At 38.4% G+C, this 134,520-nt stretch overlaps 4 protein-coding genes and 5 long non-coding RNA genes across 11 annotated transcripts in view; 4 read left to right on the top strand and 5 right to left on the bottom strand.

The window, feature by feature from the left end:
• The window catches only part of LOC129752899 (regulating synaptic membrane exocytosis protein 1), a 243,286-nt gene extending 217,175 nt beyond the window's left edge, over positions 1–26,111 (top strand). Inside the window, exons 14-16 of the mRNA XM_055748687.1 lie at positions 15,817–16,052; positions 25,387–25,548; positions 25,863–26,111. Coding sequence (XP_055604662.1) covers positions 15,817–16,052; positions 25,387–25,548; positions 25,863–26,051 — 587 coding nt within the window. The 3' untranslated portion in view covers positions 26,052–26,111. The remainder of the gene's footprint in view (positions 1–15,816; positions 16,053–25,386; positions 25,549–25,862) is intronic.
• Positions 26,112–30,708: 4,597 nt separating this feature from the next.
• On the top strand, positions 30,709–35,976 carry LOC129752900 (uncharacterized). Its single transcript, XM_055748688.1, has one exon. It carries the CDS (start codon positions 30,709–30,711, stop codon positions 35,974–35,976), a length of 5,268 nt encoding a protein of 1,755 aa, XP_055604663.1.
• A 22,928-nt stretch (positions 35,977–58,904) lies between these two features.
• On the bottom strand, positions 58,905–63,259 carry LOC129757408 (uncharacterized). The gene is made up of 5 exons (XR_008739699.1): positions 61,750–63,259; positions 60,240–60,415; positions 59,962–60,184; positions 59,094–59,166; positions 58,905–59,033 (listed from the first exon to the last, which is right to left on the bottom strand). It is a non-coding gene; the product is annotated as an uncharacterized LOC129757408 (long non-coding RNA).
• Positions 63,260–63,485: 226 nt separating this feature from the next.
• On the bottom strand, positions 63,486–69,252 carry LOC129752901 (uncharacterized protein K02A2.6-like). Its single transcript, XM_055748689.1, has 2 exons — positions 69,080–69,252; positions 63,486–69,023 (listed from the first exon to the last, which is right to left on the bottom strand). Exon 2 carries the CDS (start codon positions 67,843–67,845, stop codon positions 64,108–64,110), a length of 3,738 nt encoding a protein of 1,245 aa, XP_055604664.1. The 5' UTR covers positions 67,846–69,023; positions 69,080–69,252; the 3' UTR covers positions 63,486–64,107.
• A 674-nt stretch (positions 69,253–69,926) lies between these two features.
• LOC129750660 (3-phosphoinositide-dependent protein kinase 1) lies at positions 69,927–114,707 on the top strand. Of its 2 annotated transcripts, XM_055745667.1 has the most exons (5): positions 69,941–70,105; positions 71,128–71,335; positions 105,666–106,631; positions 107,326–107,603; positions 114,220–114,707. In XM_055745667.1, exons 2-5 carry the CDS (start codon positions 71,182–71,184, stop codon positions 114,319–114,321), a joined length of 1,500 nt encoding a protein of 499 aa, XP_055601642.1. In that variant the 5' UTR covers positions 69,941–70,105; positions 71,128–71,181; the 3' UTR covers positions 114,322–114,707. The 2 variants fall into 2 exon arrangements, with proteins under 2 accessions (XP_055601643.1, XP_055601642.1); XM_055745668.1 differs by lacking the exons at positions 105,666–106,631; positions 107,326–107,603; positions 114,220–114,707 and adding an exon at positions 79,784–80,287 and having other exon boundaries at positions 69,927–70,105.
• On the bottom strand, positions 79,156–84,012 carry LOC129750661 (uncharacterized). 2 transcript variants are annotated; one of them, XR_008738441.1, is made up of 5 exons: positions 82,728–84,012; positions 82,559–82,669; positions 82,237–82,507; positions 81,735–82,147; positions 79,156–81,656 (listed from the first exon to the last, which is right to left on the bottom strand). It is a non-coding gene; the product is annotated as an uncharacterized LOC129750661 (long non-coding RNA). The 2 variants fall into 2 exon arrangements; XR_008738440.1 differs by having other exon boundaries at positions 82,559–82,674.
• On the top strand, positions 85,279–88,463 carry LOC129750662 (uncharacterized). The gene is made up of 3 exons (XR_008738442.1): positions 85,279–87,946; positions 88,020–88,164; positions 88,226–88,463. It is a non-coding gene; the product is annotated as an uncharacterized LOC129750662 (long non-coding RNA).
• Positions 114,708–130,262: 15,555 nt separating the features above from the next.
• LOC129750751 (uncharacterized) lies at positions 130,263–130,849 on the bottom strand. The gene is made up of 2 exons (XR_008738480.1): positions 130,577–130,849; positions 130,263–130,507 (listed from the first exon to the last, which is right to left on the bottom strand). It is a non-coding gene; the product is annotated as an uncharacterized LOC129750751 (long non-coding RNA).
• A 2,088-nt stretch (positions 130,850–132,937) lies between these two features.
• Positions 132,938–133,791, bottom strand: LOC129758597 (uncharacterized). The gene is made up of 3 exons (XR_008740022.1): positions 133,661–133,791; positions 133,276–133,594; positions 132,938–133,199 (listed from the first exon to the last, which is right to left on the bottom strand). It is a non-coding gene; the product is annotated as an uncharacterized LOC129758597 (long non-coding RNA).
• Positions 133,792–134,520: the final 729 nt, after the last annotated feature.

The following is a 134,520-nucleotide window of genomic DNA, read 5'->3' on the forward strand; positions in this document are numbered from 1 at the left end:
CAAACATCGCCTATCGGAGATGAGTGAGATACAAACTGATCCATTCTGAATGTCGCTCACTCAGTATCTGCCTGACTTATTTTTAGATCAATTTTTTTTTCGCAGGGCAAGAAAATCAAACAGTTGTGCGGAACACCATAGATTCCCTGTATTTTGAAAGTAACAGAAGACAATTTGATAAAATAATTTCCCGATCTGGAGTATAGAATAAGGATTCTAATGCAACTCAAATTTTGAAATTTGGTTCACCCTATCGCGAGATAATTGGCTTTGATTATTGAGTGCGATTTGTTGAAAATGTTCTAACTTTAGGTTAAGTTTTAGGTGCAAAACTAAAACATTATTTATGGGCAAAATACCTCCAAAATAGCTATTGCTCATTATCTTTCAAATGAGATCAGAAGATTTGCAATATGTCCTAAGACGGCTGAGATATGAACGATCAAAATATGCATGTTTTTTAGCGGGTGATCCCAAACTTTTGGCCGGCAGTGTATATGGCCAAACCATTGTCTTTTTACCGATTTCTTCGGTAAAAAAGGTTGTCTCCGCCTCTTCAATACTTGAGCCAACCCGAGCAGTGTAATATTGGTCACCCGTGTCGTAAATTGGGGTAGCACGGATACAAGAGTATATAACACGTAGTTACTAAACACTACATATTAAAATATGGATTTATTGACGAGGTAAAATCACGTCACAGACAAAACAAAAAGTTATCAGCTGACAGAAAGGCTGCCAGCAGTGAGCCCAGCTTTATTGTTGTATGGTTTTTCACGCCCTTATAGAGCATTTCCTGAGACAGATAGTGGTAGGGTAGCTTTTTGTTTTTGTTTTGAAAAATGTAAACACCTACTGGTCGCCATTTTGAACTTGGGAGGCTAGCACTGTTCAATTGTTTCTTCAAAAGAAATTATTTTTTTCAAATTAACATTACATAACATCAACATTACCTTCAAAGTATTTCATGTCTACAATTATTTAGTTTAAGGTAGTTTAAAAAATTAAGAATTTTGCATAACCATTACTTTTGCACCGCCAATTTGGTTTCGTTACTATCCGACCATTGAACATGCGTAGTGTTGTTGTTATTTTTACCCTACCACCAGCTGCCGAAAATTGTAAACATGAGAAATCAGCTGTTCTGTTGACAAGTCGGGAAATACCTTATAATCCGGAAGCGTTTTGTAATCAAACTAGCAACAGGTTTCGTCGTCGATGATAACGCACACCGATTTTCCAAACAGCAGTTGATCATATAATTTACGAGCTCTAGGTTTGACAGAAGCAGCTTGATTTTGACTTCTTCTGCTTTTTATATGTATTTAGACCCAATCTTACCTTGGCACAATGGACGGTGATCAGGCCCTAGAAATTTCACTTTCCATCAGTGATTGAAATCCTCACCAATTTTCTCATCAGAGGCTCTCAAAATACACGCTTTGAGGCCTCGCATAGCAATACAGGAGACGATACATATACATTCATTCAAACCTCCCCCCATGAGGAGGATCTGCACTGAGAGACACTATTCGTTTGCTGCCCCGAACGAACTCTCTCAACGTTCGGTTGCTACATGATGCATGAAGAAGACGAGGCACACATACTCATTTACGTTATTGAATTTGATGGACTCAAGCCGATAGCTGTCGTTGAGGAGAACATCTTCAACCTCGCCGCAAAGGTTGAGGCAACAACGACAACAACCGAACTTATTGCATTGCACAGGCCCGCAACGTATGAAGCAAGGAGGGGAATGAAAAAGAAACCAAAACACTAGCTGCCTGCGTGCGGTTGCTGTGCAATAATAGCAATAGCAGAAAAACCTCGGGTATTCGATCCAGGCACAAACGAGGAGACTCGAGTTTGCTGTGCCTTTTGAATTCGGTTCCCTCAAGAATGTAACAGGAGATGAGTGAGAGCCATTCGTTTGGTTTTTTGGATTCGCTGCCTCGAATGTATGTTGCTTCGTGAAGGCGGGACATGTTGAGAGCGTATGCATCATCGGTGTTGTCGTTTTCGCTGCATCAGAGCAACCTTTGCTTCCGAGTAAAGCGTTGAGCGAGAGAAGGTTGATCAATTTATTCTCATCCAAATACAACCACTGCTTTCCATCGTCATTTAAAAATAAGCACAATACACTTCATTCGAAAGATCTTCACTTTCAATTTCTCTTCACATTAGCCTCTCTTAACATTCGGCAAACACTTACTTCAGTTCGCTTTCTTCTGCTGACTTTTGAATTTCTTTTTTTCGCCCTAGTAGTGAATATGAGAGGATTCACTTTCATTAGAGTAATGAAGGTGAACTCCTCGAAATTGAAATTTGTTGAAGTGAGACGAATAAAGGAAAATTACAACGTCCGCAGCTTCAAATACCTTGCCAGATCAAACACTTTCTTGCAAACTTATCGGCAAAAACGAATTCTAACTTGCCGGGTACATAACCCCAGTGCAGTGGTGCACTGAACTGGCTTTATAAAATTTTTGGTCATAAAGCTGCCCAACATCCATCTTCACGTACGTTTCGTCATGCACCCAGCAAACATGAAATCGCATTAAAAATGATAACTCAAATCATTAAAAACGTTATTGTGAATCGTAATTCCAACTAACGCAAGTAAAAGGTCGTAAAAATCGTTACTCGAACTCGGATTAAATGGTTTAAATCGGATATGATAAAAAGTCCGCCATGCGCTGAGAGGACCCGCATAAATGAGGATTGTATCCAAACGATTTCTTAAATAGTCAATCGACGATTTGATAAAGCGTAAAAAAACGTTTAGTAAACGATTATTTAAACCGTGAGATTAATTGGCTGAATCGTGAATTCCAAATTCACAGTGTTTTTAATATGTCGTTAGGTTATGTAATTGTTAAAAACCGTTAAAACATTTGTATGGGAGAACTTTTCTTCAAACTGTTTGGTAAAGGTTGAAGAACCGATTGTGCGTAGCATATTTAGAACATCGAACTGTAATTGTTAAAGTTATTTTATAGAGCTTTCATACCTAACACGTTTACATTAATAGTTCTGTTACGATTTGACTTTTACTTCAATCAAACGTTATGCAAACAGTTTTGGGAACCGTTCGTGAAAAGAGCACGCACACAAACGCAAATATTTTTCGTAACGCATATAAGGAATTTTTCGGATAAGAATTTGAAATTATGAATTTCATTTTTTTATTGAATAATTTATTAACATTACCAACTCACTTGTTCACCTGGCCATTTTTGTTTTCCTCTTATTGACGTTTCAACTAGCACGACCTGTTGTAAGTTACGGCACTGGTTCCAGTGTCAGCGCCATTCCTGTGCGTAGATGATCGGTACACATTTTCGTCTGCATCGATGGAGTTGCCGGAATGAACAGCAATCTATAATTTCCACCAAGAAGGAAGGGTCCGAAGCTGAAGTAATCCATAAGTCTCCGTTTTCGTAGTACGGAGTATTGGGGGGTTCCAGTAGCATAACCTGAAACATATAAGTATCCGGATAATCGGATGTTTTTTTTTTAAGAATTTTAATTTTACATACCTGCATTGCATTCATTTAAATTTGAATGCCCTGGGGTGCTAATTTCACCTGCTCCAGCAGATTCAGCTCCGAATATCCACGCCAAGACGCCAATCGATACGAATTATTTAGCAAAAAAAATCAACCCGCGCGCGCAACAAAACAAAATAACTGCTTGCGGCAGTGGTGCCAGGTTAAGTGTTTTATCAATATTTGTACAGATATAAATTAGAATGCAAAATTTAAATGTAATCTTTTTAGATGAGCAGGATTATTTTATATTTGTTAGTTAAAGTTCATAATGTTATGGACATATAATAAGCTATAAATTCAATTATGAATGAATCAATTCAAATCAAAATTAAAAAACGAGAATTGTATACGCAATGTGAACGCAAATTCAATGTTTCTATGTCGCTTGCATCTATGCTAAATGACATAGGATACAAAGTTCTCGCAAATATCTTTAAAAAACGCTAGCTGTCGAGCAACCAGAACAACAAACAACATTGATATTCCGAGCTGTACCCCCAACTGGAGAAAAAAATCAGATGTAATGTAATGACTGGAATTTACGACTAGACTATTAAAATGCTTGCTCACATGATTTTCATGATGCATGTTTGATTCTTTTAGACTCGTTGTTTTGTACTAATTAAATAAAATGTAGAATAATGTGCATTTTCTACACAGCAAGAAAAAATCGTGTAAATTTAGATCGAAAACGATGCACGAAAACGGAACATCGATTTTGATATAAAATTCTACCACGGTGTATTTTTCTCAACAATGTAATTTTTGAGGCGTGTAAATTTAGATCGAAAACAATGCACGAAAACGGATGACATAAACCGTCGTGTAAAAATACACAATGATGTAAATTTCAAAACATATTACGGTTAATATTACAAATCTTTTTTTAAATAATCAGATTTTGGGTGTTGTTTATGAATAAATACGCCACATGTGTCATTTTATTTAACATATATACATATATACACTGCAAACTCAAAAAACATCCACCATCATTGGCAGCTGGAATTGTGGTTGTGTCCGATGATCCCCAGCAGGGCGATGTTTTGCCGATCAGCGTCAGGCAGCATTCTTGAATCCTTCCGGAACAGCATAGTAATCGGAATCCCCTAAACATTAGAAACATTCAACATTGATTCGGCTCTTGAACCAACTGCAATTCCTGCAATCGAAAGAGAATTTTAAGTTCCATTTTTTTCATTTCGTCTATAACTATAACCTACCATTTTTTAATGTAATTCTGAAAGAATTTGGTTCGGTTTTAATACAAAATTAACTGCGGAAGCGAATTTTTTTCTTTTCGTACAATATACCACCATCTCGGATAAAAACAGAACAATTTATGCCGCGAAAAAAAAGGAAAACAATGGATCTGTCGTGTTTACATTATTTTCGATGTAATTTTATAGAGATATATTTTTTAGATCAGGGCGTGTAAACATACATGATACAAAATTAAGTTTATACCAACGATTCAAAAATAGATCAAAAAGAGTGTAAAATTACATCAGTTTTGAACTACATTGGTAAAAAAGTAGATCACTCGTATTTTAGATTGCGTATACTTTTAGAAATTTTTTGCTGTGTAGGAGAGGTCGGAAGGATATTATTTATGATATCATAAATGTGTACGGATATTGTGCGAAATCATCTGGCATCTCTGATCGGCGTTTCGTTCATTTTTGACGTAAATATGGCAGAAGAAATGGACGATATGGGTAGCGATTAGAGATCATTTTGACGATTAGAGAAATATTGAAGGAAATCGTTCTTACCATTCTTTTACCTTTCTAGATACCATCACTTTTTACGTGAACGTTCATGTTTTGTTTTTATCGTTTTTTTTGTAAATTCTTTATTTGAAACGGCTCATACCTCTAGGCTTTAAGGAGCCAAACTCGTTTTGCATTTTTACAATTGGTATGCTTAGCTTAACACTTGTTTAGAAGAGAAAGAAGGATAGAAAGGGAAATATGAAAATAAAAAGAATTACAGCTGAAGATCAATAGCTTTTAGGAAAAGATATATTTCGAACATGTAGTCCAAATCCATCACAGCTAACACATCCCTCACTGGAACGTCAGGTGGTTTTCCTCGGGCCCGAAGGGAATCTATGAAATTCGCTCTGGCGACAAGGTGGTCCTCACACGACCAAACAATATGCTCGATGTCTTGGTATCCTAGGCCGCAATCGCATAAATTGCTGCCAGCAATATTTATACGATAGAGTACCGCATTCAAGGAATAATGATTGGACATGAGACGGGAAAATAAACGAATAAAATCCCGACTCAGATTCAATCTATCAAACCAGGGTTTAAGGCTTACCTTTGGGATAATCGAGTGGAGCCACCGACCCAACTCATCCTCGTACCATCTGCGCTGCCAGTTGACAAGAGAGTTTCTCCGAGCCAAGAAGTAGAATTCGTTGAATACGATTTCACGCTGGTAAATGTTGCCTTCCATCGCACCCAACTTTGCAAGGGAATCTGCCCTCTCATTGCCTACTATTGAGCAATGTGAGGGGACCCAGACAAAGGTGATGAAAGAGCAACGTCTTGATAATGTAATCAATATATCTCGTATCTTTTCGAGGAAGTACGGCGTGAACTTTCCAGGTCTTATAGATCGGATCGCTTCAACAGAGCTGAGGCTATCAGTTATAATATAGTAGTGTTCAACTGGTCGTGATGCGATACTATCCAGAGCGCAATGAATAGCAGCTAACTCTGCGATGTACACAGAACATGGTGACTGAAGACTGTATGAGGCGCTGAAGATTTCGTTGAACACTCCGAATCCTGTTGTTTCCTCTATAAGTGATCCATCGGTAAAGTACATTTTATCAGCATCGACGTGTCTATATTTAGCTTCGAAAATTCTTGGAATCAAAAGTGAACGGTGCGTGTCCGAGATTCCACGGATTTCCTGCTGCATAGACAAATCAAACTGGACAGAAGAATGGTCGTAGTCTGGGCTACAAACACGAGTTGGAGAATACGAAGAAGGGTTTACCTGCATTGACATGAAGACATGGTATATAGACATAAATCTAGTTTGAAGATTTTGCTCAAGTAACCTTTCGAAATTCACAATCACCAATGGGTTCATGACCTCACACCTGATGAGGAACCGGAGTGAAAGTAAATTGAATCGATCTTTCAGGGGGAGTATTCCTGCCAAAACTTCAAGACTCATATTATGCGTTGAGGGCATACAGCCCAAAGCGATGCGGAGACAACGGTATTGGATACGCTCGAGTTTGATTATGTGAGATTTGGCAGCTGACTGAAAACAGAAGCTACCATATTCCATAACTGAAAGAATGGTCGTTCGGTACAATTTTATAAGATCTTCTGGATGGACTCCCCACCAGGTGCCAGTGATTGAACGGAGAAAATTGATTCTTTGTTGGCATTTTCCTTTCAGATACTCAATGTGGGCTCTCCAGGTACATTTGGAATCAAACCAAACCCCAAGATACTTAAAACACCTCGATTGAGTGATCGTCCTGCCTAGGAGTTGAAGCCTAGGTTGAGCAGGTCTACGTTTCTTAGTGAAAACAACCATCTCCGTTTTCTCTGGAGAAAACTAAATCCCAAGCCCCAAAGCCCAGGAAGACAATCTGTCTAAAGTATCTTGTAAAGGTCTGTGCAGATGAGACTCAGTAGATCCTGTGACAGACACCACGCCGTCATCTGCTAGTTGTCTTAGAGTGCAGCCTTCAGAGAGACAGCTGTCGATGTCACTTACGTAAAAGTTGTACAAAAGTGGACTCAAACATGAACCCTGCGGGAGGCCCATGTAAGAGGTTCTTTTAACTGCAATATCTCCGTGAGCAAAGTTCAAATGTTTCTCACATAGCAAGCTGTATAAGATGTTGTTCAATAGTGGAGGCAGACCCCGGGAGTGCAACTTGTCAGACAACACCTCTATTGAGACTGCATCAAAAGCTCCCTTTATGTCTAGAAACACTGAAGCCATTTGCTCACGTTTTGCGTACGCCATTTGAATCTCTGAAGACAGCAAAGCAAGACAATCGTTTGTTCCTTTGCCCCTTCGAAACCCAAATTGAGTATCTGAAAGGAGACCATTTGTTTCCACCCACTTATCCAATCGGAACAAAATCATTTTTTCCATCAATTTGCGGATACAAGACAACATCGCTATCGGGCGGTACGAATTCGGATCGGACGCAGGTTTCCCGGGCTTTTGGATAGCTATTACTTTCACTTGTCTCCACTCTTGGGGAACAATGTTATTCTCCAAGAATTGATTGAATAAATTTAACAAGCGAAATTTAGCGGCGTCCGGAAGGTTTTTCAACAAGTTAAATTTAATTTTATCAATTCCCGGAGCAGAATTGTTGCAAGAGAGGAGGGCAAGTGAGAATTCTACCATCGAAAAGCTGGAATCCAGACCACACCTATCTGGAGGCACGTTCCGGATTATTTTTTGCACAGGTGTAGAATCTGGACAGACTTTCCGTGCGAAGTTAAAAATCCATCTTTGTGAATATTCCTCACTTTCATTCGTTGATGATCGACTACGCATGCTTCGTGCCACTTTCCATAAGGTGCTTAAGGATGTTTCTCGCGATAAACCACCCACAAAATTCCTCCAATACGCCTTTTTCTTCCCCTTGATTAATTTTTTGAACTGATTTTCAAAGGAAACGTATGCTTCAAAATGGACAAGAGTTCCATGTTTTCGAAATTCTTTAAATGCTGCTGATTTGTCCTTATAAAGCTTGGAACAGCCTAATGGTAGTGATCACTTGCCTATCGAAATCACAATCACCAGTGGGGTCAACTCTTCAAACACAATAAATATGACATATGACCTTACAAGACATATCGACTGGAAAAAGTACTCGGACGAAATATTAACAGCCATCGACTCTATGCATGTTTTACCTCCTTTGGAAGAGTACCACTTTCTCTCTTGTTTGATACACGATAGTGCAGTTTGCGCTCAAACAAAACCCATCCCAGAATCATCGGTGCGTCGAAGGCCTGGGGGTCCCACCATGGATTAGGAGGCCTTCGACGCACAGATGATTCTGGGATGGGTTTTGTTTGAGCGCAAACTGCACTATCGTGTATCAAACAAGAGAGAAAGTGGTACTCTTCCAAAGGAGGTAAAACATGCATAGAGTCGATGGCTGTTAATATTTCGTCCGAGTACTTTTTCCAGTCGATGTGTCATGTAAGGTCATATGTCATATTTATTGTGTTTGAAGAGTTGACCCCACTGGTGATTGTGATTTCGATAGGCAAGTGATCACTACCATTAGGATCATGGACCACCTTCCACTGGCAATCAAATGATAGTGAATTTGAGCAGAGCGAGAGGTCAATTGCACTTTGTCTTGCAGGAGGTTTAGGTACCCGTGTTTTTTCACCCGTGTTCAAAACTGTTAAATTGAAACTGTCGCAAATGTCATAGATAAGAGTAGAACGACTATCGTCAATTTGTTCTCCCCAGACAGTTCCATGTGAATTGAAGTCACCCAGGATCAACCTTGGCTCAGGAAGCACTGAGCACAGGTCCTCTAAGTGACTTCGATCCACTGCAACTCTCTGAGGCCAGTACAAACTGACAACACATAAGTCCTTACCTCTTATGGTTGTATGACAAGCAACGGCCTCAATTCCGCCCGATAAAGGAAGGTGAATTCTATAAAAAGAGTGGCACTTGTTGATCCCCAAAAGCACCCCTCCATAAGAATCGTCACGATCCAGACGGATGATATTAAAATCGTGGAAAGAGATGGTAGATTGAGAAGAAAGCCAAGTTTCGGACAACGCAAAAATATCGCAACTAGTTCTATGAAGTAAATAATTCAGTGAATCCAATTTTGAAATAAGACTACGACAATTCCACTGTAGAACAGTGATATCTCCGACCTCTCGGCGTAAATTAGCCATCGAGAGAGACAAACACTGAAAGGAGGGGCCAAGTTTGCATCAACTGCGTTAAAAATGTCTTTATTATAGGAAGCATTGCAATAACAATTCCTTTGATGGGTTCTGGTACGTTAAAACACGAGAAAATTCCGTTCAAGATGTCGGACAACTTAAAAATCCCAGATTGAGTAATAGATTCTGGCGTTAGGTTAGCAGATGAGGTTTGCGATTCTCCCGCAGTCGATGGTTTATTCTGTTGTGGAATTTTCTCGCGAAAGCCTGGAGGAACTTGTTTTTCATTTTCCGAAAACGATGAATTTTTCTCTACTCTTATTGAGGAGATAATCGTAGGAATTTTTGGAGGTATTTTGGGGGAAGGCACCTTTGCACGCTTCCGAGAGCCTCCTGCAGAGAGGACTGGATGAACCTCATCAGCCGTGTCTGTGTCCCCGGTGTCCTCATTATCAACTGGCAGCGTTTTTATCGTTCTCGAGGTAAAGTTTTATAGAACAGCTACGTTTACAGAGACAATCACTATTTCTGAAGCCGTGGATGTATAGTATGGACTGTTTCAGATATAGTTGTTTAGTATGCGGGGAAAAACTTGCACTCTCTCCTCAATCTCCTCAAAACCTCAATCTTCTAATAACTCAGCCTCTGAATCGAAACTTGCAGAGATTCTCGAAGAGGTAAAATTCGTATCGGGTACAGTGTCTAGTCTTCAGGAAAAGCACACATGCAATGCCGCTAAACCCATTAAAAATCTTCAAGATGAATTAGCTGAAAAATCCCCCCGCTGAAAAAACCCGATCACGCATATCCAGGCTGGAGATTTTTAGGCACCAAATGGTACTGGAAGCAGGATTGGACCACTTTTGATGCAGAGGAGCGGTTGCGTAGGTTACAAGAAAAACCATCCCGAAAAACCAAAAGTAACCGAAAAACAACAAAAAATCAACCACAACAAACAACAAACTAGGGCATCGGACAAGGAACTGCTAGCATCAGCCAAAATATAATTTGCCGGACCTCCTTTCTCAACCGATCATCCGATCGCGGGACTCTCTGCCCCAAAATTTATCAATTTCAAGAAAGGCGAAACGATAAGCCCATATCGAGCAGAACATCAAAAACCCCAAAGCAGCACTTTCCAGTCACAACCAGTAAATGCTGCACTCAAGCAAATTCTTATTATATTTTTTATAAGATTCGTCTTATGAAGCGCCTTTTAGAGTGTAAAATTACTTTTCATAAGAGTCTTATAAAATTCTTAAAATTTTCATACGAAGTTCTTATGTAAAATATAAAAAACGGCATTGAAAAAAAAATAATGAACATATTCATCAGTCATTTTTAAACCTTCAAACGAAGTGTGATCATTCCACAAGATCAATTTTATTTTTCTAAATGGTAAGTTTAAATTGAAGTTTTTTTTGTGTATTTTAAACAGATTTGTAAACTCAATTTTTTTGGTTTACTTTTCAGAACGTTGATCGGGAAAAACCCAAGGTCAAAGGACCGGATGCTGCGGAATAACTTCTTTGGAACCAGGTATCGATGTACTGCTGATAGCGACAAAAATGTATGTAATTCCAACAAATTCATCGAACAATAAAATAAAAGTAATTTTAACATAAATTGTTTCGAATTATTCTCATCAAACGAGACATACCCTTTTATAAGAACCTCTTATGAAAAACAACAACCTCTCATTGAAGAAGGTGTTCATCTGCAGAATTCATTCGCGTCATAAGATAATCTTATGAATTTCATTGATTTTTCTTATGGCGCCACTTACTAAGAGAATCTTATGGCATATATGTATAATAGTATTTTTCTGAGTGTGTAACTTCAGCAAAAACGAGCGAAACAACACCTTTCTGGCAAATCAACCCCATCGTAAGCATGACTCAACAATCAGCTGATGGCGACCGGCGTTTTCTGAAAGCGCGGCTGAGAGATCTCAAAATTATGTACATCGTTCGTCTTTATTTGTCCTACCTTCCTAACTTCCGGGCACGTCCTTTGGCTACTATATTCTGCTTCAATGTCCGGTTTGGTTGCTTACTGGCCCGATTAGATCGTATTCCTTCGCGCAGACGAATGCTTCTGACGTTGCACTGGTCGGCGTTGAATCTCTTGGCGATGTCGTAGTCCGACTACCCAGTGTTTGCCTTGATCGTTCTCAACACCTTCAAATGCAGTTTCCGATCCTTAATTCGACTATGACGCCTGGTATGAACCTGGTTAAACTTTTGAGAACGCTGCACACGATTGATTTGACAATTTTTAACGATTTCGCAATTTTTGAACCCGACCACGTCGGATTTTTGACGTGGGTGTCCAAAATTTATTATTGTCTCGAGGCTTCTATCACGTGTAACTTTTTTGGAACAAAACGAATTGCAATGAAATTTTCAGCAGTGATAAGGAAACATTTCCGAACAAAGTACTGTCGGAACATTCCAGATCCAACATTTAGGAGCGCAATGATGTAATAGACAGTGCGTCCAGATTCATCGTGATCCATGCTTTAGAACCGCTCCAATGGATACTTCTTCCATTTTCGCTATCTGATAAAAAAAATGGGGCGGAGAAACACCTACACGATACACAGAATTTTAAATTGAACTGTAAACAAAAACACACAGTGGAAATCAGCTGTTTAAATTCTAGTGCACACTCGGCAACTTGAACTGCGATCTCGATTGAGACTTGTTTATGTTTTAATCTTGGTCGCTGAAGGTCTTCCATACTTGTCGGGAGACTTGAGACGTGCATCTAATCAAATGTAAACATAAACAAATCACAGCAACCGAACAGCAGTTCAAGTTGCCGAGTGTGGTCTATAGGCTTAAACATTATCAGGAATGAGCAGGGTTGTATCCAAATCGTACTTAGACATAACGGGACATCGGGGCCGTTCACATACCATGTGGACAGCTTAGCCCCCCAAAATAGCAGGGGATCAAAAATCTCAGTCTTAGTCTCTCTCTGCCTGTGTGGGTCAAGCTCAATATGTGAACCGCAGTGCATATTGTATGGAACATCTACGGGCACGGGCGCTCGTCATGAGTTCGTCGTTAGCCATCGCTATGGTAATGGACCTCTCCCGTACCTATACACCGCGGACGTTCCATAATCGACACTTTGGCATTATGTGGTTTCCACTATGGCGATCCTTCCAGGAGCCGATTTTTGGGCCAAAATTGAGTTACAAATTTTTGTTATGTTGTTTAATAACAAATATGATATTTACAAATATCATTTGAATGAATTAAGCAATGTCATGTGCGTTAATGGACTGCGAGCCTAGAGAGCTGCGCCTGCGAGCAAACTGTGCTGCGCCGAATTGCGAGCTGGATAAGCTGCGCTTGCGAGCCGGATTGGCTGCGCTAAATTGCGAGCTGGAGAGCTACGCCTGCGAGCATTCTTTGCTACGTCGTATTGCGAGCTGGATAAGCTGCGCCTGCGAGCATTCTTTGCTGCGCCGTATTACGAGCTGGATAAGCTGCGCCTGCGAGCATTCTTTGCTGCGCCGTATTGCGAGCTGGATAAGCTGCGCTTGCGAGCCGAATTGGTTGCGCCAAATTGCGAGCCAGAATAGCTGCGCCTGCGAGCAAACTGTGCTGTGCCGAATTGCGAGCTGGATAGGCTGCGCGTGCGAGCAGGAATGGCTGCGCCAAATTGCGAGCTGGAAGAGCTGCGCCTGCGAGCAAACTGTGCTGCGCCGAATAGCGAGCTGGATAAGCTGCGCTTGCGAGCCGGATTGGCTGCGCCAAATTGCGAGCTGGAGAGCTGCGCCTGCGAGCATTGTTTGCTGCGCCGTATTGCGAGCTGGATAAGCTGCGCCTGCGAGCATTCTTTGCTGCGCCGTATTGCGAGCCGGATAAGCTGCACTTGCGAGCCGAATTGGTTGCGCCAAATTGCGAGCTGGAAAAGCTGCGCCTGCGAGCAAACTGTGTTGCGCCGAATTGCGAGCCGGATAAGCTGCGCTTGCGAGCAGGAATGGCTGCGCCTGCGAGGAAACTGTGCTGCGCCGAATTGCGAGCTGGATAGGCTGCGCGCGCGAGCAGGAATGGCTGCGCCAAATTGCGAGCTGGAAAGCTGCGCCTGCGAGCAAACTGTGCTGCGCCGAATAGCGAGCTGGATAAGCTGCGCTTGCGAGCCGGATTGGCTGCGCCAAATTGCGAGCTGGAGAGCTGCGCCTGCGAGCATTCTTTGCTGCGCCGTATTGCGAGCTGGATAAGCTGCGCCTGCGAGCATTCTTTGCTGCGCCAAATTGCGAGCTGGATAAGCTGCGCCTGCGAGCATTCTTTGCTGCGCCGTATTGCGAGCTGGATAAGCTGCGCTTGCGAGCCGAATTGGTTGCGCCAAATTGCGAGCTGGAAAAGCTGCGCCTGCGAGCAAACTGTGTTGCGCCGAATTGCGAGCTGGATAAGCTGTGCTTGCGAGCCGGATTGGCTGCGCCAAATTGCGAGCTGGAAGAACTGAGCCTGCGATCGTTCTTTGCTACGCCGTATTGCGTGCTGGATGAGCTGCCTCTGCGTGCCGATAGGGCTGCGCCAAATTGCGAGCTGAAAGAGCTGCGCCAAATTGCAAAAGTTTTGTAAATGCGATCAAATTATTCTTGCGAGCTAACTGAGCTGCGCTTAGTTGAAAGCTTAAGGGCTGTTCATAGATGCGGATGTATTGTGTCGCGCTTGAAAGCGAGCTACGTGTTGCGCCAAACGGGACCCAAATAGGCTGCCCTTGAATGTGAGCTATGTGCTGCACCGTATGCGAGCCAATTTGGCTAAGTTTGCATGTGGGTTGTGGAATTGCCTGAAAGCGAACTATATGCTGCGCATAAGCAATCCAAATGGGCTGCGCCTGAATGAAAGCTGTGTGAAGCGCCTGAATGCGTGCTGTGAGCTGTACCTAGTTTATGCGTTGCTGTACTGTGCTGTGAGCTAAATGCACCTAATGCAAACTAAGTGCGAAATGAAGCAGTGATAACAATTTATTACGACTTCTCGGGAATGCGAGTTCAATGATGTCGCGTCTGTTTAATTTTAACAAACTATACAAATTAAATGTGTTGCGCAATGAAAGAGCTTTTGTTAACTGTTCAGATTTATATTTGTGGATTACGCTGGTCCTATGCAACCTTACCTAGCTGCGCCACGTGCTAGTTATTCAGATTAGGAAACATAGGTACCACCGATTTGCTGTGATCGAAATTTCGCTTGGTTGATCAAGCACTAGTAGTTGCGTATGCAACCAAGCAGAAGTTGTTGCTCATCAATTCGAGTTTAACCAAAATGAAACAAAAACCCCTAGCATGGCAGACAACATTGTGATTGGCGAACGTTGCCCAAATTATCGGCACAGAAAAATTAAAAAATCTGTAAAAAAAACTGAAAATAACTTGCAATGCCAGAATTCAAAGTAAAATGAAAGTAAATGTTTTGCTTTTCGAAGAGAATATTTAAATCTTGTTATGACGACAGCATATGCCAACTTAAAATTGTTAGTTTGTGAATTATTGTTCATAACTTAACTCTGAATGTCTGATTTCCATGGTGTCGTTTAGTTGAGGTGTAATTATTCTCTAGTTAGAAGACTGTAGTAGTGGTAGTCATTCAATTTGAATGAACAATGCAACATACACATCTCATCAATCGCATGTTTGAGCTTAAAACCCTCTGCTTGAAAACCAGTGAAAATGCGTATAAAATATCTATCTGATTTATTTTTTCTTAATTTTTTCCGGAGAGGAGGGTGAATGTGTGGGTCAAGCTCAATATGTGAACCGCAGTGCATATTGTATGGCACATCTACGGGCACGGGCGCTCGTCATGAGTTCGTCGTTAGCCATCGCTATGGTAATGGACCTCTCCCGTACCTATACACCGCGGACGTTCCATAATCGACACTTTGGCATTATGTGGTTTCCACACTGCCCACGTGGTATCTGAACTTATCCTTATCCTTATTATATCAATTATTTGAATAGATCAAGTCAAAGTAATGAAATTCAAAAACCAAGTTTTCTAATGAACCAATAGAAAAAGGTGGTAACAAAATCGTTTACAATATGATTTTTAACAAGGGGGGTACATAGAAGGTGATACGATCTCTCGAATTTCAGAACCAGCCATGTTGATTGCTTCGTTGCGTTCGTTTACCTTCAATCCATAGGATAGTTGAGATCTAAGCTTGCCTTCCCTTTTTAGCACACTGCTCATTTGTAAACAAAGATAACGAGCATCACCCCACTTCACCGCGCTCTCCACGCCTACTTACTGTAAAAGTCAGAGAACCTAGTAATTCAATGACCTTGATTTTTAATTCTACCCTTTTATTTTTCACAGGATTCTTCAATCAATGCTCTAACGATGAACCACACACACCTATAGAACATGTGATGCCCCGCGTCGAGAATAAAAATGAAATTTCTGGCGATCCAAACATTGATCCAAGTTTCGTACCGGGCGTAAGAAATTTGGGTCCAGGTCAGATTCCCCCAAAAACTGGTTCCAACAAAACAACTTGCGTCGGAGAATTATGCATTTCTGTAAATGTAGACAAAACATCGCTGCATTTAAAGGTACTTTTATAGATATTTTTCCACAACACTTTTTCTGACGTCACTAAAAGATTTTTTTTAAACAAAACGTATTAGTTTTACTATTGGTAATCATCAAAACTCAGGTGTTTAGTCTGAATTTTACCAGCACCAGCTATTTATTCCACAAACCTGTCAAAATCCGGGCACTTGATTTAAAAAAATCAACTTTAAACACAGGGATTTTAAAAACCAAGAAGGAAAACATTTTGAGAACTTTTTTCACAATTCATCAGCAGTCACTTTTTCAGTCTTTGTTCAACTAATTGCTTCCATTGGAATTTCACAGACTGTGAACTGTATTAAAACGTGGTAAACTGCCTTGTATGATGGCGGCTTGATTAAAATGAGAGGAGAACTTTTGTTTTCCTCATTCAAAGACTTTCTTAATGATTTCTAATGTAGCTTGATTTTGAAATAAGAGTTTATTTTCTAAAAAATTAAATTTTTTAGTGCCCAAAACAGGAAAAAGATAATTTCTCCCATACTTATTATAAATAAAATCTTCGTTTGAGAAGGAATTTGGTAGCTTAAGAACGACAAATTATCATCGCGTCGTAGACTTCATGATAAGTTCGGCGGCATGCCACCAACAAGCCGGAGGTTTAAAGTTTAAAGTTGATTAATGCTTTTCATAGTTGTATGGCCTCGGCAGAGCGCGAACATAATTCACTGATAGAAGTTATTCACTCTTTGGAAAATATTGTACGTCTTTTGGAAAATCATCATCACGATCGGTTTCTGTCAATGAAAGTTAAGGCCGTTCTGGAAGAAATTAATAACCCATCGGGAACGGAAAAAGTGATAGAGGAGTTCTACTAAGTCTACAAATCTTCTTTGAATTATATTCGCAAATGGTTTGGCCCATTGAGTGATTTTGAGCCCTTCGATTGGCAGTCTTTGCTGGAACCACATAATTTAAATTTCGAGCAGCTAGAAAACGGTGTGGAAATTTTAATGAACGAAAGTATTGAAATCAACGATGTCAAACAGCATGACCTGTTTTGTCGCAGCAACAAGATGATTTCAGGAACAAACTAGCTCATGAAAAATATAAATTACTAGCAGACCCAGAACTTCGTCTTATTCGTCTATTTTTCCTAGTTTTCTTAACATTTTCCTTCTTTCCCTTTACTCGAATCGTCCCGCTCAATTCTATCAAAATTAAACCAAAGAATTTAAACTCAACGGGTCTTTTAAAATCCAATTTTTGTAACTTGTTAAATAAATAACTGTATGTTGATAATATGTATGTTTCATTTGCTGTATTCCATTCAGTAGATTTATTTCGTTTTGTTATATTGTTTTTAATATCGGGACAATTTTTGGAGCATTTGCCGAATATTTTGCCTAACGCAGCGCTTTCAGCTCCCAATAAGCTTTGGATGGTGTATTTTTTAGAGCTGTAGAAATGAAACACATAAGAAAAGATTTTTTACTATCCATCTTCAAACAGCTTATTATTCACCATCCTCATGCTTCGAAGTATTTTGAATTAAAATTCTTATTTTCACTAAATCATAAAAATACGATTCAAAATTTCTGATGTGTTTCGAAGAAAAAAAATTATTAAAGTGCTTTTCGTTTTAATTTTTTTTTTAGAGTAGTTTCTAAATTTAGCCGAAGTTTGCTTGGTATTGCCCGGATTTTTGATTGACAATTTTGAAATCAAATGCCCGGATATCGTTAGGTTTTTAGATAGAATATATTTGCCTGACCAGGATACGCGTGGGAAAAATTCTGATTTCTTTTATTTACTCCGTTATTTTGTTTTGTTTATTTTCCGGTTAAATGAAAGACTGTCATATTATTCAAGAAAAATAATATTCTACGTATGACAGAGAAAGTCTGGACATATCCAAAACAACTGAACAGATAACAATGAAATATTACATTACAGAATCTTCTGTTCATATTTATGGTATAACACCAAGAGAACGTCTAATTTTTAATTAATAGAATAAGACGACCATAAATTGATTTACTTGGTTTTTGTAAACGTCAAGAATGTAATGAGTTAGTTCGAGAATAGAATGATATTAACTTTGTAATTCTATGTGAATTTCATCAGAAAACCAAGGAAATGTTAGATACTATCCACTTTTTCCTTTCATACTAAGGTGTTAAAAAAACTAAACAAAATTAAGGATATAAATAGGGTTGACTTTGTAAAAATAAAATTCATAATTTCATCCAACATTCAGGTATCAGAAATCAAGAACAGATAATTGGTTCAATAACATCTTCAAATACAAGAAACTTGGAAAATAAAAATTTTAGTCTCGACGAAAATATGATTCAAGATCCAAAACAGAGATAATGAAAACTGAATTAGATTACCAAAGACTTTTTTGAATTTCATTTCTGATTTTGGATTCAAGATCTCAAAGGAAAAAGTTACAGTGGTTGTATATATGAAACGACCGAGAAGTTCACGTAGAATTACTACAGCCTATCCCGAGTCAATGTGTTTTTCGTTTCAAATAAGCATTCTAGAATAAAGTATGTCGAATTTTTTAAAGGAACTTAACTTCGAAAAAATCATTCTCCCATAAATTGTCGTTTTAATAACTATTAATGGTCTAAATCGACCCATAAAGATAGTATGCAGCTTTTTCAACTGCATAACAAAAGGCGAATTAAATATAAGTATAAGCAGAAACAAGGCCGATGTCGTCGAAATTATGCGCCCGGCAGTTATGCAAATAATGTGATAAACACATGAGCTTTGCATCAAACGCTTGCGAGAAAAGCCTACAATGACTGCTTTGATCTAAACGCTTGACTCAGGGCAAAAGCTCTCAAATTGTTTTTAGTCTCATGCGTCTCGTTGGATTGGAATCAGTATCATGTTTTCATTTCCCTTAAGATCACATAGCAATCACTAGCTTAAACTGTTGCTTAAACACGAGATTCCCGAGGAAGCGTTAGATTGACCATGTTTTCATTTCTACAAATAATAAAAGAGGCCCTTTTCAGGGCCAAAATCTTAAAGAGAGTTGCGCTTGACTTTTCTTTTACATTAGGTGGATGACGAGTGCGTTGTGTTGGTGGTGTGTGATGGGTGGGTGGTGTGTGATGGGTGGGTGGTGTGTGATGGGTGGGTGGTGTGTGATGGGTGGGTGGTGTGTGATGGGTGGGTGGTGTGTGATGGGTGGGCGATGTGTGATGGGTGGGCGATGTGTGATGGGTGGGTGGTGTTTGATGGGTAGGTGGTGTTTGGTGGGTAGGTGGTGTGTGATAGTTGGGTGATGTGTGATGAGCTGTGGTGTGCGATGGGTGGTGGTGGTGTGTGATGGGATGGGTGGGTGGTGGTGGTATTTGATGGGCGGGTGGTGTGTTACGTGCGGGTGGTGTGCGATGGTGGGTGTTAAGCGAAGGGTGGGGATGGGGAGTGTGGTGGGTGAAGGTGGTAAGGGGGTTGCGGCTGTGTATGTGTGTATGTGTGTGTGTGTGTGTGTGTGTGTGTGTGTGTGTGTGTGTGTGTGTGTGTGTGTGTGTGTGTGTGTGTGTGTGTGTGTGTGTGTGTGTGTGTGTGTGTGAGGTGGGTTAGTGAGGTTCTGAGCTGTCACAACACAACTTGCTTCCGCCGCTGTCGGTCAGCTCTGCTACTGCCCGTGTCACTAGTTTCAATTTCTCTGATACAATGAACCAAACCGTCAGTTGACCCCTTGTTTTATACCTTTCGTAGGCTGGAAATAACAAAACTCATGAAGGGGCGGGGCGTCTAATTTTTTTTCCATTTTCGAATAGCCAATCAACGTTGAGCAGGTTTGGTATGTCTTTTAAGAGAGATGTCTTTGAAAGAGGCGTTTTTCGTGACGCGAGATCGGTTCGCGAATTTCAATTTGCCCCCCTATAGTGTTGCCGTAAGACGTAATTCTACGTCAAAAAAGGTTTCATAACCGTCTGATTTGAAATTGCTGTGAATAAAAATTCCATGAACATACACATGTATTGAATGTTCTAATTTTCTTTGTTCAGTGCTTAAGCATCCATTTTTCGATAAATATGATAAAGTTAAAGTCGATATAAAAAAGATGATTTTAAAAATTAAGAGGCGATTATCTAATACAGAGAACATACCAAATGCATGATAGATAACGAAAAACAGAATGGTATATGAAAAGTTGTTGATATTCATATATTTGCAGCATAATTTCAAACATGGTTTTGGCGAAAAAGGAAAGACAGTTGGTCAAAACTGCTTAAAATGACGACACATTACAACAAAACACTTTTTGGCACTTATCTTGGGGTTAATAGAAATAGAACATATCGGTGTCAAGGATCCTCTGTAAGTGAAAAAAAATGTAAAACGGAAGAAAATAGATTTTTAACTTTATCCCAGAAGATATTCGCTTTCCACTTTTGTTGGAAGTCAATCTTCTTCGAAAATTTTTGCCCCTGGAGGTAGGCACTACCATAATATGACAGAAATATTACGAAAATAGTCAAAAACCTGTGACGATTCACTTCGTTTGAAGGTAACAATCCAGTTTGATGAGCGTAAATAAATATTTACCTATTTTCTGCTTATTTACATGTTCATTATTTTTGCGAAATTCAAAGGCTTAACGAAGTTTGCCGGGTCAGCTAGTGTATATATATATATATTTAATATTTTTACGTGGATTTTTTATTGAGTTAAAAAAGTTGCTATTTGCTAAATTTCTTATCTGTTTTTTTTTTAATTTAGAATTTAAATGCTACTTTATAAGTTTATAGGTCTTTCATAATAAGTTGAACAAGTCATTTTCTCAGCAAATTTTCACAACTATATTTGAGAAAATACTTTCCGAAATTCGAATATTTTGCTGAAATACTGCTAAATTTCCAAAGAAAAACTGTCTCGTAGTCAGAATATTGAAAACTTTTGAACTTAAATTTTACTATTTGTCACACAAGTTATTCCAAAGAATGCGACTGATTACTTATTTGAACAATAATACTCCTCAAATTTCCATAAATTGTAATTTTGTTTCAACTCCCATACATATCCTTCGAAATTTTAACTATTTTCGACCCTGCGCATTTGCACAGCTCTGTCGTTTCATCTACCTACACAGCAAATTTTTTTTTGCTGGAAACCAGCAACATTTTGCTGGTTTTTGTCCCGCTGACTTTCCAGCAAAATTTCAAATTGCTGGATTTCAGCAATTCAAATTGCTGGAAATCACAACCGAATGCTGAAAAATCCAGGAAACAGAAAACCGATTGCTGGTTTCCAGCAAAAAATTGGATTGCTGAACATTTCCAGCAATTTTTTTTGCTTGAAATCGAGGCAAAAATTTACTGTGTAGGTCAGGGCCGTAGGAAGAACTGACTCATGGGGGGGGTTTTGATGACCGATTTTTTTCTATGACTTTTTTCTCAAACAATGTATGAACTAAAAAAATATATTTATAAATACTATTTGATTATTCATGTTTAAGTTCTTTATCAAAAATAGTTTTTAGTGTTAAAAAAAAACTTTTGAAAATCCATCCCTAAATCTTTCAAATGATGATTAGGATTTGTATGAAGAATCCTTTAGTAACAAAATAGGAAACTTAGGTTGAAATCTTAAAATTCGCTTGAAAACCTGGAGTGCTTAGCTTAAGATTGCAAAAGTTCTCCCTTAAGTATCCGGGCCGAGTAAATCTGGACAATTTTATTTAAAACTTGGCAAAAATCGGGCATTCTATTTCCAAATTTTGAAACCCAAATCTGGACACTGCCCAGGAAAATTTGATAAAAATCCAAGAACGATTTATTAAAAATATGGAAAAAAAATGTATCATTTTTGCATCGAAAACCATTACCAGATGTTGAATTGTATTTTGAACTCCCAAAAAATCGTTTTTTTTATAGCTTAAGAAATTTCATTTTCGGGCGACAAAATTCATAAATGATTTTTTATTTAATTAATTAATAATTAATAATTAATTTTTTATTTGATTTCCCAAAATGTGAGTGTATCCGGACAAAATCAGAATATTTTTCAACAAAATTTGTGCAACTGGGCTGGGGTAATCTGGCCAGCTTAATTTAGCTTATATAATTTGAACTTTTGAACTTACAAAAAGTTTTTTTTTTAAGAAAGCCCTCAATTTCGAAAAAAATTTAAGAAGAAATCCAATTTCCCACATTAAAACTTATAATTTTTTTTACACATTAAAACATAAAGATTCTAATTTTGCAGTTCGAATAGGATTTATGCAAACTCTATTCTAGTTGAAAATTTTAGTCTAAAATTTGGTTCTTGACAAACTGCAATATAAATAATGTGGAACAATAAGCCAAACCATATGGAATTTCCTGCAATTTCTTTAAGAGAAGATACATGTGTCATCATCAATTTATTTCTATTTAAAATCGATTTTGTGAATTTATTTGTGGTTTATTTGAATAAGTTTTTCAGAAGTAAAAACTTGCAAAATGAACTCAAATTTTACTTAATTTTTGTCATTTTTGGTTGAATTGTACCAACGAACTGATTTCGATTAAATTTTAAAATCGAACAACATTCAGAATTATAAGCCTGCGATCACTTGCAATTTAAATTCTTGACCGAAATAGTCATCTTGATAATTATATTTTGATTGTGGAACTCATCTACGAGCTTAATCTGAATCTGAATTTAGAACCAGAATTCAAAATTTGAGTTTTTAATTTGTTTCGGAATTTCAATACGTTTTCTTAAATATATACATGTACAACGGTTTCTCAATTTAGAAATATGGCCCAAGAATTGAAATAAATGTCATGGCCCTCAATCATGAATCCATAATTATAGTTCAGATGTTTTGGGTTTTATAGATTATTCTTCATTCCAATAATAAATTTCTAATCCGACTTCCGGCAAATCTAAATAAAATTAAAAAAAATCAAATGATGAATCTATATAGCCATTTTGAAGCTTTGTTATTTTTTTAACTTTGCATATGATTTCATAGTTTTTTTTTATCATATACGGAAAAAAATTTAACTATATAATGCGTATGAGTTTCGAAAATCGTGAGTCAATTTTTTGTAAAAATGATTTTTGTATAAAAAATTATTTTGTAAACACCAAACCAAATTAAAACGACGATTTCAAACACAGCTTTTCATTAAAATTTTCAATCCAAAACCGGATACATAATCCGAAATATGAAAACACAAATACAATTTCGATTTTGATTATAAGGAACCAGAATCTCTGAAATGAGTTAAATCTTATTTAAAATTTAGCATTCAGAAATGAATTACTATCAATAAGTGAGGAAATTTAAAAAAAAAACTGTAGCTGAATTCTGAAGCTGTTATCAGTTTTCGAGGTTTTGACATCAGTTAGGAGTCAAGATTGTTACTATCGAACAACCCTACTTCATCATTAAAATTTTAAGAAAAAAACAAATTTGGAGTGAAGAGTAGAACACCTAGCTTGCTTTTGATGGACCCTCATGGGGGGGGTTTAACCCCCAAAACCCCCCCCCGTTCCTACGGCCATGGTGTAGGTTGATATTATGCACGTTCTTCTTCACCGGTTTTGCTAAAATTTTAGTACAACATTCCAAAGGCTAACTTTTTCTCTCGTTTGCTAAAATTTTAGAAAAAAATAGCTAAATTGCTTGCTAAAATTCTAGCTGGTCAAATTTGAGCAAAATTTTGCTAAAATCCGGCCTCGAAAATTTTGTGTGTGCGGCGAAGTGGAAAAGGCGACTACCAAAGCTAATGACAGGCGTCACCAACAAAAGGCTCGAAATGTCAAAGCAAATTTATTTATTTTATTCAATCTTTGCAGATGTTCTAAAAACTAAGTACAATGAAAAATATTTAAACTATCTTATTCTAGACTTAAAAACAGTTTTGGAAACATTGAAATCGAAATCACTAGATATTTCATTGAAACGCGCGCAGTATACATCCAACGGGTTGTTTTGACCGTATTGGGTTCGTCGCAGGGCAAGTCTTAGAAAATCGCGCGTCCGGGTTGTTCTGATGGGAGCATTCAACGGCAGTAGTGATAGCAGTTCGGCCTACAAGGTATGAGTTGAGCCACCTACAAAGCCAATCTGAATAAGTTCTTGCTCACTAGAAGCGTTCACAGGTAGATAAGCGCTCAAATCCTCATCAAATTGCCATCTCAAGTTAGGTAGGTTATAATCCCCGGCAACAATCAGTTTATCGTGCCCGTTGGCTAGCGAGCAAATTTCTTGGAGACAAGCAGCGTGACGTGACGGCAAATAAATCGCAATTAAAACACCCCCTCCACGCTCACAGTGGCCGGTTTCAGAATTACGATCGCAACGATAGAAAGTTAAGCTGTCTGACAGCTCAGAGTTCAATATTGTTTCATTCAGCCAGGTTTCGGTTAAGATAATGATATCATACTCACATGCGGCGAGGGAAAGAAACAATCTGTTAGCTTTTGTTCGCAATCCTCGAACGTTCTGATAGTAGATACTGACGGGACGTTTTGAATCAGGCTGGACGGGTGGGGTGGTGAGCGAGGTGTGATGATCGACTGGCTAGTTGTTTGGATATGTGCAAAATTAGTAGTCAACAAATTGTTACTTAGGCTGAAACTCGAACGAAAAAGGAGCTTGCCTTAAAATGAAGCAAATACAAAATTCCTAACAACATATTTGCTCTTGATCAAGTTATATTATTACCACTGACCATACTGACTGGACACTCGATTTCGTTTTCTGGATAATTTTTCCAGAAAAAAAAACAAAAAAAAATCATTTTTCCAACAGTACGCAATGTCGATTCCAGAGTGCGCATCGATCGATTTGAAGAAACGCTATCCCAGTTAGGAAATGCCACCCAACTTTAAAAATAAAACACGCAATTTCTACGATAAAATCGGGCTAAACAGGACCATTTTTCCTACAGGACATTTTTTGTCAAATTTTTCAGGTTCGCCACCTGCCGTCGGTATTGCGAACCTGCAAAAGCTGACAACAAAAAATTGGACAGAAAATGGTTGAATTTTTGTTCTAAGAGTCAAGTCAGTGTGGTCAGTGTTATTACGTTGCTCAAACTTCTAAAAGGTAAAGTAGATATGTATGGTCAATGAATACAATCTCAACCCAAAGTAATTCACCATGACTACTGTTGTAGTTTAGAAAACCTACCTTTTTTTACCTTGGACTTTCGGACTTTAAGCACCTTCAAGGTAATAACATGTAGTGGAAAAATTGTTTGGCGGCTGACGCAAAAGTGAATAATAGTTATTTCTGCAGTTATTCCTTATATTTTTTTTTTCAAAGTTTGATGTGTTATAAATTCTCGGGAGCAGTAAATAATCGAAGAATATTAATTCATTGATCAATTTCTATAACAGGTTATTGGAGCCAGAAAACTGAAATCGAAATACATTGGCGTTACATTAGACACATACGTAAAGTGCTATCTTAGAGATGGAGACCGACTACGACACAAAAAAAAGAGTAAAGTATTTCAAAATGCGCTAGAACCCATGTTCAATCACGTTTTCAAATATTCGGTAAGTTGACACACACACACACACACACACACACACACACACACACACACACACACACACACACACACACACACACACACGCACACGTACACAAACACACACACACACACACAAACACACACACACACACACAAACACACACACACACACACACACACACACACACACACACACACACACACACACACACACACACACACACACACACACACACACAAACACACAATAGAAACCCAAATCCAAACCTTATTCAATTTAACCTATTGAAACAAACATTAAAGACTTTATATATGTTTACTTGCGTGTAATTTCAGATTCCGGATTTGTTTGGTCGAACCATACTTGTAACTGTATGGCAGAAAACTGCAGGATTTGAACATAATCTACATATTGGAGGAATAGAACTATTCTTTAATGTATATAAATTGAAATCTTCCATAGAATACTGGTATCCTTTATATCCACCGCATCAAGTACTTCTTACACAAATTAATTCCCCATGAACTGATACAACATATTTTTATTTCAATGATGAATAAAAATAACAATTATTCAGGAAATAACCTGTACACGAAGTCTTTTAAATCAAAACTATTTATTTTATTAATTTACATGGTATTTCGTCTCACGACATGTCCAGATGAACAATATTCCTCCAAATCACTCGGTCCATGGCAATCGTTCTCCGATTTCTCGGGCTTCCCACATTGGCCAGGTCACGCTCCACTTGGTCAAACCACTTCGTCCGTTACGCCCCTGCTCGTCTCGTTCCTACCGGATTCGCAGCGAACACTTGTTTTGCAGGGCATTGGTTGGCATTTCAAGCACGCGTCCTGTCCAGGGTTTCCGTCCACCCTCCAATCAAAACTAATGAATACTTCTCGCGTGAACTTTCAATACTTCTTATGAAACATAGGCCCTTAGGGTACGAACACAGTGAGCGCGAAGCGAACTGCGAAGCGAAATATTCATTCACCGGATGAATTTCGCAAGTTCGCTTTTGAAGGCCGGCCACAGTGCACGCGAATTGCGAAGCGGTTCAACACTGAAAAAAACCTTCGGTGTTGCAAAAATTAATCACACGTGAAAAAATCTTTGCAAATTAACAAAACTGTGAGCGAGGGATACGCACCGCGCAAAAAAAACTAATCCGCGTTAATTCCGAAAAACTCAATCAATTAGTAACAGTCGAATTTTGCAGTCTGACGCTATGAAACGCCATCTTAAAATCCAATACGGCGGCTTCCGTTCAACTTTAAAATAATTTAAATGACTGAAAATCGCAAAAAAAATCTACTAAAACTATGACATAAATATAACAAAATTTTGAAAAAAAATACAATATAATAATAACAAATATTACGAAACGCTGACAAAACTTTAATAAAAATATGGCAATGGTGATAAAAATATTACAAAAATATTAGAAAAATATACCAAATCTATGATAAATTTGACATTGATATGGCAAAGCCATGACCAAATTTTAAAAAAAAGTTGACAAATATTAATAAAATTGACTAAATAATAACAACAAATTAGTAATAATGCCAAAACTCGAAATTAAAAACTTTGGCAAATATTTGACAACATTATGGGAAATATGAAAAATGAAATAAAAATATAATAAATATAATAACTGATCAAAAATTACAAATACAGACCCCGTTCGTTTTGGCAACACGCCCGAAAATTTTATGTTGCCAAAATCGAACGGTTTTTTTGTCACTTTTTTATTTTTGATTTTTAATTCAAATTAGTCAAAATTTATGTAAAACCTTATATTAGCATACAATTTTTCAATTTGACTCAATTATATTAGTTATGTGCAATAAACATGGAAAAATTCATGTTTTTACTGTTTAAAACTATCATAATTAAGCCGAATGAAAAAATTTCATGCTAATATTACGTTTTACATTAATTTTTATTTGTTTGAAATGAAAATAAAAAATAAAAAAAAGACAAAAAAACGTCTTTTTTGGATGTTGCCAAAAACGAACGGTTTTTGCTCGGATGTTGCCAAAATCAAGCGGGGTCTGTATGACAAAATTTTGAAATAAAATAACATAAATCTGGCAATACTATGGCCAAAATCTTACAAATGTGATAAAAATATATGCAACAAAAGTATGAAAAAATGTTACAAAACTATGATCAAACAAAACTATGACAATTGACAAAGGTTGTCATAGTACTGTAGGATTTTTGTCATTTTATTTTAATTTTTGTCATAATTTTGTCATGTTTTCGTTTGTCATATTTTTGTCATAGTTCTGTCAGATTTTTTGTTCATTGATTGTAAGTTTTTTTTTTATAGTTTTGTCTTTTTTCGTTCGATTATATTCGTTTTACCACCTTTTCTTCATACTGAAAGTCTTTTCCAGTACAAATGCATTCGATGATTACTCTTGTATTTGAACTCACGGACATTGGCTTAGGAGGGAACTAACATGCCAACTGAGTTACACATATCACAAGCCCATAGATTTGTATAGATTGTGTCATTTTTTCGTCGTATTTGCGATATATTTTCTACATATTCATCATTAATAAATTATTATTATTATTATTATATGTTTGGATTTGTCTTTTTTTTTTTAAATGTTGTGATTTTTATGTCGTATTTGTCATCATTTTGTCATTTTTCTTACATATATTTGAAAGTATTTTGTTATATTTTTATCTCATTTTTTATAATTTTGTTAGATTATTGTCATTATTTTTGACAAATTTTTGTCATATTTTTTTCAGAACTTTGTCACATTCTAGCCGTTTTGCCTTATTTTTTGTCAGATTTTTGTGATTTTATTGTAAATTTGTTGTTATTATTTTGTCATTTTTGTAAATTTAATGTCAAATATTGGTCCTTATATTAGTTCTGTCAGGTAATTTTATTATCAAATTTTGATTATAATTTTATCATAAATTTTTTTTCTCATATGTCATAGTTCTGCCATTTCTGTGATTTTTTTCTCATATTTTTGTCTAATTTTGTAATATTTGTCATATTTTTCGGCTTAATTATTTAACCACATTTGGCGTGTTTTATTCAAAGTTTTGTCATTTGTCACTATTTTTTTAGTCATATTTTTTAATTTTAGTAATAGTTATTCATATTTTCCCACAGTTTTGTATTATTTTTGTCAATATTACATTAGTTTTATAACACTTGTTATATTTTTGTTTATTTTTTTCAGTGCTTTTTTGCAGTTCTCTCAAAATTTTTGTTAAATTTTTGTCAGTAATTTTTCATCTACTTTTTTATCCCTTTTACTCATTTCTTATATTGTGGATGGACCTTACGATTTTCAGTTATTTATTGCATTTTGAATTAAGCGGAAACCGCCATCTTGTATTTCAAAATGGCGTCGGACAGCCAAATTCGACTTCTACTTATTGAGTACTTTCATCCAATACCCATATTGTGTGCTTTTCAGTCACTTCCAGCATTTTAAAGTTGAGTGAAAGGGGCCATATTGGATTTCAAGGTGGCGTCGGATAACAAATTCCAACTTCTATCCGTTCAGCCCCTTCACCCTATACACATATTGTGGGGCTTTCATGCCACCGGTCGTTTATTGCCAGTTATAATTTGCGTAAACCGTGCATTTTTCATTACCAAAACAGAAACGGCAATGATAATTAAATAAATAAACTTTTGAAAAAATTTTTTTTGATAAATCATTTTACGATAAAAAATATCCGAGAGAATATTTTCAGTGTATGTCCGGATGAACAGGATGAATTCGCGCGATCCAGCCGGGTCTTCGCACAAAAATTCGCTTGCACTGTGGCCGGTCGATGTTTTTTTCAACGTGTTTCAATGAGAAGCGGTTTTTCGCGCGAATTGGAAATTCGCTTCGCACTTCGCACCGCGCTCACTGTGAATTCGACCTTATTCTGCGCCGCGCGTGACGTGATGATTGTCACCTCACCTCGAAGTCACCGTGAGATTTGTCACCTTATTCCCGTAGTCGATATGGGTAAAGTGACAGAGGTTCATTCTAGGTGAGTGACCGAATGAACACATCTGTCAAAATGGTAGAATTTAGCTGGTGCTGTTTTGATTTTGCTTTCGCTTCGGATTTTCCGAATTAGTTTTTTGTGTAACGGTTTAGAATTTCGATTCGAAAATGGCCATCATCGGATTGTACGGTCACAGCAAGCTGCTTGAGGATGATAAGCGGACGATTTGTGCGACGTAAGTAGAAATTTCGCTCATCAAAGCTGGGTTCGGATTTGGGTATTATTGCCGAAAAAACAAAATCAGATGCCGACGGCTCCGAATGGTGCCGGTTTATATATTTTCTCCAAACGAGGTTACCACCGTGGCATGCTGGAAATTATCGATCTGAACAGTTAGTTGATTGTGGCGTGTTCGTTACATCGAAAAAGTTTACCATAGCGCGCCATCTGGTTGTGGATATCACCTCTTCGAGCATTAATTGTACCCCTCGTCCGTCAACGCTCGATCAACGAATCAAGGAGAAACGCAAAACTATTGTAAAACGGGCTGCACTTCCGCCAAAGAGATTATAAAAGGAAGAAGGTGACAGCCCGAATTTCCTCTTTGCTCTCATTGGCCAGCGAGACATCAACAATCATCAGTTGTTTACTTTTGGATCAAGTGTATCATTATAAGTTAAATTGTGTAAGAAAAGTTAGTAATTTAAAGAACATTGAAGTTTTGGATTAATAAATAAGTAGTACTGAAGAGAATAAAGTGAAAATTAATTAAAAATTGGACTTACCTGTGAGTGCGCTACCTAGAAAGAAAGTTTAAAAAGAAATTACTTACCTGGACTCTGGAACGTGTACCTGTGGAAGAAACTATACTTACCTGGGAATCTGGAACGTGATTGAATCTAAAGTGAGTGCATTAATCTACTGCTACCTGCTCTTGCTATCTACATATGGTCCTTCGAACCGGATGCACGTCGAAACTCCGTGCATTAATCATCTGAACGCCGTCATCCTCACCTGGCAAGAATCACGTGTCTGGAACCGAGCAATTTCTATCATCTGCACGAGTCCTCAAGGCGATCCTGCTGTTATTCTAATTTACAAGGCATAGAATTGCCTTAAAAAGGTAATTACCATTCCAACCCCTTTACTTTTCCACGTTTTGTGCTACCTGGTCGCTTTTTGCAGCCCACGATGTCCAACGATCGTCGTCTTAAAAACCTAAGGACCCGGCACAGGAGTTTGCTGGCATCCTTCTCTAACATCCGGGCATTCGTTGAAACCTACGATGAAGAACAACACGAATGTCAAGTTGCTGGTCGTCTAGAGCACCTGGTGTCGTTGTGGAATGATTTCAACGGAGTGCAAGCAGAGTTAGAAACTCTGGATGAAGCTGAGATCGACAACCATCTGAAGCAACGCATCGAGTTTGAATCTTCATTTTTCGAAGTCAAGGGATTTCTGTTATCGAAAAATAAACATTCTCCGTCGACGCCAGCATCGTCATCCTCTCATTCTGCGCCTCATAGCCCTGCTTGGTCGTCACATGTGAGACTACCCGACGTGAAACTTCCGGTCTTCAGCGGTAGCATCGACAGTTGGCTCAATTTTCATGACTTGTTCGTCTCGCTGGTCCACTCTTCTCACGAACTGTCTAATATACAAAAATTCTATTACCTCCGCTCTTCGCTAAGTGGAGAAGCCTTGAAGCTGATCCAAACAATCAACATCAGCGCAAACAACTACATCGTCGCTTGGACCCTTTTGGTTGAGCACTATCAGAAGCCTGCACGGTTGAAGCAATCGTATGTGGATTCCTTGTTCGAGTTTTCTACTTTGAAGCGTGAATCATCTACGGAACTGCGTTTTCTTGTCGAAAGGTTTGAAGCAAATGTGAAAGTCCTTAAGCAACTGGGGGAGAAAACGCAATTTTGGGACATCCTTTTGATAAGAATGCTTAGCATCAGACTCGACCCGACTACGAGACGTGACTGGGAAGAACAATCATCGACTCTATCGACAGTTACTTTCCACGACCTCACTGAATTCATCCAGCGACGTGCCAGTGTCCTTGAAGCCCTTTCGAAAAACGTAGAACCAGTATCGAACAATGTCATCAAAAAATCTCCTACGCGCTTGATCGCCAGCCATGGAGCAAATCAATCCAATTTCCGAAAGTGTGTAGTTTGTTCCGACCATCATCCGCTATATTTATGCTCGACCTTTTCAAAACTTAGTCTCGAAGAGAAAGAGAGGGAAGTTCGCCAACACCAGCTGTGTCGAAACTGCCTTAGAAAGGGCCACCAGGTTAAGGATTGTTCTTCTACAAGTGCCTGCAGATACTGCCGAAACCGTCACCACTCGCAACTTTGTTCTACTGGTATCTCCAAGACTTTCGACACAACGAAGCAACGACAACCAACTACTTTTTCGAACCCACAGCCGTCAGTGTCACTCCCTGCTGCTTCTATCGAGGCTCCATGTTTCACAACCTCCAAAAACAACCGCAAAACTATCCTCCTGGCAACTGCATTACTCAGCCTCGTCGATGACAACGGAACAGAGCACGTAGCCCGAGCACTTCTCGACTCCGGAAGTGAATCTTGTTTCATCACGCAATCTTTCTCTCAGCTCATCAAGGTCCATCGCCAAAAGCTGAACTGTCCCATAGTCGGAATTGGCCAGTCCACAACGCAAGCTCGCTTCAAAATTCGTTCTTCTATTCGCTCACGTGTGTGCCAGTACTCCACCACATTAGACTTTCTTGTGTTGCCGAAGGTTACTATAGATCTCCCATCAACCGAAATAAATGCATCATCGTTGAAAATTCCACCTGGAATAGAGCTTGCCGATCCGTCCTTCCACAAAACCAGTCGAATCGATATGATTTTAGGAGCAGAAATCTTTTTTGAGCTGTTCGAAACCTCCGGAAGAATCAATCTTGGTGATGGCCAACCAACGCTCATCAATTCTGTCTTCGGTTGGGTGGTCTCGGGTGAGTGCGAACAACTTCCACCAACCCGACCTATTGTGGCAAATCTTGCAACGATCAGTGACCTCAACAATCTCATGGAGCGTTTTTGGTCAATTGAAGACGACAGCTCCTCGCCAAGCTACTCCGTCGAAGAAGCAGCTTGCGAAACTCACTTCCAGCAGAACGTCAGGCGCACTCCAGAAGGCCGATACTGCGTCCGTTTACCCGTCAAGAATAACGTCCTCGATAATCTCAGCGACAATCGCCGAACCGCTCTGCGACGCTTCCACATGCTCGAGAACAAGCTCAACCGCGACGAGGGTCTTAAGCAACAATACGACAGCTTCATGGAGGAGTACGAATCACTGGGCCACATGCAGAAGGTATTCGACTACGAGCAACCACCCACACCTTGCTATCATTTACCCCATCACGCTGTCATCCGTGAAGACAGCACCACGACGAAAGTACGCGTTGTCTTTGACGCATCATGCAAAACTCCCAGTGGCCCTTCCCTAAACAACGCTCTAATGGTCGGACCCATCGTACAGGAAGATCTACGCTCTATTATCATGCGCTCCAGAATCCGGCCGATCATGCTGCTAGCTGACATCAAGCAGATGTACAGACAAATTCTCGTCGACGAAGGTGACACCCCCTTGCAGCGAATAGTGTGGCGAACCTCACCCGAGGCACCAATGCAGACCTACGAACTGAAGACGGTGACGTATGGGACAGCGAGCGCTCCCTACTTGGCTACGAGAGTACTGCAACAGCTGGCAGAGGATGAAAATGAGAGGTTCCCCCGAGCTGCAAAAGTTCTCAGAAGGGACTTTTACGTCGACGATCTTTTCTCTGGGGCCGATTCTATCCAAGACGCCATCAATCTCCAAAAACAGCTTGACCAGTTACTTCGCAAGGGATGCTTCGAGCTTCGCAAATGGGCTTCCAACGTAGCAGCTGTTCTTAAGGATATCCCTCCAGAAAACCGGGCGGTCCAATCTTCTGTAGATCTCGACCGAGATCAGTGCCTGAAAACGCTTGGCTTACACTGGGAGCCAGCACCGGATCACCTACGCTACCGAATCAACCTCCCCGAGTCTCCACCGGAACAACCGTTGACCAAACGCATCGCACTTTCACATATTGCTCGCCTTTTCGATCCCCTCGGACTGCTGGGTCCAGTAGTCACTTCCGCCAAGCTTTTTATGCAAGCCCTGTGGGGCTTGAAAAACGACGACGGTAGATGCTGGGACTGGGACCAAGAACTTCCGTCTGCGGCCACATCATTTTGGAAATCGTACCACTCCCAACTTATCCTACTTAACGAACTTCGAATAGAACGTTGCATTTTGCACTCAAATCCAACCTCAGTGCAACTTCATATCTTCTCCGACGCTTCTGAGCGTGCATACGGCGCATGCGCTTACGTTCGTTCAACCGATTCTTCAGACCTCGTAAAAGTTGCACTTCTAACTGCTCGATCAAAAGTCGCACCCCTGCATCGTCAAAGTATCCCACGTCTCGAGCTCTGTGGTGCACTTATTGCCGCCGAACTTTACAAGAAAGTCATGCTATCGCTTCAGCTTCAACCAGAAACATTCTTTTGGGTCGATTCAACGACGGTCCTCCACTGGCTCAAATCTGCTCCATCATCCTGGGTGACCTTCGTAGCGAACCGGGTGTCGAAGATACAACTCGCCACCGAGAATTGCTCCTGGAACCACGTTCCAGGATATGAAAACCCAGCAGACCTTCTATCACGCGGCACGACAGCTGAAACTCTCCTCCAGTCCGACCTGTGGTGGCATGGGCCTGATTGGCTAAAATGCGGCGCAGATAAATGGCCAACTCAACAACACATTAGCCAATACAATTCTGAAGTCCTTCAAGAAGCACGAAAAACACCTATTTCTGTCATCACTGCAACTTCTACGGAGTCCTTCATCAACGAGCTCACTGAGCGGTTTTCCTCATTTCGCCGAATGGTCAACACCATTGCTTACTGTAGGCGATTAAAACTCAAGAAAACCGATCGTCCTAGCAGCACAATATTGTCTTGTGAGGAAATCGAAGCATCCGAAAATGCACTCATTTCACTTGTCCAACAGCAGGAGTTCAGCAGCGAATGGTCACAGCTACAACAAGGCAAACCTGTCCCAACAAAGTCCCGCCTCAGATGGTTCCATCCGTTTCTGTCTGAATCTCGAGTCATTCGGATTGGGGGCAGGCTCAGTCATGCAACGTTACCCTACAACACCAGACATCAAATCCTGCTACCAGGCACACACCGTTTTTCCAAGCTCCTAGTTCAACATCACCATGCGAAACATCTACACGCTGCACCGCAGCTTCTCATCAGCTTACTTCGAACCCAGTATTGGATAATAGGGGCCAGGGACTTAGCGAAGCGAGTCGTGCATGCCTGCGTGATTTGCTTCAGAGCCCGTCCAAAACAACTAGAGCAGTTCATGGGTGACTTACCAGCCAATCGCGTGAACATGGCCCGGCCGTTCGCGATCACCGGTATCGATTATTGGGGACCCATCCAGATCCAACCATCTCATCGTCGTGCTGCTCCGAGGAAAGTCTATGTGGCAGTCTTCGTATGCTTCTGTACGAAAGCTGTCCACATTGAACTTGTCTCTGACCTCACCGCTGCCAAGTTCATACAAGCTTTACAGCGCTTCGTCTCTCGTCGTGGGTTGTGCTCTGAAATCTACAGCGACAACGGTCGCAATTTCGTCGGAGCTGCTAACGAATTACGGCAAATAGTTCGCAGCAAGGAGCACCAAAAAGCGCTGGCGGAGGAATGCACCAACAACGGTATTAGGTGGCACTTTAACCCACCTAAGGCTTCGCACTTTGGTGGTCTATGGGAGGCCGCAATTGCTTCAGCTCAAAAACACTTTCTTCGTGTCATTGGAAATCACACTCTGCCGTATGACGAAATGGAAACTCTCCTAGCGCAAATTGAGAGTTGCTTAAATTCCCGACCGATATCATCATTAAGCGATGATCCATCCGACTTCGATCCTCTGACACCGGGGCACTTTTTAGTTGGTGGTGCCTTGAAAGCAGTCCCTCAATTAGACCTGTCCTCCATTCCCTACAATCGGCTCAACAATTGGCATCGCACGCAGAAGCTCCTACAGGACATTTGGAAGCGCTGGCAACTTGAGTACGTGTCCACTCTCCAGCAACGTTCGAAATGGTACAAGCCGCCCGTCATCATCCAAAAAGGTTGCCTGGCACTTCTCAAGGATGAAAACTCACCACCGATGAGCTGGAAGCTGGCTCGAATCACCGATCTGCATCCCGGACCAGACGGAATTACGAGAGTCGTAACACTTCGCACATCCAACAGCATCTTTACTCGACCGGTGGCAAAAATCTGCTTGCTTCCTATTGAAATCCCATCCGCTGGAACAACTTCTCCGCCAAGCAACAACGCAACTCCTGATTCGCCGATGAAATGCAGCAACTAAGCACGAGCCAACACAACCTACCTGAAATAATGAACATACAAGGCATTTTCTAATATGGAAAAGGTGAGAACCAGTCCAAATTAGCTTAATTTCATCCTCGCAGGTCTACGCTATGTTTGTTTTTATCTTGTTTCAAGCAACATCATCGAGTTATTGACGTTCGACATCAAAACAACCCAATTTCATCGACAAATCCGAGGGATAGACCACTAGCTGAAAAGGTTTCATCGACAATCTGTCAGAAATGAACATTTCTGAAGGGGCCAGCATGTTCGTTACATCGAAAAAGTTTACCATAGCGCGCCATCTGGTTGTGGATATCACCTCTTCGAGCATTAATTGTACCCCTCGTCCGTCAACGCTCGATCAACGAATCAAGGAGAAACGCAAAACTATTGTAAAACGGGCTGCACTTCCGCCAAAGAGATTATAAAAGGAAGAAGGTGACAGCCCGAATTTCCTCTTTGCTCTCATTGGCCAGCGAGACATCAACAATCATCAGTTGTTTACTTTTGGATCAAGTGTATCATTATAAGTTAAATTGTGTAAGAAAAGTTAGTAATTTAAAGAACATTGAAGTTTTGGATTAATAAATAAGTAGTACTGAAGAGAATAAAGTGAAAATTAATTAAAAATTGGACTTACCTGTGAGTGCGCTACCTAGAAAGAAAGTTTAAAAAGAAATTACTTACCTGGACTCTGGAACGTGTACCTGTGGAAGAAACTATACTTACCTGGGAATCTGGAACGTGATTGAATCTAAAGTGAGTGCATTAATCTACTGCTACCTGCTCTTGCTATCTACATGGCGTACTGATTCTTTACTAATGGATTTTATTGTAATTTTTTAGATTTGGAAAAGTAGTCGCAATCTTAGAACTGGACAAAAACTTACAACATGACTGCGCCATCTTCGAGGCTGCGCCCAAGAACCCAAGAACGGAAATATGCCGGAAAACATTGAAATTGCGGAACAGTTGGGGTGGAACAACATACGTAATTTTTGTTACATATGTCGGAAAAGGTTCCGAGGAAAAATTATCCTAATGATAATAGTGAAAATAAACGGACTACTTGCTAATATTTTATTTTCAAAGTGTTCGTGTTTTCACATTTTCACATTTTGCAAAAAAATTCAATAAATAAAAAACATCATACATATTCAAAACTATCATTCTTTATCATTTAATTAACTATTTAGAGCCTTTCATTCCCGTGTACATAAATTTTCTGTTAAATTTCTTTTTCGTCACCACCTGAAAAGGTACCGACAATCCTCATCGATTGCCGAATTAGTTCAGCGAATCTAGATTTCTTCGTGAAAATTGTTTTCAAAAGGGTCATACTTTAATGTTGTTGAACTTTTAGAGCCAAATTATTCCCTGTTTCATAAATTTTTCATTGAATTTCTATCTCGTCGCGACCTGAAAAGGTACCGACAATTGTCACCTAAAATCGTCACCCGAATGCGACGATTCTCACCCACGGTGACTACGAGAATAGGGTAAGAACTCACAAAGTTCATCCGAAGTGACGTTCCTCACCTAAACCGACTGCTGGAATAAAGTGACTTGGGTGACTCTACTATCGTCACGTCACTCGAGGCGCAGAATAAGGGCCATAATGTATTCTCACAGTTTTGTACAAAAACTTAAATAAACTTGTCGCCACTTCTTTCCATTTAGAATATTTGTAGCCTGGGCAACATATTCTATATGTAAATATAAAATTTTAAGTTGTTTTGATAACTTTTGCAGCAGTTTTCTGTGAATTCTTAAGATGTTTCATACAACGTAATAAAAGCTCACGCGAGGCTTAAGAACTTTCAACGTCTAACCACTGTCTAACCAAAGCAAGTCCAACCCAAGTAACATTTTAAACTCCTAATGGTTTTACACGGAAAAAAATTGAGTGGTTATCCCAAAGACGCTGTCATGATAATTTTACCATTTCAGCGCTATAGTATTTTCAACCATGAAAAGTTTAGCATCGATTTTGTAAAAGTGCGCATGAAACAATATTGAAATTACTATGTACCTGGTAATTTTCGATAACTCTCAATGTTTGTTGTCGGAAATACTATGGTCATGATAATTTCATCATAATTTCTATTACAACTAGCGTCCGCATAGTAATTTAGACATTGTGGCACCAATTCATATCAACAACACGCAGAGAAAACTAGTGCCATTAAAACAAAAGAAATTCGTTTTTGAATCAAAGTTCTAGTGTTATTTGAATCTAAATCTTATTTTTTTGATTTAATTTTTTTTTCTATCAAAAGGAAAGAAAATTATTTTGAGTTGGTGTACAGGAATTTTGAATTGATGTACTGTACTTGAAATCAAAAGACAATAAATTCGTGCTACAATCAATGAAAAAATTCTTTGATTTTTCTTCGAAACCAACAACGATGGAAAACATTGTGGCGGAAAGTTCTCAATGCCGTGGAGGATTTTTGGTGAGTTTTTTCAAATATATCTGGAGTGAATTATTAAATTTTTGAATTAGTTTTAGGTCAACTATTCAGCCGACGAAGACTAGTTCTAAAGAAGGAACGAATTGAAAGCTGCGAAATTCCAAGTTGCCCAGTTTATAATATGATCCGCTTGTTTGCCAAAAAGTCGTCTACAGATCAATGTTAGCATGTTGAAAAGTGAGTACCTTCAATATTATATATTGTCAAACTACGATCTTTAAATTACTAGTGCTTAACTTCCTTCCCCACATTTCATTCAATGTTTTTAAGGAACATATTTTTGTCATTCATTTGTGTTTTATTAATTTGAATTTTTTCTATTTTCCTCTCTTCTTTACAGGTAGACTTCCGGAAACAAAACTTTAAATAAATAAATTATTTGAAAAATAAAATGTATTACCTATTATTCTTCGAAATGAAACATTTGTGGTACCTACTATTTTGGTAGAAACGAAAGTAAATAATAAGAACAAAGAAAAAATGTTTTCGAATTAAAATCAAAATAACTTGGAAATAAAGGAAAATGTTATAGCATCAAACGGAAATGCTATAGGTTCAAGGGATTTAAGATTTTGAATCAAAGTATTTCAGATTTTGAATCAAGAAACATTCTTTGACTCAAAGGAAAACATTTCTTTGAAACAAAGGAAAATGTTTTTGAAACTAAGTAATTTTTATTTGTCCCAAAATCAAAGGAAAAAATCCTTTGTTTTCGTGGCACTTTCCTTTGAAACTAATTTCTATTTTTCTGCGTGAAAATACTACGCACATGGTACTTTTGAGAACAAAACATTATTGACTCAAAAACATCAGTGCGTATGATAATTTTACCATGCAAAACATTCTTGTTGTTTACACTAATTCAGGATCATTAATCATCAAACCCGTGAGTAAAAAAACTAATTTTCAGCTGCTTTAAAGTTTCATAACTTTGAAAATCTTTCCAGAGCATCGGGAGAACACACTAACATTGACCGACGTTTGTCGGAAGTGTGAATTTTAATGTTTCAAATAATGTCATAATACACGCATGCAAATAAACAAACAAACATACATAGTAATTTTACTATTTAAATCAAGCTCCTCGCTCCTCCTAATTTTTATCATAACACATACTAGTTTCATCATGAAACATATAAATTTTACTAGGGACGAAGTAGAACAATGCATCATTTCATTGACAATTTTACTAAAACGTAGTCGAATTTACTATGCGCAGCCAAATTGAACACATAGTTAAATTGCTATGCGTAAGGTATTATAAACAACAAAACATATTTGACTCAAAAATATGGTTGCCTGTTGTTCATTTAAACCACGAATTTAGTAATTCTACTATGCTTTTTTTGTGTGTATAGGAAAATATGGAAGTTTTGTAAGAAGATTACCAAAGTGTTGATCAAGGCGGGTGAAGCTTCAGGTGTGTTCTTATAAGAATGCACGGAATCGTCCATCTTGTGACAGGCAATCGTAATCGTAGGCATGGTAGACGAACAATTCGCTGTCAAAAAACGCTCCGTCTCCACCCCCCACCAATGAGAAACTTTTGGTACCCCTTGCCTACTTTTCCTCAATATGCACCCACCCTACTGACTCACCCTGGTGTTGATAGCTGTGATAGCACTCTAATTCTCCGTGACTCAGATTTGAATTATAAGGGGTTTTCGGGAATTCTGAGTTGTTTTCAATCAGGCATTTTAAAGGAGCGTCTGAACGGTATGACCCATAATTTTAAAAATTTGACCACGGGTTCGAAAGGGATTATATTTTTTGAAGAAATATATTGAAATTTCGGATTCAATTAAATCAAACGGAACTAATGCGTGAAAATTCATTCGTCTCGCATCGCTCGTCAAGTACAGTCGCGTGTAAAGTTGCTCGATCCTCGCGAAATAGAAGTGTTGTGAGATTCGTCCAATAAATCCGGGTGTTTGTGCCGTTCGGACGGTTAAAACGGTGTTTTGTGCCGCGCCATTCGCTTTCCTGTCAAAGACAGACGAAAATTAAACACTCCTGCTCACCAAAGGGGTGCCATTACTGTGTGTTGGTGGACAAAAAAGTTATTTCTGGCTGTCTGGCTGCCCTCAACTGACTACCACGAGGGCCGCCGCCATTGTTTGGCGAACCATGTTCCCCGTTTTCATCATCTTCATCATCATCATCACCAATCTGGTGGTCCTCACCCGAGCCGAGTTGAGACGTGGCAGTCATCTTCGAAACACCAGGAAGGACCACGTGGTTTGGGCCATCGCTGAAAGAGTCATTATTGACACAAATAAAGTTTGTAATACTTTCTTTTTCTTTTCCCTGTATCTTTTGTCTATTTTTTCCAACCCCCTGGCAACTTGACAGTTAAGTCGAGTTTGCTGTGCCATCTTAAAAATTGTAGATGTCGCACTAGTCGCGTTTGTTTACAGGCATCCTGGGTCGTCCCTAGCAGCGGCAACGTTCATTTTCCATTGAAACCACTTGATTTTGTTTCGGCATCCTTGGATGCAATTCAACTGACGAAATACCATTTTAAAAGGGCACATAATCAAAAGTGATGCAAAAAAGAAAAATAAAAAACTTTATAATTAAATTTTAAAATAGTTGTCAATGAAATTAGTAATTTTATTTCAATCTATTTGTGTTCCATTCTCGGTTCCAACTTAATAAATTTTCTGTTTATAGCAAAGATTACAAAATGGCCATCTTTCATCCGAATCCGTTGTGTTTTTGTTACAAGGCGTCACCAGATAGAGTTATGAATTTCTTTCATTAAACATAACGCGGTTTAAAATAGTTCCGCTATTTCCTTAAGTTTATTACGGTAAAATTTTATCCAGCTGAATGTTATGAAATATTAGTTTAACAAATATGTTGAGATAGTAAACACTGAGAATGAAAGCGGAAACGAGTTGAGGTGATGGCTTTGCATTTGCACAAGTGACGTACAGATAAAATTTCGGCATGTTTAATTAAAAAAATTAGTTCATAGCATCAAATGTGAAGATTGCAGAAATGAACTTTTCTATAGTTTTATTGGCAGATTAGAAGTTAATGCCGATGTGTTAAAGGTGTGCAGAATAACCGAGTTGGAGGTAAAAATTGTAGAACAAAATCATCAAAGTATAAACTTAGCATACTATTGTTTATTGTTTATTGTTGCTTTTAAATCGTCTGACATGTTTGTCTTAATGATAAAACTTAATTTAAGGTTACATAAATAAATAAATTGCTCGAGCGATGATTTTTCAACTATTATTTCTCAATTCGTCTCTTAGATAAGATTCAATACGACGTTTAAAGGTTGTGGTACATACATTGAAGTCGAAAAGCGTATAAAATCGTAGGAAGCTAATTTTTGCAGACCGTAAAGGGTCGTTACTACCATACCGCGTACTTCTTGATTCGAGTGAAAGCCAGTCTCGATTTCGAAGAGCTCTTTTTGGAGCATAGATATTACAGCGAGATAGCAACCATGAGCAGTCGATTTCATTTCGTAAAACCTTCGCCACGAACAGTGATTGGCCGATGACATGACGATCCGAGAGTGTGTGAAGACCCAGTAAAGCACAACGCTGGGCATACGGTGGCAGGTTTAGAGGATTCTCCCAAGGCAACTCCCGAAGAGCATATCGCACAAATCTTCTTTGAATAGCTTCAAAACGTGCAATCCATACAGCTTCAAATGGCCACCAAACAATGCTATTATTATGATATCATGATAATTCGAACTCTGACACGGATTTCAAATGATGCACGGGATGTTTTTAGAGGATTAGCCGAACACATTTTGGATCAAGATGCTTTAGTTAACTATCGAAACTTGTTGTTGAAATTATGTGTTGATTTTTATCTGAAGTTTCGGATGGAGTCCTTCGCTAAGCAACATAATGATTCTAAAGAATCTCTTCAAAAAAAAACTTACATAGTTAATATTGTTTAGAAATGAATAAAATGTTGTTTTAAAATTTACCAAACCAAAAACCAATTACAAAGATTTTTGAATTAAAATTAGCTTGTGTATTTAATAAATAAAAGCCATTTTAAACGCTGACTTTTTTTTACCATATTATCGTGTTTTTCTTTAAACATATCCCGAGCAGACTTTTATGGCAAAATTATACCTAATTTTGCTATCATGCCTTGAAAGTAAAATTTGGTATCATTATGCCCGAATAAAGGTGGTACAATGCCAAAATTTGGGTCTCACTTCCCATATACGGATACTTCGATTATACCAAGTGTAGGTTTCACTGAAACCTTAATGATACCTTGTTTTGCCAACGCTTAAAAACACTTTTTGAGAGCATAATGATGCCAATTCTAGGTATAGTACATTGCCAAAATTTGGTATCGTTGTGCTTTCAAAACTTATTTCAAAAAGGAGGGTTTAAGGAGGTATCAAAGTACTTTGCTGATATCAAAATTTGGTTGAACTGTGCGATACGTATAATAAAAATGAGTACCAAATTTGCATTGGTCGGGAACAATTATACCAAATTTCGCTTAAAAGGCATGATAGCAAAAGAACTAATAAGTAACCACCGAATAGTTTTTCAACCAAAGCGAAAGAATGTTATTTTGTATACACTCAGGCGTTTCAATGAGCGGTGTATGGATATCGTTTCCTCAAATTCAACTCTAGAAACAAACATCGCAATGTGTTATAAATAGCTCTGCACCTATGGTTGCATAAATGAAGGTGATTTTCAAATCTTCATTTGAGCATCTCAAAGTGGCGAAAAAATTCATAATAGGTGCCATTTAACTTACTCAAATCATTGTTGAAACGTTTTTATGAAATATATTAGCTGACTAAGTGAGAAAATTAAAATGTGCAAAATTCTGATGTATAATAATTTTTTATAATTTTTTTTAGATTGAATAAAAACTGCTCGAATTCGAAAACTATATGAAAAATCGAGCACCTTGACAACTTTGAGCGCGTTTTCTCAAAATTCATTTGGGCACTAACACGCTTCTGTTCTTTAAACCTCAGAAAATCTCATTGAATTGTTTAAGTTATTTTTTATATTAATATAATATAAAATCCATCATCTACGAAAAAATATAAAATGTTAATTCTCATTGGCATATGACACATTCCACCGTGACGCGACGAATTTTTGACAGGCTTGGCTTTGTTTTTCAATCCATCCTCACAATCAATCAGGCGCGACCCTAGAACTACCTCCATGGTACAGTTATGTAGGAGGCAGGACAGCAAATTCATAAAATACCAGCAGACTTCTTCAATTTAGTCTTATAGCGTTTTCGTTTATATTCCACTGGCACCGTGTCAGTGGCAAACTATATAAACACACAAAATCGTCGCCCAGAACGATTTCGTTCGTTAATGATGAACAGTTTGAAACTGGCTAGTGGAAAATAAACGAAAACGCTATAAGAATTTTAATTGATGTTTTTTCGAAGATTTCGTTTTTCGTAATACGAGACACGGGATTCATTTTTTGAACGACTCTCATGTAGGTATGTTTAAAAAAAAAGGAATCGTTTTGAAAAAGTTCAAATTAACCATTCAAAAAATCGCTCAATTCGAATTAAGTGGTAAAATTTAAAAAGAAATTGATAATATCCAATCTGGTTGCCCATTGCCAGTTGCCTCGATAATTCAATATCCACCAAAAGTGGTTTGGAAAAAAGCAATAATGTCTAGACCCAGTTTCTGTTATGTTCGAAAATCATCTTCATCCAAAAATTATTTTAAAAAAACCGTTCACATTAAAATCGCGTTTAACATTGTTTTAAAAACAATCAAATGTGTATAAATGCCTTTCTTGCTTTTACAAGAGCTGAATTTGTTTAATTAAAATGCGCATAAGAAACGACTTTATCAATTAAAACATTTTTAACTGCATATAACATATTTTTTTCTCTTGAAACCACCCATAAATATTAATGCAGTACATGAATCGCCTTTACTGATAAATTCCCGGAAAAAATTGCACTTATCATAGCATATGTGAACGCCTAAATCACGCCACACAGTAATGCACCTACCATCACTATCATGTTGATTATTGGTTTGTGAAAATCGCCTTTACTTATGCAATCATAGGTGGTGGTGAGATTTATAATAATGACCCTGTTCATATTATCGCGATCACTTTATGTCCTAAAGTGGGCCTCATCCCAACAAATATCTCAATGATTTCGAGCCCTTAGAGTCAGATAGGGCGCGAATGAGCAATGAAAATTCTGTTGAGAAAGTCCTTAATTAATAAAAGATGTTGCGATTTGCCCTTCATCACAACATCGCACTCAAATACCAGATACAGGCAAAACATCGCATCCAAAATCGAAGTTAAGTCAATAGTTATGGTCGAACAAATGAGCTCAAAGAAGTAATAACTGAGATAACAATTTACAATAACAGATAACATATTTACAATTAGGTTAAGTGCTCCTAATTAAGCCAGTACCATGACTAAGAAAGAAAATTTTTATGTAGGTCCTTTAACACGTCACGTTAAATTAAACATTTTTTTCATTCTTGTAAGAAGTGCGAAATAGTAAAACGACTAAATTAGAAAAATTGGCATGGACCTTTAGATCAATGAAAGCAAATACCACAATTTAAATTCAATGTTCAATCGGTGAATGTCCACGCAAGACAAAAGATGCGCTAATTCGATTTCTGCAACGAGTCGTAGTTCTTCCATCTATTCCGGGAGAACTGTGGCCTGTTGCAGCAACGAAAATAGAGCAATCAGGGCTGGTAGCGGTTTGGCAATGAAAAAGTAGGGACTTTAGTGACTAAAATTTGAAAAAAAGTGACCAAATAGTGACTTTGAGGACCGAAAAAAGTGACCAAATTGTGACTATGTAGAACGAAAAAAGTAACTTTGAAGAAAAAAAATGTGACCAAATCAGCCCGTGCGAAGGACTCGTGCATGGGGGAGGGGGGGGGGGTTCGAAATTCAAATTTAGATAAAAATAGTAACAATACAACAAATAAAAAATTGAAAAGGAATGGTTTTCTTACACCGTTTGTCACTCATGTTCAACACACGAACTAAAAAAAAGACTGATAAACAAAATTTTGGAAACATATTACAATGAATGTTTAAAATTTTCGATAAGTCAAGAAAATAAGAAATATATTAGTTTCAAAAGAATTTCTTAGCAAATTTAAAATTAAAAAAATCTGAATTCTAAAATAAATGTCCAATCTTGTGCAAAACTTACCATGAATAGATATTAGGAAACTGATAATAATTGTTAATTTTAATTCATCTTAATTTGGAATTCTTTTCCTCATTTTCAACTGGAAGTTTAGTGAGAAATTCCGCTGTAATTTTTTAATTTGAACAAAAAATATTTAATCACGATTCAAAATGTGAATTACCGATTACTGAATAAGAAATGAATTTTGAACAGAATTTATTCAATGTTCGATGGTTTAATTTAATTTGATAAAAAGAAGAATATATTTATGATTATTTTAAAACTGCCAGTTATATAAGCCAGACATAAAACCATTAATAAAGTAAAATCCTCCAGTTATCAAAATTTCATTTTTGAAGCTTTAATAACTCCATGTTCAGCTACACTGACACAGAAATGTTAGAAAATGAGTAATTACGTGAATGATAAAAACTGATGAAAAATTAAAAATAATGAGTTCAAAACTTTTGTTATTAATATTGAAAGCACAAATCAAGTACAAATTTAGTTAACATTGCGTATTAAAATTTATTTTTAAAGTTGCTTCTTAGAACAATTTTTCAAACTTTTTAGATTAATTTAAAAATCATGATCGATTCAAAAAACATGATTTCATATAAAAAATATTAATAATTTTTTTTTTATTTTCAATCGCAGGTTTTCTAGCTTTAAATTACAAGGTCTGAGTATTTTGTCTCTTTTGATTAAAATATTGGGTCCTGAAAGAACAGAAGGTTGAAATTATGTTTTATTATTAAAAATTTGGAGTTAAAGGCTTATGGTTGAAGAACACGAAAATTCAGAATTTGAAAACAAGGAAACAATTGTTAAAAATATGTCTTAAAAATTTAAAAAGTTTGATTAAAAAAAATTCGGCAAGTTGATTATAAAATTGAAAAAAAACTGTACAGTAAAATTCGGTAAATTTATTTGAAGATTGAAAAAACAATATGGAAATAAAAAAGAATAGTTTTTAAAAACATTTCAGGAAGAGTTTTTTGAATAAACATGTTTCACTATAACCATTTTGGTGCTTATTTTTTTATATTATTAATTTGGTAAATAGTGTCCTAAACTAGAAATTTTATCAAACTCGGCCGAACACATTTAGTTTTGGTGATAAAGAGTTTATTACTAGTAAAATCAAACATTGATAGATAACTGATTATGGAAAAATGTCTCTAAGTATTTTTGACATCACAGCAGAAAGTGTAAAAAAAACCTGATTCTATTTAAAGCTCATCAATTGATTCAATGATTTTGATTTGAGTTTTTGTAAAAAAAGTGCAGAAACTTCTCTAAAGATTTTTAATTATTTCCAAAAGTCATTTCAATAACAAAAACTGATAGAAATATTGCATACATATTTAGATTCGGGGAACCCAAATTATTTGAAATTACCGTTTAAATTCATTGCACCTAAGAAAAATGTAAATTTTGTGGCCTTGTGTAAATTTTTAAATCCATTTTTTAAGTATTTAGAAACACAAAAACCACTAAATAAAATTGAGTATGAAATTGTTTTTTTAAAGAATATTTCATATCAACATAACATTTGTTATGACATAAAAGATTTTAAAAAATGGTTCTTTTCAATCTGAAACTTAGTTACACTTCTTAATAAAAACCCATTCTAAAGACGAGATAGGGTTTTTGTAAATCAAGTTTTGTGTTCCAATACAAAAGGTTTTTTGAACTAAAAATTAAAATCTACAATCAAAGTTAGTTTCAATTCACGAACGTCAAATACAGTCGTAGATCGAAATGTCTCAAGCCAAGGGTGATTCATGCCGAAATTCCGCCGGAGGCGAAAAAAATTTCTAACTGACTGATCAAGTAATTTACCGTTACTACCGTCAATATTAACACGCGTTATTCAAATTACTCTTTCATTGGTTTATTTTCGGTGAAAAAAGTGACTTTTGGTGATAAAAGTGACAATTTTTCGGAAAATAGTGACTTTAGTGACCAAATGATGAAAAAAGTGACTTTTTAGTGACTGACCCAAAAAAAGTGACCAAGTCACTAAAAAGTGACTCGCTACCAGCCCTGAGCAATTGTCTGGATGATTGCATATTAGACTTTATCGTATCAAAATCAAATGAGTACTCACATACTTTTGTACTGGTTAGTCATACGGATCGCTTCCTGTGATGTTCCAGAAATCCGGTCGTTTGCATTTTGAAGAGGACTCCGATTGTTTAAAACTGACTTGTTGGTTAATGATGTTGATGATTTGAGGGTGAATTTGCTGCTAAAATATTTCTCTGAAGCGACTAAATGAGATGGTTCCATCGTTGTTTTGGTTGCCGTAGCGGTTCTTTCCCGGAGGATTTGTCATCAGGAGCTCCTGCAGTCGCAAATTTATCCGGATTCAATGGATGTTGGTCGACGTTAACGTTCTCCAGTAGCAGCTGCAAATGCTGGTCCCCACAATGGCAAAGAATTTTTATATTTTCGAATTTTTTACCGACTTAAACCTCAACACAACACCGATGGGCGATGGGCGCGCTCGCAGTCCCGGTATACGATTTCTCGTGTGTTAAACAGAGAGAGAAATAGCCTTCACTCTAATTTCACTCCGATTAGCTGTCATTCTTATGGAAATCTGTGTAGGAGTAAAGAGCAGGCTTTATTCTTTTTAGCAGGCCCAATCCCAATGTTTATTTAATTTTGGTTTCAGAATTGAACTGTCACTTCTGCACGTTTAAAGTGGGTTAGTTGCAAATGGTTAATTGATTTTTATAATAATAAATTTTGAGTCGCTGATAACGCAGTTTCAAGAGAACCGCACTCTCTCAATAAGGCATTTCCCGACTTGTCAACCGAAAAGCTGATTTCTCATGTTTACAATTTTCGGCATCTGGTGGTAGGGTAAAAATAACAACAACACTACGCATGTTCAATGGCCGGATAGTAACGAAACCACACGCTCTTTTTTTTTAACTCAAAATTAAGTATGACCGAGGTTCAAAACATAGTTCGATTCTATGAACTTAAAGTTAAGTACCCTTTTTTCCTCCTTGCGATGGATCAAAACGGAGTTCGAACTGCGAACTCAAAATTGATCCCTTTTTTTCCTTCGGCGAGGGATCAAAGCTGAGTTCGACCTTATGAACTAAAAATTGAACTCTCTTTGTTGGACTGAAAACACTTAGCGAGTTCAGTCCGAACCGGAACAGCAACCAACGAACACGTCGCAAAATTATGTCGTTCCGGAACAATTACCGGAAGACTATGAAGGAACTTCATAATGAAATGCATGTTCACCGTGTCAGCGTAAAACTCTGTCCGTCATTGTCATCATATGGTGAGCGGCTTGGAATGTCCGGAAACTTCCGGATGTTGTTTACTTCCCGTGGGAAGTAACATCCGGAAGTTTTCTTAGACCGGGAATGTCAAAACTTTCCACCGCTCTGTAATTGCAATGCAATGTACCGGAACAGCAGCATCCGGGTACAACAAATTTTAATCATCCTTTAATTCCCTGAAAATCAGCTACCCTCGAAAAAAAAAGGATAAATTCGAGTTCGGCAGCCGAACTTAGTATTGAGTATGCCTATCAGAACTTAGTTTTGCTATTGCCCAGTCAAACTCAAAGTTGAGGGAAGCCACCGAAGTGCTGTTTTGAGCCAAAACTACTTAATTTTGAGTTTAAAAAAAAGAGCGTGCAAATTGGTGGTGCAACAGTTATGGTTATGAAAAAAATCTTATTTTTTTTTAAACTAGCTAAAATTAAAAATTGTAGACATGACATACTTTGGAGGCAATGTTGATGTTATGTAATGTTAATTTGAAAAAAAAAAATATTTTGGAAGAAATAATTTAAAAGTGCTAATCTCCCAAGTTCAAAATGGCGACCAGTAGGTGTTTACATTTTTCAAAACACAAACAAAATGCTACCCTACCACCATCTGTCTCAGGAAATGCTCTATTTGCAATAACTGTTTGTTACTTATAATAGAGTAATAACTTAAAAACATCCATTTAATACACAAAAATTAAAAATTATCTCACCTTAAAAAAAAACAATAAATATTTTTTATTCGACTTATTAAATAAAGAATTGATAGTGACACGGGAAGAAAATGAGACCAAATGTTGGACCGTGTACAGTAACAATGATTTTGGTTTTAATTTTTATCTAACAAATTTTGTTTAATGGGATGAATAAACCCAAGAGGCTTAAAATCCCAAATAAAACAACAAACAAACAAAATTTGTTTTATGGGAATCAATATTTGATTTTAACTTATAAAGTTATGCCAAAAGTTTTTTTTCAATAGTTTTAATTGTATATATTTCATTCTCTCGTTTCAATTGTTAAAATTGCTAACTGAAAAACGTTCAGTGAAACAAAAATCGTTAGATTGATTTTTGTTGTTATTTTTTTATCGACTAGATAATACCTTAGCGATGCATAGTTTTACCACTGACCACACTGACTTGACTCTTAGAACAAAAATTCAACCATTTTCTGTCCAATTTTTTGTTGTCAGCTTTTGCAGGTTCGCAATACCGACGGCAGGTGGCGAACCTGAAAAATTTGACAAAAAATGCCCTGTAGGAAAAATGGTCCTGTTTAGCCCGATTTTATCGTAGAAATTGCGTGTTTTATTTTTAAAGTTGGGTGGCATTTCCTAACTGGGATAGCATTTCTTCAAATCGATCGATGCGCACTCTGGAATCGACATTGCGTACTGTTGGAAAAATGATTTTTTTTTGTTTTTTTTTTTTCTGGAAAAATTATCCAGAAAACGAAATCGAGTGTCCAGTCAGTATGGTCAGTGGTTTTACTTTGAAAAAAAAAACCAACACAAAGTAATCCGAGCACTATGTTATGTTCGTTATTTGTTTTTAGTTTAATTTGAATTTCAACACTAATAAAAATGATTTTTTGTTTTCAAAATAAAGATACTTGCTTTAATGATGCCTATTTTTGCAGTCACTAAAAAATTAACACTCAAAAACACTTATTTTGACACTTAAATAAATCAGATTCTTCATCACAGAAAATTGAATACCAAATCATGCTATCATTTTAATCTAACTTTTCTGCTCTATCGTAATAAATGAAACCTTATTGATGCCTTGTTTTGTAATCTAAGAAAAAACAAAACCAAATAATGGTTTCATTTAGGTCTCAATGCCTTGTTTAGGTATTGGTTTAGTATCAAATTCCAATAATTTGATGCTTCAGTGAAACCTAATTTTGTCATCGTGAAAAATGCGATACTTAATTATGCTATCATTTTGGCATGGATAGCTCATTTTGGTTACTGTTTGCTATCGATTCAGGCATCAAAGTCTGCTCGGGATATGCTAAATCACACTTCGAGCCGTGGGATAATTCATGGTATCATAATGTTTCCCGGATTATTTCGAAGTGACAATAGTTAGTGAGTAGTGAAAAGCATCGGAATTTTATTTGTAATAATAAATAATTAAGTATTTAAAAATAAAAGAAACGATAAAATCTATCAAACAACCAATTGTTCTTAATAAGCTTTCATTTTAAGTTTATTCCCAATCTTTATTCACGTAGCGGCTACGTGAAGATTATTTTGGGTGTAGCTGAAATTTAGCGAGTTGATCGATTTCGATTGGTTTCGATCCTACTTCCCGCATACTAAAAAACAATATCTCAAAGAGTCCATACAATACATCTACGGCCTCAGAAATAGTGATTGTCTCTGAAAACGTAGCTGTTCTATAAGACGTTACCTCGACAACGATAAAAACGGAACATGAACGTTCGTGTGAAAAAGTGATGGTATCTGGAAAGGTGAAACAATTTCCTTCATTTTTTCTATAATCGTCAGAATGATCTCGAACCGTTACCGATACCGTTCATAATTTCTGCCATACTTACGTCAAAAATGAACGAAACGCCGATCAGAAATGCCGGTTGATTTTGAACAAACATCACTACACATTTATGAAAATATTTTTCTTTAAAATGTACATTTTTCTAGATTGCATTTTATTAGTACATACCACACGAGTCAAAAGAAATCATGGCATCATGAAAATCATAGATGCAAGCATTTTAATTGTCTCGTCACAAATTTCAGTCATTACATTATTTACATTCGGAGGCTCTATTTTTCTCTCCAGTTGGGGGTACAGCTCGGAGTATCAATTGTGTTTGTTGTTCTTGTTGCTGCTTTCGACAGTAATCGTTTTCAAAAGATGTTTGCGAGAACTATGTATCGTATGCCGTCTGGCATAGATGCAAACAAGCGCATTGAGTTTGCATTGCGTATACAATTAGCGATTCATAACTTTGATTTGAATTGAACAAAATTTGATTATTGAGTTAATAGCTAATTATATGTCCACAACATTCCGAATTATTACAAATAATCATCCTGATCATCTAAAAAGATTACTTTTTAATTTTGCATCTTTTTTTTTTATATAATTCGTTTATTTGAAACGGCTCATACCGAAGGTTTTAAGGAGCCAAAGTCAGTTTTTTTTTTGTATTTACAATTCATTGTTAAAAACTAGAATAGATATAGAGAAAATAGTAAAGGATTGGTTAGAGACGGAGGTTTATAGCTTTTAAGAAGAGGTAGATTTCAAACATGTAATCAGGGTCTATCGCAGCTAATACATCTCTTACTGGGGTGTAGGGTGGTTTCCCTCGGGCCCGAAGGGAGTCCAATAAATCCGCTCTGGCGGCTAGATGGACCTCACATGACCAAACGATATGCTCGATGTCGTGGTAACCTTGGCCACAGCCACACAAATTGCTGCCAGCAATATTTAAACGATAGAGTACCGCATCCATGGAATAATGATTGGACATGAGACGAGAGAATATACGAATAAAATCCCGACTCAGGTCCAACCTATTAAACCAGGGTTTGAGGCTTACCTTTGGAATAATCGAGTGGAGCCAGCGGCCCTTCTCATCTTCGTACCATTTGCGCTGCCAGTTGACGAGAGCGTTTCGACGAATCAAAAAATAGAACTCATTGAAGGCAATTTGACGCTGATAAATATCGCCTTCAGTTGCACCCACCTTCGCTAGTGAGTCTGCCTTCTCATTGCCCACTATCGAGCAATGTGAAGGAACCCAAACGAAGGTGATGCTAAAGCAGCGTCTTGATAAAGCACTCAACGTTATCCGTATCTTCTCAAGGAAGTACGGTGAGTGCTTTCCGGGCTTTATTGAACGAATAGCCTCAACTGAGCTGAGACTGTCCGTTACAATGAAATAGTGTTCAACGGTTCGCGTGGCTATGTTATCCAGTGCCCAATGAATGGCTGCTAATTCAGCGATATACACGGAGCATGGAGATTGCAGACTATAAGATGCACAGGATATTTGATTGAACACTCCAAACCCGGTACACTCGTTTATAAGAGATCCATCAGTAAAGTACATTTGTTCAGCATTGACGTGTCCATACTTTGCATAAAAAATCCTTGGAACAACGAAGGGACGGAGTTGTTCAGGGATCCCACGGATTTCCTGCTGTATGGACAAATCAAACTGGACAGAGGAGATGTCGTAGTCAGGGAGAAAAACACGGATGGAAGAATACGATGAAGGATTAACCTGCATAGACATGAATTCATGATATACAGCCCTATATCTTGTTTGAAAATTTTGCTCAAGGAGCTTCTCGAAATTTGCAATCACCAATGGATTCATGACCTCACACCTGATGAGGAACCGGAGAGATAGTGAATAAAATCGATCTTTCAGTGGAAGTATACCTGCCAAAACTTCGAGACTCATGGTATGCGTTGAGGGCATACAACCCAATGCTATTCGTAGACATCGATATTGAATACGCTCGAGTTTGATGAGGTGCGTTTTAGCAGTTGATTGGAAACAGAAACTGCCATATTCCATCACTGAGAGAATCGTTGTACGGTACAGTTATATAAGATCTTCTGGATGGGCTCCCCACCAGGTGCCAGTGATTGATCGGAGAAAATTGATTCTTTGTTGGCATTTTCCTTTCAGATACTCAATATGGGCTCTCCAGGTACACTTGGAATCAAACCAAACCCCAAGATACTTAAAACACCTCGATTGAGTGATCGGTCTGCCTAGGAGTTGAAGCTTAGGTTGCTTAGGCAACCATCTCCGTTTTCTGAGAAGAAAACTCAATCCCAAGCCCCAAAGCCCAGGAAGACAATCGGTCTAAAGTATCTTGTAAAGGTCTGTGCAGATGAGACTCAGTAGATCCTGTGATAGACACCACGCCATCATCTGCAAGTTGTCTTAGATTGCAGCCTTCAGAGAGACAACTGTCGATGTCACTCACGTAAAAGTTATACAAAAGTGGACTCAAACATGAACCCTGTGGGAGGCCCATGTAAGAGGTTCTTCTAATTGCAATATCTCCGTGAACAAAGTTCAGATGTTTCTCACAAAGCAAGCTGTATAAGATGTTGTTCAATAGTGGAGGCAGACCTCGGGAGTGCAATTTGTCTGACAAAACCTCTATTGAGACAGCATCAAAAGCTCCCTTTATGTCTAGAAACACTGAAGCCATTTGCTCACGTTTCGCATACGCCATTTGTATCTCTGAAGACAGCAAAACAAGACAATCGTTTGTCCCTTTGCCCCTTCGAAACCCAAATTGAGTATCTGAAAGTAGGCCATTTGTTTCCACCCACTTATCCAATCGGAACAAAATCATTTTCTCCATCAATTTCCGTATACAAGACAACATCGCTATTGGACGGTACGAATTGGGATCAGAAGCTGGTTTTCCGGGCTTTTGGATAGCAATCACTCTCACTTGTCTCCACTCTTGGGGAACAATGTTGTGCTCCAAGAATTGATTAAATAAATTTAACAAGCGAAACTTTGCGGCATCCGGGAGGTTCTTCAACAAGTTAAATTTGATTTTATCAATCCCCGGAGCTGAATTGTTGCAAGAGAGGAGAGCAAGTGAGAATTCGACCATTGAAAAGCTGGAATCTAGATCACACCTATCTGGAGGCACATTCCGGATTATTTTTTGCACAGGTGTAGAATCTGGACAGACTTTCCGTGCGAAGTTAAATATCCATCTATGTGAATATTCTTCACTTTCATTTGTAGATGATCGGTTACGCATGCTTCGTGCCACTCTCCACAAGGTACTCAAGGATGTTTCCCGTGATAAACCACCCACAAAATTCCTCCAATACGCCTTTTTCTTCCCCTTGATCAAATTTTTGAGCTGTTTTTCGAGGGAAACATATGTTTCAAAAAGGACGAGAGTTCCATGTTTTCGAAAATCTTTGAATGCTTTCGATTTGTCTTTATAAAGCTTGGAACACTGCTGGTCCCACCAAGGATTAGGGGGCCTTCTAGGAACAGATGAATCTGGGATGGGTTTCGTTTGAGCACAAAGTGCACTTTCATATATCAAACGTGAAAGAAAGTGGTATTCCTCCAACGGAGATAGAACATGCATAGAATCGATGGCTGTTATTATTTCGTCCGAGTACTTTTTCCAGTCGATGTGTCTCGTAAGGTCATATGTCATATTTATTGTGTTTGAAGTGCTGACCCCATTGGTGATAGTAATTTCGATAGGCAAGTGATCACTACCATTAGGATCATGGACCACCTTCCACTGGCAATCAAATGATAGGGAATTTGAGCAGAGTGAGAGGTCAATTGCGCTTTGTCTTGCAGGAGGTTTAGGTACCCGTGTTTTTTCACCCGTGTTCAAAATTGTTAAATTGAAACTGTCACAAATGTCATAGATAAGAGTAGAACGACTATCGTCGATTTGTTCTCCCCAGACAGTTCCATGCGAATTGAAGTCCCCCAGGATTAACCTTGGCTCGGGGAGCACTGAGCACAGGTCCTCCAGGTGACTTCGATCCACTGCAACTCTCTGAGGCCAGTACAAACTGACAACACATAAGTCCTTACCTCTTATAGTTGTATGACAAGCAACAGCTTCTATTCCGCCCGATAAAGGAAGGTAAATTCTATAAAAGGGATGGCACTTATTGATCCCCAAAAGCACTCCTCCATAAGAATCGTTACGATCTATACGGATAATATTATAATTGTGGAATGAGATGTTAGATTGAGAAGATAGCCATGTTTCGGACAATGCAAAGGAAGCATTGCTGTAATCATACTTTTGATAGAGTCCGATGCATCAAAAAACGAAAGCAGCCCATTCACAACATCGGACAGCTTGAAAAGTCCCCTCTGGACAGTTACAGCAGAAAAGCTAACATTAGGTGTTGGGTCTTTTGATGTTTCTGCGACTGCAGGATCATTGAAAGATGTAGTTTTCCCGCGAAAACCAGGTGGGGTTTGGTTTTCCTTATTCACAGAAGAAGATTTCTTACCATTGCTGACTGATGCATTGATTAGAGGGACCTTTTTAGGAATTTTAGGAGAAGTTACTTTTGTGCGCTTCCGGGAGCTCCCTAACAAGAATGATGGCTGTTCTTCATCAGTTGTATCTGTGGCACCGTCGTCAACCGGCAGTACAGAAAAAACATTGTTTGAAATAGATTCTACCGGAGGCGATACGCTCTTCAGAACGGCGGCATAGGAGCGTTTTGATCTTTCCATCAACGAACGCCTCTGTTTTATCCAACTGTTCTTGAATGCGTCACAAGAAGATAAATCATGGGGAGAACCTCCGCAATAGACACATTTGTGAACTTTTGCGGAGCACGATCCATCCCCATGATTATCTCCGCAATGAGAACAACGAGGTTTACTGCAACAGTGGGAGGCAGTATGTCCTATTTTGACACATTTGTCGCAGTTCATGGGACGAGGCACGAACAACCTAACCGGAAGCCTTAGCATGTCATCAATGAGGACATAATGAGGGAGTGCTGTACCCTCAAATGTTACCCGAAATGAGGCTGACGGCGAATATTTTTTAACGCCAACAACGACGGAGGCAGTCACGAGTTGGCGGCAATCCAAGATTTTGACCTCAGTCGAGTCAAGGCTTCTGAATCTGCCAACGCCGTGGGCTTTAACATATTCTGCTGTCAGGCTCATTTCGGATATCACTCTCTCGATTTCCACCTCTCGAGATGGAACAAAAACTCGATATTCCAAATTAAAATGATTGCTGGCAACAATTTCGTTGGCTGCTTTCAGGCTAGCCACGACAACTCGCAATTTGTTTGGTCTTACCTTTGTAACGCTGGTTACAGAGGACCACTTAGCCAGAGTCTTCGTTATTTGAATAACGTTGAGCGGTTTTCCGTTAGGTTTAGGCCGGAAAAAAAACCACCCACGGACCAGCAAAAGTCGAATTAGTTGAATAAACCTTGATTCGGGGGGGCGGTGATTTCGAGAGATCTTCTTTTGTAAATGCTTGAGCACCTGAAGGGCCCGCTTCATCAACTGAGATGTTGTTCTCAGTGGAAAAGCTAGGGTCCTCCAGGTGCTCAACATTTTCATAGAGGATGCTCGCATCATCCATAGGAACCGCGGGGTCCGACCCCCCGCCTTCGCTCATATTTTACTACGGGGACAAATATGTCTTCCGTAATAAAAATATGAACTAAGTACACTAATCAAAATGCGAAAAAAAACAAAGGGAAATGATAGCTGGAGCTAGTACTATAGGTTAGAATAAAAAAAAGGGAAAATGAAAAAAGGCAAATACAAAACTTGTTTTCGTTGTTGTTGATTCAAACGAGTCCAGTGGGCTTTGTTTTGTAGCCACCCTCCGCTCGGCTCGATTTCAGTATGGCGGCTGATCTGATGACCTTGACTTCACCACGTGTTTTGGTCGAAAAAATGCCTCTCTCTCGTGGTCGACTGGCTATCGTGTTGAGGTTCCTCCTGGTCCCCGGCGACGGCACACCTACTCCGGATTGGCGGGTTACCAATTGGATCCTCAGAACTCCTTATCGGACTGGAAACACGACGCGTATACGAAAAACCACAATTTACTGTTTTTACTTGTGAAGCGCGACAAAACAATGCGTCTGCACGGTACAAGGTTAACGGTTGGAATGGATTTTGCATCTTAATACACATCTGTACAAATATTGATAAAACATTGATCCTGGCATCACTGACACAAGCGGTTATTTTGTTTTGTTGTGCCGGGAGGTTTTTTTCTGTTTCTAGTTCCGAAGTTGCGTGGAAATTCGAAGCTGAACCTGCTGGAGCAAGTGCAATTAGCACGCCAGGCCAATGAACGCAATATGCAGGTATGTAAAATTATAAATCTTTTCAAAAAATCGTATTACCAAATATTTACTCTTGTTTCAGGTTGTGCTACCGGAACCTGCACAATTTTACTCCGTGCTATGGACCCTGCATCTATTGTCGGGAGGGACGGTCGTAGGCAATCAATTAAAAACTCTGGAAAGATGAATTGGTAGCCGGTAAAATTTCTTTTATTAAAAATGGAAGTGAAAAATTTAAATTACAAATAAATTTATTTCATTAAAAAATAGCTTCATAAAGCGATCCGAAACCCCTGTGTCAAATTTGCACATGTGTGCGTGCCACATTCCCGTACGATTCCATTAAACGTAGGCATACCGGCGGAAGAAACGTTTTGTCGAATCGTGTTATTCCTATTACTGGAAATGTTCGATTACAAGATAACTTTAAAAAACTGTAACGAAAACAGTTTGATAACTAGAATACGTTTTCCACGAGCGTTGTTTGGACGTTATCTCAACCTTTTGCAAAACAGTTCTTCCATATAAGTGTTTTAACAGTTTTTAACAGTAACATAACTTAACGCCATATTCAACAGACCGTCGTTTTGGATTTCACAATAAGTGGAATGTTTTTTACGATGTCAGTTATTGTTTTTTAAAAGTTTTTTTACGCTGTTCCAAATAGTTCTATAACTATTACATGAACTGCTTAATAACAGTATTTTCTTATTCGGGTTCCCGCATAGATCAGCATTATACAATAACGATTTCCATTATCTTTTTCCTAAGACACACGAAAGATTAGCTTTATAGTTTTGGATTATTGAAGTACGATTAAGGTAGTCTTTTTTCCATGAAATGGAATCGTTTGGACGCACTTTACGATACAGCGAACGGGTCGTTAAGTAGAGTAACCATTCATTTTTTTTTGCTTTTTTCTAAATACAAAATAAAGCAAAATGAAAAACTATAAGTTATCGTTATCATATCATCCATTTCATGTGTTTTTGACGCTACATTGTATCTTTAAAAGATCTTTTTACGATCAAAAATAAAAAAGGAGACGATTCATGTTATAATTTCTTAAAGATTGTATTTTTTATTCAAATACGGTATACAATGATTACATTATAAAAAATTCATACATATGTATAATGTGTTCATTATTTTTACACAAAAAAAAACATTCAAATCGCCAAATAGTCACGTACGAGCAGCATTTGTAAGGCGTAATGCTGAAGAGGGTTAAATTGTATTCAGGATTCTCGGCCTGCAAAATATTGAAACTTAATAATTTGTAAGAAAATGATACAAATATCGAACATTTTACCTTCAATAAACGCATCTATCATCTTCGTCGCCTAGTTGGAAACAAAAGTGACTCCTGGATTTAAATGGAGTGCCTGAAAATATGAAAATTATTAAAAAATTATTAAAAATTGTTATAAAAACTTAAAATATTGTTAAAATTAAAGTTTTCGAAAAATGATATCTCAAAATCAGCTAAGTTAATAGGAACATTTTTTGTTTTTTTTATACTAAAAACTGGCTTGGCTAAAAGAACTGTAAATATATATCACCTTGAATGAACTTCACTTTTATATAATTCCAACATTCCCGGGCAAAATTTGCCCTGCCCTCAAAGAATTTTGAAAATATTTGATATACAATATTATACAATTTTAGAATTGATTTTAGAAAATTACGTGCAATAAAACTTGACTTTAAAATATGCATCGGGTACACCACCAAGCAGATTTAAAAGTCAAATCAGATTCTGATCAATATTCACAATTCATTCATTCAGTTATTCTAAAATTAATTCTAAAATAATAAAATTTATTTGATATTTTTTATACAGGCACTGAATCGGATTGCTCAATAAAGACTCTTTTTAGTCTTAATTTCAAAAACAGAAGTTTAAAAGTCAACATTTTAGATTGTCATATTCATTCTAAAAACCTAATAAATAAGAAAGGATTGTAAGTCTTAGAGAAGTTAAAATCCTAACAAATAAATATTAAAAAATACAAAATAATGTTTCCTTAATTGTTCGACTTTTAGAATAAATAAAATTTTGTATTCAACATTGTATTGGACATACTTGAATTGTTTTATATTTCCAAAATCTGATTCTGGAACATTGATAAAGTAAACTGAATTCAAGTATCTCCTGTTTTAAAAAGTTTACCACCTACCTTACTGAAAGAGCTGTCATTTCAAAAGGTCACCATCGCGAATTTCATCTCGTTTTTAATTGTAACCTGCAGTTCCGTATCTTCTAGAGATTAGTATTCTTCTATCATAGGCCATGTTTAAGAATCCTTCCCAACGGATTTTTTTAGCTCGGGACCGTCTTCAACTTGCATGTTTCCTCCGTTGCTGGCGTATCGGCACTGTGCACATTATAAGATTCTTATACTGAAAGAAAAATAAAATTAGCAAAAAAAGTAAAAAATAAAAAGCCAAGACTAACCCAACGTCAGACAGTGTCCCAGCACATTACCGGAGCCGTTTTCTGCCGATTCTGGGTATTTTGGTTGAAATAAGAGGATTTCTGCTTTGGAAGCGCAGGCGACACGCTAACAAAAGTGACCTTCTTTACAATGATATGACCTCGAGCCCTGCAGGTTCCGGTTGATGAAGATCTTGCTGCTGGTGGAACATGTTGATCGGTATTAAAATCTAAATCTGTATCCAAAATAAAACGACAAACTTACACGGAAAATAAAAAAAAGGTAAAATTTACCTTTTTGCGAGGTGATTTTTTTCCACCTCTCTTTCGAGGTAAATTTTACCTTTTTTTCATTCACCTAGCAAAAAGGTAAATTTTACCATTTTCTCATTCACCTAGCAAAATAGTAAAATACCGTTTTCCCATTCACTGATTTAAAAGGTAAATGCTTATTTGTTTGATTGGTTTCTTCAATAATAATTAATTTAAAAAAAACACAATTCATGAAAAAATTGGTATTTATTTGAAATAAATAGGGAGTTACCTAATATTTATTTTTGAAATATATCACCGTGTTCTTTAAAAATTGTTGAGGCAAGTCCTTTGTTTGCCAAGCTTGTCAGGTCCGGCTTGTCCGGAATAATATCTGAAGGCTGACGGGAATACAACACGAAGCTCTGTGGGCCGATCTGAAACAAAAGCAAAGTATTATGAAGAGAACCAGCACAACTAAATGAAATCTAAGAAAACACTTACCATTTTGTTCCGATTTTCACATATTGTGCACGAAGCAGAACTTGTTCCTCAACGGAAAAACAGCTTAACCTCAATAAACGGATTCGTCAAATAGTTACTTTTTTTCGAGATGATTTGTACCGTTTTGTTGAGCTCAATCCAGGTCAACTTCACCTCGCTACGAGGTAAGTTTTACCTTATTTGGATTTACCTTTCTTTCTAGGTGAATTATACTTTTTGATTCAGCTCAATTCAGGTGAACTTCACCTCGCTACGAGGTGAAATTTACCTTTTTTGGATTCACATTTTTTCTCGGTGAATTGTACCTTTTTTCATTCTTCGTTTCAGGTATATTTTACCTCGCTGTGAGGTGAGTTTCACCTCGAATAGGTAGAAGTTACCTTTTTGGCTTTTGCAAGCATTCACCTTTGCTGTCTCGGTAAATTTTACCTTTTTATTATTTTCCGTGTACCTTATTATGTCCCAAAATACGGTGTAGACCCTGTACTTCACCGGAGCTGGTACCTGTAGTGTTTTCAGCTTGTTGTGGCTTTCTCCTCCATTTTACGCAACTCGTCTTTACAACGTCACTCTCAAAAAACTGAAGCACCCGGTCCGCCGTTGTTTTTTTTGTTCGACCGAGTCTCTTCTTTCGTTTCGTTAATTTTATGAATTCACGCCCCGCACGGTGGCCGAATAATTAGAACGCGAACTCATAAGAAATAACTAATTAAAACCGTTAAAATATAGTTGAATTGTCGGAGCAATTAAAACCGCGTGTTACTTCTAGGCTTACATTTATTCAACTCATTGTATAAGACACTTCTCTTGTATTCTTCTTCTTTGTGGTTGGCTTCTTGTGGCGTCGCAAGGGAGACAGACCGAGCTGTCACACCGGAGCTCAGAGGCGTAGATGATCGAGGGGTTTTGTAGAGCAAGACGCCCACAACATCCCCCGGCTTTAATAGAGATGGTAAGGGTGATACCACTGCGGCTGCCTTCGGACTCTCGAAGAGCGACGTGGTTCTGTAGGCACCGATGTAACTTGCTCGCCATTCATGGAAGCGGATTCTTGACTCGGTGCTGATGAAGATGTGGTTGACGACGACATTGATGAACTTGTATCCATGACAGACGACTCAGGGTACAGAGCTGAGCCACCTACTATCGTTGATTGGAGTAGTGAACTTGATTGATTCGGTGTAAAATGGAAACTGGCTTCGGTTGGTTGTGTAGACGTATTTGGTTCTGGTGACACTTTGGCAGGTAGTTTCCAAGAGTCCAGTAGAACGTCGAGAGGCAAATTCTGCTGAGCTCTTTTTGGTTCACCACTCGTATCTGGTTCGGTACGGCTTCGAAGCTGATTTGCGTGTGACCGAATCATCCGGCTTTCTTCGATGAACACTGTGTACATGACTCGCCCAACCTTGCTGCATACGATGCCTGGCGCCCAACGATATTTGTTGTTGCTGAACACCTTAGCGTAGACCAAATCGTGGATGTCGAATTTTCGTTTTAAAGAACACTGATCAATTTTTGTTTCTGGTGGCCTCGTAGGTGGGCGTAGTAAGTCAAGATTCATCCTGATGCGACGACCAAACATAGCTTCAGACGGAGAGGTGCCGTTTGTTACCTGTGGATTTGGTGTACAACGGTAAGTTAAAAGGAAAATGTCTAAAGCTTCTTCGATGGATCCCCTTCCGCCGCTAATTTTCTTCACAGCTCTCTTGAACGTGTCCACGAACCTCTCTGCTTGCCCATTCGATTGAGGGTGGAACGGAGCGGTGGTAATGTGTTGGATTCCGTTGTCGTCACAAAACTGTTGAAATTCACTACTGGTGAACTGCCCAAGCAACCAAAAGTTCCATAAAGAGGTACCATAGAAGCTTAATCAGCTTCTGCAGGTGGTCCTAGAGAATGCTAATCAGCCCAAAATTTAAGTTCTTAAAGCTACTTTGAAGTTCGTTCAGGTGGCTGTAGAGAACGCTATTCAGCCTCTAAGAGAATATCAAGGAACTTCTACGCGCCGAAAAAAAATCCGATTGACAGATTGCTCTGACAACCAGATGACAGATTGCTGGATTGCCGGTCTACCTAGAATTTTCTCATTGACTTCAATGTTTACATAATTACAGGTATATTTTCGTGTTTACTTACTTTCGAAGCCAAAAACAGCTGCTTACCGCCTCGAGATTCGATCCACTGATCTCTAGGTTAGAAGTAAAAACCTCTAGCCGCTCGACCATACCAGCTCATGCCCCATTTACTGCTCAAAGCTGTATTTAAACTAGAAAGTTTTTCGAGCTCTCTAGTTAGAGAACATTTTCTTTATGATAAAATAATGTGGAAGTTAAAAATATTAACTAACAATGGAATAGCATTGATTTAAAAAAGGAAAACAAAACTTTCTCATCATAATTTTTATTTATTCGAGTTTTTTTTTTCAATCGCACGTTTTTCAACACCAATGAAATTTACACACAATATTTTAAAATAAAAAAAAAAAAATGCGACAAACCATTGCTTGTCCAGTGGCTCGGCCTTCCGGAACGATGTGAATGTGTCCAAAACGCCAGCATAGCCAAACACAGATTAAAATACTTGCCACAGGAACTACCTCCCCGGTCAAAGTTGATGACTTTGATTGGATTCTCTAGGCATTTCGGAGGGCATATTTGGTGATGATGATCCGCATTAAAGCTGGCTGGGAGGCTTAAGGTCTTGACCATAAGGATTTCCTATTTCGCAGACGGGAAAATGATTGATGAAGGGTAACAATTGCCTCGCTCAGGTGGAACTGCCTGGTTTTCATTATATCCATGGTGATTTAAGGGTTTCCTGTCCAGGTCCGGTCGGTTGTTGATGCTCGCCAAGGGCTCTTAAGCAATTTTTCCTCCTGGTGGTGAAACTCACTTTCTCTTGGCTATCACAAACTATAAATTATCGAATTGCATTGAATGTTCTGCAGATGTAAACAATCAGAAAAAAATTACAGAAATGTCAGAAATATTTGACAAATCGCTTGAAATTCTCCTAAAGGTTCCAGATGTGATTTTATGGTTCGTTAGAAAGAGCATAGCAGACACTATGATTGCCTTCAAGAAGATGTCGCATAAAAGGTCCATTGAAGTTCTATTTTTAATGCTTTAGCCCTTCAGAGGGCGATGGAAGTATCTGGGTGACTTTTACGTAATATGAGTTCCTTGAAAGTCCCGTAAAACCATTGTGCAACCAAATGTGAACTTTGGAATCCCGTGTTTAGGTTAGTATGCGACTTTTGGTCGCCTGGGTGGGTCCCGTTGTCGCTAACCAGGATCTGCGGCATTCCCAACCGTGAGAAAATGTTTCTCAGAATACCAATCGTTGCTGTCGTTGATATACGGCGCGTCGGAATCACTTCAGGCCATTTCGAAAAGGCGTCAACGGCTAGCAAGAAATAGTCACCGTCGATCGGGCCAGCGTAGTCGATGTGGACGCGACTCCATGGGCCTGTAGGCTTAGGCCACGGAATCGGTGGTAAGGATGCCGGTGATCTTGCTGCTGATGCACAATTCTTGCAAGACTTAACGTACGCCGCAATATCGTCGTCCAGCGTAGGCCAGTACACATAGCTCCTGGCGATGGCCTTCATACGCTGGATTCCTGGGTGTCCCAGGTGTAGCTGCTTCAAACAACGGTTTCGGTGTCTTTCCGGAATGACCAAGCGCTCGGCGAATAAAATACACCCATCGAAGGTGGTCAACGAATCACGACGAGAAAAATAGCGCTTTATTTCCGGATCTGTAGTGCCAGCGTCTGGTGGCCAACCGTCTTTCACGTACCGGAATACCTTACGGAGCTCGGGATCAGATTGGGTGTCCTTCTCAATCACCTTGAAACTAAGAGGAAGAGCATTAGTAGCGTCATGTACGATTGACCTGATATCGGTTTCCAAGGTGACGGTTGCGATGACGTAGTCTTCATCCGGCTTTGCGTGGTGGTCAATGAGCCGCGATAGGACATCTGCATGTCCGAACTTTTCGGTTGATACGTGCTCGATCACAAAATCGTACAACAGTAAAGTGAGAGCCCAACGCTGTAGACGGTTTGCTGTGTACACTGGGATGCCCTTTTTAGAGCCGAAGATGCGGAGAAGAGGAGCATGATCCGTTTGCAAGCGAAATTTCCGGCCAAAAACCATTTTATGAAATTTGGTTATGGCGAAAATGATAGCTAACCCCTCTCTATCCGGCTGACTGTACCCTTGTTCCGCTTTGGTGAGAGCACGAGCAGCGTGCTGAACCACTTTGATTTTACCATCCGGGAATTTGTGGCTAATCGTTGCACCGACACCTACGGACGATGCATCAGCGGATACAATAATCTCAAGCGTCGGATCGTAGTGAGTTAATAACAAATCCGAGCTAAGAATCTCCTTGAACCGGTCAAAAGAACGTTGGCAATCGGTTGTCCACCGGAATTCGACACCTTCCTTGAGTAGTTCGTCCATCGGGTATCTCAAAGTGCGCATATTTGGGACGAACTTCCCGTAATAATTCAGCGCTCCAAGGAACGATCTCACACCACTAACGTCAGCAGGAGCAGGTAACTTGAGGATCGTTTCGATCTTAGTTGGATCTGGTCGGAGCCCGTGACGATCGAGGAGGTGACCCAGGTATCGGATTTGACTTTTCCCGAAAGAACACTTTTCTGCTCGGATCGTAAACCCAAACTCCTCGAACCTTTGGAAAACTGCACGCAAATTTTTCCTGTGATCTTCGTCGTTGATGCCACCAACAACAACGTCATCAAGGTAACCAGAAGTGTGCACGAGACCAGTCAGCATTTGGTCCACGATTTGCTGAAAGGCTCCGGGAGCCGCCTTCACTCCTGGTGTCAACCTGTTGTAGCGGTACAAGCCCCGATGCGTGTTTATCGTCAGCAAACTTTTTGAACCATCCTCCACTTCAACCTGGAGGAACGCATCGCTCAAATCGATCTGGCTAAACACTGTACAATTAGCCAGACTCGCAAAGATGTCTTGGGGCAACGGGAGAGGGTACTGGTGGGGCTGCAAAGAATCATTCAACCCTGTTGAATAGTCACCACAAATCCTAATCGATCCATTGGCTTTCCGGACAACGACGATTGGGGCTGCCCAATCCGAAAAGTCGACAGGTGTGATGATTTTCTCCCGTTCGAGACGATCCAATTCGTCGTTCACCGCTTCGTGTACCGCATACGCCACTGGCCGCTTCGGCCGGAACACAGGTGACTTGCCGGCTTTTAGCTCCAGTTTCACTTGCACTTTCTTACAGAGTCCCAGTTGCTCTGTGAACACCGACGGAAACTCGCTCTTCAATCCTTCTACGGTCGATATACTGCTGGTCACTTGGCCACAGACGGTATCCAAAGGAACCGACCACAACCCAAACACTTCGATGATATCCGTTCCCAATAGATGGAGGTTTTCACTTGTCACTCGTAGTAGTCCAGGCAAGGTTTTGCCATTAATCATTAATGTGCACTCAAATTCGCCACAAATGTCCAATGGCTTTCCGGTTGCGGTTTTGGCGACAACAGTCGACGAACAAAGTCCGGGTTTTCCAATTTTACACCACGTATCACTGGATATTATACTGATATCCGACCCGGTGTCGACTTGAAGTCGCACAACTGTTCCGTTCAGATCAACTTTCACATATTTTCGTCTTTCTTTTACACTACAAGTGTTCACTGTAACCACTTTTGCTGCAACACTGCCCTTCCGCTGCTCGAATCTCCCACTTCGCATTTTCGCTGCGCTCTGGCAGAATCCAGGTTTGTGCCCCCACTTTCCACAATCATTGCACTTTTGGTTCTTATGGACACAATCACGAGCATAATGCATCCCCCCACAGAGCCAACATGCACTTTTCGGGAACGATTTCGTTGGATTTTTGTTCACCGTTCTTGCTCGTTGTTTACCGGACCGCAAAACTTTCACGGAAGCTGCCGGAGCTTCGATCATAGCAGCATCGTGACGCAGATTCAGAAGGCGCTGACATTCTTCGGAAATTTGTTCTAGAGTAACGTCATTCCGCTCTTCTATTTTCGTCAGCAAACGTGTTCTGATTTCCGCATCTTTCTCCGACTTTAGCCCACACACAAAAACTAAACATTTGAACTGTTCTTCGCTTAGCTTAGACAGTTCGAACTCAACACATAACTTGTTTAGTCGGCAGGCATACGTCACATAGTCTTCGCAAGACTGTTTGGAAATCTGCAGGCAGCGGTATCTGCGGCTGATGACCGACTCTGGTGATCCGAACAAGGTAGTGAGTTTCCCAACTGTTTCCACAAACGTAAAGTCTTTCGGCGTTTTCGGTAAAATGAAACTCACATACCTGTCATGTTCCGCGATTCCCAATTTTCTCATTAGCAGGCGAACTTTAGCTGGTGGTTCCAGCCTGCTAGCATCTTTTTCAAACAAGTCCTCGTATCGCCGATACCAGGCAGCGAATGTTATCTGGCCATCCAAATCGTACCGGAACTCTTTTATATTGTTTGCTAAAGAGTCTAGTAGCGCTTCAGGATTCGGAGGAACTTGGACCTGAATGGACGACATCATGCTCCGCATGAGTTGTTCCTGCTGCTGGATGAAGGCAAGTTGCTGCTGTTTCATTGCCTCCTGTTGTTGCCTCATCATCTCCTGCTGCTGCCTTAACAGCTCCGAAACATAACCTTGCTGCTGCTGCTGTAGGTACTGCATGTACGGATCGGCACGAGATGGAGGAACTTGCTGGAGAACTGGTGGACGTATGAACGGCTGCTGAGGAAACGATGGAGGAGGGTTCCTGGCACCATTTGTAGGCTGCTGCTGACCGTTTTCGGTCGGAACTTGGTCCGAAATGTCCTCATGAGAAGAATTCATTCTTCTACGTTTCCGCGTGGTCGACGTTTTACCCGAAGGGTTTTAGCTTAAAAACTCGAGTAAAATTCCACTTCCGAAGTCGCCACTTTTATGAATTCACGCCCCGCACGGTGGCCGAATAATTAGAACGCGAACTCATAAGAAATAACTAATTAAAACCGTTAAAATATAGTTGAATTGTCGGAGCAATTAAAACCGCGTGTTACTTCTAGGCTTACATTTATTCAACTCATTGTATAAGACACTTCTCTTGTATTCTTCTTCTTTGTGGTTGGCTTCTTGTGGCGTCGCAAGGGAGACAGACCGAGCTGTCACACCGGAGCTCAGAGGCGTAGATGATCGAGGGGTTTTGTAGAGCAAGACGCCCACAACAGTTAAGTTCGCTCATTTCTCCATCTAACACCGAGAGAGTACGAGCGAACGACGAACTCGAATCCGACCGGTAGAGTGCGAGTGGATTCGCGAGAGGCGCACGAGAGATGCCGATAGTTTTCCATATTTCCGAACCGACGCGTTGTAACGAGTGAAACAAAAGCGAACTTTTTCTAAGTAATTAGAGCAAACAAGATGTATACATTATGGTTTGCTACCGTAACGCAGTAGAAATGCACTTGAATAAAATCTGATGTGAATATTTAGATGAATTTGGTACAACATTAATTTTAACTCCAAATTAAGTTTTTCTAAATATGATTTATTTTCATACCCTCAGCTTATCCTCTACAGTACCCGCGGACCGATTCCGGCATTTTATTTTGAGAGGCTTCTAGAGAAACTCAGATTCTGCCCACCGTAGTGCAACCGATTGTTTTGCCTCATCCTTTCAGCCAATTTTAGATTATGTAGATACTTAAAAATGCATTTCACAGCAATTGCATGTCAGAGGGAACTTCTGCCACAAGCTATTTGATTGTGACACGCAGGATCTTGGTCTATGGAACCGATCACACTCGGGTAATTTTTGGGATTCAAGGTTTCCGGAAAACTTTTTCTTAGCCGCCACCACCACCAAATCTGGCAAATCGCTGCATATGCCATCTCGAGTTGTATTTACAATTTCTCACAGACCACAGCTGCTGCCGCTTCTACGGAGCCTGGTGTTGGGGCACTGGAGCCGCTCCGGTGTTTGTTCGGCCGGTTGGTGAAGATTGTTCCGGCATCTGCTGCACTTTGATGAGCTGTAAGAGGGTTGGAAAAATAAAATTATTGTCAAACAAAAAAGCTTTTCACCTACCTTTATTCCTTGCGTTTGCGGTGCGGGCCTTAATGAGCTTATTCTTAAGTGCTCATGCCATTCAAATCCTCTTAATTTGGCCAGGGGCAACCCGCCAAATCAAGAGGATTTTCCGGAAACTTACGGGCTTACGAATGTAAAGTCGCGCACGCCATTTTTTTTTTGTTGACAGTGAAGACACACTCAAATACATCTTGAGTTTTGTTTTAAGGATTATTACTCGTATCTTTCAAAAATAATTTATTATCATTTCAAGCGAAGACGCATGAAAAATATAAAAGTAAGTTAAAAATTAGAAGATTTCAGAACGATTACTCGAATAGTCACTATTCGTGTAATCAGATCAGAATAATATCAACGATAACGGGTATGATATTTGATTATGCGGGTTGGTTTAAAATCCCTGAGAAAAAAGGAAAAATAATTGGTTTCGATCGACTTCGATTGGCTTCATTGAACGTCAATTGGATTAGTTTCGACCAAAACATTGGCTGAATGAACAGTCATTTACCAATCGAAATCGATTGAAACCATGTTTCAATTGCATATTGAACAGGCCTCTTGGTTCAAATGATATTCAAATAGTGTTTTTCGATTTTAACTGAAGGCCAGCCAAGATTCTTCTGGCTTCAGTTGCATAATTTGAGACGTCTTTCAGCACCTGTATTTCGCCTTTAGTTATGCGATCCAAGCAGAGCTGCGTATTATTTTCATCAATTTAGTGGTGTCCTTAAAAATCCTGATTTTTGACAAAACCACCTGGCATCTATCTCTTAATGAGTAACAATTTTGGAAAATGTGTGAAATGATTGTTCCGTGTACCACAAAAAATACACACTGTTGAATTTTTTTTATCGTGTATAAATATGACATTTCTAGAAAGGTGAAAAAATTTCAACGTGTGCAAACCTTCCAAAATCTACCAAAAGTGAAAATAAATAAATAAATCGTAATCGCAAATAAAAGTTCTCCTAGCTATCGGATTTTAATTTTATTACAGTTCAGTGTGGACATAAAACTGATCAAGTAAGTGGAATCTATTTTTGTTGTTACCTATGTATTTTTTTTTCATTTAAAACTTGGTTTTCTTTTGACTAGCGCAGTTAATAGTTTTTTTTTATTTTTTATTTATTAATTTACAACATAACAAATACATTACATACATGAGATTTGTTTTAAAACTCCAATGGCATTGCCCTTTAAGGAGTTGTATGGTGAATATAAAGCAAACTGCGTTTATTTAGGAAACTAAACTAATAACTGACGAGTGATAATAAAATAAAAAATATAATCAAATTGATAGATTCAATTTGATAGTTAATGTTAGGATATTTGAATTTAAAGATTTATGATTCCAAAAGTAATGTATTTCTTAATTCTTCCTCATTGTACTCTTTGCATTGGTATTTCGTCTGGAAACCATTATAATACTTGAATTGTTTTTGTCCAGGAATGAAAATTTTGACTAAAGTACATAAGACTATCTCATATATGTATAATAGAGTTCAAATTATTGGCGAGGTTCAATGAAAAGCAAATTAAAAATTGAACCTTACTGCATATACAGACAGACGCAATCTTATAGGACTTGATACTATCTTCTTGTCGAGGTGTATATGATTTGAAACATCCTTCACTTCCGGCATTACGCTCGGTCATGTTGATTATCCCCAAATTTTAACGTAAGTTCCCGAAACCTTCGTTCCAAATCATTCATGGTCGTACCACTCGCTATTACTAATTATGGTCATAAATGCACCACTCGTTACATTATTTGCAACGTTCAATCGCGGATCATCAGTATTTGTCCCACATGTAGAAATCGTTTCAATAGTACTTGAGATCAAGGTGTGAAAGTTGGAGAATCTCGTGTTTCAAAAAAACCTTGCTTGAGATATGAAGTGCAAATCTTGCGAGCCTACTAGGTATTTGAAAGCTTATGCCTAACTGAAATTAAAGCAGTGGTCAGGTCTTTAAGTGCTAAACCATCCATTATTAGACAAACATGAATATGTTCATTAAGTTCTTCACCTTTAATTTATTTTCAGGTACATGGAAGGTTTTGTTTTCAACATACAGGGACCGTTTGCTCAACTTTAGAAATGGGTGAAAAATCTGTGATCACCAGCAGAACTTTAAATGCCCAACAAACAAAAAGGAATGCCTCCGATTTCGTATTCGGTAAACTTATAGGAGAAGGCAGTTACAGTGTGGTGTATTTGGCGAAAGACATACACACTGGAAAAGAATATGCAGGTATAAATAACATCATTTATGTTTTCGTTGCACTAAAACGTAGAATACATGTATGTTTATGACAAGATCAGGTTGGTCGTCCATTCGAAAAATAGTTGGGTTTTAAAATTTTTGGCTATTTTCGACCCGTTATTAAAAAAAACTGGGGGAACTCCTCAAACATCAAGCCGCTGTACCCTTTAAGCGGAGACAGTATTGAAGGCTGATTTTGCAGCCTATTCCGCAGCGCTATCTACGGGTTATCGTGAAATTAACGGGCACCTACACAAAAAAAAAATCTTAAGCGGGTCATAGACTACACAAATGACTTTTGAAAATTGACGAAAACAGCAACAAGAAAACCCCCTTCAACCCAGGCTGGGGCTGAGTGAATAGCCTGAATTGTGTACAAATCATTTCGATCCCGACGTATCTACTCAAACCGTTTTTGCGCTCATTTGATCAGTGCCATACACGATTCAAATCGTGTTTACAGTGACATAATTTTACAGCATTTGTGCAAATATTTTGTACACTCAGGAATGAAAAAAAAAATTAAAAATTATTATGTTTTAATTACTCGGACATTTCACTGACATTAATATCCAGAAATATTAAAAATAACTATTTCAGTTGTCAAACGAACCAGCCCGAAGCTGAAAGTCTCTAAAATAAAGAAAAAAAACTATTTCAATTATTTAAATTTATTCACCCGAATAATTTCTTGGCGTGCAATGCATAAAATTTAATAACCGGGATATTATTTTGTTCAAACAAACGCTTTGTGATTTGTGCGTTTGAGTCCCAACTAAACAGGTTTTAGCACGTGCTAGATTCTTCAGTTACAAAATGCCCCTGAACTTGACTGCATGCAGATTCCATTCTTTTTAAATGGTTGACTAAATCATCTTTAAAAAGGATGGACTCAGTAGCAGCAAGTAATTATTAACAGGAAAAGTGCATCTGTTTTGTATACGCTATGGTCAATAATGCACATTAACCATAGAACTTTTACAAAAATTAAACAATTTTCATTTGCTTTTTCTATTTATTTCTGCTCTAAGCGTTTGGTTTCATTCCGATTTCTACCACCAGATGTCACTGCCGTAGATATTTCTCAAAATTTTAATTACCGGGATATTTCTCGACGAGAAATATTTCAGTTATTACACGGTGAGAAATAACTCTGTTAGTGGGCACGGTGAAGCTTGAAAAAGCATGAAAAATAATATTTTTATATTTTAAAATATTGATTGATTGATTGTTTGATTAGAGAGACTTTAAACTTAAAAGTTCATTCATCTCTAAACTATGTAAATTAAATTCTGTCGAACATGTCGATTGTTTTAAGATATGTTATCACTAATTTTTCCATTTCGGTATCGTTACGTAACATGGTTCGAATAGATGTGGGTAACTCCAGACTTGCTCTAATATCTTCGTATTGACGACAGTTAAGTAATAGATGTTCCACATCAAGTCGCACGTTGCAGATCTCACATTCTGGTGGTCGGTGTATGCTTGCGTCAATGTAATGTTGATGTGTAATCCTTGTGTGACCCACTCGTAGTCGTGAGAGGATTTCTTGCTCCTTTCGATGTGATCGATCACGAAACCTGGATGTTGTTTCCTTTATTTTTCGGTAAAAAAGAGTTCTTTCGTAGTACCACTTTTCCTGCCACGCACATTGCATTAATGACGAAATCATTTTTCTTGCATCCATTAACAGAATTGATTTGCTCCATAGTCGTCCTGTTCTTCCGCGTGATGCTAAACTATCGGCAGATTCGTTTCCTTTTATGCCCTTGTGGCTCGGTATCCAGCAAAATGTTATGTTTTCGAGGTTTTGGTTATCGATTGTTTGAATCCAAGGATGTGATTTTAAAATATTATTTTTCATGCTTTTTCAAGATTTACCGTGCCCACTAACAGAGTTATTTCTCACCGTGTAATAACTGAAATATTTCTCGTCGAGAAATATCCCGGTAATTAAAATTTTGAGAAATATCTACGGCAGTGACATCTGGTGGTGGAAATCGGAATGAAACCAAACGCTTAAAGCGGAAATAAACAGAAACTAATAGGGTAACGGACTTATTTTGGACCGGGTACATATTTTGGACCACCTTGTAGCTTTTTGCCAATATTTCTCTCATAAATCATGTTATTCATAAAAATTTTGAACAAATATAGTTAAAGCTACTTCTTATGATTCTAATCACATCTAAAATTTTATTTAAGTGAACTGCTAACGTAGAGAAAATCGAAAATAAAGTTTTGATTTTTCACAGTTGAACCGAATCAGGGCCATTTCAGGAGAACGTGCCATTATTGGAGCCAAGTTTCAAGAGGTTTGCTGCATAGCTGTGATGAATTTTACAAATACAAACATGTTCACAGCTATGATAAAATACGTGAAAACTGTTTTGCAAGCTCGAAAAAGCAAAATAACTGGTTTTAAAAGCAATTTGACCCATGTCGAAAATAGGTCCTACTTTATTCCTTAGGGACTTATTTTGGACCACGCAACATAACCTGGGTATTTAACTTGCTGTTAAATGTTCATCAACGTAATAAGACGTTGTACGACGATATGAAAGAATTAGGCACACTATTTCAATCACTCATTATGAATAAAATTTGGAATTTAAGCATGATTTTATTTAATCAACTCGCCAAAGCCCAAACTCGCCATTAGACGGGGTTCACTTTAATCGGCATAAAACCAAGCCAATCATAGTTTTAACTTACTTTTCTTGCACTGTGCTTTGAATCACGTTAATCTAACAATCTACATCAATAACAACTGTTTGATAAGCAGTTGTTAAAAGCTACAGCTTAAAGGAGCCTGAAGCCATGAAAACTTGGATTTGCACCAATTTTTTATTAAGTCATTGTTTTTTATGCTTCATGAAAAATTATTGAAAGTTTGGTCTAAAAGTTTCAACCATTTATGATTTCCAGTAAAATGAGTGCATTCAGGAATGATTTTCGAGGAAAAAAAATCGGGTAGGTAGAACAGGGTGTCGACTACCTGGAAAAACCTGGAAAATCAGGGAAAATCAGGGAATTCCATTTGCATCAGGGAACATCAGGGAAATTTTGCACCAATCAGGGAATTTTTGCACCAACCAGGGAAAAAAATAATGATCCTGATTTTATTTGAAGAAATTGAAACGTCATAGTTTATTATCTGCTTAAAAATATGCGGATATGACACTAAGAACGCTATGAAAAAATGTCCTAAGCTCAGTAAAAAGCAAGTTCTGCAATTTCATATCGAATGCAAAGGAATGCTGAAGGCAATTGTACTTAAGTTAATGAAGCGATCGTCTTGACCTTATCCTCTGACCAAGGTCGCCTCTTGCCTTGATCCGGCAGTTATCAACAGCGATACCATATTGGCCAAAAAACGATTTGAGAAGACTTTGGCTATATTGACAGATACTGGACGCGTTAGTGGATCCTCGGCAGATTTAGCAGTACGGCAGTATTCCGGAGTGATTGCCAGAGGCGATAAATTTGATAACTATAACCGTAGCAAAGAAAGGCTGGAGAATTTTTGGAGTGGAGTGCTAGCAAATGCCAAGTGTCCAGAATTCCTCAACATCGTCAAAATGATCTGCTGTTTTTCACATGGCAACGCGAATGTTGAACGTGGTTTTTCAGTAAATTCCTAATGTCTCTTCGAAAATATGCATGGGGGGGCTAAACTAGGGTTACCATATCCTTCAACGCCAAAAAGAGTACGTTGAAATCATTTTTCAAAATATTTAGGAGAAACGGGAAAAAACAGGAAAATAGTGACAATTAGTTGCTAGTTATGTAACTTACCTGGCAATAACGGCAAAACATAGTTTTACAAATTGAAAGTTGTCGTTTTTAGTATTTGTTCATTTTCTTGCAGATTTTTAGTGAAAAATAAAAGGGTCGTTGGATTATTCGAAAAGATCAGAACATCGTTAACATGAGAACATGTTGCATTTCAAAAAGAGTTCAAATTGCTGTTGTGCTCTCCGCCAACTGTTTGGGCGCTAATTGCATATTCAAAGGCACTGATTCCCTGCACAGTTTATTTCGACGACTGGGAGAAGCTTTTGTCAAAAGTGGGTTTGAAACTTTCGAAATTGTTGTGCTTTACTTATAGAATAGTTTTGCTAATGAAACAGAAAACTTGTTTGTAACGAAAAATTCAGATTTTAATCGATTTGTTATGCTTCTTATTTTAATATATTGTTTGGAAAACTCAACAAAATAGAGAAACCTGAAGTACCGAGCCATGAATGCATAAAGTGTTGCATTTCTTTCGGACTTCTTGTACATATAGAAGCAAAAACTTAAGAACTGGAAGAAATAAGTTCGTTTCTCTGATAAAATCCCTTTCAACAGAAAAAAAGAGTACAAACCGCAAGATTTCACAAAAAGAAGAGTACGCTCATTTCTCGATCGAAAAAGAGTACATGTACTATTAAAAGAGTATACGTATGATAACCCTAGGCTAAACGACAAATCTATGATGCTGTTTTTTATGCTGGAGGGATAAAATCAGTCCAAATTTCCAACAAACTTATTTAGAGAGTTGGAAATTCACATACTCTGTATTTGGAAGACAAGATCGCCGCAAAAAGGAAGCTCTTGAATCAGATCAAACAAAGCTGATGAAGCGTCATCGAGAAGCGGAAGTAAAATCGCTTGAGGTGAAACGGAGGAAAATTCTGGAAGACGCACAGAAGAAGGCTGATAGCTTGCAAGAGAAAATTTTTATGCTGAAATCATAACAATTTCTACAAGTGGATCCGAACTGGCCGACTTATCTTAAAATGTTTAATATCACAAATAATACTTCCATTAAAATTATCGTAATAAATTAGTATTCTCGACTCAAAGCTTTCTGTGCGTTTATTTTCGGGGGAAATATATTTTTTATAACTTTAAGTTGCTTCCTCAGGTTGTTTTTCAAACCTGGAATTTTCTTGAAAAACGACTGGAAAATCAGGGAAAATCAGGGAATTTTATTACCAGATTTGAGTCGACACCCTGTAGAAGAAACGGAATATAAAATCCGTCTAAAGGAGATGTTTGGAAAAAACGACAAAAAATTGACAAATATGCAACGAGTTTAAATTTTGTACCAGCTGAAATATCTCCGTTAATATTAGAACAATTTTATCAAATAATATACTCAATTATAGCTATATATGTTTCAAAACTTGGGAAAAGGTGGTTGAAATGTGTAAATTTTACAGGCGATTTAGTACTAAAAATCTAGTTTACAGCCCCTGTGGTTATGCAATTTAAAAAAAAACTGTTGGAAAATTACTCCAACGATAATTTTTATCCTAGAACAAAGTTAGTACCGTAATCCGGGGTAATATTGATCAATTTTTTCAATATATTTCGAATATTTTTTCTGTTAAGGGGAATGTGGCATGTTTTATATTTTTTAAACCAGTACTGGACTCCTATGAACGTAAAACATGAATGCAGAAATTTATTAGACTACTTTAAATTTGCTTGAAAAATCGTTTTAGTGTCTGTTCAGAATTTGAAACTTTGAGGTAACATTGATCAGTCTCTATTTTGACGGTTTAAACATGTTTTCTTGATCATAAAGGATACAAAACAACTTCATAATATTTGCATATGCAAGTTTATCAATTTTACCATGATTTTTAACGATATATTTTGAAAATATTTATAAAAGAAAAAAGAATTGTGATGCTGCCTACATTTAGGGGCAAAAATTATAATGCTTGGTAAATAGTTTAAGCTTCAAAATAAAAATGAAAATTTACCTTAACACTTTCCCCCTAAGCCCTCCCACTATTTCCATTTTAATTTTTTCTTCAAAGTTAAAGAATTGATAGGGTTCCTATCCATTTATTCAATACGGGCTTACTCTTGGAAAATGTCCTTAATTTTTAAATATCAAAAATTTATCATAAAATAACTATAAAAATAGCACTATAACTGTTAATATACAAAGAAAAAAAGTTCTTCTTTCACATTAAACAACCCGTTTGCTTATAAATGCTTTTTGGTTTCATCAAAAGAGCTGTTTGTTTGCGAGCCTTGGAAAAATAGATATTTTAAGATTTTGAAATTAGAGTTTTTAATTACAGAAAAAAAATTCAATTACAAACCAAATTTTGTCTATTAGATACTCAATTCATAGGCTTCCAAACGTAGAAAACAGTTTTCTAAAATTCAAACTATAAACTGAGTTATTGATGATAATGTGGAAAAGTTGAATGTTGGTCAAATTTACCCCGGTGATCAATATTACCCCGTTTTACGGTATCAAACTTAAAACTGAATTTTTGTGAAAAAAAATCTGGCTTTTAGATGGCTAAAAAGATAGCATAAATCTCGCACGTTTTTATCTTTTTGAATCTTTCTACAGAACTGAAGCCAAACCAAATCCACTAAGGTTTTGGAAGTCAAAATACATCAATTGATTTCGCGAAGTTCATGATGTCAGACTTTTTCAACTTATCATTGGGTCACCTGACGGAGATTTGCGTTCTGAAAATTGAGCCTAAAGATATGCCAACTACAGAATTACAGAACAAATTTCGTCGAATTTCGTTTCACTGTGAAAGTGAGCTGTCAGAATTTTCATAACATTTGGAACACACTATGTAACAGGAATTTTACTGTTTTTACTCTATTCTTATCGAACAAACAAAACTTGACCAGTCTATAACAATAAGAAAAGACAAAATTATCTGAATAATTCGCATAATTGCGCATCAATCGCTGTCGAAATATAGCAAAATTTAGAAAAAAATCTTATTTAGTTAGTTTAAGGGTGGTCCAAAATAGGTCCAAAGGGTGGTCCAAAATAGAAACCTGGTGGTCCAAAATACTGACCAGAGTAATGATTGAAGAAACGTGTTTTTAGGCTTAAATCTCGTTATATTGAAACAAACGACGATATATTTCGATAGAAAAAGGCTTGATCTTCGTAATGAACGGATAAAGCAATCGAAAATTGTAACATATGCCTTTTTATTCCAGAAAATTGCATAGCCACTTCCCAAAGCGGTCCAAAATAGGTCCGTTACCCTAATAAAAGAAACAAACGAAAATCATTTGATTTTCGTACAAGGTCTATGGTCAACGTGCATTATTGACCTTAGCATACAAAACAGGCATATTTTTCCTGTTTATCATGACTGGCTGCTGATTCCATGCTTTTAAAAAAATATTTAAAAACATTTCCACAAAGAATGGAACCAACATGCAGTCAAGTTGAGGACCATGTAGCAACTGACAAATCTAGCACGTACTCACAAACTGGTTAGCAGAGACTCAAACGACAAAAGACAATCCAAGTAACCAATAAGCCGTTTAAATTGGCCCTATTTCAGCTCTATAGTCGAATATAGAAACAGCTTTCAAAGCCTCTAAAGCTCTATATTCGACTTAAGGGCTGCTCAAAAGCTACTTTTGGCGTGTATTTCGGCCGATATACGGCTTGACCCCACTTTCTAAACACGCCAATGCGAAGTTGTCAAAATATTTTCTGGAAAAAAAACAAAAAAAATCTTTGTCGTTTTCACTCGAAGCTGTTTTTTCTTTGATTTCTTTCCATCTCTCTCACGCCTGTGCTTTTTTAATTGCTGTTGGACAGGAACTGGAATCGAACATGGAATTTTAACGACCATGTATCAATCGGTGACTCTGCTGCATGACCTATCTACGTTCTCATAATAATGTATGAAAATTGAACCTTCTTAAATGAAAAATTCGGAGTTGGAATTTTAAGGAGAACGTCGGAGAGAGTTATAAGACATTTTAATTTCAAATAAAAATTCCTTTTTTATTGATGCTGTTTCTATGAACTTTTTATAATTTAAGTCGAGATACGAATGATGGAAGGAAAGAAAGAAAACATTCATGCGTATGACGTGTTAAATTTTTAATTTATTTCAAAAACATTTTTCACTAGGGCCCGAGGAAAACCACCTAATGTTCCAGTTAGAGATGTACTAGCTGTGCTAGATTTGGACTACATGTTCGAAATCTACCTTTTTCTAAAAGCTATCGATCTTCGTCTATAATTTCTTTTTTATTTTCATATTTCCCTTTCTATCTTCCTTTCTTCTCTCACAAAGTGTTAAGTTAAGAAAACAATTGTAAACAACAAAATCGATTTTGGCTCCTTAAAGCCTAAAGGTATGAGCCGTTTCAAATAAAGAATTGTTAAAAAAAAAAACATTTTTCACTATATAATTTTCTTTTCCAACCGATATATTCTCAGTTTTTTTTTTTCGAACAATCACTAGAACAGAACAATTTACACCGTAGAAGCCTAAACTCGCTTCAGAACTCACTTCACTTCAGACACTGTTTTTTCGGGCACAGATCCTTTGGCCTTTTTTTGACTAACCGCAGATTCAACAGCAATCGCGCGATCAGCTCCTTCGTTGTTCATGCCATCAGTTCCATATATATCTCCGCCAGGAAGTAGCACCGGCGATGAGGCCACCGACCGAGATGAGGAGATGCAAACCGAATTGGCGGCAGCGAGGAGGGTCGTCGGAAAGGACAGCACGCAGGAACAACAACAATGGGAAGCCGATACCAGGAGAAGCAGCAGCAAGAGACCACCAATGAGCGGTAGCAGCAGTGATCGAGGTCGCTGTCCAGCAAGAGGCCGCCAACAGGAGTAGCAGCAGCAAGGAGGGCCGTCCGGGAGGACAGCACGCAGTAGCTTTTTGTGGTTTATCCGAAGCATTGCAAAAAAACAAACCGCCGGAAGAATTCACTGACTTCATCTAATGTTGATTTTTGTTTATTTATATTGAAAACGTCACCTCCAGGCCGGTTATAAGCTCTGATATCAACTCACTTAGCTTATACAGGGCTTATGTGTCATTTGAATGTCACAGAGCCTTCTGGCATTTGTAAATCTAAATTAAAGCCAATAGGCACTGAAATGCTGTTATGCGTCTGTTAAACGGCTTATAACAGTGCTTAGTGGTTGCCTGGGAAGCGTTTGTTTTGTAAAGAAATATCTCGCGGTTGTTAAATTTTATGCATTGGATCGTTTCTTGGCTAGAAATGATCGTGAGTCATTTTTTTTTTTTAGTGATTTCAGTTTATTATCGTCAGAGAACCCGCATGGAGCAGTATCATACAATAACGATCCCCATTATCTTCTTCCCAAGACACCGAAAAGATTCCCTTTATCGTTTTTGGATTATTAATGAACGATTATATTAATCGTTTTTTCATGAAATGGAATCGTTTAGACACGAATACCGATACAGGGAACGGGTTGTTAAGTAAATAAACGATTCATTTTTTTTGACTTTTTCTAATCGCTCTGGAGCGAGTTGTATCATACGTGGAATCTTTACGATATGATCGTCTCATATGAAAAATAACGATACAGCATATCGTGTAGTGTTGATAAAAAGACTAAAATTTATAATCAAAACTAGCTTTAAAATCATTTTTTTTTTTTCAAAAAATAAGTTTAAGCCTAGTTGTACACTTTTCAAAATTAACATTTTATCAAATTCCGTGTGCCGCTGCTTCTGATTCTTCTACGGTGTCAGGGAGGTATAGACAAATTCGGAAAACTTATTGGTGCATGGTGCTGTAGGCCGGTACATATTCCATCTTTTTCCACCTATGGGTCATAGAGTCCGCGATTGTCTTCCTCCTAAGTGCTTCTGTCGGTTGTGTTTTGCCTCGATGAAATTGGATAATGACAGCGGATGATGTTGTAATCATCGTCACACTTCCGATTCTTGCATCTTGGTTCCCGTATGAGAACTTACTTAGGACAAAAATTGAAACGCTGCTTGAATCAAACAATTTTCGATTTCCACCCTCAACGATATTATTCCACATCCGGTTGAAGTATGTTTGGTCGCCGAATGTTAAAATCATTTTTTTTTTTTCAAAAAATAAGTTTAAGCCTAGTTGTACACTTTTCAAAATTAACATTTTATCAAATTCCGTGTGCCGCTGCTTCTGATTCTTCTACGGTGTCAGGGAGGTATAGACAAATTCGGAAAACTTATTGGTGCATGGTGCTGTAGGCCGGTACACATTCCATCTTTTTCCACCTATGGGTCATAGAGTCCGCGATTGTCTTCCTCCTAAGTGCTTCTGTCGGTTGTGTTTTGCCTCGATGAAATTGGATAATGACAGCGGATGATGTTGTAATCATCGTCACACTTCCGATTCTTGCATCTTGGTTCCCGTATGAGAACTTACTTAGGACAAAAATTGAAACGCTGCTTGAATCAAACAATTTTCGATTTCCACCCTCAACGATATTATTCCACATCCGGTTGAAGTATGTTTGGTCACCGAATGTTTCCTGGAAAACAATAGTATCGTCATTTTCAGTTGGAAATCAATTTTACCACATTTTACTATAGACAAAAAGCATCCTTACCCAGCTACTATTTTGTTCTATTTTTAAGTTTGTGTTGTTGATGACTGTTCGCGTCATTGGCTTTAATAAGGTCTCTTCTGCTGCATCGAGGGTGACTTTCCCGTTGCTAGCTTGAAGGTTCAAATCTCGCTCCAGCAGTTTGAGCAGAAAATTTTCAGCAGCCCCACGAACAGCTCCGCAACTTTTTTCATGGGCGTAGGGAAGAGTTTCCATTTTCATTTGGAGCATATGAAGAGGCATTTTTCCGCACATGTGGCCGGAAATTCTAGGTGCATCGGAGCACTGTGTGATCTGGCGGATCGTTCAGGAATGCCTTCCGTAACGCCTCGTCTGGGCCTTCATTTTTCGTTGGTATGAAATTCCAATTATCCACATTCTTTGTCGGAATTTAGGTGATGGATTTAGGTCTGGACCTGCAATAGATTCGACAAAGCAATTCATTTCAATTTAAAGATCATGATCATGAGAATCATGATGAATATTTTAATAAATTAGTACCTACCTTGTAGCGAATTCTTGATTTTTTGCGGTTAAGCCATTCCTCAATCGCCAGAGCCAAAGAAAATTTGCTGACATCTAAAAAAGTACACCGTCGAGGTAATGCTTCCGGTATTAAGATGATTTTGAAAAATCTCTTTTTGACTTTTTGATATAGCTGCTGCCTGGAGATCTTAACAAATCTAATCAATTTGGTTGAGGTCATGTGGATTTTGTGAATAACAGCGATAACTGCTCGTTCCGGCACCACCGGTTCAGCAGCATTGGAAGATAACCTAAAAATAATAAATTAATCACAATACTACGTAGAAGGTTGAGAAACTTACAAATTTTCAAATGAAGAGGTAAATTCCGGGGTTATTTTCGGTGTCATTTGGTGTTGTACGGTTTGGGGCTTCCAGTGAGAGAACAGTTTTTTCTGACTTTCTGGCTTTGATCTGACCTTAAACAAAATAAAAATAAATCCAAAAAATTATAAACAAATTCATTACTTACCAAGAAATCGTAGCTCAACATTCGGTGCCAGCGGGGGCATGCAGTCACTTCCGCTGTGAGTCGAGCGATTCGGGTATTTCGTAAAGAAATAGGTTTTTCTTTCCGGATTCTTTTAGAAGTTTTGAAGTGACGCAATAACTTCTTCATCCAAGACACTTCTTCTGTATAGTGAAGACGCAATGCTATCAGATGCGTGTTATTTTTTTTTTTCAACCATTAACCGTATCTTTTGGAAATCATTTTGTATATTCTTTAGCGAATACACAAGATTTCGGACACACGATTAGTGAAGCCACGGACAGCAACGATTACCGTTATCAGATCAGTATAATATTGACGATACGTTGTACGGTTATTGATTATGCGGGAAATAACCGAATACCTGAAAACTAATAATTTTTATATTATGTTCATTTCTGAGTGTGAGTTATTATTTTTTAGTGATTTCAGTTTATTATCGTAAGAGAAATAACCGAATATCTGTAAACTAATAATTTTTATATTATTTTCGAAAAAAAGGTACACCGGGGTAAGTGTGGACGGTTTTTCGTATTGTTCAATTTAAAAAAAATCAGCAATGAATCAATTCTGATAAAGTTACGTTCAACGTGATGCAGAACATGTTGTTCACAAATGCTGAAGAAATGAGCTTCATAGAAGCAAAGCGAGAAAAGTTATAACGTTAATTGTTATGGACTGCCCCTGTTCGCATATGAGTCCCATGTGCATTTTCATCGTTTTTGAGTTATCGATGGAAAACCCTTCTTTGTGCTCCAATTTACCTATAAACAAGTTTTTGTTAGAAGTTTGTTCCCGAAATTTCGAAAAAAATATGACCCCTGTATCCCATGTGAAAAATATTCGCATATGAGTCCCATGCAGGGACTAAAAAAATCGTATTCAAATCGGAGCAGCCAAGAAACAAAACCACCCATAGTTCGCAAAAGTTCTGACCACAGTATTAGGTTCGCGACTCAGCAAACACGCGATTGTGGGGGATTTTTTTCGAGGGTAATCCGATCGCAAGAAAATCATGAGCGAGTCGTGGCAGAAAACCTCGCGAACCTCGCGATTCTGGTTCGTGAACCAAATTCGAAAACGCATTGCGCACTTGATGGTCGTGTTCTTCGAGTCGTTATTTTGTCTCCACATGGTTGTTGATTGCGCCAAATGCAACGCATGGACAGATGAAATTAATCGATTTTTCAAAGTATTCATAACAATTACTTGAAAATAATTTACAATGTTGTAAATTCAAACGATGTATATTATTTGTGAATTGAAGTTTGTCCTTTCTGATGTAAAACAACGTTTAATTTGAAAAATTTGTATATGTATAGAGTTTCGGAAGGATGCGATCTGGCCAGTAACAGATAGAAAAAATATTGATTTAATTATCCAAAGGATAAAAATTTCCTCCCACTCCTAAAAAGGTGTATGGGGTGAAGGAAGGATCCAAATCAAACTGTTGGACCATCACAAAGAAAAAATAGGAAAATTTGCATGTACAAAAAAGAGCTACAAGTCCAATCTAGAAATGTACTACTTCGGCAACTTAATTGTATCCCCTTTGTTATTTTCAAGTTTCTTCCGAAGTTCAAATTGAGGACCTTAAATAAGTGTAGAATTTCATATTTTATGTCATGGCAGAAAAAAGGAAGCATTAACCGAGCGATGAAGTTGATGAAAGCGAAAGAAAACCATTAATATATTTATATTAATATTAATATTTTTATATTTCCCTCCGAGTTTGCTCTCAATTCACTTTGGAGCAACGCATTTAAGTTATTCCCACTGCCTGCAACGTTTCTCGCATAACGGTCCCATTTTTATTTTTGTATTTTTCATCTAATTTTTTACATAAGACTTTAATATTAAACAACACAAAAAGAATACTTAGGTAGGTAGGATGGTTTGTACTAATACTAAAGAATATTTTTATGTGATTCATAGCTAAGTCACTGTCTTCAACATTTTTAATGTTATTAAATTTTTCAAAGTTACAGAGCCATACCTAGTTCATAAATGTTTCAAAATATTCTTCAGAACATTCTCATTTTGCAAAATATTTTCAATGGCATCTTATTTGATTTTCACTACTACTTAAATTTGACATACATAGGTACTACCTTTGGACTAGTGTGAACATATTTGATTTTTATTTTTAAAATATTTCAAATTTGCACGATTTGCGATTGATATTTCAAATCCAAATTTCAGCTGAAAATCCGAATGATGAACAAAATTTGAAAACAAATAATTCAATGTCCACGATTCAAAATTCGTTTTTCAAAATTCCTTTTCTGGATTCATAATTATACAATTAAAATTGTGAGCTTACAATTTCCTTTACAAATTACATTGTTCACAATACTGAACTATCTATTATGAATTTTAAATGAAAATCCACAATTTGCCCTGCAATTTTGAGTTCAAAATCCTGATTTAAAAAATTTAAATTGAAAATTCGTTCTCAAAAATTCTTAATTTCAAATTCGTGATACTTAATTCGAAACTGTAAAATTTAAAATCAAATTCTGAGTTTTGAATTCGGTACTGCGAATATTTAAATCTAATTTGTGGATTAAGAATTCCCAATTCAAATAGTAAAGTGTGACTTTTTCATTCAGAATTTAAATATCAGGAGTTCACAATTCCGAAATTAGTACTTTTCCGTAATTGTGGTCAAAATCCGTTTTCGCTTGGACAAAATAAAGAACGCACTCTTATAATTGGGGTTTTTTCTCTTCTTGAAAAATTGTTTCGTCTTCTTATATGTTCAAAAGAATTCAATTATCTGCCAAAGGCGTCGGGAACTAAGGGTTTCATTATTTCTTCATCCTTTTAGGGGCACATGAATCCGATAAGGTGGTGAAAAATCAAGTTTCCGTAGATAGATGTGTGAACTTCCTGCTGCTGCTTGAAGCACAATTTATTATCCGTACGCGTACCTAATGAGACGCACAGTCTGCCTACGGAAGAAAATCGAATAACCACGCGTTCTCTCTCTAAAAAAGTTCATGAACCTTTTCGCTAAATGGTTCGTGAGCCAAAATCGCGAGGAAATTTTCATGAATGTTACCATTTCCACGAGCGAGATAGGATTCAAAATCCAAAAGAATCGTCGGTTGGTTGGACTGCCTCGCTCGCGTTTCCTATGGTTCACGAACCTAAGGGATTTTTTTCACAGCCTGCTCGCGCTTTGGCTAATCTTTACGAGTAAAAATCGTAGACGAGCGGGAGTCGGCACTCGTGTACACGATTTTATTAGTCCTTGATCCCATGACGAAAATTCAGCGCCAGACCTTACAATTAAAGGAAAGGATAGATAGAAAATGAAGTAAATCAATAATTTAATGCTTGAATCATTAATTTACATAAAAATTGAACGTATAGTAGCAAAATGATTCCGAAGAAATCTAGTTCTTAGTCACAAAAAACATGAATAAATAACTCTAAACCAAAATTATTTTTTCGACAAACATCAACCGATGAACCACGCTCAAAAGATCAGCCTTTGGTCAGGATGGTTCCTTCGTGGGTAATTTCGACGATCTAATGTGTGATCGGGTGGGTGGTACTTGAAGTGTTGTTTCGGTAACAAATAACAAAATTTTTTCATTGCTTTTTTCTATATGCATAACAATATCTGTTGTGTTTTCGTTTATTACCTAGGATGATGCTCCGGAAGCAATCTCCTTCTTTGTCTGAATCCAGCAAACTTTTGGTCGGCGTTATCTACACAGCAATTTTTTTTGCTGGAAACCAGCAAAATTTTGCTGGGTTTCGTCCCGCTGACTTTCCAGCTAAATTTCCAGCAATTTAAATTGCTGGAAAAAACAGCAAACGTTAATGCTGGTTTCCAGCAATTCAAATTGCTGGAAAATCAGCAATCCAGATTGCTGGAAACCAGCTATTTCTTTCAAAACAACCGGCTGTATTTAGTACCAAATTTATATTTCAATTCTAAATTAAATATTGAATACTGGCTGTGCATATAATGAGCAATGAAAAAGAATTAGTTTCTTCCATTTTTAAATTATGTTTTGTTTATTTTCAAGAACTTTTTTTTAATTTTCCAACACCGGCTCTGGAGTGGCAGCTTTGTGCCAGAGTGTTGATCATTCGCTACCTGAGAAAAGAGTTCTGATTAGTTTCTTTTATGAAATCTGTCCAATAAAAACTCACCCTTGACTTGTGTCTGGTTGCTAAAATATAGAGGGAAATAAAAATAATTATATTAATCCAACCAAAATTCGCAAAATAAAGTCTCACCTTGCTTCAGCGTACGAAAACAAACAGACTCCAATATGACAACTCGATTCCTGATTTTCCAGCAAACTAGAACAATTGCTGGAAAGTCCAGCAATTTGAAAACCGATTGCTGATTTTTCAGCAAAAATGACAAGAACACAACCGATTGCTGAAAAATCCAGCAATTAGAAAACCGTTTGCTGGTTTCCAGCAAAAATTTGGATTGCTGAACATTTCCAGCAATTTTTTTTGCTGGAAATCGAGGCAAAAATTTACAGTGTGTGATCGGGTGGGTGGTACTTGAAGTGTTGTTTCGGTAACAAAATAACAAAATTTTTTCATTGCTTTTTTCTATATGCATAACAATATCTGTTGTGTTTTCGTTTATTACCTAGGATGATGCTCCGGAAGCAATCTCCTTCTTTGTCTGAATCCAGCAAACTTTTGGTCGGCGTTATCTACACAGCAATTTTTTTTTGCTGAAAACCAGCAAAATTTTGCTGGTTTTTGTCCCGCTGACTTTCCAGCACAATTTCCAGCTATTGAAATTGCTGGAAAAAACAGCAAACGTTATTGCTGGTTTCCAGCCATTCAAATTGCTGGAAAATCAGCAATCCAGATTGCTGGAAACCACACCCAAAATAATTTTGAAATTTTTTCTACGAGATTTTTCACGTAAATTTAGATTTTGTGGCATCCTATCGATTCTACGTGAGTTTTGTGTAACCACAGAGTATCAAGGATGATCTCGTAAAAGTTACTTTACTTTCACATAACTTACACATGAAATTCACGTAAATTCCAAGCGGATGATAGTGGTAATAAATTCTTATTCGAAAAGGGACTTCTTGTCAGTCAGCTTACTTGTTTTTTTGTTGTCGTCGGAAGTCGGCCAGTAGACCACACTTGTCATCCTGCGGGGCCCTAGCACAAGCAACGTAAATCCGAGCGTTGACAGCGTGGAGGTAAGTTTTCCCCGTCGGAAACTAATAATTAGTTGAATTATTATTCTACGCTGAGATTTGTGTTTGTTTCCAGCTTCGGAGGAAACTTCTGGAAGCTCCACCGAATAGAAAACGAAGGACCGTGAGAAGGAGCCGTCGGCATCGAGGAGATGATCCCAGTCAAGTAGATTTCGTAGGTGTTGGAGGTATATTTCAAGTGGCAATGGATGGCGCACAAGGTACATTATTCATCAATTAGGTAGTTTCATTTTTATTTTTAAAAAAATTTCGTTTCCACAGGATTCCACTTAGCAAGAGGTCCCGGGATTGAATATTCTAAGTGTACGTGTATGAACAGTGATGGTAGTTGAAATAAATTATGTTTGCGATAATTTTTTTTATTATTACCGAAAGTAGAAACGAAAAAATATCAATAGAAAAGATTCAAACATCATTTCAATACTAAACACATTTCACGATGCTTCCATTATCACATCGCATTGAACTCACCTGAAATTCACGTAAGTTGCACGCGACATTCACCAAGCAAAAAATCCTATTAGAGGAGCGTTTACTTATTTTTTTCGTTCATTTTACGTGAAAATCAATTGGATAAAAATTATGTAGTTTTTCACGTAGCCACGACGTGCGGATTATTTTGGGTGCAGCTATTTCTTTCCAAACAACCGGCTGTATTTAGTACCAAATTTATATTTCAATTCTAAATTTAATATTGAATACTGGCTGTGCATATAATGAGCATGAAAAAAATTAGTTTCTTCCATTTTTAAATTATGTTTTGTTTATTTTCAAGAACTTTTTTTTTTATTTTCCAACACCGGCTCTGGAGTGGCAGCTTTGTGCCAGAGTGTTGATCATTCGCTACCTGAGAAAAGAGTTCTGATTAGTATCTTTTATGAAATCTGTCCAATAAAAACTCACCCTTGACTTGTGTCTGGTTGCTAAAATATAGAGGAAAATAATCCAACCAAAATTCGTAAAATAAAGTCTCACCTTGCTTCAGCGTACGAAAACAAACAGACTCCAATATGACAACTCGATTGCTGATTTTCCAGCAAACTAGATCAATTGCGGGAAAGTCCAGCAATTTGAAAACCGATTACTGATTTTTCAGCAAAAATGACAAGAACACAACCGATTGCTGAAAAATCCAGCAATTAGAAAACCGTTTGCTGGTTTCCAGCAAAAATTTGGATTGCTGAACATTTCCAGCAATTTTTTTTGCTGGAAATCGAGGCAAAAATTTACAGTGTACGTATTCATAACACACATTGAATTAAATGATGATGATGTCTGATAAATTCGCTGCAATTTCACGCGAATGAAAATAAAGTTTTGGAAAACACTGGAAATCACATCCCACTTGGCGAAAAAACCTAGGTGTTCATGGTGGCGTGAAAATGAAATTCATGGTATTTTCACAATGTTATTCTATTCGGGCTTTATTGAAATCAGGTTGAAATCAAGATCTTTCGAGAACTCTCTTCTGTCATCAAAAAGAATGGTAAACAAATGAAATAAAAATATGTTAGAAAAGTACTTGCCACTTGTTGATAACTTTAGCACCAGAGACTCATTTGCGAATAATCTCTGTTCGAGGGTTAAGAATATTCGCATATGAGTCACATAAGTGTTTTATTGAAATTTCTCCGTAATTATTAGTTAGTATTAGCGCAAAAGTAAACAAAAGTATTCTTTGAGGTGTTTTCTATCCGAACGGTTGATAGATTTTGCCAACAAATGATACATACGATTGTTTTTATGAAAACAAGTTTTTCTCTCGGTTTGCAGTTTTTTACACATGGGACTCATATGCGAATAGGGGCAGTAGCTGGTGTTTTCACTTACCCCGCTTTATGGGGTAAGTGTGGACGGTAGATTTATTAGAAAATTTTCTACAAATTTGAGTTTTCTTGGTTAAATACGTTACGTCATTGCTCGAACCGTCCACAAAAAAAAGTCTGTATAAAGCCGTCCACACTTACCCCAGGACAGACAAATTTTAGTTTTTTTGTAAATTAACCTTTTTTTTCTTCATTTTCAACCGCCGTTTCTTTTCCTAACTGGTTGTTTCGAATGTAAGGATTGTTTCAATGTAGAATTTTCCGTCAAGAGCCAGCTAGTTTACAAGAAATTTGCAATTGAAGAAGATGCACATCAACTCGACATCATAGTCAAAAAAGAAAGTTTGAAAAAATAGTGCACAATATTGTTTTGATAGCCATCGTCCACACTTACTCCGCGTCCACACTAACCACGGTGTACCTTACAAATAATTATGTTGGCGTGTAATGATCCAATGAATACCCAGAAATGAAAAAAATATAAATTTATTATATTTCATGTATTTTTTCGCGTTGCTAAAATAATCAATTTTATTTCATGATTATTAATGAAATAGAGTATTTCCTGAGACAGATTGTGGTAGGGTAGCTTTTTGTTTTTGTTTTGAAAAATGTGAACACCAACTGGTCGCCATTTTGATCTTTGATGATAAGCAATGTTCAATGCTTTCTTTTAAAATCTTCTTTCATTAAAAGCATCAACATACCTTCATGTCTTAACTTGTTGTGTTTTTACAAATCATTAAATAAAGAACTTTTATTCTTCTCACCTAGATGCGCTTGCAAAACCACTACAATTGCATTGTCAGTTTTATTTCGTTACTTTCTGGTCATTGAACATGCGTAATGTTGTTGTTAAGTTTACCCTACCACGATATGCCGAGAAAATGTAAACATGAGAAATCAGCTGTTCGTCTGACAAGTGGGGAAATGCCTTATATCTCGGTTATTAAAATACTGAGACAGTGGCATCTGGTGGTTGTAAATGGAACGAAATTTAAAACGGCGGTTTTGCTAAAAGCATTCTGCTATTGAAAATTTTCATGATTAAATGGTAAACGATTTTATGATTCGAAATTTTATTTTAAAATAAGTTTTGCTTCATGCTTAAGCTGTGGGCGTGATTGAGTGCTCATTTATATCACTTTGATATAAATGGGTATACCTTGACGTATAGTGAGAGAATAGTATAGAATAGTGAGAGTACCACACACACTTCAGTGTTATCATAGGCATCAACGGACCACTTCCGACCATAAGTGAAACGGAACCCCTAGATGCCGGTCCCACGGCTTTTAACTAAAGCTCAATCACATGCACCCAAAATAATTTGCACGTAGCGGCTACACCCATAGAAGAGGTTGCAAAAATCCAATGCCTATTTAGCAAATCTCTGTGCCGATAATGCGCTGAAATGTGCACTGTGCCCAAGATGATATGTTTGAAAAACCGTAACTGGCATAAGGACTTGTCTCCCAACTAATATTATGCATGACCACTACATTGAAGCGAAACAAGAAAAACATTTTATGGGATTTCCTTCCTATTGGATAATTCATCCCAGAAACAAGAAAATAAAAATATAAAATACAGCGCCCGTAGGGAGAGTCGAACTCTAATCACCAACTAGATCGTCTTGCCAGTCCGACATCCTAACCAGTGTACTATTTGAGCTTCATACAGGACGAGGGATATTTGTCATAGGCTTTCTGCCGCCGAACAATCACAAAAAAACGCACGACGGTGGCTTCCCGGCGTTTGGCCGCCTTTCAAGGTAGTCCTTTGTCTTGTGATGGTAACGGGAAAGGGAACGGGAGTGAAGGCAAAGGGAAACCCATTGAATGAGAACTGTGATTTGCTTACTGCCTGCTATTACATACACACGCTACATATACACAGCTGCTAAAGCCGGGCAGCTTTGCCGGTGAATTGAAGGAATGTTTTTGTTGTTGCTTTTGCTACACACAAACGCACAGCTTAGCCGTGGTTGTTTGCTGGTTGATTGAATTGAAGCAATGTTTTTTTTTTGTTGCTTTTACTGCATACACACGCACAGCTTGGCCGTGGTTGTTTGCCGGTGGATTGAAGGGATTGAATTAGAAGGATGTTTTTGTTGTTGCTTTTGCTACATTCACACGCACAGTGCTCGGTTCGCTGGCTGCCTGGTGTTGGCCGGTATTTGTTTCCATCCTGCTTCGTCTTATGATGCGATAGGGAGGGACGTGAAATCGTTTTTATTTTGTTTCTTTCAGACATACGCAATTCGGTTGACTTGGGAGGTTAATGCCGGTGGGAGCAAATCGAATCAGCACCGATCGCGTTATCTTCTTGTACCAATGATGCTATGTAATTGACTACACGCCATTGGCACAGAGGCTGAATTTTGGGTGTACATGAAAAACTACATAATTTTTATCCAATTGATTTTCACGTAGCTCCTACCATTAAAACATGTGAACACGCCCCTAATAAGAATTGGTGCTTCATGAATGTCATCTAAAATTTACGTGAATTTAAGATCGTTGCAACTTGGTTGGAAGGTGGAAGTTACGTGAAATAAATTTAGTGTTGAGGTGTTGTTTAAATCAGTTCTATTGTTCCTTTTACGTGTTCATACTATTTTAAATTATTTTAAATAAAGTATCAACCATAAATTTACGTAAAATTGTTTATTCTGCATGCACATTATTATATTAGGCACTTATTCACATGAGACTAAGGCCTCGTTTTCACAAAATTTCTAATTGATGCGTGCATAAATGAAATGTTGCACGCATTATAACAGTCGAAAAATCGAGCAGTTCGAGCTTTTGTCTGCCTTTGTCTCCCTAACCTAAATTCACATATGGTGGAAAGAGAAGCATATTGTTTGCCAGCTTTGACAGCTCATTTGAAAGCTCCAGCAGAGTCTTCAACTGATATACATACATCAAAAGTCTACATCCAGGGGCTTTTTCTATTGATGAGTGCAATAATTGCACTTAAATTACTTTTTAAAAATTATTGAATATAGTGTTTTAAAACTTCTATGAGTATAAAAACAAGTTCATATCATTTTTAAAAAAATATTCTGATATTTTGAAACTCTAATTTATCTTGAAAAGTGTGTAGATTACGTATAAAATTTTAAAGATGAACGCATCAATACGTTTACATGAATAGCACTGAATAGCGAGTTTTGTGAAAATGCGGCCTAACCATTCACTAAACACTCACTATAATAAAAAAAAAACACCAAAGTGACCTGTGACCGACTTCTGGGTCGTAGCTGTTACTGGTCGCGGAATATTTCTCCAGAGACTGTAAGTTGCCATATTGCATCCGTTTTCACTGCTGCTGTTACTAATCGTATAGAAATTGTGTTGCTGTGCCTGTAAGGTTGCACAGAGAACAGACGTACAAGCTATCTCACGAAACTTGTGTAAAATTTCCAACGAACATTTTAACCAATTTTTCCTTTTTGACTTAACCACCACATGTCTCCAAATACACCAAAGAGAACTGTGAAAATTTGATTTGTAACTTTTGAACGGCGCAATAGATGGCACTGTTTTAAGTCAAGTTTCAACGTATTTTTTGGGTGTCAGCATTTGAAATTTTACACACTTTTTTAAAGATTTTTTGTTCGAGCTTGTACGTCTGTTCTCTGTGGTTATAGTAAAAAGTTAAAAATGGATATGATTTTGCCTTCTGCAACCTTAACTCACCGGTAGACGCATCCGTGGACCACCAGTTTTGCCACCTCCGACCTCCCAGGGAAAGCCCTGAATGCCTTGAGCAAGAAAACAATATTCTTTTTCTAAAATTTCGCGTAAAATTTGTGGAGACAGAAGCAAACAAAGACTGAGGAATGGTCGAGTACTGCAGCCATGGGTCGTTTTTCTTCTTATAAGAATCGCGTGCTTCACGATCGTTAAAAAAAGCTTAAAACGGATTTCAAATCATCCACATAGACTTTATGTGAATTTCATGAATCGTCTATGTGGAAGGAAACAAGTTATGACACAATCACATAAAATCTATAGGTCGCAACAAAATTTTCGTTTACGTGAAAAATCCCGTAGAAAAAATTTCTAAATTATTTTGGGTGTGGTCAATCTGGTCCGATCAGAAATGATTGTTTGACCTTTTATTGTTATTTTATGAACCTTTTTTTTAATGCTCTTATATTTTTCTGATCATTCGGAGGTGGAGTTTTATTTTCAGATATATTCAAACAGTTGGAAAGTTAAAAAGGAGTAGGTCAATGGGCATTTTAGTAAACTGATTTGCTGCCGCTGTCGGCAAGTCTGTACCATATGCAAAAACAACGAAACGAGAAAAAAGGCTTTAAAGATTTTTATAAACTTTCCTGGATTTTTATTTCTATTCTTTCGGTTGAAACTATGCCTTTTCTATTTCTTTCTTCACAAATATGAAGATAATTGTTGTAGAATTTTGTCCAATTATTTTTTTGCTTTGGAATTGGTTGATGCAGAAGAGAAAATAATGACGGGACAGCCTTGCGAGTATATTTCGCATGCGTATCAAATGTACCCGCAAAGCTGACTTTCCTTTTGTCAGTTGATCATTTGATTCTCTCTATCCATGAATGGAACCTTTTGGAAATTTATTCGGTCGATTAGAGGAGCTATTTTAAAGCATTCTGTGAAAATAGACATAGGGGAGATGAGGGCATAATGGCCACCTTAAGGAAAACGCTTATTTAACCATAGAAAATAGCTATAATATGGAGGTTACATTATTGTTTCGTGTTCAGACACTTGAAAAGCCTATTCCCTAACGGGCTGAAACGTGAAAAACTAGATGAAAACGTTAAAAAATGCATTTTAAAAATTTTTGCCAAAAACTGAAAACCAGCCACTGTAGGGGCATAATGGGAACCCACCTGAGGCAGTAAGAGCACCATTAATCAGGGCAAGATGTGCGTTTTCTGCCGGGGAATCTAGCAGCGAATTCAACTCGATGAAGTCAGGTGAGTCGTAGATTCATCAAACAAAGCAATAACAAAACAATCTAGGTCTGTTTGTAATACGAACAATTCACGCACGCTCATACATTATGTGCTTTGTTTGTAGGATGATGCTACTAGCCGTATAATGAAACAATAAAAAAATCGATCGTGAATTGTAAATGGAAAAAAAATCACCTCGAACAGAAATCGAACTCTAGTCTTTTGATTACCTCTCCGACACCTTACCAATAGGCTAAATCGTCGGATGAAAATGCTCATTATGCCTCGATAATATGGTGCTCTATATGCCCCTAGTCAACAAATTTAAGTGAAAGCGTGTTTTATAATTGATAAAAATGAAAAATCAAAAATTTTATGATGGTAAAAATTGAGAAACAATGTGTACATCATGTTGCAGTGCGTACATTATAGATAAGATCATAAGGCTTATTTCGTGATGCTCAAAAATTATAATATTATCGTTACTTGAGAACATAGCCGTTTTTTAAATATCTCTGTAAAGATGATAAGGATATTCCTGTTTTTGTGAAAAATTAATGCTATAGGAAGTACGAAACAAATCCTAATGAAAATTTATTAAAAAAATACGAACTTTCCTAGAAAAATGTAGTGCTTATTATGCCCTGGGTGCTCGTTATGCCCTCATCTCCCCTATGGGATAGCTTTGCGGGTATATTTCATATGGGACAGACATGATTTGGTATTTTCTCATATATTTTGAAAACAATGTTATGAAATTTTTTAGTCTTAATCAGTGATGGTAAATTTCGCCCGTCACGCTTGAATCGACTGGTTTTGTTTCATCAAACGACTGGCACTGTTCTCAATTGACGGAGCCTCACTACTCGCATGACGGATAAAGCACGACAACAATCAACATTTCTCTATCATCGACTGGCGAAGCTCCTACACATGGTCAAAATTTCTCCTGAGTGTGACTGGCAAATCTCTTCACACTTCGATCGGCTGCTGACGGCAGGTACAACTAATTGAACGACTTGCTGGCAGAGAGCAACAATAGCAATAAAAAACTGAAAACGAGCTTGCTGGTAGGAGCAACAATAATAATAAATGCTTTTCTTGTTCCTCTTCGGTCGTCTTCGGCTTGCTGGCAGGAGCAACAATAATAATAAATGCGTTTCTTTTTCGTCATCGGTCGCTTGAATGCGATTGCTTGACTAGGTTATTATTTTAGCTTAAAATGAATGGGGAATGAATGACTGGCAAACGAAGTGACTGGTCGTTAAGGAACAGTCAATTGAGTTCGACGGACCAAGAGGCTTCACAGTCACAGCTTCACGCCTCATGACGATGACTTTTGCCAAGCATGGTCTTAATTGAAGAACAAACTGTATTTGAACAATTTTAAGATGCAAGACAGTGGATGAGTATTTGCGGTTTATGAATTATTATTCTGATTCATAATCTAGCGTTTTTCAATCACTGGGGGCTAATTGGATGGAAATTATATTTTGTGGTTTTAGGTTTGTGAAACGAATCTATATCTTGTGTTGTTTTATAATATTATGGTTTAAATCAAACAGTCTTGAATAATTTTAAATCTAATTCAAAAGTAGGCATTCAACTGTGTAAGGCAGGTAGGATAGGGCTCAAACAGTAAATTTGCATGAGTTTTTGAAGGGAATAATGTACTTTACTTCTACTATAGATTTGAGCTAGAATTTTTGTTAGTTTGAAATAGGCTTGCTCAAAAAACAAAACAGGCTCTCACATCCATATTTTAGTAAAATTGGATTCTGTGATGTGACAGGAATAATGTAGCCTACTTCTACTATTGATTTGAGCTAGATTTGTTATTAGTTTAAGCTAGACTTCTTTTTAGATATCGATAGATGATATGAACTAAAATCCTTTTTTTTTCCTTTTTTTCTGTTTTCATTTCATGTATCATGGCTACACTAACGACAAATCATTTGGTCCAATGATGACGTTGAGCGAGCCATCCCCTAACATCATTGGACCCAGACGATGGCTTTCGCATGGTTGTCAGCCCAAGGAACTAGCTAATGATCAACAGCTGAACATGGTGTCCTGTAACTTGGTGAGATCCTTCCTTTTCGTTTTTAATATTTTCAATGCGCCCATAAAACGTAGTATGTAGATGCTTGGGGAGTAAGTAGAGGCCAGTCTCGAATCCACCCTTGTCCTTCCTCCAACTGGTATCAGGAGGGGTTGGTTTATTATCTTGAACTGCATTCTGTCCATATCCAGCCGGAATGGATATAATGAAGTGCATGATGGTCTAACCAACGTCTCATGATCGCTTACTATTCTACGCTGCCTACTCTAAACTTTAAAAATTTCTTCTCCAAAAACTATCTCTAATTTTCATTTCCAGCGTCAGCTCCCCGAGCTATTTAAACGCAACAAAAAAAAAAGTTATGAATTTTTTAGTCTTAATTGAAGAACAAACTGTATTTGAACAATTTTAAGATAAACTGAAAATTGACGAAAATGCAGCAAATTGCGAAAAGCGGCAGTTTAACAATTGTTTATGGATGTTCATTGTTCTACATAAGAATTGTATATGGTAAACCGGTTGGATTAAAATCATGACAATCAGTTGAACACCCATTCTTCATTTTTGCACGTTTTAGCTTCAATGCGACATTGCATTCATTATTTTGTTTAACAATTTCTTTATTTGAAACGGCTCATACCATTAGGCTTCAAGGAGCCAAAATCGATTTAAGGCTTTTTTGCAATCGTTGGTTTAACTTTTCACTTTGTGAGAGAAGAAAGGAAGATAGAAAGGGAAATATGAAAATAAAAAAGAATTATAGACGAAGATCGATAGCTTTTGGAAAAAGGTAGATTTCGAACATGTAGTCCAAACCTAGCACAGCTAGTACATTTCTCACTGGATCATTAGGTGGTTTTCTTTGGGCTCGAAGGCAGTCTATTAAATTCGTTCTGGCGACAAAATGGACCTCACACGACCAAAAAATATGCTCGATGTCATGGTAACCTTGGCCGCAACCACAAAAATTGCTGCCAGCAATGTCAAAACGATAGAGTACCGCTTCTAAGGAATAATGATTGGCCAAGAGACGGGAAAATATACGAATAAAATCCCGCCTCAGGTCCAATCTATTAAATCAGGGTTTAAGGCTTCCCTTTGGGATAATCGAGTGGAGCCACCGACCCAACTCATCCTTGTCACATTTACGCTGCCAGTTGACAAGAGAATTTCTTTGAACCAAATTGTAAAATTCGTTGAAGACCATTTCACGTGGATACGTGTCGCCTTCCATCGCCCCTACCTTTGCCGATTCTCCGATTTCTCGGGCACCCCACGTTCGCCAGATCACGCTCCACTTGCTCTAACCACCTCGCTCGTTGCGCCCCCGCTCGTCTTGTCCCTACCGGATTTGTAGCGAACACCTGTTTTGCAGGACAGTCGTCCGGCATTCTCGCAACATGTCCCGTCCAGCGTATCCGGCCAGCCTTCACCACCTTCTGGATACTGGGTTCGCCGTAGAGTCGCGCGAGCTCGTGGTTCATCCTTCGCCTCCACACTCCGTTCTCCTGTACGCCGCCAAAGATGGTTCTTAACACTCGTCGCTCGAATACTCCGAGTGTACGCAGGTCCTCCGGATAATTCGCCTCCGGATCTCACGGCTGAGCCGAGATAGACAAAGTCTTCGACTATCTCCAGCTCGTCGCCGTCGATCGTGACCTTGTTATTACTGGACAAGCGAGTTCGGTCGGTTTCGGATCCGCAGGCCAGCATGTACTTTGTCTTGGACGTATTAATCATCAACCCTTCCTGCTTTGCGTTTCAGTTTGCGGTAGATCTCCTCCACCGCCGCAGATGATCTGCCGATTATTTCAACGTCATCGGCAAAGCAGATAAGTTGACTGTATCTGTTGAAAATCGTGCCCCGCATTTCGCCCACCGTTCGTCGAATAACACCTAGCGCCACGTTGAACATCATGCAGGATAGACCATCACCTTGTCGAAGCCCCCTGCGCGATTCGAATAAACTCGACAATTCACCCGAAATCCGCACACAGCACTGCGTTCCATCCATCGTCGCCTTGATCAGTCTGATCAGCTTCCCGGAAAAGCCGTTCTCGTCCATGATTTTCCATAGCTCGTTACGGTCGATCGTGTCGTATGCGGCTTTGAAGTCGATGAATAGATGGTGCATAGAGACTTGGTGTTCCCGGCATTTTTGGAGGATTTGCCGTAATGTGAATATCTGGTCCGTCGTTGATCGTCCCTACATGAAGCCTGATGACTTCCCAGGAATCTGTTTGCTTGTGGCGTTAGGCGACGGGTAGGATTCGGGACAACACTTTGTAGGCGGCATCTAGGACAGTGATCGCTCGGTAGTTCTTACAGCCCTATTTGTCGCCCTTCTTGTAGATGGGGCATATTACCCCCTCTTTTCACTCCTCCGGTCGCTGTTATATGTCCCACATCCGGACTATAACCGGTGTAGGCAATCGGCCAACTTGTCCGAGCCCATTTTGATGAGTTCAGCTGCGATGCCATCCTTCCCAGCCGACTTGTTTCTATTCAGCTGGCGAATGGCTTCCTTAACCTCACTCATCGTTGGGAGTGGCTCCTCTACGTCGTTGGCTACGCCGGCGATGTACCTTCCCCCACCGTCTCGATCTCCTGCATGTGCGCCGTTCAGGTGTTCATCGAAGTGCTGCTTCCACCTTTTGATCACCTCACGATTGTCCGTCAGGATGCCCCCGTCCTTATCCCGGCACATTTCGGCTTGCTGCACGAAGCCTCTGCGGGATGCGTTGAGTTTCTGATAGAACTTTCGTGTTTCTTGGGAACGATGCAGCTGCGCCAGCTCCTCGAGCTCCTCCTCCTCCAGGCGGCGCTTTTTCTCCTGGAAAATTCGGACTCGCTGCCTCTTCCGCTGTCGGTGATTTTCCACATTTCGACGGGTGCCTTTTTGCACTACTGCCGCCCGCGCGGCATTCTCTTCGTCCATCACCCTCCTACACTCCTCGTCGAACCAGTCGTTCCTCGAGTTCACTCCACATAACCGATGACGTTCTCCGCAGCACTGTTGATGGCTGTCTTGATGGTATCCCAAGTCCTCGAGAGGGGCTTCGTCAAGCTCGCCCTCTGCCGGCAGCGCTGCTTCGACCAATTGCGCGTAGTCTGCCGCGACCTCAGGTTGCTTCAGTCGTGCGATATTTAACCGAGGCGGGCGTTGGTTTCGTGTGTTGTTCACTACGGAGGGTTTTGGGCGCATCTTCACCATCACCAGATAGTGATCTGATTCGATGTTGGCGCCTCGACAGGATCTGACGTCGATGATGTCCGAGAAGTGCCGGCTGTCAATCAAAACGTGATCGATCTGTGATTGCGTTTGGTAAAGTGATCTCCAGGTGTACTTGTGTGGCAGGCGGTGCTTGAAAAAGGTACGAAATCAATAAGTCTGAGGCCGTTTTCGTTGGTTAGCTGGTGCGCACTGAACCTTCCAATGGTCGGTTTTCCTCCTCCTGGCCGACCTCAGCAATTAAATCCCCGATGACGATTTTGATATCATGTTTTGGGCAACGATCGTATTCACGCTCCAGCTGCGCGTAAAATCACGCGCTTTTGCATCTTTCCCATCACTATAAAAGCTGTTCCAAGCTCGTGTGTGTTGCCGCAGCTCTGGTAGATGACACGACCATCTAGGTACGTTAGTACCGTGGAGCCCTTCCAGCATACCTCCGGCAGCGCTACGATGTAGAATTTGCGGCTCTTGAATTTGTTGGAGAGCACGTGGGTACTGCCCACAAAATTTAGAGATCGGCAGTTCCATGTTCCAAGTTTCCAATCGTCGCGTGGGTCTTTGCCGATTTCCATCCGAAATTTGTTGTTCGTTGTTCGTCGCTAATGTTTTTTGTAGTCACGGGCTCGCAAGGCCCGCAGCTAACCCCACTATCTCGCAGGAGGACCTTCGTGATGTTGCTGTTTTGGGTCCCGAACACCACCAGGATGTTGTTGCACTCCGCACGCCGCCCCTGACATGGAGAACAGACGCGTACGAAGCCCCCTAACTCAGTTTATTATTATTATTATTATTATTGTTTATTGAATCTTGCAACGTAAGATAAAAATCTTTTTAAATGTTACAATGTGGTAGTTTCATTTCTAATAATTTCTTAACAACTAATCGTTCCATCATACTGATTCTTATTTATTTATATGTCGTTCTTACTCCACGAATTCCTCCAGCAAACTCCTTTTGAACTCTGATTTATTTTGAATTGATTTTAGATTAACGGGAAGATTATTCCAATATACAACACCTCTCACGAAGAAAGATCTACCGTAATAAGTAGTACTATGCAAAGGGACTACAATATTCCTGGTTCTAGAATTTCTTAACGGGTTTAGTAAATTTTTCAAATATAGTGGTTTTCCGGATTTCAAAATTCTGTGCATTACTACGCAAGAACGATACTTCCGAAAATTTTCAAATGAACAACCAATGAGTAGTTTTTGTAAATGTGACACTCGGGAGAAACGTGATAAATTGAAAACATATCGTACGCAGGAGTTGAGAGCTATGCGCAACCTACTAACGGATCTTTCTAAGGCATTCAAATATAGAAAATCACCGTAAATAAATAGAGGATAAACATAGGTTTTGAAAAGTTTCAATTTTGTAGAGACGTCCAAATGGTTTGTCGCTAGGTTTAGTCTTTTCAGCGCACCGTAAATTTTGCAGCATTGAGCATTAATATGTCGATTCCAAGAAAGATCCCGTTCGAAAATTACTCCGAGGTTTTCAGCATAGTCTACAAACTGAATAGTAGTGTTGTTAAGAACAACTTGTGGAGAAACTTGTGAGGTTAACTGTCTACCAAAACACAGTGCTTTGGTTTTTGATGGGTTTATTGGTAAGAGATTAACATCAGACCATTCACTTATTTTAGCAAGATCCTGATTTATTTTTGCGTAAAAATCATTCAGGTTTGATGCATTTTTCTCGCAGAGGTATATTTGTACATCATCAGCAAATAGATGAATTGAGCAGTGTTGTAGAACAGATGGAAGGTCGTTTATAAAAAGCGAGAAAAATAAAGGTCCCAAAATCGATCCTTGCGGAACTCCCGAATGTATGGATACAAATTCAGAAAAACATTCGTTGAAAAATACATTTTGAGAGCGTCCTTCAAGATACGATAGAACAAGTTCGGAAGCTGGTCTTGAAAAATTGTATTTGGTTTTCAGTTTGTTAACAAGTTTTGAATGCGAAACGCGATCGAAGGCTTTTGCAAAATCTATTAACAACAGAGCTGCAAATCCTTTTTTATCTAAGGTGTACGCAATGTCGTCATGTACTTTCATAAGAGCAGTTTCTGTGCTGTGAGATGAACGAAATCCGGATTGAAATTCAAATAGAATGTTGTTTTGGTTAAGGTATTCAGTTATCTGATATTTAATCAGTTTTTCAAAGATTTTGGAAATTGTACTTAATATACTGATTGGTCTAAGATTGGATAACTCATGGGATTTAGCTTTTTTTGAATAGGAATAACTTTCGATTGTTTCCATTGATACGGAAATCTTGAAGTTTTAATAATTATGTTAAAAATATGCGGGTAGAATATATGGTAAAATTATTTTGATTAGTTTGATAGGAATATCATCCATTCCTACTGCATTTGATTTGATAGAATGAACTGCGTTTATGATTTCATATTCTTCAAAACGTTTGAATTTAAAGCCGTGTAAGTTATTCGGATAATACTGTTGTTCATTGCTAGTTCTAGAAAAATTTGAGGAGAAGTAATTATTGATCTCATTAGCTGTAAAATTTGTTGTTGCTATATTTCCTGGTGATTTGGTTAAACCAAACTTTTTCAAGTTATTCCAGAATTTTATTGCGGGTAAATCCAAATTAAGACGTGTCTTGTCACGATTCATTTTTGCTTTGAATATGAGATTGTTTACTTTATTTCTCAGAACTTTATATTTATTTCTATCTTCAACAGATTTTGAATTTTTCCAATTGTTGTAAGCCAAATCCCTGTTTATCATTGCATGATTTATCTCGTTAGAAAACCACACATTCTTTCGATTTTTTCTGAATTTTAGTGGAAAAAAAGTATCATGAACATTCAACAGAAATCTATTTAAAAACTCAACAAGCATATCTGGATTTTCAATACTTTGAAAGATATTCCAGCTGACATTTGTAAGAGTAGTGGAAAGAGCGCTTCCATCAAAGTTTTTGTAGTCGCGGTACCAGTATCCGTTTGGCTCACTGATTTTGGGAAAATTTAAAGATGAAAATATTAAATCATGGTGAGAAATGCCAGGTAGGGAAATTTGACTAAACCTATGTATACTATCGGGTGAATCAGATATATGTAAGTAAATCGAGTAAAGAGCATCCAGTTGCGTGAAAAAAAGTAGGTTCAGAATTAATGCAGCAAAAATTTGTGGAGTTCATGAAATCCTTGAATTTTTGAATTCTTGAAGAATGCTTAAACAGGTCCAAGTTGAAATCACCTAAGAAAAAAGAGCTGTTATAGATCAAGGCGAATTGTTCGACATGATTAAGTAAAAGTTGGCATGCGACCAAAGCATCCACCGGGGTTGGGTACCCGATCTCCGCTAAGGTTGCACCCCAGCTAGCACCACGGGGAAGCAGAGAATCGGAGTTGCAGATAAGAGGTGATATGACCACTACCCGAAGGTTGGGTGTATAGGGTCGAGTTGCACATTGTCTACCGTTCACTAGCCAAAAACTCCGCTACATATACAGAGCATAGTGACTGAAGACTGTGAGAGGCGCTAGGTATTTCGTTGAACACTCCAAATCCTGTTGTTTCCTCAATAAGTGATCCATCGGTAAATGTAAATTTTATCAGTACTCGCATTCATTAATAAAATAAGAAAAAAACATAATGCAATTTTCAAAGGACCAAAAAACTTAATAACATAGTAAAATAGAGGCCTTACAACATTATCAAAATGAAATCTGAAATCATTTTCGTTCTAATATGTGTTTTCTTTGAAATTCATACAATTCCCATATAAATTTCCGATACAATCAGTTTTGTGACGTCACAAAAAAAATCCAATATGGCTCTCGGCACTACCTGATTTAAATATTCCTTGCCTAGCTCCTTAGGAAGCAAACAAAGTTTTAACATCATGACATCTTTTTCGAAGCGTTCCTGTAAGTTAAATAATACAATGGTCTAACCACCTTGATCGTTGCGCTCCTGCTCATCTCGTTTCTACCGGATTCGTAGCAAATACCTGTTTTGCAAGACTGTCATCCGGTTTCCTCGCGACACACCTTCTGGATACTGGGTTCGCCGTAGAGTCGCGCGAGTTCGTGGTGCATCCTTCGCCTCCACACTCCGTTCTCCTGCACGCCGCCAAAGATGGTTCTTAGTACTCGTCGCTCGAATATTCCGAGTGCACGCAGGTCCTCCTCGAGCAATATCCATGTCTCGTGCCCGTAGAGGGCGACCGGTCTAATGAGCGTCATATACAGGTTACACTTCGTGCGAGGTCTAAGTTTTTTCGATCGCACTTGCTTCTGGAGTCCATAATAGGCACAACTTCCGCTAATAATTCGCCGCCGGATCTCACGGTTGGTGTCATTGTCTGCGGTCACCAGTGAGCCGATATAGACAAAGTCTTCGACTATCTCCAGCTCGTCGCCGTCGATCGTGACCTTGTTTTAACTGGACAAGCAGGTTCGCTCGGTCTCGGATCCGCAAGCCAGCATATACTTCGTCTTGCACGTATTAATCATCAACCCAATCCTTCCTGCTTCGCCTTTCAGTTTGCGGAAGATCTCCACCTCCGCAGATGATCTGCCGACTATTTCAATGTCATCGGCAAAGCAGATAAGTTGACTGTATCTGTTGAAAATCGTTCCCGCATTTCGCCCACCGCTCGTCGAATAACACCTTCTAGCGCCACGTTGAACATCATGCAGGATAGACCATCACCTTGTCGAAGCTCCCTGCGCGATTCGAATAAACTCGACAATTCACCCGAAATCCGCACACAGCACTGCGTTCCATCCATCGTCGCCTTGATCAGTCTGATCAGCTTCCCGGAAAAGCCGTTCTCTTCCATGATTTTCCATAGCTCGTTACGGTCGATCGAGTCGTATGCGGCTTTGAAGTCGATGAATAAATATTACGTAGGGACTTGGTGCTCACGGCATTTTCGAGGATTTGCCGTAATGTGAGTATCTGGTCCGTCGTTGATCGTCCCTCAATGAAGCCGGCCTGAGGAATTCCATTAAATCTGTTTGCTTGTGGCGTTAGGCGGCGGAATAGGATTCGGGACAGCACTTTATAGGCGGCATCTAGGACAGTGATCGCTCCGTAGTTCTCACAGTGCAGTTTGTCGCCCTTCTTGTAGATGGGGCATATTAAACCCTCTTTCCAATCCTCCGGTAGCTGTTCTGTGTCCTAGATTCGGACCACCAACCGGTGTAGGCAATCTACAATCGGCAATTCAGCTGGCTTCCTTAACTTCACTCATCGTTGTGAGTGGCTCCTCTACGTCGTTGGCTACGCCGGCGATGTACCTTCCCCCACCGTCTTGATCTCCTGAATGTGCGCCGTTCAGGTGTTCACCGAAGTGCTGCTTCCATCTTTTGATCATCTCACGATTGTTCGTCATAGATTTTCCGAGATAGTGTTTCCGTTATCAGTCTTTCGTTCAGAGTCAGTTCTAGATTCTTTGAGGGCAACGTTTAATGAGTGACTCAGTTTAGCCAGCAAGAGATTCATGCATCCTACCTAGTTCAACTTTGAATCATTACAAAAGATCCTTTAGTACTCTATTTAAACATTTATAGTTTTCCTAAAATGATCTAGTACTATGTTATTAATAAATAATGATGTACACATTTTTTTTCTTATTTTACAGTTAAGGTTTGCGAAAAATCTTTGATTGTTCGAGAGCGCAAACAGGATTATGTCAAACGGGAACGTGAAGCTCTCAACAAACTAAGCGGTTTGCCAGGATTTCTCAATCTTTATTGCACATTTCAAGATCCTAGGAAACTATACTTTGTGATGACATATGCAACAAACGGAACATTACTTCAGTTTCTAGATAGAACTAATAGCTACAACTTGGAGTGTGCAAAGTTTTATTCGGCAGAAATTCTTCTTACTTTAGAATATATGCATAAAAACGGCATCATACATAGAGATCTTAAACCGGAAAATATTCTATTAGATGATAACTTTCACGTGATGATAGCTGACTTCGGTTCATCTAGACTTGATGAAGTATGCGACGTTAATCAAAGTGCTGAATGTCCAGATCAAACGCAACGTGGAATATATTCACAGACTATGGAAACTGAAAATTTGAAAAGTAAGAGGGGCAGTTTTGTTGGAACAGCTCAGTACGTTTCACCAGAGATACTAAAAGGAAAAACTTCTTCGAGATCGTCTGATTTATGGTCATATGGATGTATAATCTACCAAATGTTGACAGGGGTTCCTCCATTTCAAGGACCTAACGACTACTTAATTTTTCAAAAAATATCTAAACTGGAACTGATATTTCCTGAAAAATTCGACGAGCAAGCAAAAGATTTAGTTGTTAAATTACTTGTATTAGATCCCCGAAATAGATTAGGATTTAATGACAGCTGTCCTTATACAAGTATACGAAATCATAAATTTTTTGAAGGTTTCGTTTTTTCAAAAATAAGAGATTCACAACCCCATTTTATTAGCGTAGCAATTAAAGATTCATCATCTCTTCAAAACATAGAAAAATTCAAGTTTCCTTCCGATATAACACCTGGTTTAAACGATACAGACATTTCCAGACTGATTGGCTTAGATATCAACAAAACGGTGCCTCGTATAGAAAAAGGTAAGTGAAATTAGTGGAATATTTTTGAATGTGAGTAACCACATAAATAAGTACGATACAATGACTGTTTCAATTACTTTTCTTTCAAGACACTAGCATATTAATAACAAATAACTTACTTATATTTTTCCAAAAAAAAATTACATTTCATTTCAAAAAATTACTTTCCAAACATCACTCATTTAAAATAAATATTTCCACCGATTGTATTTTAACACATTGTAGAGAAAATACGAGATTCTACATTTTTTTCGCTTGCCGCGAATATGCTACACTCAGAAGCATAACCTGAATGTTACAAATTTAATCATGAAACTATATTCTACAAAATTGAACAAAACACTTTCGGTAACTCAAAGATACTAAATTTTTGAAATTTTGTATAGAAATTTTTAGAGATACGGAATGCCGAATATCGGTTTTTCCCAGCTTGGATTTCTTGGCGGTCTTTATTGTGTTAACAAGAATTTTATTGAATTCCAAAAATAGTTTGGTAATACTTATTAAAAATCAAATTTAAGCGATAGTTTATAGTTTGATAATAAAATAAAAATTACAAAAGAATCGATCCATCCAAGTTGGTAAACTCCTGATGTATTAAGATCGTATTGCATTCACAATTAATATGAATGGTCAATATTATAGCGTTGCATCTCGTAAGGATTTTTTGACATTTATATTTATTTCATTGTAGATTGTACTGTTGTGCCAGAAGCTGATGATAATATCAAAATGAAACAAAAACCTGATATCTGGCAGCAATTCGTTGGTGGAGAAACGATTCTTAAACAGGGCTTCATCATCAAAAGGAAAGGAACGTTATACGTAGCCAGACGACGCATGCTTCTGTTGACATCTGGACCTCGCTTGATTTACGTTGATCCCATTCAGATGGTTGTCAAAGGTGAAATTCCTTGGGACAAAAACCTGAGAGCGGAGGCAAAAAATTTTAAAAATTTCTTCATACACACGGTAAGTTGTATCTGAGATATAAAACGGTGAACAAAAACCATGGAAGTTATTAAGAAAACACTAGCGACACCATGCCCTCCATAGTATAGTTCAGATTACAGTCAAGTGGCCATTCATCGCCCAAAATCACCCTTTAATGTGTATTTTTTCTAAACTGGGATGTTTTCCCCAAAAATCTGGCGTCCATTCTGTGTTAGAATCAAAGTTCTACCATTTTACCGAAAAACGTCAAATAAACGGAATTTTTTTTTGTTTCCGGACAAATTATTAAATGCTAAGCCTGTTACCACAAATTATTAAGTTCGAAGCCTATTAACAAAGTAAGTATTCCTATTACAAAGGACCGAATAACTTTAATTACTCTTAATCCCTTTTGTGTACAAGTTCAATCTTTACCAGCAAACATAAACCCCCATGCCTGTGCTCCTACACTGAACCTCGAAAATACCCAAACTTGAGAACTTTCCCCGCCAACCCGAATGAAACTCCCTCCCTACAGGTTTGGCTATTGGAGGCATAACCCAAAGTTAAGCTCTTAAAGGAGAACTCATTCCCAACAATCTGATACTGCAATAAAATGGAAATAAAAAAAAAAACTGCAGATACGGGAATCACACCCATACCTGCAATGGCTCTACGATTACCATCTCAGGATACTAATCGCTCAACCACCGGAGAGTTATTGAGAGAGGCAGCTACATCATCGTACATGCGAGAACTTCTGCGAATGAAGCGGGAATAAAAGTTATCCCCCAAAAAAACAGTTCTTCGCTTTGAACTTACCCCCCAAACCAAATCTGCCACGATGGAGGTAACAGAATCAGATGCGCTTACAACAAAAACCCCCCAAAAAAACAGTTTTCCGCTTGAAGGACAAGGACAAGTTTGACGTATTGGCAAGCTATGATTTTTTCACAAACTTAAGTTGTCAATCTGGAACTTAGGTTTGGCGGGTGGCAGTTCTCAAGTTTGGGTATTTTCGATTTTCAGTGTGGTGCATTTTTGTTTACTTGATAGTACGTATTTGACCTAGAATCGACTTGAAACGATAGTTTTATTTCCGTGCAACAGATATTTGAAAATTTTCGATTTTTTTAAGTGATTGTTTTTTGAAGCGTTTGTTGATTGATATTGATAATGTGTATGTCAATAAAAGTGTTGGTTCCCAATGACCGCTCACACACAATTTCTTTGTTTTTGTCGCATGTTATGTGTAAAATGGGTATGTCATAAGTGTAGTATCCAGGAACAGGAACAGTTTCTAAACCAACACAGTGTCCGTAAAAGAGAACTAGTTTCATGAGGTCTGCACTTGATAGTAGTTGACACTAGAATGTTTTCTACTTTCTCGTTCTAGGTTGGCATGCTTAGTTGTAAATTGTATAAGTAGTTGTTCTGATACAACATTTACTTTCTTTTTTTATATTGTTTTTTTTTCTGTTTCAGTATTGTTTAGTGATTTTCGATTACTTCTTCTTTTTATTTACAGCAGCATTTCTGGTGATCTTTAATTTCATTTTTTTCTTAATGTTTTATGATCTTCTTTCGAACAACTACATTCAAATCTCGTTTTATTTTTTTTTGTCTAAACACAACTCTGTAAACTGTATCCAACAGCTTACATTGATCATAAAATGATTTACATTTAAAGGATGGGATAGATTTTCCTTCTAATCATGATTCATCTTCACGTTCAATGCAGTATTAAGAATACCATAAATTTCCAACTCAATCTAACGAAAAGTAAATATCATTCAAATGCAATTCGATGCAAGTGACTTTTCATTATTCGCTTCTGGTGTTAAACAATCTACAATGCTGCTTTGCATCATCGTTCCCCAATTATCTTCCTTTCTTGCGCCACTCTAAATCCTCCGGAGGCATGATTAAACACTTATCAAATTTTGAAAATATAAGTCAAATTACCGCACAGTTGAATTTGGCTATTTTCTCTGTGCATAAAAATTGAATGTATGCTGAATATGTCCCATTATAAACAGGTTTTTCGACAATCTTTATTAGCAGTCACTACAGGATAAAACAACTTTTATTACATTTGCAACATCGGATCAACTGTAGTACATAAACTATCAAAATCTGAAAGACCTCCGCATTTTTTTTCCAATTGAGGCGCTTAGGATCAGAGGGGTGCAAGTGCCGAAATGATGATTTCGAGAAAACGGGCCTCAAAGTTTTTTTTCTAAATCAAAATTATCGAATCAATTTTTCTACTAAATTTTCGATGGAGTGTGTCTCATGAGGTCTAAAATGAACGATTCTGAAAGAAAAACCAAAGTTTTTGCGATATTTATGTTAAAACGGCGAACTACTTTTATTGATATTTTTCACTTGCACCCTTCTGATCCCAAGAATGACACTTGCACCCCTCTGACTCCAAACAATATGATAGCATCCTTTTGGAACCTGTATGTAACGAGTATTTTCAGTACGATACTAGATGTTTTGTTTTTGTTCATACATTTAATTTTCTGCGTTTTCGGGCTTCAAATTTCTATGCAACTTATAATGAACGAGGTTTGCAAGTTCCACTATCCTAATTCCCAGAATTTGTTGAAAACTTTCAATCTCTCTTTTTCCTTAATGGATACACAAGAATACCTGCATATGTGTTCATTCATTGAAATTAACTGTTTAGCTGGTCGCTTTTTCCGGTAGAACCAACGTACGCTTCCCCTTGGTTTCGGTTCTCGCTAGCAACTGCAGCAGCAGCAACTTCTGATTCTCAAGAAGAACCGTGGATGTTTAATTTTTCTTTTTTTGGTCTAATTATACCAGGCCTCTTTCCTAAACAGTTATGTAAATATTCCTTAAAAGACTTAATGTAATTTTTTATAAACTACTTGTCGCAACGACCCATCTGAACTTTTCGAAGTTTCATTTTGTTCCGTGGGATAGTATGTGACATCATGATCAGAGCCTGTCGAAAACTCTGAATCCTCTGAGCTTTCATAAGAGATTTTTCTTAGATATATTTGCCAAAAAATTATTGTGCGTTTGTGTTTGCCTTTTATCCCTATTGGCTAAATTTGCCATGAAAACAATATTTTAGAATTTTTTGTATACATAACAATGAGATTTTCATGCCGACGAAGTTACACCTGAATCTATTTTCATCACTTCTCTATCTGAGGACTTTGGATTATCCTGGTCAGAACCAGTAGAAAATCCTAGTAGGAGCTAGATGATGTTGTTTTCAACTGACAAAAATGTATACGTTCTAATGAAATTAGCCTAAAAGTATAATCCTTTGGTGTCAGAAGGGTGCAAGTGCACTTGCACCCTTCTGACACCAAACGAAACAGGATTTTCATTGACACGTTTTTTTATAAATAGCTTAAAAATATCGAAATAATTTTTCTTTTGACCTGTGTCTTCTACAGAATGTTAATCTATACTTTAACTATCCAAAAAACAGTTTATCTCAGTTTTGATAAAAAATCACTTGCACCCCTCTGATCCTAAGTGCCTCAATTTATACGCAAAAGTCCACTCGCAATTTTTCAATATTCTACATCATTTCATCATAGAACTTAGCAGTCTGTAAATTTGAAATAGATGTGTACGGTTATTTTGCGAACAGCTTTGGAAGGTTAATCAAGTTTTTGTTTTTTTTCGATTGTAATATAAGTAAAGATAGTTTTAAGCATAGATTAAGAAATCAGTCTGAATGAAATTGAGTTGTGTTAACTGTGACCTATAAATAATAAATAATAATTACTACCCATCGCTAAACACTACAAAAAAACAAAAAAAATAATAATGAAAAAAGTCGGAAATTTTCCAATGCAAATCTATTTTACGAAAATAAAACTATCGTTTCAGGTCGAATTCATATTACTATCTACACAGCAAGAAAAATTCGTGTAAATTTAGATCGAAAACGATGCACGAAAACGGAACATCGAATTTGATGTAAAATTCTATCACGGTGTATTTTTTTCGAGAATGTAATTTTTGAGGCGTGTAAATTTAACTCGAAATCAATGCACGAAATTGGATCGCAAAAGCCGTCGTGTAAAAATACACATGGATGTAAATTTCAAAATTTATTATCGTAAATATTGATATTTTTTTTAAATATTCAGGTTTTTGCTTTTGTCTTGAATAAGAACGCCGCATGTACCATTTTTAATTCACATTTATTTCCAAAACTGAACATAAAAAAACCATTCGGAAAGCGTCAGGCTGGAATTGTTGTTGCATCCGATGATTCCCAGCACGGGGATGTTTTTCGAATCAGCATGATCAGCATCCTCGAATGGTTCCGGAAATCATAATTTTTCGGCCAGCATGCTGCACACTTGAATTTTTCTGACAAAAGTTTCTCCGGATAATCACTGGCCGGATATCAGCCGCTGCGAAAAATCTGACCTTGCTGTAAAGGAGAGAAAACTAATCAGTTTCAACCATATTCTTCATTTCACGTCTCATAAACTTACTACTTTAAAGACTTTTAAAGTGCTCCTGTTGCCAACGCCTTTGAATGACTCGTTTCCGAATAATTTTCCGACTTGTTTACTTTGAGCCCGACGCGCAAACTAACTTGAAATACAAAAAGGCACAATTTTAATATTTTCATTCAATTTTAAATCAAACAGATATAATTTTACACTGTTAATGATATAAATTTCATTGACCAGTTGATTTTTGCATGATGCAGTGTAAAATTAAATCAAAACAGTTTATTTTTATTCAATTTTGGAAAATAGACTAATATTATATATATCGAAAGAAGTTTAAAATTACATCTTTTTGTAATTACACTCAAGAAAAAATAGATCACTCGTGTTTTAGATTCCGTGTACTTTTAGAAATTTTTTGCTGTGTAGTAAACAAAATTCCTTTTTGCATTATGAGCACACTTATCCTTAGATCGCTAACATACGTCGAATTTAATAAATAATTTGACCGGAGAAAGAACAAAATATTTTATTTCTGGCTATCGTTAGCATAATTAGGTAAGTGGTATTTTTTCACACACACACACACACACACACACACACACACACACACACACACACACACACACACACACACACACACACACACACACACACACACACACACACACACACACACACACACACACACACACACACACACACACACACACACACACACACAAACAGAACAGACGTCAAATTTTTGTGGAAAACACCTAAAGTCCACACTAAAGGGTGATTTTGAGCGGTAAATTGATTCTACGCGGCTCAAGTTATTCGACAACTAAACTAGAATACTATAAAAACAGAATCTAGAAAATGTATCTCCTAATCCCTCAAAAAAGAACTGTAAACTATTATGGCTGTCCCAACGGTAGATGCAAAACACGGTTTTCGACCACGCTAAAACATTTCGGCTGGCACCGGTGGCGTTAATTGCTGTTTTAGCACAGTTATCGATTTGAAAATTCCCAACAGTTATACGCCTTTGTTCCAAATTAATGCAAATTTGGAACAGGATTTCAAAATATACGACAGACCGATTTAGAAACGGTGAGAAAATTTTAGCCAACAATGATTTCTTTCACACATGTTTGGGTAACATTGGGTGTGATAATAGTTTCTTTTTGAGATATTATTTGAATTTTTTTTTCTCTTCAACCACCCTATACGTAACATAAATTGAGAATAGATGTTAATAAAAACCATATCAAGTATAAATAATAGATGTCACATTATTCTCGATTTAATATCATTAAATAAAAAGCTTTTCATTTGGGCTCGACGAATTAGTGAATCCAGTCAGCGTTCTAAAATTTGAAAAAAATAAACGAAAAGAAAATTTTAATACTTTTTCGATGAGGTAAAATAAATGTTTATTGTTTGTTCTATAATTTTTGTTTTATTTGAGATATTGGGAGATTTTTAGTTTCATATGGATTGCTCGGAGTTTTCGTCAATATCAGCATATTTTTTGTATCCATACATAAATTTACAATTTAGTGAAACAAGTTTTTGTCAAACAAAAATGTCGACAAATCAAAGGAAAATTTCGTTTGACTTTGGAATAAACATTTCTCGTTTCCTTTATCAATGTCAGCAATAACTTGAAAAAAATGCTTTTTCATTTCATTTTAACAAAACCTTATTCCATTGATTCAAAGCAATTTGATTGAATTGTTTCAATTGACCTTTTTTCCTCGTTGTGTAGTCATTTTTGCTTTTAGATTAATGAAATCCTGGTGGAATAGTTGAAATCATTGTTTTGTCAAAAAGAATATTCGTAGAATTAATTTTAAGGCAATCAACCGTGAAACTCAAAACTTATGCAATTTTTCCAATAAAATGGGTTTTTTTCTTCTCAATTATTGAGTGTCTGCAATGAAAGTGTTTCCGTTTTAAATTTGCTCCTACACCGGTGGGGAGTGGGTGTTTTAGCCGATTCTAAAATTTCAAATTGTGCTAAAACTGGTATACCTACTTAAAACCAATATTTACGCCTGAGCCGTTGCAGGTGCTCTTAAGGCCTGATTGCTACTGTCAACTGAACAAGGCGTTAACAATTGATTGTTAAGCATGTCAAACTGGTATTTCGCGGGCCGCATGTGTATGTATGTAAATAAATTTCTAATTCATTTTTATTTTTACAACAGACTCACCGAACATATTTTCTAGAGGACCCTCAAGGATATGCATTAGAATGGTGCGAAGCAATCACGGATAAACACAAACAAAGTTTTCAAAAATTTGAGTAGTATTTACATTGGTATTAGTTTCAAGCAGGGATGAGAATGTCATACAAAAGACAGTCGCGATCGTGACAGTCGCATAACATTTTCCAATGACATTCGAAAATGTCGCAATGACATTTTAGGTCATCCAAAAAAATGTTAAACGACTGGAAAAAATGTCATTGGATTTTGCAATGACAGTCGCTCAGAAAAATGTTATCGAATTATTCATCTCGATAACATTTTTTACTTGCGACAGTCGAAGTTTCTGTTGGTCCTCTAACTGTCGGAATGACATTTTTGAATTTTCGATTCCGTGACTGTCAAGGAAAAATTTTAAAAATGTCATGGTTTTGACAGTCATGACATTCATTGGCCAAGGCCAATCTGGCCGGTTCCGAAACCCGGAAAATCAAAATGATCAGATTTTAACTTGCGACACATCATTGGAAAGCTCTTGGCCTGTACATGATGGGAATTGATAGGAAAAGTGGTTCGGGGCCATCTGGTCCTGGCCACGGCCAATCTGGCCGGTTCCGAAACCCGGAAAATCAAAATGATCAGATTTTAACTTGCGACACATCATTGGAAAGCTCTTGGCCTGTACATGATGGGAATTGATAAGAAAAATGGTTCGGGGCCATCTGGTCCTGGCCACGGCCAATCTGGCCGGTTCCGAAACCCGGAAAATCAAAATGATCAGATTTTAACTTGCGACACATCATTGGAAAGCTCTTGGCCTGTACATGATGGGAATTGATAGGAAAAGTGGTTCGGGGCCATCTGGTCCTGGCCACGGCCAATCTGGCCGGTTCCGAAACCCGGAAAATCAAAATGATCAGATTTTAACTTGCGACACATCATTGGAAAGCTCTTGGCCTGTACATGATGGGAATTGATAGCAAAAGTGGTTCGGGGCCATCTGGTCCTGGCCACGGCCAATCTGGCCGGTTTCGAAACCCGGAAAATCAAAATGATAAGTTTTTAACTTGCGACACATCATTGGAAAGCTCTTGGCCTATACATGATGGGAATTGATAGGAAAAGTGGTTCGGGGCCATTTGGTCCTGGCCACGGCCAATCTGGCCGGTTCCGAAACCCGGAAAATCAAAATGATCAGATTTTAACTTGCGACACATCATTGGAAAGCTCTTGGCCTGTACATAATGGGAATTGATAAGAAAAGTGGTTCGGGGCCATCTGGTCCTGGCCACGGCCAATCTGGCCGGTTCCGAAACCCGGAAAATCAAAATGATCAGATTTTAACTTGCGACACATCATTGGAAAGCTCTTGGCCTGTACATGATGGGAATTGATAAGAAAAGTGGTTCGGGGCCATCTGGTCCTGGCCACGGCCAATCTGGCCGGTTCCGAAACCCGGAAAATCAAAATGATCAGATTTTAACTTGCGACACATCATTGGAAAGCTCTTGGCCTGTACATGATGGGAATTGATAAGAAAAGTGGTTCGGGGCCATCTGGTCCTGGCCACGGCCAATCTGGCCGGTTCCGAAATCCGGAAAATCAAAATGATCAGATTTTAACTTGCGACACATCATTGGAAAGCTCTTGGCCTGCATATAATAAGAAATGATAGGAAAAGTGGTTCGGGGCCATCTGGTCCTGGCCACGGCTAATCTGGCCGGTTCCGAAATCCGGAAAATCAAAATGATCAGATTTTAACTTGCGACACATCATTGGAAAGCTCTTGGCCTGTACATGATGGGAATTGATAGGAAAAGTGGTTCGGGGCCATCTGGTCCTGGCCACGGCCAATCTGGCCGGTTCCGAAATCCGGAAAATCAAAATGATCAGATTTTAACTTGCGACACAGCATTGGAAAGCTCTTGGCCTGCATATAATAAGAAATGATAGGAAAAGTGGTTCGGGGCCATCTGGTCCTGGCCACGGCTAATCTGGCCGGTTCCGAAATCCGGAAAATCAAAATGATCAGATTTTAACTTGCGACACATCATTGGAAAGCTCTTGGCCTGTACATGATGGGAATTGATAGGAAAAGTGGTTCGGGGCCATCTGGTCCTGGCCACGGCCAATCTGGCCGGTTCCGAAATCCGGAAAATCAAAATGATCAGATTTTAACTTGCGACACATCATTGGAAAGCTTTTGGCCTGCATATAATGAGAAATGATAGGAAAAGTGGTTCGGGGCCATCTGGTCCTGGCCACGGCCAATCTGGCCGGTTCCGAAACCCGGAAAATCAAAATGATCAGATTTTAACTTGCGACACATCATTGGAAAGCTCTTGGCCTGTACATGATGGGAATTGATAGGAAAAGTGGTTCGGGGCCATCTGGTCCTGGCCACGGCCAATCTGGCCGGTTCCGAAATCCGGAAAATCAAAATGATCAGATTTTAACTTGCGACACATCATTGGAAAGCTCTTGGCCTGTACATGATGGGAATTGATAGGAAAAGTGGTTCGGGGCCATCTGGTTCTGGCCACGGCCAATCTGGCCGTTTCCGAAACCCGGAAAATCAAAATGATCAGATTTTAACTTGCGACACATCATTCGAAAGCTCTTGGCCTGTACATGATGGGAATTGATAGAAAAAGTGGTTCGGGGCCATCTGGTTCTGGCCACGGCCAATCTGGCCGGTTCCGAAATCCGGAAAATCAAAATGATCAGATTTTAACTTGCGACACATCATTGGAAAGCTCTTGGCCTGTACATGATGGGAATTGGTAGGAAAAGTGGTTCGGGGCCATCTGGTCCTGGCCACGGCCAATCTGGCCGGTTCCGAAATCCGGAAAATCAAAATGATCAGATTTTAACTTGCGACACATCATTGGAAAGCTCTTGGCCTGCATATAATGAGAAATGATAGGAAAAGTGGTTCGGGGCCATCTGGTCCTGGCCACGGCCAATCTGGCCGGTTCCGAAACCCGGAAAATCAAAATGATCAGATTTTAACTTGCGACACATCATTGGAAAGCTCTTGGCCTGCATATAATAAGAAATCATAGGAAAAGTGGTTCGGGGCCATCTGGTCCTGGCCACGGCCAATCTGGCCGGTTCCGAAATCCGGAAAATCAAAATGATCAGATTTTAACTTGCGACACATCATTGGAAAGCTCTTGGCCTGTACATGATGGGAATTGATAGGAAAAGTGGTTCGGGGCCATCTGGTTCTGGCCACGGCCAATCTGGCCGTTTCCGAAACCCGGAAAATCAAAATGATCAGATTTTAACTTGCGACACATCATTCGAAAGCTCTTGGCCTGTACATGATGGGAATTGATAGAAAAAGTGGTTCGGGGCCATCTGGTTCTGGCCACGGCCAATCTGGCCGGTTCCGAAACCCGGAAAATCAAAATGATAAGTTTTTAACTTGCGACACATCATTGGAAAGCTCTTGGCCTGTACATGATGGGAATTGATAGGAAAAGTGGTTCGGGGCCATCTGGTCCTGGCCACGGCCAATCTGGCCGGTTCCGAAACCCGGAAAATCAAAATGATCAGATTTTAACTTGCGACACATCATTGGAAAGCTCTTGGCCTGTACATGATGGGAATTGATAGGAAAAGTGGTTCGGGGCCATCTGGTCCTGGCCACGGCCAATCTGGCCGGTTCCGAAACCCGGAAAATCAAAATGATCAGATTTTAACTTGCGACACATCATTGGAAAGCTCTTGGCCTGTACATGATGGGAATTGATAGGAAAAGTGGTTCGGGGCCATCTGGTCCTGGCCACGGCCAATCTGGCCGGTTCCGAAACCCGGAAAATCAAAATGATCAGATTTTAACTTGCGACACATCATTGGAAAGCTCTTGGCCTGTACATGATGGGAATTGATAAGAAAAATGGTTCGGGGCCATCTGGTCCTGGCCACGGCCAATCTGGCCGGTTCCGAAACCCGGAAAATCAAAATGATCAGATTTTAACTTGCGACACATCATTGGAAAGCTCTTGGCCTGTACATAATGGGAATTGATAAGAAAAGTGGTTCGGGGCCATCTGGTCCTGGCCACGGCCAATCTGGCCGGTTCCGAAACCCGGAAAATCAAAATGATCAGATTTTAACTTGCGACACATCATTGGAAAGCTCTTGGCCTGTACATGATGGGAATTGATAGCAAAAGTGGTTCGGGGCCATCTGGTCCTGGCCACGGCCAATCTGGCCGGTTTCGAAACCCGGAAAATCAAAATGATAAGTTTTTAACTTGCGACACATCATTGGAAAGCTCTTGGCCTATACATGATGGGAATTGATAGGAAAAGTGGTTCGGGGCCATCTGGTCCTGGCCACGGCCAATCTGGCCGGTTCCGAAACCCGGAAAATCAAAATGATCAGATTTTAACTTGCGACACATCATTGGAAAGCTCTTGGCCTGTACATAATGGGAATTGATAAGAAAAGTGGTTCGGGGCCATCTGGTCCTGGCCACGGCCAATCTGGCCGGTTCCGAAACCCGGAAAATCAAAATGATCAGATTTTAACTTGCGACACATCATTGGAAAGCTCTTGGCCTGTACATGATGGGAATTGATAAGAAAAGTGGTTCGGGGCCATCTGGTCCTGGCCACGGCCAATCTGGCCGGTTCCGAAACCCGGAAAATCAAAATGATCAGATTTTAACTTGCGACACATCATTGGAAAGCTCTTGGCCTGTACATGATGGGAATTGATAAGAAAAGTGGTTCGGGGCCATCTGGTCCTGGCCACGGCCAATCTGGCCGGTTCCGAAATCCGGAAAATCAAAATGATCAGATTTTAACTTGCGACACATCATTGGAAAGCTCTTGGCCTGTACATGATGGGAATTGATAGGAAAAGTTGTTCGGGGCCATCTGGTCCTGGCCACGGCCAATCTGGCCGGTTCCGAAATCCGGAAAATCAAAATGATCAGATTTTAACTTGCGACACATCATCAGAAAGCTCTTGGCCTGCATATGATAAGAATTGATAGGAAAAGTGGTTCGGGGTAATTCGGCCCTGGCCTTGGTATTAGGTTTTAGCATTCTTTACTAGTTATCAATATGTAGTTGTAAGTTTTTTTGCTTTATAATATTTTTTACTTTAATGATGTTTGTTTAACTGTATATCATACTTTTTAACGTGCCTACATGACGTACAAAAACGATTGAAAGAGCACAGCAACTGTTTATTCTTCAGTTGTCATTTTCAAAAAGCAATTTCTAGGTTTGATGATATTGAAAATAATGTTTAGAAGCATAAATTACACTAGTTTACAAAATTTCAAAAAATTCGTGAACTTGATTGACTGACCAATATTTTTAATGTAAAATTGGGCGCTGAATCCGAAAATGAAATTCAACAAAATCTCAGTAGAATCGTTTTTGAGTTATGCTCCAAATATGAAATTTTTGAAAAATAAAAAAGTTCTTGTACTAAGATGAAAATATCTCGGACGGCATAACAGTAATTTGAAATCCCTCTTTTACATATTGAAGGTGAATAAATTTTCTATCGATCATTTGAACACTGTTTTTGCGTATGATCAACAGTATTGTTGATATTAGTGACTTTATGATAGAAAAATTATAAAAAACGCATTTTTTTAGAGAAAATTTTGTTTCAGCAAAAGTTTTAGACTCGATGGTAACATTTAAAAAATCTGATTTTCTTTCGGGCTTAAGTTTCAATTTAAAACAAAAATTTCAAGTGGTTATTTATCAAAATCGGTTGAAAATTGAAGAAGTAATGGCTTCTTTACCATAACAGTATTTTTTGTAGTTTTTAATAATTTAACGAACCGCAGTACACTTATCATAGTATAGGAAGAATGAAACATGATAAATCTCACTCGCTAAAACTCAAAATTATGTATTAGCTTACCAAAAGGTCACATGCCAAATTTCAGGAAGATATGATCCTACTCAAAATGTTCAAATGGATCCACCAGACGAAATGGACGAATTTTTGGCCGAGGTGTGTGGAAGTAGCCTTCCCTGTGCTGATATCCCCAACCTCGACCAGAATATAGACCAAAGTATCCTAAAACTAGATCTGGAAGTGCGAAGAGGATACCAATACAATATTTGGCAGCATTGGGAAGCCCAAAAGTCAACAAATGCTATGATGTACGAGGTGGCGATGGTGTTGCTTGCGGTGCCAAGCAATCAAGTGTCGGTTGAGCGAACATTCAGCGCTTTCGCTCTTTTGTTCACAGAACATCGCACTCGCTTGGCTCCGCAAACAATTTCCGACCTACTACTCATTCGAACGAATAAGGAAATTTTTAACAAGATTCATGGAGATGAATCTGAAGATTCAGATGATCCCCAAGATAGTTTTTTATAATGTGTCGTTTCGTTTCGAACGTTGAATGTTTAATCTAATAAATAATTAAGTAGATAATAAAAAGAAAAGCTGTGTTTAATCAATGAAATGACAAAAACAAACAGGAAATCCAACTATACAAAAATATTTTTTGAACACCAGATGGCCCCGAACCAGTTTTCCTATCAATTCCCATCATGTACAGGCCAAGAGCTTTCCAATGATGTGTCGCAAGTTAAAATCTGATCATTTCGATTTTCCGGATTTCGGAACCGGCCAGATTGGCCGTGGCCAGGACCAGATGGCCCCGAACCACTTTCCCTATCAATTCCCATCATGTACAGGCCAAGAGCTTTCCAATGATCTGTCGCAAGTTAAAATCTGATCATTTTGATTTTCCGGATTTCGGAACCGGCCAGATTGGCCGTGGCCAGGACCAGATGGCCCCGAACCACTTTTCCTATCAATTCCCATCATGTACAGGCGAAGAGCTTTCGAATGATGTGTCGCAAGTTAAAATCTGATCATTTTGATTTTCCGGGTTTCGGAAACGGCCAGATTGGCCGTGGCCAGAACCAGATGGCCCCGAACCACTTTTCCTATCAATTCCCATCATGTACAGGCCAAGAGCTTTCCAATGATGTGTCGCAAGTTAAAATCTGATCATTTTGATTTTCCGGGTTTCGGAACCGGCCAGATTGGCCGTGGTCAGGACCAGATGGCCCCGAACCACTTTTCCTATCATTTCTTATTATATGCAGGCCAAGAGCTTTCCAATGATGTGTCGCAAGTTAAAATCTGATCATTTTGATTTTCCGGATTTCGGAACCGGCCAGATTGGCCGTGGCCAGGACCAGATGGCCCCGAACCACTTTTCCTATCAATTCCCATCATGTACAGGCCAAGAGCTTTCCAATGATGTGTCGCAAGTTAAAATCTGATCATTTTGATTTTCCGGGTTTCGGAACCGGCCAGATTGGCCGTGGCCAGGACCAGATGGCCCCGAACCACTTTTCCTATCATTTCTCATTATATGCAGGCCAAAAGCTTTCCAACGATGTGTCGCAAGTTAAAATCTGATCATTTTGATTTTCCGGATTTCGGAACCGGCCAGATTGGCCGTGGCCAGGACCAGATGGCCCCGAACCACTTTTCCTATCAATTCCCATCATGTACAGGTCAAGAGCTTTCCAATGATGTGTCGCAAGTTAAAATCTGATCATTTTGATTTTCCGGATTTCGGAACCGGCCAGATTAGCCGTGGCCAGGACCAGATGGCCCCGAACCACTTTTCCTATCATTTCTTATTATATGCAGGCCAAGAGCTTTCCAATGATGTGTCGCAAGTTAAAATCTGATCATTTTGATTTTCCGGATTTCGGAACCGGCCAGATTGGCCGTGGCCAGGACCAGATGGCCCCGAACCACTTTTCCTATCAATTCCCATCATGTACAGGCCAAGAGCTTTCCAATGATGTGTCGCAAGTTAAAATCTGATCATTTTGATTTTCCGGATTTCGGAACCGGCCAGATTGGCCGTGGCCAGGACCAGATGGCCCCGAACCACTTTTCCTATCAATTCCCATCATGTACAGGCGAAGAGCTTTCGAATGATGTGTCGCAAGTTAAAATCTGATCATTTTGATTTTCCGGGTTTCGGAAACGGCCAGATTGGCCGTGGCCAGAACCAGATGGCCCCGAACCACTTTTCCTATCAATTCCCATCATGTACAGGCCAAGAGCTTTCCAATGATGTGTCGCAAGTTAAAATCTGATCATTTTGATTTTCCGGGTTTCGGAACCGGCCAGATTGGCCGTGGCCAGGACCAGATGGCCCCGAACCACTTTTCCTATCATTTCTTATTATATGCAGGCCAAGAGCTTTCCAATGATGTGTCGCAAGTTAAAATCTGATCATTTTGATTTTCCGGATTTCGGAACCGGCCAGATTGGCCGTGGCCAGGACCAGATGGCCCCGAACCACTTTTCCTATCAATTCCCATCATGTACAGGCCAAGAGCTTTCCAATGATGTGTCGCAAGTTAAAATCTGATCATTTTGATTTTCCGGATTTCGGAACCGGCCAGATTGGCCGTGGCCAGGACCAGATGGCCCCGAACCACTTTTCCTATCAATTCCCATCATGTACAGGCGAAGAGCTTTCGAATGATGTGTCGCAAGTTAAAATCTGATCATTTTGATTTTCCGGGTTTCGGAAACGGCCAGATTGGCCGTGGCCAGAACCAGATGGCCCCGAACCACTTTTCCTATCAATTCCCATCATGTACAGGCCAAGAGCTTTCCAATGATGTGTCGCAAGTTAAAATCTGATCATTTTGATTTTCCGGGTTTCGGAACCGGCCAGATTGGCCGTGGCCAGGACCAGATGGCCCCGAACCACTTTTCCTATCATTTCTTATTATATGCAGGCCAAGAGCTTTCCAATAATGTGTCGCAAGTTAAAATCTGATCATTTTGATTTTCCGGATTTCGGAACCGGCCAGATTGGCCGTGGCCAGGACCAGATGGCCCCGAACCACTTTTCCTATCAATTCCCATCATGTACAGGCCAAGAGCTTTCCAATGATGTGTCGCAAGTTAATATCTGATCATTTTGATTTTCCGGATTTCGGAACCGGCCAGATTGGCCGTGGCCAGGACCAGATGGCCCCGAACCACTTTTCCTATCAATTCCCATCATGTACAGGCGAAGAGCTTTCGAATGATGTGTCGCAAGTTAAAATCTGATCATTTTGATTTTCCGGGTTTCGGAAACGGCCAGATTGGCCGTGGCCAGAACCAGATGGCCCCGAACCACTTTTCCTATCAATTCCCATCATGTACAGGCCAAGAGCTTTCCAATGATGTGTCGCAAGTTAAAATCTGATCATTTTGATTTTCCGGGTTTCGGAACCGGCCAGATTGGCCGTGGCCAGGACCAGATGGCCCCGAACCACTTTTCCTATCATTTCTTATTATATGCAGGCCAAGAGCTTTCCAATGATGTGTCGCAAGTTAAAATCTGATCATTTTGATTTTCCGGGTTTCGGAACCGGCCAGATTGGCCGTGGCCAGGACCAGATGGCCCCGAACCACTTTTCCTATCATTTCTCATTATATGCAGGCCAAAAGCTTTCCAACGATGTGTCGCAAGTTAAAATCTGATCATTTTGATTTTCCGGATTTCGGAACCGGCCAGATTGGCCGTGGCCAGGACCAGATGGCCCCGAACCACTTTTCCTATCAATTCCCATCATGTACAGGCCAAGAGCTTTCCAATGATGTGTTGCAAGTTAAAATCTGATCATTTTGATTTTCCGGATTTCGGAACCGGCCAGATTAGCCGTGGCCAGGACCAGATGGCCCCGAACCACTTTTCCTATCATTTCTTATTATATGCAGGCCAAGAGCTTTCCAATGATGTGTCGCAAGTTAAAATCTGATCATTTTGATTTTCCGGATTTCGGAACCGGCCAGATTGGCCGTGGCCAGGACCAGATGGCCCCGAACCACTTTTCCTATCAATTCCCATCATGTACAGGCCAAGAGCTTTCCAATGATGTGTCGCAAGTTAAAATCTGATCATTTCGATTTTCCGGATTTCGGAACCGGCCAGATTGGCCGTGGCCAGGACCAGATGGCCCCGAACCACTTTTCCTATCAATTCCCATCATGTACAGGCCAAGAGCTTTCCAATGATGTGTTGCAAGTTAAAATCTGATCATTTTGATTTTCCGGGTTTCGGAACCGGCCAGATTGGCCGTGGCCAGGACCAGATGGCCCCGAACCACTTTTCCTATCAATTCCCATCATGTACAGGCCAAGAGCTTTCCAATGATGTGTCGCAAGTTAAAATCTGATCATTTTGATTTTCCGGGTTTCGGAACCGGCCAGATTGGCCGTGGCCAGGACCAGATGGCCCCGAACCACTTTTCCTATCATTTCTTATTATATGCAGGCCAAGAGCTTTCCAATGATGTGTCGCAAGTTAAAATCTGATCATTTTGATTTTCCGGATTTCGGAACCGGCCAGATTGGCCGTGGCCAGGACCAGATGGCCCCGAACCACTTTTCCTATCAATTCCCATCATGTACAGGCCAAGAGCTTTCCAATGATGTGTCGCAAGTTAAAATCTGATCATTTTGATTTTCCGGGTTTCGGAACCAGCCAGATTGGCCGTGGCCAGGACCAGATGGCCCCGAACCACTTTTCTTATCAATTCCCATCATGTACAGGACAAGAGCTTTCCAATGATGTGTCGCAAGTTAAAATCTGATCATTTTGATTTTCCGGATTTCGGAACCGGCCAGATTGGCCGTGGCCAGGACCAGATGGCCCCGAACCACTTTTCCTATCAATTCCCATCATGTACAGGCCAAGAGCTTTCCAATGATGTGTCGCAAGTTAAAATCTGATCATTTGGCCGTGGCCAGGACCAGATGGCCCCGAACCACTTTTCCTATCATTTCTCATTATATGCAGGCCAAGAGCTTTCCAATGATGTGTCGCAAGTTAAAATCTGATCATTTTGATTTTCCGGATTTCGGAACCGGCCAGATTGGCCGTGGCCAGGACCAGATGGCCCCGAACCACTTTTCCTATCAATTCCCATCATGTACAGGCCAAGAGCTTTCCAATGATGTGTCGCAAGTTAAAATCTGATCATTTGGCCGTGGCCAGGACCAGATGGCCCCGAACCACTTTTCCTATCATTTCTCATTATATGCAGGCCAAGAGCTTTCCAATGATGTGTCGCAAGTTAAAATCTGATCATTTTGATTTTCCGGATTTCGGAACCGGCCAGATTGGCCGTGGCCAGGACCAGATGGCCCCGAACCACTTTTCCTATCAATTCCCATCATGTACAGGCCAAGAGCTTTCCAATGATGTGTCGCAAGTTAAAATCTGATCATTTGGCCGTGGCCAGGACCAGATGGCCCCGAACCACTTTTCCTATCATTTCTCATTATATGCAGGCCAAGAGCTTTCCAATGATGTGTCGCAAGTTAAAATCTGATCATTTTGATTTTCCGGATTTCGGAACCGGCCAGATTGGCCGTGGCCAGGACCAGATGGCCCCGAACCACTTTTCCTATCAATTCCCATCATGTACAGGCCAAGAGCTTTCTAATGATGTGTCGCAAGTTAAAATCTGATCATTTTGATTTTCCGGATTCCGGAAACGGCCAGATTGGCCAGTCCTCACGGCAAAGTCAGCAAGGAACCGTTGTGACTGTCGCGACAGTCATTTTAATAACATTTCATTTTGATTCTGATGAATGTTACGATTACATTCTGTGACATTCAAAATGTTAAATGTCGCCATAACATTTGCCATTATAAATGTTATCGAAGCAACGACCGACATTCATCAGCTTATCGTAACATTTTTTCCCATGACTACGACTGTCTCGATGCAAGCTGTGACATTCGTCCCAAATGTTATTTGACATTTTTTCGAAGGAATTTCTTAGCGATGACATTCACAAAATCCAAAAAGGACATGACTGCGACAGTCGTTTTCGTACTGATGAATGTCGCTCTAGGCTTCAGAAAAATGTCGAATGACATTCGGACAGTTATCATCCCTGGTTTCAAGTGTAGCATTTATAATTATAATTTTCTGAAACATCGACTTTTTGTGTAAGTGATTATTAATTAATTAAAAAAAAATAGATTGTTAAATTTTTTTTTATTCGCTCTTATATTATCTCAAACAATCCGAAAATTTCAAAAAGGCAGGGAAGATTGTAAATTTTCTCTAATGAATATACAATCAGAAATGAAAAAAATATAAAAATATTATTTTTCATGCTTTTATGCATTGGAGCGCTTCTCGGCAAGAAATTATCGCGAGTTATTATTTTTTAAATGGTTACAGTTCATTACCGTCAGAGAAATAACCGCACACCTGAAAACTAATTTTTTATTATTTCATTTCTGATAATATGTATGGGCAAAATTAATTCCAGATGTCACTCACATTTTAAGTGAAAATTATTTTCATAGTAAGTTAAAGTCTCGAATATTGGAAAAAAGATGAAAACACGGAAAATAGTGAATGGTAAAATTTACCATATTAAGCAAGTTTCGAGTGTTGTTTCGCACGTGTTTGGGCATATACTCCACTGAATATTTTAACACTGCTCGACAATTGTAATGAAATTTGAGGTTTCTTAAGAATATTTCATCTTTGCTCAGATACTTGCTGTAAAAGTTAAGAAAACCAATAAACGATCCGCCGATCGAACTGTGTGATCATAAATTACCGGCAGGTGTAAGACTCATGATGGTTGTTCGTTCCAAGTTGTGTCGATGAGAAATGATTTGACCATTGTTTTGCAACGTTGAACACAGGAATCCCTCAATTTAACGTGAGAGTTTGCTTGGGACATAAATTAAGCCGGTTTGGGGTGGTGCTTAAGCCGTCATATCACATGTCCGTTTGACATTGCGGTCGAACCATTCATAACAACCTGCATCAAAAAATGTGGAGCCTCTCCTATCGGGTACTTCTTCTTCAATATAGTTAACTATCTGGCCCGGTGTGGAATGTAAATGGAAAGGTTTTCCACATTTTTAAGGTATCATTAGGCATTTTTTTTTATTTTTGGAAGATGGCTCTTAAACATCGTAGAAACTTGACTCGTAGCCATATACCTTCCTATGTTAAATTTGGATTCATTTGCATGATTAGTTGTCGCATAATGTCTTAAATTATATGGAAGACCCCCTCCCGTATTTGTATCTTCGAAATCGAAAAGGGTGGAGTCCCAAATAATCAAAGACTCGTACCAAAATAGCCATGCATGTTAAATTTGGTTCCATTTGCTTGATTAGTCCTCGAATTATGCAAAAAATTGTATGGGGGGCCCCTCTCCCTTTTCTATCTCAACACTGAAAAGAGGGAGGGGTCTCAACCCATCTTTAACATATTTTTCCTACCCATATACCATGCCATCACATGCCAAATTTGGTTCCATTTGCTTGATTATTTCTCGAATTGAATGAAAAATTGTATGGAAGCCCCCCTCCCCGCTTCTTTTTTCCCCATTGGAAGAAGGAAGGGGTACCAAACAATCATGGAAACATTCCTTGTACCGAAATACACTCCCATGCAATCTTGTAAGTGGTCACCATCGTTTGATCGGAGAGTGAAAAAATTTCAAATGAAATTTTGATCTTTGTAGTGGTTAGTCGTTTGACTTTCATTCCATATGCGTAAATAATCATTCCACATTGTTCGACCAACACATCCAAACATCACCCGGTGCTGCAGAACGACGGATTTATTTTTCACAGGAGAGAGTGAATAGAAAGGATTGCATTTGCTTATTGAGGCTGTAGGTTCTGCTGCGTGAAAGAGATAGGCGATTCCGTCAAATGTCGGGAATTCTGGTCGTTAGACCATCAAATCATCACTCTTGTGAACCAAGACACGAACAATGAAACTGATAGAAGCAGACTGTGCAACTGTCAGAGAAAATGTCGATGGTTTACAAGCCTGCTCCCATGCCAAATTTGGTTCCATTTGCATGATCAGTTCTCGAATTATTTTATTTTATTTTTTTTTTTATTTACTTAGTATTCCATCTCACGAAATAACTCGACAGATCTCGAGTTATGAAAACTAATTACATTTATTTGAGACCTCCCCCCCCCCTCCAAGGATAGGGAGGGGTCTCAAACTATTGTAGGAACCTACCCCGGCCAGCTTTCACCTGCCAAGTTTCCCGTAAATCGGTTCAGTAGTTTCCGAGTCTATAGGGAACAAACAGATAGACAGACAGAAATCCATTTTTATATATACACTGTAAATTTTTGCCTCGGTTTCCAGCAAAAAAAATTGCTGGAAACGTTCAGCAATCCAAATTTTTGCTGGAAACCAGCAATCGGTTTTCGAATTGCTGGATTTTTCAGCATTCGGTTATGTGCTTGTCATTTTTGCTGAAAAATCGGCAATCGGTTTTCAAATTGCTGGACTCTCCAGCAATTGATCTAGTTTGCTGGAAAATCAGCAATCGAGTTGTCAATTTGGAGTTTGTTTTTGTTTCGTACGCTGAAGTAAGGTGAGATTCTATTTTACGAATTTAGGTTAAATTAATATAATTATTTTATTTTCCTCTGTCTATATTCTAGCAACCAGGCATCAAGTCAACACGGAAAAAAATTGAGTGGCCATCCTAAAGACGCTGTCATGATAATTTTACTATTTCAGCGCTATAGTATTTTCAACCACGAAAAGTTTAACATCGGTTTTGTGAAAGTGCGCATGAAACAATATTGAAATTACTATGTACCTGGTAATTTTCGATAACTCTCAATGTTTGTTGTCAAAAATACTACTATGGTAAACATTCTTGTTGTTTACATTAATTCAGGATCATTAATCATCAAACCCGTTTGTTTAAAAAACTAATTTTGAGCTGCTTTATAGTTACATAACTTTGAAAATCATTCCAGAGCATCGGGAGAACACACTAACATTGACCGACGTGTGTCGGAAGTGTGAATTTTCATGTTTCAAATAATGTCATAATGCATGCATGCAAATAAACAAACAAACATACATAGTAAATTTACTATTTAAATCAAGCTCCTCGCTCCTCCTAATCTTTATCATAACACATACTAGTTTCATCATGAAACATATTAATTTTACTAGGGACGAAGTAAAACAATGCATCATTTCATTGACAATTTTACTAAAACGCAGTCGAATTTACTATGCGCAGCCAAATTGAGCACATGGTAAAATAGCTATGCGTAAGGTATTATAAACAACAAAACATATTTGACTCAAAAATATGGTCGCCTGTTGTTCGTTTAAACCACGGATTTAGTAATTTTACTATGCTTTTTTTTTGTGTGAAGGGTAAGTTTTTATTGTACAGGTAGATATTCCATAGAACTAATCAAAACTATTTTTACAGGTGGCGGATGATCAACACTTTGGCACAAAGCGGCCACCCCAGAGCCGGTGTTAGAAAGTGGTGAAAAAAAGTTTTTTTTTGAAAATGAATAAATCCCTTATTGAAAATGGGAGAAAATTATTGTTTTTATTGCTTATTGTATGCACAGCCAATATTAAACTTTAATTTTGAATTGAAATATAAATTTCATACTAAATACTGCCGGTTGTGTTGAAAGAAATAGCTGGTTTCCAGCAATCTGGATTGCTGATTTTCCAGCAATTTGAATTGCTGGAAACCAGCATTTACGTTTGCTGTTTTTTCCAGCAATTGAAATTGCTGGAAATTTTGCTGGAAAGTCAGCGGGACAAAAACCAGCAAAATTTTGCTGGTTTCCAGCAAAAAAAAATTTGCTGTGTACATTTTTGCTGGAAAGCAAATTTATTTTTTTCCTGGAAACCAGCAAAATTTTGCTGGTTTTTGTCCCGCTGACTTTCCAGCAATTTAAGGGGGGGGGGGGGGGTACACACAAAATTTTCGAGGCCGGAATTTAGCAAAATTTTGCTCAAATTTGACCAGCTAGAAACTTAGCAATCAATTTAGCAATATTTTTTCACTAAAATTTTAGCAAACCGGAGAAAAAGTTAGCCGCCGCAATTTTTATTCAAATTTCTAGCAAAATCCGAAGAAAAAAACCGCTCAGAATTTTTGTTTACAAAATTTATAATTTCTCCTTTAGAAACGCAGGGAGGTTATCAAATTTAAAATAAAAAAAACACTGATGCTTTCACCATTCACTTTAATTTATTTTCTGGATTTACACTTGTCCACCAGCGTTGTGAATACTTTATCGAACTTTACCAATAATTACTTGTTCCTGGCGCCTGGATCGGGTTGTTCCGGATGTGGGTAGGTTGACCGTTCGTTTCCGGATGTTTCCATCGTCGACCGACATTAAGCATGTTCGGAGACTTGGCAACCTCTTAGATGAATCCCCGGCTCTGTTGTTGTATTCGCTGGGAGCGCCATCCTGGTAAAAATGGAAAATTTACTTATGAAAAAGCTCAAAAAGTTTGTTTACGTCTAGATTGGTCTTTACCTGTTTGCTTTCCAGTATAAATCCGCTTGGTCGTCGTCCGCTTGGTCATCAAAATCACCGCTGGCACCGAATTTCCGTAACCGAACTTATGTTTTCTTTTCGGCGGTAAAGGCGGCTGTTATTCAAAAGAAAAGCGGCCAGAAAAATTAATTTTTACTCAAATCAAGCAAATTTAGCTTTTTGCTAACTCTAAAGTAAAAAAATAATTTTGCTAACGGGAAGTAACAGCGAATTTTTGCTAAGTGGAGCCCCGAAAGTTTTGTGTGTACACACAAAATTTCTAAGGCCGGAATTTAGCAAAATTTTGCTCAAATTTGACCAGCTAGAAATTTAGCAATCAATTTAGCAATATTTTTCTGCTAGAATTTTAGCAAACAAGGGAAAAAATAAGCCGCCGGAATATTTCACTAAAATTTTAGCAAAAACCGGTGAAAAATACCGTGCAGAATTTGAACCTACAAAATTTATTATTTTTTCTCGGAAACACAGGGAGGGTATCAGATTACCAATAATATACACAAATTGTTTCACCTTCATAAATTTATTTTTATTCTTTCTAAATGTAACCATCACTTAACAACACTTTGTCACTGCTATGTTTAAAACTTTTCTACTGTGGGTGGACCGGGTTACTCCAGATGTGAAATTCTAACGTCGATTTCCGGATTTTCCTATTGGCCGCGAAAGTTCCGTTCCGCCAGAACTTGACAATCGTCTTGGACATTTTGTGGCATTGATGTTTTTCCTTACTGGCAGCTGCAATCTGGTAGAAAAAATAAATAATTTTACAAACTAAAACCGTAAAAACTGTCTGCTTCCAGATTTATTCTTACCTGCTTGCTTTGATTGTCGAATCGGTCACCATTTCGTTGTCCACTTCATCAAAAGCTCCGACGGAATTGAATTTTTTTATAACACTGGTTGTTTTTCTAGCGGCGGCAAATACGACTGCCGCCAAAAAAGAAAGCGGCCAATAAAATTAGTTTTTACTAAAATCAAGCAAAATCCGCTTTTTCCTATCGTGTTAGTAAAACGAACTCAATTACTAATCGAAAGTAATCGACTATTTTTGCTAAGTTGAGGCCCAGAAATTTTGTGTGTAGGGTCTAACACTTTCAAAAAATCGATTTTTTTTATTTTCTTATTGTAAAACATTTCAAGAATGTTGTGTCAATTTTCAAGTCAATTGAAGCAAAACTGTAAAAATTATAGGCCTTTATCTCCTCCTATCTTATACTGCAAGAAAGCAAGAGCAGAAACTTCAAACGCGTTTTTCTCGAAAGCACGTTTTTAAAGTCCGTGGACATCGTCATTTGAAAACTACTTATCCGATTCTTTTCAAATTTGGAACATATTTTCTACATATAAAATACCAGACCCCAACGTTTTTCTTTTTTGTTTTTTTTTTACTTTGGGGAGATTTTACAGGTGAAAAATGGCGGATTTTTTCGTGAAAAATCTTAGTTTTTACTTCAAACAGCCACACAAATTTCATAAAAAATTTTTTAAGTTAAATAAAAACGTTGGGGTCCAGAAAAACATCTATTATAAATATTTTGTTCTAATTTTTTGACTTCAGATGATTCTGTGCTGAGATACAGTGTCCACCGCAAATCCTGTTTTCTAAAAAGCGTCCTCGAAAGTGCTCCGTCACCGGCTCATTTTTCAATATTTTTCTACGAAAAAATTACTAAATGTTCTTTTAACAATGCTTTGTATGATGCAAAAAATTTGAATACATTTGTTTGAACGATAGCTCTAGAAAAAAAATCGTGAAAATGGTGTTTTTTTATACCCGTTAGACTCTACCCCCCCCCCCCCCCCCCTTAAATTGCTGGAAAAAACACAAAAGTTAATGCTGGATTCCAGCAATTCAAATTGCTGAAAAATCTCCAATTGCTGGAAACCAGCTATTTCTTTCAACACAACCGGCAGTATTTAGTATCAAATTTATATTTCTTTGTGCTTTGTGCCAAAGTGTTGATAATGTTGATCATTAGCCACCTGTAAAAATAGTTTTGATTAGTATCTTTTATGGAATATACACACAAAACTTTCGAGGCCGGAATTTAGCAAAATTTTGCTCAAATTTGACCAGCTAGAAATTTAGCAAACGATTTAGCAATTTTTTTCTACTACAATTTTAGCAAAAGAGAGAAAAAGTTAGCCGCCGGAATGTTTTACCGAAATTTTAGCAAAAACCGGCGGAAAAGACCGCGGGGGATTAGGAATATTGATTTTTTTTATTTTTTCTATGGAAATTCTGGAGGGAATATGAAAAAGTCAACACAGATTATTTCACTTCATTTATTTAAAAAAAATGCAAGTTACTTAACTAACTAACTAATTTGTCCACTTGATCTTTAGAATTGGTCTTTCACCCGGCTGAAAATGGTTCCTTTTTGTCGATCATCCTGCAATGATGGTCGGCAGGAACAACCTGGCGAAAAACAAATAATTTCGCATATTAAAAGCCGGATTTTCTCATGGTCGAATCGAATCCTACCTATTCGCTTCCGATGTTTTATCCACCTTCCGTCGGCCACTTGGCCATCACACCTTGGCACCACTAGCAGTGAACCCGATTCCGTAACCGCATTACTGTTCATTCATTGGTAAGTTCCTAGAAAAAAACAGAATTTCCTGCTTCAAAAATCGATCTTCAATTCAATCTGTTCGTGTCATGACCGGTTCTTTACCTGTACGCTTCCGGTGTTAGTCTGGCTACCATTTCGTCACTGACTTATCAGCCCCGGCTCCACAGGTTCCGCCAATCGTACTGATTCACGTTGATTTATTTTTCTTTCTCTCGTAGCCGGCGGCTGCTATCCGAACAAAGCGGCTAGCTAGTTGACTTTTTTACTAAATTCAAGCAAAATAAGCATTTTGCTATCGCGTTAGTAAAACAACCCTTATTGCTAATCGAAAGTAACGCAGTATTTTTGCTAAGTGGAGGCTCGAAAATTTTGTGTGTATACCTGTATAATGAAAACTTACCCTTGACTTGATGCCTAGTTGCTGGATACAACGGAAAATAAAAATAATTATATTAATCTAAACAACATTCGTAAAATGCAGTCTCACCTTGCTTCAGCGTACGAAAACAAACAGACTCCAATTTGACAACTCGATTGCTGATTTTCCAGCAAACTAGATCAATAGCTGGAAAGTCCAGCAATTTGAAAACCGATTGCTGATTTTTCAGCAAAAAAAAGGAACACAACCGAATGCTGAAAAATCCAGCAATTTGAAAACCGATTGCTGGTTTCCAGCAAACTTTTGGATTGCTGAACGTTTCCAGCAATTTTTTTTTTTGCTGGAAATCGAGGCAAAAATTTACTGTGGCCGGAATTGAAGCTTATGTGACACTTAGAGCATCAGTACCGGTAAGTGCTATCCCAGGACCAGTGTTAACCCGGGACACATTTTCGGTCTTATTTTAGCTTTGGCAGCTCATTTGCGCACTGGTAAATGCTAAACTGGTTCCCATTTTTGCCACTGGTGACGCATCGATAGGTGTTGTTGTTGTTTGTTGCTATTTTCTTTTGTAAATTTTCCCCAGACACTTTAGCACCTGTCAAATCAGGAGCTGGTCGGTATTAATATTTGACTCCTGGCTCGCTTTTTTAACACCCAGGAGCAAGATAACACCTGATAAACCTTGCGATGCGCCGTCGAAGTGTCAGAATGGAGTTTTATTATAGCTTTGAAACCGCTGCTGATACTCTTAGGCTTCGTTTTCACAAATTTTTTTATTGATGCATGCATAAATTAAATGTTGCACACATTATAACAGTCGAAAAATCGAGCAGTTAGAGCTTTTGTCTCTCTTTGTCTCCCTTGCCTAAATTCACCTATGGTGGAATGAGAAGCATATTGTTTGCCAGCTCATTTGAAAGCTCCAGCAGAGCCTTCAACTGTTATACAGCCATCAAAAGTCTACA

Source organism: Uranotaenia lowii, chromosome 3 (assembly GCF_029784155.1).
Source record: "Uranotaenia lowii strain MFRU-FL chromosome 3, ASM2978415v1, whole genome shotgun sequence".
Classification (NCBI taxonomy): domain Eukaryota; kingdom Metazoa; phylum Arthropoda; class Insecta; order Diptera; family Culicidae; genus Uranotaenia; species Uranotaenia lowii.

Coding starts and splice junctions, on each gene's coding strand:
- LOC129752901 (XM_055748689.1), bottom strand. CDS start 67,845: ATGAATTCTTCTCATGAGGACATTTCGGACCAAGTTCCGACCGAAAAC.
- LOC129750660 (XM_055745667.1), top strand. CDS start 71,182: ATGGGTGAAAAATCTGTGATCACCAGCAGAACTTTAAATGCCCAACAA. Junction 106,632..107,325: donor GGTGCCTCGTATAGAAAAAG/GTAAGTGAAATT, acceptor ATTTCATTGTAG/ATTGTACTGTTGTGCCAGAA. Junction 107,604..114,219: donor AAAATTTCTTCATACACACG/GTAAGTTGTATC, acceptor TTTTTACAACAG/ACTCACCGAACATATTTTCT.
- LOC129752900 (XM_055748688.1), top strand. CDS start 30,709: ATGTCCAACGATCGTCGTCTTAAAAACCTAAGGACCCGGCACAGGAGT.